The sequence below is a fragment of the Mangifera indica genome, chromosome 12 (assembly GCF_011075055.1).
Source record: "Mangifera indica cultivar Alphonso chromosome 12, CATAS_Mindica_2.1, whole genome shotgun sequence".
NCBI lineage: Eukaryota > Viridiplantae > Streptophyta > Magnoliopsida > Sapindales > Anacardiaceae > Mangifera > Mangifera indica.
In genome coordinates, this window is record NC_058148.1 from 4,646,249 (window position 1) to 4,790,427 (window position 144,179).

A 144,179-nucleotide genomic window follows, 5' to 3' on the forward strand; every position below is an offset into this window, starting at 1 on the left:
CAAAAGATTTCCTTTCTTTTCCTTTACCTATGATTATATATATTTGATGTATGTTATATGAATATGTTAGTGTGTTTTGGTGTTGATTTAAGGTGATTTTGATGATAAAGGAAGCAAGATAAAGAGAAGGGAGCCAACTTGTAAAGATTGGTTTAAAATAAGGTAAAGGTTATTATCCTTGATATGTTGCATGTTTTAGGCTTCTGGTTCCTTGAATCTATGTTATAAATGATGATTTTGAAGTTCAGAAATGTTGTTTTGCCATTTGGGGTATCTATGTGTGTGATTTTGTTCATGGCAAAGAGTTGGATAATATTTACAGTTTTGCCATTGATTTTGTCTCATGTTTTGACTACCTTATCTAATGAACCATAAGTGTTATTATAGCTTGTTCGAAAGCTCTTTGAATCCTCTTTTCACTGATATATAGCTTGTATGAATTAGAGACCGTTTGGACTATTAAATTATATGAATAAAAAGACTGCCTTATCGAATAAATAGTCCCGTAAACAGTATTTCACAGTTTTTGAAAAGAAAGAAAAGGAGGAGAAAAAGGAAAGGAAGAAAGAAAGAAAGGAGAGAAAAAGAAAAGCAAGAAAAGGAATTTGAGGCTCAAGATTCAAGGGTAGTCCCAAGAGTATGGTTTGGTGAGTTATGGATAGTTTTAAATGAAAGCATGATTAGTAAGATATAATGTATGCATGCGTGCTATGAACTATAAGGGGGCACTTTACACTAGACTATGCGCAGTAGGGCACGTCCGTAGAAGGATATAGACCCAAGTAGGGTCTGCTCACAATAAAGTATGCTCATAGTAAAGCACAATTCAGATTCAAAAATGATGTAGTAAGAGAAAAGAAAAGAGCTTGAGCTTAGAAAAGTGTCAAATCCCTATAGTCAGCTTCTAGAAAGTATCAAATAGACACCAGATGGGATAAAGTATGACTCAAATAGTAAAGAATGAACTAGATTATCCCTTCGATTTCTTATAGAGGTTATGATGTGAGGTTGAGTCTTGAGAGTGAGTTAGAACAAGAAAGGAGATAGTTTACTTAATTCTTTCCCCTTACTGAGTGTTCTTATCTCTCACTTCATTTTCTTTCATGATTGCAAGTATGGGTGATTAAGGTAGCTGCAAGGTAGGGTCAGGTCAACGAAATAGATCGAGACTAGGGTTGGTCATCTATGGTTTCTGTTACATGCATATGATACTGTTGATTTTTGGCCCTATTTAGATAGTTGTATAGTTGTATCTAACGACATGTATATGATTACTTTATGATCTTAGATATTTCAGATGAGTTTTCATATGAGATATATACATCTTTTATTCGCTTCCAGATTTTCAGTTTTTTTAAAATAATTTCTAAACACTTTTGGTGATGCGTTCATTTTAAAGTATTTTAAAAAACATAAACGCTTCGAATATTAATTCGTAACATTTCTCCTTTAGTGGATAGTAATTCTGGGAAGGGATGTTACACGTGAAGTCTTAGAGAAGCCAACAACGTAGGTATAATTTCTAAACACCTTATATGTGTTTAAGATGTTTATGAATCTGTACATTAAAATGGGTATCTTGGATGGGCTTTAGGATCATTGATATTTTTTTAAATTTTAATTCCGCTGCTCTATGGGTTAATGACCCCCTAAAACCCTATAGACACTTCATGCGTTGTGCATAAAATAACCATTTTGTCCTTCTCAACCTATATATAGGGCATGCATTCCTAATGTACATGGACATACAAGGCTTTGATCCTTAATAACTATACACAATTTAAATCCAAAATATGATATGGCAAAAATGCCCTTAGTGTGTACCTATAGGTGTGACAAGTAGTTTTATTGTAGTATTTGTGCCCTAACTCAAGATAATACTAAGGATACAAATACTTTTAGATTGACCACTATATGTACTCATAAGGTCCTTATAATCAAGGTACATATTGATCCGCCCATTACAGTTCAACCAATTTAAGGATATTTATCTAAATATACATGCAAATACGTGGTCTTACAGATAAAAAGTGTCACTATAATGTTCAAATATGACTTTTTATAGATTTATATCATTGGGAAGATTGGTTGTGAAACACTAACTCTAACATGTTAGTCCATTGAACATGTAATAAACATGCACCAAGATGTTACACTAGATTGATACCAACAATCTCGATATAAAAGATTTATCGCTACCTTTCAATAGGATCATTCAGTATGATGTTAGTCTTATTTTATTATTTTTGTTCTTTGTTCAACAATGTTGAGACTACAAATGCTTCTAGAGTGGCCACCATACACACTCATAGGTTCTCAAATTATGTTACATGTTGATTTTCTTATCATGATTTTGTCAATATAAAAGCACTCATCATACACACGCGCACACACACACACACGCAACAAGATATGAATAAATATCAATTTAATTAATAATAAAATATGACCCAATGTCTTGATGAAATTATGCAAATAGCCTTTTATGAAATGTTTTATAGCACCTACTCCAACACACTCAATCCAAAATGTAGGCCAATATCTTGATGACTTCCATGTCATCCTCATATTTCACTGCAAGAAACAAGATTCAAATTCCCAAAACTCTCAGTTGGGAATAATGAAGAGTATTAGTTATTATCGTATGACTTCCACAATTAAAGGTATATTCGAACTGAACCAAGTTTAAGCATGGGTTTAATTAGGTATGGCTTGACTCAAGGAAGTCGAGCTTGAGCTTATACTCAAACTCAATGAGTTTAAGCATAGTCGAGCTAGAATTTGATATGATAAGTCAAGTTTAAACTTGATTCTATGTTGTGGCATTTTTTTAATGTCATTTATATTTTAAACTTATTAATTATTATTATTTTAAATTTATGTTTTTCTAACAAACAAAACATATGAGAATTCGTCTCATCTATATGAGAGTTTTAGAATTAAGCTGAGTGCTGAATTATACTGGGTGAAATAAGTTGTTAAAATATCATTTGAGATTTTTGTAAACCTATTGGTGGTCTAGAATGATAGCCGGAAGTGGTTGTCTAGAAAGATGATGACCACATCGGTCATGTGAAACTACCCATTTGACTTGGCAGGGATTTTAGGTCGAGACCTTGCACATGAGGCTCTTAAACCTGTTGGCCCCACGGAAAATACACTGGATAGATATATTATAGACTACTGTTTGTGTGCTGACAAATCCTGTTTTTGTAAATCTAAACATGGTGGGGATGTTTGTGCTTGATAAATTTTCTGCTCTTAGGTGAAACTTTTCATAGTGTTAACTTAGCATAATCGTTTTTATCTCCGAGAGGATACATAGAATTTTGCTTACGGCGTAGATTATTGTTTTGCTTTCTGTTTGACAGGCTTTTACTGCAGTTTTTATAAGATAACTCATGAGAAGGGAGGCATTTGTCTTAAATATCTATCACAATCAACATTAAAGATAATTTCTTTTTTTTTTTTTTTTTTGTCAAATGATGTACTTCTCTTCGAGAAACTTTTCTTATGAAACTAAAACCTGTCTGAGCTTTTAACATTAAACACATTAAAAAACTTTTAACATTGAGAAATGACTTCAAATGAAATCTAGATGCTTAACATATGCAAGTTCTGGCTCAACAGTCCCGCCTCTTCACTCGTAAAACATACACCATCAAATGTATTCTCTTAATTTTCTTCACAAAGCCCAATTGAATAGGTTCCTTGCACATAATCTACAGTTAACTGAACTGAATAGGAAAAAAACAACAATAAGAGTTGGCTCAGTATAAGCTTTATCATGTAATATCTTTGCTCATTTTGGTCTGGAACTTAAGAATCTAGAAATTTTTTAAATGCACCAGAATGTTGAAATGAAATAGAGTAGATTGTTGATGATATTACCCTTCAAGCTCGATGATCTTAACAACAGCTGCGTCTCGAACCTTTTGGCAAACAACTACACGGCCATGAGACGTTATAACACCAAAAGCCTTGCATGATCAAGAGCCTTGCATGATCAAGAGCAACTTTCAGAACAGATTCATTTGATGCACCTATTGACCCAGCCTGCAAATCCCAGTGAATCAAAAATTGGAAGCTTATATATCATTATTAAGCGTTATTGAGAACTGAAAATGAAACTTGACCCATATGAACACATTTTAAAGACCCAGTGAGGCACCTCAACTACTCATAACTATTCAGTTTCAACAAAACTTCAGTTACGTGTAGTGTCTAACTATAGAGCGTCTTTTACTTTTCCTCCTAAAACAGAAATGAATCCTAACATTGAAATGTTTGAATTAACAATAAATTAAACCATACCAGATGTTGAGAATCTTCAAGCATAGGAAAAGGCCTCTTAAAATGAGCGATTGCCTTGCCTGGCACAAAATCATCGATGGAGCAAATAAAAATTTTGAGCTTAGTTTCAACTTAAAGAGTGAAATACATTATGGACCACACAGCAGATAATTTAAGGAAGAACATAATTGACAAAATAAAAAAATAAGGATGCAATTAAAACGTTTTCTTTTCAAGAAAGTAAATTTCTAGGCGGTTGTTAATAGAACATGCTATTTTTCGACATTGGCATGGTGAATCATAAATTGTCATGTTCTCTAAAATCCATATAACAGAGTGACAGATAAATCCTCACCCTCACCCACAAGCGGTGTGAACAAAGAAGAGTTAAACTGCAGGGAAAGGATATACGGACAAATAAATCAAATTTTATAGTTAAAGGTTTGACAAACACAATCTCTCACCATATCATGCCATTATTAATCCATGCTATCTAATTGTTTTTTCAGATATAAAATCCCAGTAAAAAATTTACAAATCATGAATGTCCCATCTTATACAGTGAACAAAAAATAAACAGTAAAAGAAAACAGACCTTGCTGCTCTTCCACTTGAAGTAAAGCAGATAATTGTAGAGGCCTTAACCTTGATGGTTGCATGTACCTATATAAAGACTAGAATAAAAAACTTTAATTCCAAAGTTTTCTTCAGTCAAATAAACATGTCTGTGAGGTTAAAATGCATGGTGGTACAATCACAAATGTAGAGAAGGAAAGACTGATTTAGGAGAAGAACAAAACAGAACGTGAAAACAAGTACTGCAGGGGAAGCAATGGATTCCAAATGAGTCATTGGTTCTCCGACATTTGACAGTTCTCTTTAAATACGGGTCATGGTTAAATACCTTCTCTGCCTGCGGACAACAATTTTATTAGATTATCACATTATATAAGAAAACACAGGAAAAAATGTTAAAAAGAACACAAGAATTTGTCTCATTCGTTGATTGGCAAATTTGCTTCATTACTTGTCAAATGCCCAAGTTAAAAACAAAGAGAGAACACTTCTTCCCTTTTAGTAGAATTTCAATACTTGCCATATAGTCAGAAGTGGAATATATGTGCTTAGTATGAACACTAGCCCATACCAACCAAAAATCTTCAACAGAATGAAGCCAAAATATACAAGCATTACAAAAATTAAAAGAAAGAGCATCCAAAGAGAGGAATGAAAAAAATAAAATCCTTAAAGGCCATACTAACTAAATCTGTGCAAAGCCATGTAAAAAGTTGACACTGAAAATCTTACCCATGGAATAAAAGAAAGCAGTTGCTTAAATTGTTGTTCTTGTCTGACAACAAAGACAGAGAAAAAAAAGAAGTATCCCCACTATGATACAAGAATATGGACAAACTTTTAGTTTTCAAAACTAAGCAAAACTTACCTTAGCACAAATTTTTCCAACAATAGAAACTGTCTCAACAGGGTATAATCCTCGCAGGGTCTCCACTCCATGAAGAATCGCATCACTCCTTGATCCCAAAAAAAAAAAGATAACAGTACTAATAAAATATAATTACTAAAACTAAAATTCTAGTTCAGTGTATACTACAATTTATAGAATTTCAACAATGACTTGGTGGTTAAAACTGGAAGAAATACAATAATACAAAATGCCATGGATCACATAGCATCCATTTTCTCACATCGAAACATTATGAATTACCATCAACAACGACATATGATTTCCACAAAAAATAAAAACACATTCAATATTGAACTAGACATGTAAAAGTTACCATCCAATACAACATTAGTAACATCAGTTGCTTCAGCACGAGTAGGTCTCAAGTTATCAGTTATGTTGTCAACAACACAAGTAATCACCGCAAACTTTCCAGCCATGTTGAACTGGTAAACAATAACCTTCTGAAATAGAAACACATGGAAATTCAAAATGTATTATTACTAGAAGAATCTTGATTAGTTTCATACATCTTTGGCCATAGGTGAATGCATTGACAATTACATGCATAACACACGCACAAACTCTTATAAGTAAAATGGGATGATAGAATAATGTGTATTCCAATTTCTGTGGTTATCATTATTAGCTTGACTGGCATCATAGAGAAAACCCCTTCTAATGAAAGTAACTCTTAGGCCTCTTATCACGAAGGTGTACAACAAGAAACGTAAGGGCAAAAACAAGGGAGTATTAGCTTGTGGTGAGGTGGAAAAATCTGTTACTGTAGCAAAAGGGTGGGACACATGAGAACCAAAGGAGAATTGGTGAAGCATGGAAATGGGACAACAATATAAAAAAGGCATGAAAGAGAAAGGAAAGCAAAAGAAGATAGCAAGAAATTGGAGGGGAGGATAAGGCGGGAGGAGCTGGCACCTCTAGTTACCAGCACTATTCTCTTCTTCAACTAATTTTCTGCTTGTTTGGTTGAATATACAAATTGGATTGTAAGCAAAGAAACTTGGGTTGAACCGATTTCAGAGGCATTATGTTGCTTGTGTGTAACTATTGGAGTGCGTTGCAAGAATGCCTTATTAGCTGCATTATGTAGACATGGGCTGCTAATTTGTGATGAAGAATGAGATATGCATAGGAAGTGGCCAAACTGAATATGTCATGTTTAACCAAATTTTTAGGAAGTTAGCAGTGTGTTAGTGGTCTTTTGTTTATGGCTTGATAATAGGAAGAATAGGAAGATCATGCCTTTTGTTTATGGCTTGATAATAGGAAGATCATACCTTGTAATTAGCAATCTTTTTTGTATTTAAGGAAGATGCATTGAAAGAAAAAAAATAACATTATTCCTTCTTAAGAGTTTATTTTTTATGCTTTATCTCTGTAAAAACCAACAAAATTAGTATCAGAGCCAAGCTTCCTGAGGGATTTGTGAGTTAAGTTAATTTAAAAAAAATACAAACAAAAACCCTCTACACAAAATCACAAACCAAAACATAAACACTAAACCAAAGTCACGACAATGGAAACAGATACAACATTCTCATCTATCACACCACTAATGTTTGATGGTAGTAATTATCAAGCCAAGGCTATCAGAATGGTTGTTCATTTGGATGCTTTTGATTTATGGGAAGCAGTGGATGATGACTACAAAGTTCCTGCATTACCTGCTAATCCAACAGTAGGTACTAAATTTCAGAGGACAAAGAACATGTAGGTACTAAATTTGATTAGTGAATTCGAGATACTAAGAATGAAAGAGTCAGAATCCATCAAAGATTACTCTAACAAGTTGTTTAGTATTGTAAACAAGTTGAGACTACTTGGTAAGGATTTTTCTATTGAAAGAAATGTACAAAAAATTTTGGTTACATTACCTGAGAAATATAAAGCTAAAATCTCTTTTTTAGAAGATTCAAAGGATCTATCAAGCATTTGCTTGGTAGAGTTGGTGAATGCATTGCAGGCATAAGAGTGAAAAAGGTTGAAAAAACAGTAGAATTCTATAGTGGGTGCTTTTCAAGCAAAGGCGCAAAAATCAGGAAGAGGCAAAGAAAGGAGGAACAATAGGAAGCGGAACATCAAAAAGTCAAGCAACAACAAAAGCAAGGATGAAACTTATCCACTTTGTCCACATTGCAAGAAGACCAATCATCTACAGAACAAGTGTTAGTGCAGGCTAGATATTCAATGTAGAAAATATGGTCAAACTGGGCACATAGAGAAGATTTGCAAGTCACAAAAGCATGCAAAGGAAGCAAACGTTGTTATTGAATAACATCAACAGGAGTAATTATTTGTTGCATCATGTTCTGCAACAAACAATAATTCTAAGAAATCTTGGTTTATTGATAGTGGTTGTATAAATAATATGACAAATGATCAGGAGTTTTTTGAAGAACTTGATAAAACTGAAATTTCCAAAATTAAGGTTGGAAATGGTGAATTTATCGCAGTTAAGGGCAAAGGAACAATGGCTATAAAAAGCCTAACAATATTGAAATACATTGTTGATGTTTTTATATGTGTCTAACATTGATCAAAACATACTTAGTGTTGGACAACTGCTTGAGAAGGCTTCAAATTATTATTTGAAGGCAAATGGTGCAAGATCAAAGATGTTGAAGGCAAAGACACATTTATTATAAAAATGAGAGGAAAAAGCTTTACTCTGAATCTAATGGAAAAGGGGTAAATAGTCTTTCAATGTAACATAAGCAATACAGAATTATAGCATAGAAGGCTTAGGCATTCCATCATGTTGGACTTCTTTATATGCAAAAACATGATCTAGTGAAAAGAGTACTACTGTGGAAAAGAGGGTGGTACATTGTGTGGCTTGTCAGTATAGTAAACAAGTCAAAAAGTCTTTTACCTCAAACTGCATGGAAAGTAGCATATAAGCTTTAATTGGTTCAGATAGATATTGAAAGACCTCAAAAAATATCATCCTTAAATGGAAGTAAGTACTATATTGTATTTATTTAAGATTATACTAGATTTTGTTGGATTTATTTTCTTAAATTCAAATCTAAGTTTACTAGTGTATTTTGGAAATTTAAAGAATTGGTGGAGAATCAAAGTGGTTGCAGAATATAGGTAATAAAGTCAAATAATGGGAGGGATTACACTTCTGATAGGTTTAACAAATTTTGTGAAGAAGCTCATATTAAGCACTAACTTACGACACCCTATACTTCACAATAACAAGAACTAATTGAAAGAAAAAAAAAAAAACTATAACAGAGATGACAAGGTGCATGTTGTATAAAAAGAGTTGCCAAAGAAATTGTCGACAAAAGTTGCAAACACAATAGCCTTTCTACTGAACAGATTACACCAAGGTTTTGTAGAAGATAACCTCATTTGAAGCATGGTTTAGTTATAAACTAGACTTGCAACATCTAAGAACCTTTGGTTACCTATGTTTTTCTTATATGCCACAAGTAAAAAGAGACAAACTAGATAAGAAGGTGGAACTATAAGTCTTTATTGGATTTAACAACTCATCTAAAGCTTATAGAATTTTCTAATCACAAAATGGAAAAATTCTTGTGATCAGAGATGTTCAGTTCATGAAGGATAGAGAATGAAATTGGAAAAAGTTAGAAAAGAAGCAACACTCAAAATCTTAGCAAAATCATGAGGATGACATAAATGATATACCTGTCAAAGGTACAAAACCATTGTCTAATATTTATGAAAGGTGTAACATTGTTATTTTTGAGCTTGTAAAGTTTAGAGAGGTAAAAAAGGATGACAAGTAGATTAAAATAATGAAAGAAGAGATCAAAATGAATGAAAAAAAATAACACTTTGGAACTAGTGGACAAACCTCTACACAAAAAACGTATAGGTGTCAAATGGGTTTATAAAAGCAAACTTAATGCAAATGGTTTTATAAACAAATACAAAGCTAGATTAGTTATGAAAAGGTATGCTCAAGTGTTTGGAGTAGATTTCATTGAAACTTTTGCTCTAATAGCATGACTTGATACAATTAAAATGCTACTTACCTTATCAACACAGAAAGGATGGAAGTTTTGCCTGTTGGATGTAAAATCCATGTTTATAAATGGTTATTTATAAGAAGAGATCTTTGTGAAGCAACTAGAAGGTTTCCAAGTCAAGGGACAAGAGGAAAAGGTCTACTTGTTAAATAAGGCCTTGTATGGCCTTAAATAGGCTCACAAGGCTTAGTATAATAGGACTAAAAAACACCTACTAGGTCTTAGCTTTATTAAAAGCCTAAGTGAAACTACATTGTATGTAAAAGAAACTAATGATAATTTGATCATAGTTTATATTTATGTTGATAAAATGCTTGTAATAGAAAGTGATGAGGAGCTAATAAAGAAGTCGAAGGCCAAAATGATCAAAGTATTTAAGATGAAAGACCTTGGCTTGATGTCTTACTTTTGGGAATAGAGGTGAAACAAAATCAGGATGGAGTCTTCAAATGCCAAAAGAAACTATGTAAGGGAAATAATTTTCTTGCACCTAAATTAACACTAAAATTCTTGTTCATTAACTACTACCACTCTAGTGCCTTCTACAAGTTTAAAAGGACACCGTAACTTGCTAGTTGTCTGCTTACTCAAAAAGTTATGAGTACTTCCTAAGTCCACCAAATATAAAGAGTATAATACCTACAAATTCCTCTAAGGGTATTTTGGTATTTCGAGCTTTACTAGTGATTACTTATTATTTGTGAAATTAGGCTTGCACAACCATTTGGGAAGGCCATAGGCTCGTGTGTCAAGTAGCAAAGGCAAAATAATCTTTTCTTGTAAGAAGAGTGAAATTGACTAAGTATGGATGACATGTGTGCCTATATGTCATGCCTGTGCATGGTCAGCAGGTGAGGATTTAAAACATGTCATTAATTGATAATGACATACACGTCTATTTATCATGTATTTCAATTAAAAATAAAAAGGTTTTAGATGCATTTGGTTGGAATTCTTTTGTCATCTTAGTGGTTGGATTATCGAAGGTTAGAGGTGGCTATAATACGTTATAGGTTATAGTTGAATGATTGATCAAGTTGACACATTTCATAGTAGTCAGAGACACTATAAGTATAGACCAACTAAGTTAAATTTATGTGGGAGAGATTGTCAGACTTCATAGAGTACTTAGGACAATAATATCAAATCAAGAAACCAAATTTGTCTCAACATTTTGGTAGAATATGTAGAAATCCTTGGCTACGAGATTGGTATTCAACATAACATAGCATCCTTAGACCAATAGTGTTAGAAGATGCCCTAAAAACCAATCGCTTTAATTGGTTTTAAAGGTTGTATATCTTGCATATACATTATTAATAAAAGAAGAGTTTTGTCATACTTCACATATTTTTTACGTCACTTTTATATCTATGTTGTAGTTGTATATTACATCCATATTAACTACATGCATACGACATATGAAAAGTCCCAATGAGTTTTAATAAACGTCATCAAATTGTTCCCTGCATAGGCAATCTATTTGGACAATAGTATTGCATAGTGGGTGTATGCTATATCACCACAGTATATCAATAGATGATATTAGACATGGTGGATATACACATGGGTAAACAATGGAACCATTTGATGGTTAGAGAACTGATCAAAGGTTATTATACTATATTGTTTATCGAATGTGACCGCTGAACGATGATCACATGGGCATTAATATGTAGTCAATGATACATCGTAAATCATACTAGTGTATAGATTCTTTGACTTGAGATATCACAGTTGTGCTTTGTTCCAGAATATATGGTTTATACGATGTATACCACGAAGCTAATCATGTCTCGTTCAGAAGTCGTTTTGATCATATATTGCTTGAGTAAGAGGACAAGTGATGATCATATAGGGATCCGTCAGCTCGACTGCTCCCGAGTTCCTATACAAATATCGAGAAATATAAAAATCTAAGACACTAGCCAGTGTAAATAAAGGACCACATAAAAAGAGTTTCGATACGGCACGTTATGATGTATGACTTGATATTCGAAAAAATTAAATATTGGATTTTAACATTCCATGAATCCAAGTTTAATCGGGATTTAATGATGGAAAGATTGGACTACGTGGTAAGTGTGAGTAAGAAAGGTTCATTTGACATTATGTGAAGCTTGTACTTCATTGTGATGTAGGGGTCATGGGACATTTTTAGATGACACCACATGATCAATGGGAGCTTCATTTTGTAGCATAAAACAAAATATATTAGTTAACGACAATTTTGAGTTATACAATGATATAATAAAATATATCATCTGATATGGGGCCCACAGCTACACCACTATAAACCTTGAAGATCACACCCATATTTCAAGGAAGAAAATGGTGTTATGAAGCTGAAAATATTTATCCATGGTTGGCTAGCACTTTCTGAGGATAAAAAATTGTGCTTTTCGAATAAGATTCAGAAAATGGGCAAAATTATCATTTTACACATTTTAAATTGTTTAGAAAGTTAGAATGAACAATTTTGGACACAAATTATTCAGTATGTGTCAAATTCTAATTTTTCTTAATTATCAACCAATGAGAATTGAACACATGTTTTAACTTAATAAATATCAAGTTTTAGTTTAATAAAAGAGAGAAAAATATAGAAAAAATATTACATTTTCTCTTCTTCTTCTTCTTTTGTCGGGAAAAGCACCATTTTTCTTCCTTGAAGGGTGCAAGTCAAGAGATCACTTATTTTAGTGATTCAAGCTTCCAAACTTCAAGTCAACTTACAAGGTACAAGATAGTTTACATATTTCTATGTTTTATTTCTTGAAACAACATATAAATTTTATATTACCATTGTTACATATGATGTGAATATGATCTAAAAATTCTAATTTTCTCGTCAAAATCCTTTAAATAAATAGATTGAGAGAGTCAATCATATGATCAAGAACATGTTAAGGGTTTATTGCCTGGATAGATAAGTAGGTTGGATGGATGTGTTATCTTTGATGAAGTTTGCTTATAATAATATTTGTTAGGTAACCATTAAGATGACTCCTTATAAGGTTTTGTATGGCGGGAGATGTAGATAACTGTTGCCCTAGGATAAGATAAAAGAGAGAGATGTCTTAATTCAATCTTTAGGAACCAAGAAGACCCAGAGGATGATTAAAGAGAAGATAAAGCAAGCCCAAGATCATCAAAAACTTTACATAGATTAGAAAAAACGTGATCTTGAGTTTCATATAGATAATAAGATGTTTGTCAAAGTAGCCTCCTATAGGCATGTTATGAGATTTGACAGGAAAGGCAAGTTAGCACCGATTTGTAGGATTTTTTGAGGTACTAAAACATCTAAGTAAGGTTGTCTACTAGTTTGCGCTGCTTGTAAGCATGGATCGCATTTATAACATGTTTCATGTATCGTTGTTATGCAAGTATGTCAATGACCACACCCATATGCTTAGTGTTGGGGATGTCGAGCTAAATGATAATTTGGTATACAAGAAGCGTCCAATTTAGATATTAGACTAGTTAGTTAAAGAGCCTAAATGTAAGCAGATTCCCAAGGAAAGGTTTTTTAGAGGAATCACTAAGTTGAGGAAGCCATATAAAAGGCTGAGCAAGTAGAGGTTCCTATATCTATTTGAATAAATTTTGAGGATAAAATTCATATTATAAGTGGAGGATTGTAGCACCTACAATCCTTATAAACTTAGTCATCCTTATAGATATTATAAGGGTATTTCAGTTTTAGTTTTAAAATACAATGTTTAATGATTTTTCAAGGGTACATGCTCGTATATGAAGACATACATGGTCATGTATGGTCAACAAAAGGTCAATTAGTGGATCAGATTGTGATCATAAAAAAACAGAAAGTTGTTTTAGTTATGTAATTAGACACACGATCGTGTATGGTTTATACACACCTGTATATCACGTCTTAGAGATAAAATAAAAATATAATAACCTTAATACTTTTTCATTATCTTGTCATAAAAAGCAGAAAGTGTGAAAAAGAGATAAGGGGTATTTTCGTCATCTATAGGGTCACTAGAATCCAAGTAAGTAAAATGGTTACCCTTATTTGATCATGTGATCTTCATATTGTTTCTATTATATACATGATCTAAAGATGTTTAAATAGAGTAGTAATAATCTTGTTGATCGAATTGATAATGATATACGAACATGGAGTTCTATGCATGCCTAACCTCTTGATTGTATGAATGTTTAAGTTTTGATTTGATTGATGCCTAAAAGCCATATATGTGTACTTTGATTTGATTAATGCCTAAAAGCCATGTATGTGTACTTTGATTTGATTAATGCCTAAAAGCCATGTATTGTATGAATATATGTTTAAGGTATGTAGAGACTTTTGTGTATGCCTTACAAGAAGTAATTTTATCGGATTTGCGATAAAAAAAGAATAGAAACCTAATACACGATTTTCAGATCATAACAAATAGTTATGTGATCCCATACATGCCCTGTGTGTCATGTCAGAAAATTTGAAAGATCAAAGATCTTACGCTTATTCTGATGAAAGATATGTAAGATCGTATGGTATGGGACACACCCCTATGTATGACTTTATAAAAATGGACGACATGTGTCAAAGGACATGTGGCTCATACACGTAGATCTAAGTGCATAAGAGTATGTTTAAGACACCTTCTCGTATGCACCTACTTTATACATGACCATGTGTTAAATGTCATACGCTCGTATATATGGTTCAAGAGACATATAGGCATAGGTTGAGAAACACACAATCATGTGCCCCTACACTAAAAAGAAAGATAATTATACCCCTAGGCTTTGCCTATAAGAGGGGAAAGTTATATAGAAAGAATAATAAGCTAATAGAGTGTAAAGAATTCAAGAAAGACATAGATAAGGTACCTAACTATGTAGATAATGGTACAAACTCATATCAAGTCAAATTCAAATTAAAAGTCAACAACCTTAAGACTAGTGTCACATAACTAGATGGTCACCAACTATGTATGTAAATAACTATAATTGTGGAAGCAATAGAGTTGGATACCCATGAAATACATCATGCACTTGGTGCCAAGGTGCATAGCCGCCTAGTTTAGTTTAAATGTGTATAGTAAGAATATGCCTTTTAGATATTTCTTACGTGAATATTATTGTTTTTAGTAATTTCATATATGTTGGATCATATGAGTATTAACTAATAAAGTGTTTCTATTGCATCACATTTTTGCACATTTTATAATTATGGTCATGCATTAAAGTTTTTAAATAACTCAGTCATGCACATCTCTTTTGGTATATTCTCATCAAGGGTATATATTTGAAAAGGGTATACCTTTATGAGATGGGTTATCACCGATGGACAATGGCATTTTCCTTGGTCATAGTTATATTATAATGACTACCAATATAATCGAGTCATTCAATGCACTTGTCAAACACACTCGGGCTTTACCCATTACAACACTTGCTGATTTCATAAGGGATATATTGTAGTAATGGTTCTACGAAAAAAGAAATCATGCAAATAAGTACATTTTTAATAATATAACATGTTATCGATGTGTTTGTGTATACTTATACTTTATTATTGCTTACCGTATGCATTAATATTTATATTAATTATAGATGTTTGCACCAACTCAATAACACCTTGGACAAAGGAGAAAATTGCCAAACGTGTGCAAAATTCTTTGAACTTGGAAGTGCATCCTATTACATCTCAATAATATGAGGTTTTGGGTAATGACCAATGTAACGATGTGATGGGCCTTAAGGAGCGGACATGTACATATCAAAAATTTCAACTATCATAGATTTCTTCTAAGCATGTCATCACCATAACAAGATATATAAAACTCCTCATTTGTGTTCAATGAGTGCATCCTTATTATAGCAACGTATTTTACCATGTAGTTTATATGGATGTTGTCAATAGAGGATCAATCAGAATGGATGCATGTAGAGGAAACATGTGTTATCCATCCATCATTCATCAATTGTTATTGTGTCGCTCATCCAGCCAATAATAACAAATGTCCTTCGTAAGGTAAAGTTATTGAACAATAAATTTGTAGTCAATGTAAACCTGGGTACACGAGACTAAATTGTAAGAGGCTTGTTTGACACCTAGCTTCGTACTATCAGGTTTTGCAACAAGAGACAAAGTCGGAGATAATGACACAAAAATTGGTTTTCTAGTTTAAGGTATAAAATTTGTGATTGTACTTGTTATATACGCTTATGTTGACTTCATACATCTATTTTGTTGTTTACTTGCTTAATCGGTTATAGTAACTATATATAACCAAATATAACATATACATGGACAAATGCATATAACAACATACACAAACATATATAGATACTAACACATATAACATATAAATGAATTCATAAACATATATATAGATACAAGGCATATAACATATAAGTCAATCAATGTCTATAAAAATAATTGCATTACTAAGTGCATACGTAAGCATATTGAGTCCTTGCTCTGGAAGGATAAAGGTCAGTCAAGCGCTAGACACTCAATGTAGCATAACATGAACACACTGCAATTACTTAATAGTAGTGCTTGTTGTAGTATATCCATCACCCTATGCAATTTAAATGGATCGTCTTATGGTGTACGTCTTACATAAGACCAAAATAAGGTTGTTACTGGCAAACCCTAACATCTTCCTACTAAATGTCTCCAAGTTAATAGTGAAGCTCTATAACTAGTCATAAACTATGATTTTTCACTTTTTAAAATCCCCAACACTTGCCACCCAATGCATATTGTTGAATTTTATTAGGATAAAAATCTACACACATTGACAAAATATATTTAAGATACCTTACTTGAATGGTAATTAATTAATCCTTGAATAGTAATTGATTATTGAATTCATACCTTATTCACCGCACCTTGAGGTTTCAAATGTAAGTAGGGTTATAATCTGTATCAACCAATCTTGCAAAAAGTGTGGGGAACTTGTCATTATTTTAATTCTTTATAACACCCATAGGGAAGCCCAAAGACATTTCAATCTTTTTCCTAGTTTTAAATTCGATAATTTTTTTAGATTTCAGTAATATATACCAGTGTATAGAGATATACATGACCATGCATAGTCAGCAGAAAGTTAATGAGTGGATCAGATCATGATCATGGAAAAACAAGTAGTTGTCTTAGTTATACAATTAGACACACATTTGTGTATTATGTAATAGAGATAAAAATAAAACACGATCAACCCTAACTTACACATATTTTTATACTTCCTTATCACTGAAAAAATGAGAGAGTGTTAGAGAGGATTCTGTGGGCGTCGAATAAGTTGTCGTCGATTATCAAAATCACTATAGTCATGCTAATGAGACGCTTTCATCGGAATCCAAGTAAGTGGAATGGCTTTCTTTGTTGGACATGATCTTTACAAAGTCATTTTTTGTTAAATACATAATCTAAGTTGATTTAAATGTGATTATGAATAGAACAAGTTATAAACATGCTTAGTTTCTAAATTATATGATGAATATATGTTTTGGCTTGTCAGATCTTTGTTTTTAGATTTGAAGCCATGAGATTTTGTTTATATATGTTACAGTTAAAAAATAGTGAAAATAATATGTCTAGGATGCTCAGAGACTATTGGGTGTATCATTTGTGTGTGTATCACCAGGATCGCAATAAAAAAGGCATGAAAACCTTAGGTTACTATTTCAGATTATGACACATGACCATGTATGGCCTCATATAGGCTCATAAGTCATTCCAGAATTTTAAAAACCTAAAGATTCTATGTTTATTCTGAGAGAAGAAATGCATGACCATGTGGTATAAGACACACGCTCGTGTATAGCTTTCCAAAAGTGGATGATATGTGTTAGAAGACACATGGTTCATACATATGGCTTCAAGTACATGAGAGTGTGTCCAAGTTAACTCCCCATGCGTATCTACTTTATAGATGAACATGTAAGGAATTTCACATGCTTGTGTATATGGTTTAGGAGGCACACAGGCATGGGGTAAGAAACACATGACTGTGTACCCTTTGATAAAGTGAAAAGATAATTATACCCTAAAGCTATATGTATAGGAGAAGAGAGTTATATAGGAAGAATAATAAGCTAATAGAGGATAGAGAATTCAAGAAAGGCATAGATAAAGTACTCATCTATATGGACAATAACACAAACTCAGATTGAGTTGAATGTAAATTGAAAAGTCATAACTAGATAGTCACCAGCTATGTACATAATTGATGATATTTGTGAGAGCAATAGGGCTAGATACCCTTAAGATGCATCATGTACGTGGTACCGAGGCACATAGCTACCCAGTTCAGTTCAGGTATGCATAGTAAGGATGTTGCTTTCAGATATTGCTCACATGATTAATGAGATGTACTACATATGTACCGAAGGTAAAAACAATCTTTGAATAGTTATATCGATCTTTCATCCACATGACATACTTATGAGGGATGTGTCCAACAAAACAAGTCTGAACTGTCGTCCAGTTCTGACAAACATTCGCAGTATCATTATGCTTTCGTTGATGTAATAATCCCAAAAACAAATTTACATGTTGTAAAAACAGAAAATATAATGTTATCACGCACTTGAATGATCTTTTATACTAAAAACAAAATTCATTGACCAAGTGAACTCACCTCTTCAGACAACCATCCAAATGTATCCATGTGTATATCCCAAAAGATAATTTTTGGTACTCTTCCCTATGTCGTACATATGAAATTTCTCGAAAAGATTTGGTTCTACATACCATTTCTTGAAAATTTTCTCATGCTTGATCTTTGATAATTGCACAATCAATCTCGACCATTGGATTTGTGGTTTCAATGGATTTGTGTATGGGCTACGATGAGCAGTCTTTTCTTAACAATTCTACCATGAACTATGTGGAAATACTACACCAAAATAAATAATATGTTATTTAAAATCACATTAACTCGAGAGATTTTCATAAACTTTTTATTACCTTTATAAGGTAGGAGTTATGGTTAGAGAATCCGTAAATGAAGTTAGGCCAACTATATTAACTTTCGAGACCGACTATAGTTAAATACATAAGTTCAGTAAATGAATAATATATGTTTTAATCGTACTTTATTAAATTTTTTGAAAATTTTTCAACCTGAATGAGGTATCCTTGTACAAGGAGTTCAACCACATTATTAGTGACCTTGTCATCTTGAGACGTAATATCAATTACTTGTTTTCCCTTGCTTGATATGTTGAGATAGACCAAATGGAGATCCTATTGTAACAACAAATCAAGGGTAAATGACAATTAATATTAACAAAAGTAATAATTTACAGTGGTTAATCCAACAGTTTACCTCAATCTCCATACAAGGTGATAATGGGGCATCTTCATGGGGTGATCTATCATCATCAACGATATCTTGTGACAATATTAACATTTCATATTAGTAAATCTAACTGTTTAATAGAAATTATAAAGTATACAGTTAACAATGTATATACCACTAATGTCGAAATAGATGTCATAATGGGATTCCCTCTCAACGTGGCCTCTTCAACACTAGGATACTATCACAATGTCAATAGTAACGAGTTAACAAGGAATCGATAATCGAATGTATAAATGAGATATAATATTAACAATCAATGTTATACTTATCCGAATCATCACAAAAGGTATCGACAGGGAAATTGTGTGGAGTGATCCATTATCGCTAACATCCTATAACGGTATTAACAATTTATATTGGTTAATCAAATAGTTAAATTTATTGAGAACTAGAGGTGTATAGTTGATAGTTTACGTACATTTACTTTTAAAGTCGATATCATCACTGGATCCCCCATCGATGCGGCCTTGGAAATGTCTAGTCACTTTCACAATGTTAACAGTAACTAGTTACCAAAGAATCAATAATCGAACGTGTAAATGAGATATAATATTAATAATCAATGTTATACTTATCGGAATCATCATAAAAGGTGTCAACGGGGAAATTACGTGGGGTGATCTATTATCGTCGACATCCTCTAACAGTATTAACATTTTATATTGGTTAATCAAATAGTTACGTATATCGAGATTAGAAGGTGCACAGTTGATAATATACGTACATCTACTTTTGAAGCTGATGTATATATTTATAATCGTATTAAATCAATTTTATTTTAATCATTTTTTTTTTAAATTTATCAATGCCACAATTACTTGAAACACTAGTGGAAATCTTATGATACCATACTATTTAAATTGGTTTTCCTTTTTATTTTTCAAATCAGAATCTATAGAAATTTGAAAGATATTATCACAAATCAAGCGATGTGTCATCTGTCATACCCGTACTCCCCATGGGTATACGTTGAATCCATCAAAATGATCAGCTAATTGTAATATCTTCTGAGAAATTGTTTTCTTCAAATCACTTTTTAATAACCCCATGTAAAGATAAAACAATAGTACTAACTTTATTACATCAGTGTCGTCCTCCCCCCACGACCTCTGCTAGAGAACACAACTTAGATTAACATATATAACTGACTTACACCTATGAAAATATGTTTGGAGGATTCGATCTATGACCTTTGATAGAATATAAATGTCAATATCTACCATATGACTAAATCGAAAGCCTGTCATAATGACAAACTCATATAGACTGAACCTTACATCCACATCATTAACTCAAAACCATAACTTCTCTCTTAAGGTCACCTTATTTACCGCTCTAAGGATGAAGAAGTGTATTAAAACCCCATTAAATCGGCTATTCTTTAAGTCCAAGAAGTATCCGAAACAGACACGTTAAAAAATTTGTAATTGCCTTTCAGTTAATAATTTTTTTATCATAACTCCTACATCTCTATATCCATGTATAGTAACTTGAGCCTTGAAGTTTTTTTCGATAGGAAATCGCATTTCATCCTTGTTTTCATCCTTTTTTCTCTTTTGTCCAGCTCCGTGTATCAAAATTAAATTGCGATTATATTAAATTTATGTTATAAATTACTAAATTTTGAACATAGAGGTCTTATTTAAAAAATAGATATCAAATTCGAATTCTACATGTAAAAAAACCTTAAGATACACAAATTTAAATTTGCCCTTTATATGAAAAAAATAAAAAAAACCCCAAAATTTTGCATAACATGCATGTTGCCCCCTAAAACCAACCACGCGAATTCGTATGGCAAATAACTTTGGAAAAGTGCATTTTGTCCTTTACCACGCGAATTTGCGTGTCAACCGTACTAATTTATGTGGTTAATCTTCACCTCGCGTGTCAATCGCACAAATTCATGTGGTTGACTGTCACCTCGGGTGTCAACCAACTTTTAGAATTTGTATTTTGCCCCACCACATGATTAAAACTTGTATTTTCACCCCCAACCACACAAGTTCATGTGGTCCAAGAAGTTTGAAAAATGCACAAAACCTCCCTGTCTTCAACAAATCTCAACACACGAATTCGTGTGGTCAACACGCTATTTGCATGGTTACTGCCAAATTCGTGTGGTTAGATTTTCACCTTTTAAATTTCATTTTTCAAACGTTATTTTAACAACAATCAACTCTACACCTAATCTAACACAAAAACGCTATGGAAATTTATCAAAATCACAACAAATCAAGCAATTTCATTAAATCTTTCAAATCGGAACCCTAACACTAAACATGCAAATTTCACATCAAATCGAGTAAATCTTGAACTGAAATACATAAAGAGACAACAAAGATTGTTTTGCTAACCTTTTTGTCTGTTTTCGTCATCGGAATCTTTGTGAAAATCGCTTGAAAAAATCAATTGCGTTGATTGCGTGAAAACATGTGTTTGGAATTTTTGTTTTTGTGTGTTGGACGCAAAACACATTGTTTTCTTCGTTTTTGATATAAGGGGCATTTTCGTTTCCAAAGGAATTTAGGGCATTTTAGTTTAAAATTCAATTACAAGGGTAATTTTGTTTTACCCTTTTAACTTTGTGGCAATTTAATTAATTTCCCCATAAAATTACTATCAGGCTGGTTGGATTGTAAGCCGATGCTTCTTGCGGTTTTGCAAGTTAAAATGGCTGTTTTCATCAAGTTTTCTAGTTCACAATCCAATCCGGTTCAATTCGGCTTTGGTCTAAAATTTTATACAGTTTAAATTTTAAATTTAGGAAATTATTAAAAATGGGCAAAAGTAAGGGGGTTTAAGCGAAATTGCCCAAAAAATTCAGATTAAAGCAAAAATGCCCAACATTTGTGAAATGTCTAAACTATCCCTATATATAAACAAGACAAAATTTCTTATTTCCCACTGTGAAACGTCCATTTTTACTGTGCAAATCCAAAGAAAATTTGACTTTTTTTCCCACGGTAAACCGTCGCCCACTGTTGTCCCACTGTGAAGCCGATTTCCGTCGATTTTCTTGCTTTCTGATGAGCGAAAATGGTCAAGAAGGTTAGTATATCTTCCGTAATCTTGTTTGAATCAAGTTATTGTTAATATTATTGAGATTTGAGTGAGATTTTGCGGTTTCAAATATTAGGGTTTCGACTTTGTACAATGCTTAACATGTTTTGATTCTTGGGTGTTTTTGTTGAATTTGTTGAGGGGTTTTATGTTATAGCTTATGTAGATTCGATTTATGTTGAAATTGGAGGCCGAAATGATCGATTTTTGGTTGAAAAAAGCCTCCGAAGCGACCTGTTGTGCGACAATGGGAACACTGTCATGAAGAACACCCACTGTGACAGTGGGTTAGGGGTGTTTAGTGGCTTTTTAAAAACATTAGGGATATGGTGGTATTATTGGTCCACTGTGGGCGTTTTTAAAATTTGTCATGTGTGACAGTGGGTTGGGGTGAAAATTTACTTTTTTGAAACTGTAGGGGCGGTAAAGATTCAAAAATTACTGAGGGGGCAAGGGATAAATATTGGACCTGTTTGTAATAGAAATTCTTTTAGGGGTTAAATTGATATTTTCATATCTAGGGTTTCTTGACGCGTAGTTTTCGAATTTTATATTCGTTTTTTCTGTTTTAAGATTTTTCAATATGGAGTTTTTGAATTTGAGATTAAGTTTTTCGTTTTTTGTGCCTTCTGGACACAATTTACGATATAATGATCTCATATTTTTCAGATCTTTGAAGAATTTTTCGATTGTTTCCATTTTAGGATATTTCAACTTTCTAAATTCGAATTTCAGTTTCATTTTTTCAAATTTTACCTTTTTACGATATATTGACTCGTATTTTTCAAATTTTCGAAGAATTTTTTGATTATTGCCATTCTAGGGTATTTCAACTTTTAAAATTCGAATTTTAGTTCCGTTTTTTTGAATTTCAACGTTTTACATTATATCGACTTGTATTTTTCAGATTTCTGAAAAATTTTTCGATTGTTGTCATTCTAGGGTATTTCAACTTTTAGAATTCGAATTTCAGCTTCGTTTTTTTGAATTTCATCGTTTTACGATATATCGACTCGTATTTTTCAGATTTATGAAGAATTTTTTGATTGTTGCTATTCTAGGGTATTTCAACTTTTAGAATTCAAATTTCAGCTTCGTTTTTTTGAATTTCACCGTTTTACGATATATTGACTTGTATTTTTCAGATTTTCGAAGAATTTTTTGATTGTTGCCATTCTAGGGTATTTCAACTTTTAGAATTCGAATTTCAGTTCCGTTTTTTTGAATTTCACCGTTTCACGATATATGGACTCGTATTTTTTAGATTTCTGAAGAATTTTTTGATTGTTGCCATTCTAGGGTATTTCAATTTTTAGAATTTGAATTTCAGTTCTGTTTTTTTGAATTTCACCGATTTACGATATATCGACTCGTATTTTTTAGATTTCCAGAGAAATTTTCAATTATTGCCATTCTAGGGTATTTCAACTTTTAGAATTTGAATTTCAGTTTCGTTTTTTTGAATTTCACCGTTTTACTATATATCGACTCGTATTTTTCAGATTTCCAAAGAATTTTTTGATTGTCACCATTCTAGAGTATTTAAACTTTTAGAATTTGAATTTCAGTGTCGTTTTTTCGATTGTTAACATTCTATGGTATTTTAACTTATAAAATTATAATTTCAGTTTTGTTTTTTTCTTTTAACTGTTTTACAATCCTGAAATCTTATTTTTAAAATTTTGCGATCACTTTTTTTATTGTTTTGTATTTTTTATCTTTTTATGATTTTTTCATGAAGACATTTGTTTACATATTTGCTATTTATGAATGACTAACGAATTTTGTAAATTTTCATAGGATATTTCTCGCAAAAGAAGACGTGTTGAAAGCGAGCTGTGAATCCCCGATGAGTTTAGACACTTCTGAACAGATCTGATATGTCGTGCACAGCGCACAGCTTTATCTAGGATTACGTCTACACTGACCCCGGAGCAGCTACGACTATTTGAGAGGGCATGTTTCGGATATCTTTTTCGTTTACCCGAGACCAAATTCTCTGGTATATTAGTTAATTCATTCCTACTACGGCAGCTACATCGATTGTTCGAAAATCTGTGGCGTGTTTATGTTACGATTTTTTGAGTGTTTGGCATTGTCACGGAGCTACGATTTTCCCCGAGAGTTGTCTACCTCTATGCGTCGATGTTTAGCGATGCGGTTATATTTTCACTGTATCAAGTAGCTCACGGATGTATATTTATTTGACTCATTGTTTATTTATCGTTTTTCCTATGTTTAGATGTATATATTTATTGTATGTGCATATGTGTATGATATACTTTATCTGTGGTTATATATGGATATATGATTTGAGTGATGTTACTATTAGGCATGAGTTGATATATCCTAAAATGATGAAATTCGAAAAAACAGAACTGAAATTCGAATTCTAAAAGTTGAAAAATCGTAGAATGACAACAATAGAAAAAATCTTCAGAAATCTGAAAAATACGAGTCGATATATCGTAAAACGATAAAATTCAAAAAAACAGAACTGAAATTCGAATTCTAAAAGTTGAAAAACCCTAGAATGACAACAATCAAAAAAATCTTCAGAAATCTGAAAAATACGAGTCAATATATCATAAAACGGTGAAATTCAAAAAAACAGAACTGAAATTCGAATTCTAAAAGTTGAAAAACCCTAGAATGGCAACAATAAAAAAAATCTTCGGAAATCTGAAAAATACGAGTCGATATATCATAAAACGGTGAAATTTGAAAAAACGGAACTGAAATTCGAATTCCAAAAGTTGAAATACCCTAAAATGACAACAATCAAAAAAATCTTCAAAAATCTGAAAAATACGAGTCAATATATCGTAAAACGGTAAAATTTAAAAAAACAGAACTGAAATTCGAATTTTAAAAGTTGAAATACCCTAGAATGGCAACAATCGAAAAAATCTTCAGAAATCTGAAAAATACGAGTTCATATATCGTAAAACGATAAAATTTGAAAAAATGAAACTGAAATTCGAATTCTAAAAGTTGAAATACCCTAGAATGGCAACAATCGAAAATTTTTTCAGAAATCTAAAAAATACGAGTCGATATATCGTAAAACGGTTAAATTCGAAAAAATGGAACTGAAATTCGAATTCTAAAAGTTGAAAAACCGTAGAATGACAACAATCGAAAAATTCTTTAGAAATCTGAAAAATACGAGTCGATATATAGTAAAACAGTAAAATTTGAAAAAATGGAACTGAAATTCGAATTCTAAAAGTTGAAAAACCCTAGAATGACAACAATCAAAAAATCCTTCGAAAATCTGAAAAATACGAGTCGATATATTGTAAAATGGTAAAATTCGAAAAAACGGAATTGAAATTCGAATTCTAAAAGTTGAAAAACCCTAGAATGACAACAATCGAAAAATTCTCTAGAAATCTGAAAAATACGAGTCAATATATCAAAATGCCCCCCAAATTTTGATAACATTTTATTTGACCCCTCAATTATCTATTCCTAAAATTTCTTTGAGAAATTTATAATGCTTTTATAATGTTTAATATCAAAATACCCCCTTAATTTTAATAAAATTTCATTTAACCCTTTCTAGTGAGTGAGGAGGTTTATATAAATGAAAGGAAGGGTAATTTTGTATTTTAAAAAAAGTCATTGGCATTTTTGCTTAGGAATAGTGAATTTGGGCATTTTTGCTTGAAAATAGTGACTTTGGGCATTTTTGCTTAATGGGAGGGTATTTTGGCCATTTTTAATAATTTCCCTTTAAATTTCTTGAAACAGAACAAAACCAAAACGCAATGCTACTATTTCAGTCCATCCTTGCATTGCCGGCGTTGCTACAGCCCTGCTGCTACAGGAGCTAGTGGTGGGGTGATGGAGTCCACGCGGTTTCAGAAGCTTTTAATTAGATGGTTTGTCTGATTGTGGAATGAAGATGAAAAGAGAAGAGCTGGTGGTGGGTTTGTTGAGGTTCAGAGCATTTGTGCGAGTGTTAATGAAGAACAACCCATTTAACCATACAACCATTTTTTTTAAGGTACATGCTTGCCTGCTTGCCTATATATATATATAGTATTTACTTGCCCTTTTCTCATCATATTGGATCGAGGTTGTTTGGTATGGGAAAGAGTTTATTCTTATTAAGTGTTTGGTGTAAGTCCGGAGTGGAGTGTCTTCATTGAATGTACATATAGAATTGATGGGGTGATTTGGTATCTAAATTTATAGGATTTTATTGCTTTATGTGCAAAGATGTTACCTGTTTGATGAGATTTTTAATGTAGAAATTAAATTCATTATAGCTGGCTAAATGTTTGAATAGGGACGGGAATTAGAGGAAAATGTGTGTATAATGTTTCTCGCATGCTAGTGCTTCTATTTTTGTTGTTCTTTTGAATCAAAAGACTATAGAAGGTAATAGCTGAAGGCGATTTTAAACTTTAAATGACATGGAGAAGGCACAGATTGGTGGCCCTTGTTTCTGTTAACAACAAACAACATGGTTTTGGAGAAATAATATGTGGCCGAATTTGCTTAGAAACACCTGCTTAGATTATGGGAGATTATGCTTTTTGTGCTCTCAGTGGAAAGTCAGTTTGAGATTCAGTGGAAAGTTGGTCTTGTTTGCGCTCCGTTGGTAGCTGAAAGGAAAAGTAATCCTTTTGATAATTTTTTTAGAGAATGAAAAATCTTGACTATTTCTTTCACTGTTATGGGAAAAAAATTTATTCGTTATTGTGGTTGTGTGGCCATTGTGAATTTTTTGTTAATAGGGACTAGATGCTTGAAACATATGACAGTATGATATCTTCTACTTTTAACTTTTCCTAGCTCAGTTTAGTTTGAATTTATAGTTTGAACTGACGGTTTGAATTCACGGTTTGGATTTGTGTCTCAAGTTCATGGGTCATGGACAAAACAACCGTATTTTATTCAAATAATAGGCAAAACCGTCAATTTGAGCCCAATCAAACAAAACACTTCCTAGCTCGAGTTCGATTTAGTTAAAAAACGAATAAAATCTTCTAATTCAGATTTAACTCTAATTCATATTAAAAAAATTTGAACCAAACCAAACCAAATTAAACTCGCTTCCAATACTAAGTTGACTTAATTTGGATGTAGTTTAAAACCAATTCACCCAATGGAATTTATTTTATTTTGTAAAGCAAAAATGACTTTCTTACTATAATTGACTATTTAATATATAATTAGATATTATTTTATTTTTTATTGCATTACTTATTTTATATGATGAAATTTAATTATAATTCCTAGTTTATATTTTTTCCTGCCTAAGCTAGTAATAATTTGATAAGATGGTTTTAGTCTTTCATTTATGTTTTAAAAACATTAGTAATATTAAATTGAAGTGGAAAACAAAATAAAAATTGTAACATAAAATACTTTAATTTAATTTTTAATTTTTTTATTATTTTATTTTAAAAAAATCATATTATACCATGAGATACACAATACATGATTCACGATACACGATATAAAAAATTAGGTTTTCAATACATGATTTGACCACCATTGCAAACCTTATAAGTATGAACCCAAAATTTCATATGTTTTGCATCAAAAGTTTATAGAAGTTTAGAATAGATAAGGGTAGTAGCAACACCATGCATATATCAACTATGGAAAACAACTTATCTTATCATCTTTTATAGTTTTAACCTGCCAACAATTCAATTTAAGAGATATTAGAAAAGGTTTTGTGGATGGAAGGCGTGGGATGATTTTGAAAGAAGAAGCAACAACAACAACATTGTAGTCAGATTGTGCAAAACTGGTAGAAACATCAACAACGACGTCAACTATGTTTGAATTTGGATCCATATTAAAATCCTTAAGATTTTGCAAATTTTGGGCAATAGATGCAGGAACAAAAGCTTGAAGTGTGATTCAACAAGGCATAGATAGAAAAGGGTATAAAAAAGAAAAAAGGAAAAATGCAAGTAATGAGAAACAAGAAAGAGGCGAGTAGAGAAAGTCGTGTGTTGATATGAAAACAAAGCCTTTTATGGTTGAAAAATAAGAATGTTAAAATGACTACAAGTTAAAAGAAATTAAGAAACAAAGATCTAAAGTAATTTAAGTGATGAACAATTGTTCTACAACTACCAAGTGGATCAATAAGATAAAACGTCACATCTTAAGTAATTTAAGAGATGAACAACTATTTTGACAATTATCTGATTCAACATTTTATAAAAAAAATGCACATTCTACACAATTTCCATCATTCAATAAGACATAAAATTGACCTTGTTTGCCTTTCCATCAATTTTCAATAATCGGAGGAGGAAGAACATGAATAGAAAGAGGATCTTGACATCAAATTCATGGGATTAGATTACATAAGAATATGATACAATAAGTTATCAATTATTTGAGTGATGAAGGAATTTTGTTAGCATTGATATGTATCAAATTATGATACAATGATTTAGATGTTCAAATGCATAAGTTTGGAGAATGAGTATAAAATGTGTTAGAAGTCCTAGTGATTGAATTTTAGTGTTTTGATTTTTGAAATTCAATGGTAAACAACTATTTTTATCATTTCCGACATGACGGTGACCATTCCAAGGATAGGAATGGTTGTTCCTTAGCTAATTTGGTTTTTATAATTCATAATGAAATGTTCGTACTAAAGACAGGTACAACCATTTTTGCCATATAGAATAGGTCATGATAAACACTGGCGCTAAAGTATAGTATGATTGTTCTAAGGATAGGAATGGTTGTATCTTTGCTAATTAGGGTTTTTATAGCTCATGATGAAATGCTCTTCCAAAAGACAAGTGCAACCATTCTTGCCACATAGATAAGGTTGTGATAAAAACAAGGTTGTTCATATAAAAAAGACAAAATTATCCCAAGATAGTTGAATGGTCGTGAAAGAGGATATAAGAAAAATTATATAACAAAAAGTGAATGTCTGTTCCTAAGAGTTGAACGGTCGTTTGTGAGTGAAAGATATAAACAATCATGAAATACTTATGTAAAAGGTATTATTCAAATATTTATTATCAAATCTCATGGGTGAAATCAACTAAATCTTTTATTATTTTATAACATATTACACAATAACATTTGCATTTTCCTTCCTTGTAGGAAAAACTCTACAAGACAAGATCTAATAAACTCCTTGAATAGGTTCTCCATTTTCAAAGAGAAGAGACTTAATAAACTCTTCAAGGTTTGGAAGGCGTTGGCTGTCATCATAACTATACATCAAAGGAACCATTCTCGCTAGATTTAGGGAAGTCCTTATGAAAGAACATGAAAACGGGTTTGAGGAGAGACATTCCTTATTTAGGCACTTCCATGCATCTGAAATCTTATCCATAGTATGCTTTTCAGCAGCTTTTACATCAGAGATTTGGTGTTCCCTCATATAGTAGTCAACGTATGATCCATCTTTGCCGTCTTGATTCTCATCCTGACATTCATGTAATTAATTAACGTTTAATAATTTTCCATCCATTGCCTAAAACATGCTGACGTAATTCACATATCAGAATGGATCTAACTAATTATGTGACCGTCATATCATTATTGTGACAAGACAATATGGGTCAGTACTTGTAACTTGTTGGGTGCAACAAATGCTTTGTCTTGTGCACTTTCATATTACTTTGCACACTGAAATAATTCATGATCAATTATGTTTCAATATTTTGTGAATGCTATTAATAGCAGTGACTAAAACTAAAATATAAAAAATGCATGCCTTTTTTTTGTTACCTTGGCACTGCCTAAATCATCCCAAAGCCGAAGAATGGTTGCGGTGGAGGATATTATTCCTGGATTATTGCCAATGAGTTGAACAGTTTCCTTTGTTACATTCTGACCCAGAAGAAAAAATACATGCACCAGCATCAGGTGTATCCCTGAACTAATAATCCCATTTTTCAAGTATTCTTCCGCCTTAGGCATGCTCCCACCAGTGAACCATTTTGCTTCAACTAGAAATGCGTTGCACAAACTGGACCACTGTTGCAATCAACATGATCTTGCAACTGTTAATTAGCTGAAGAAATTTTCTCAAAAATTTAAAGCATAAATAGGGTATTGGTATTGTCTATACGCACCGCTTTCCTTAGTGAGTGCACAGGGTTAAAGCCATGCTCCTTGTACACCTTGTAGCTGATTTCATTAGTAACATCATCAAGAACCTGAAAACATATCTTCATGTAGTCTGGTAGTTGATCAATAGCCGCATGATCCCATCTACAAGCATTGGTTTTGCAAATCAAATTGGGCTGCTTAATTATAAAAGAGTCGTATTTAATTACTTATGTTGACAATATACATACCTTTTAACTATATCTGTAAAAATAGTGAGTTCATCAAGTGTTCCATAAACATCAAAAATATCATCGATAATGTAGATGAAGGATACAGCTTTTGTAAACTCAATTCTTTGCCATGACATGTCTGCATCGGTGAAGCAGGCCAAGGACCAAAGATACCATTTAAGCGGTTGGTCTCTTGCAAACTTCAACTTGTTTGCCAAACCAAGGTCTTTCCACCATCTAATATACCGCAAGTATATATACAAATTAATTAAGCGGTAAGATTGATATGACAACCCATGATTAAACATGAACAAGACAAAACTTACTTAGATACTTGAACAATTTCACTTTGGTGTAAGGATTGGACCAAACTGAAATCCATTTTCGCTAGATCCTGGAACACATTTATCCATCTATTTTCACCTTGGAAATATCTGAGAAAGAAGTTTTTAGCCACGAACCTTGCCAAGGTTCTGTGATATGGATACGACAACGTATTTCTAACAATCTCAGCTTGGTAATCGACAAGTTTGGTCATCGAGTCATTGAGGAGCTTGGAACTAAATTGCCTAGCTTCATCAAGCACATCTTCTCCTTGTACACAAAGCTGTGATGCTTCATATAGATCCAACAATCCATTAATGTCTTCTTTTAATCTCTGGTTAAACTTTCCGTCCTTGTTCGTAAATCTGTTAAACACATCTGCGTCATCACACCCAAACAAAATAAATTACCAAGTCCCAAACTGAACAATTAAACTAGTAAGACTATTTGTTAAATAAAGAAAACAAGAATACGCACCAGTAGGCACATTAAAGCCTTCTTGTCTCAACAGTCGAAAGCGAAGAGAAGTCTCTTGAAGACAATGATGATGCTGAAATGGGTCACTGGTAGATATCACATACTGCCGGCGTAGAATTTGTTGAATCTCATCCTGGAAGTGGTAATCAATGCTAAGGCGTTGAACAGCGTCAATAATGGCCAATCCTTCGAAACTGTCTTCTCCAACTCTGCCTATCATATGCTTAAATGCCTTCAATTTTCGTGCATGTTCAACATGAATGTCTTCCTATAAGATAAGAGAAATCTGCTTAAAAAATTTGGTGACAAATCAAGTCTGGCAGAATGTATAAAAACAAGAAGAAAGATATACTTACAATGACGCTGGGGTGTCCCATTGGATGCTTCAAGTGTTTCACGAGGTTAGATTTGAGAACAGTATCCTTCTCAAGGGCATCGCTTTGTTTTTCATAATTGTTTGACAAGGAGCCTCGTAAAATAAAGTTTGGCTTGCCTGTTTTAGAAATCTTTCTTGGGACATTTAAATTATAGGAGGAAAAAGAAGAAAAAGCTGGGAAACAGAAAGCCATGGATATATGATTTGAGCTTTTGAAAGATATATGAGAAAATGAAAAACAATGATCCGAATTTATAGGATTCATTTCCATTATACAAAGGTTTTAAGAATCAAATCGGATTATAAACTATTTTGAGGTTTAGCTCTCATTGAATTGAATTGACCATTTTATTTTATTAGTCCAATTAGATTTTTCAATTTTGTGAAAGAACTTATAAATTTTTGGTTTAATTATATTTTTTTTACATACCGAATTTAACTTTATACATAATTTTAAATTTTAACCATACAAAACAAAATACTATTAAAAATTAATTAAAATAACCGTGATAATACACATTAAAACAAAAATCAAACCTATTATAGTAAACAAAAATTAATAATGTTTATGTAACACCGTTAATTTCAAAAAATTTTACGTAACAAAAATGATGTTTATGTAACAACAATTAATTTATTTTCAATTCAACGTGTAAAATAATTTATTTTCAATTCAACGTGTAAATATCATTTAAGTGCAAAATAATAATAATAATAATAATAATAATAATGCTAACCAATCAAATAAACGATAATAATAAAAGAAAATTTTATGGGATACTCAAAGGTAAACCTAAACCAAATTGCCTCCAAAATCATCCAACCAATATCAGAAGACAAATTTAATCTCCCATAAATCTAAAATTTCAAGTTTTGAACAACTGAGATTGAGTTAATGATGGATGGAGCATCGAAACAAATTCAGATAAATTCTAAGCAATGTTAATAAACAAGAAGACATCAGTATTTTGGTAAATTGAAAGTTCTCATACAATTAGACGTAGCTGTCGCCCACTTGCCCTTCCTATTCCCCAAGGTGAAAATAAACTTTTTTATGATAAAATATTTTTTAATCTTTTGATAAACTCATGCACCGTGCAAGAAGAAATTAAAGGTTGGAATCGTCACAGTCGCACAAGAAGAAAGGGCTGGAATCGTTGCAGCCGCGACAGTTCACAGTCAATCAATCCTGCAGAAATAGCACTGTCGTCAACTAAATTGGAGAAGAGATCCACTGTTGTCGACTCGCCTTCGTGCGTGGTGGGGGAGAGCAGTAAAACGTTGTTGGCATAGCAGCAACGGCGGCACCGCGCCTAAGGAGAAAGGGCTTTGAATAATTTTAATATTCAAAGAACCGGACCAAGATTGAACCGGAATGGACCGCAAACCGGAAGCGAACCACCGGTCCAGCTGCAGTCCAGCTCGAAATATGTCTAAAACAGTTATTTTTGCAATAAAATCCACTTAAGAGTCCGGTTCACAGTGCGTCCGGTCCGAGCCGGTTTAAAAACCTTGCATTAAACAACAATTGACCATGTTATGCACGTTTAACTACATACTGTTCCAGCAACTAGAAACGTGTTTCCACTGTTAGATTTGATGGAGTTCCACGGTAAGTTTGGAGTAAAAAATGTCAGTCGCTTCTTCAATCAACGCACGGCATGTTATCTTCAAGATTGGCGGCATAAGGTTCTCAAATTTGTATCATATTTTAAGATTACAATCAGAATGTCATTCATGAGTGAAAAATCTGAATGATCGTAAAATAATTATATAATAAACTTTTTGAGTAGGTTCTTTAAAAGAGATTTAACAAAATTTTTGAAGCATGAAAGATTTTGATTATCGTCATAATTGAATATCAAAAAAACTTTTTTTGTTAAATTTAGTAAAACGTTTAAGAATTATGATGAAAATAGGTTTGGGGAAAGACATTCCCTATCTAGGCACTTTCATACAACTGAAATCTTGTAAGTAGTACGTTTTTCAATGATTTTTACATCAGAAACTTGGTATTGTTACAAGTAGCAATAAACATAAAACCCATCTTTGCCACTTTGATTCACAGCCTGAAATTGATGTACTTAACTATTTAACAATTTTTCATCCAAAATTGCTTGGCTGTCATATCATAAACATGAAAAGACAATTATATGGGCCCAACACTTTGCATTCAAATATCAAAAATAAAAAATCTATGAGTAAAACATTTACTGAACTATCAAAAATCTATGACTCTCTCGGTCCAACATTTGTAATTTGCCGTATGCCCGTTTAAGTTACTTTGCGCACTGTAATCATACAAAAGCCGCCGAAGAGTAGTTGCGGTGGGGGATAACATTCCTGGATTATTGTCAACAAGTTGAACAGTCTCGTTTGTTACTTTTAGACCCAGCGGAAAAAATACCTGCACGATTACCACATGTATCCCTGAACTGATAATCCCATTTTTCAAGCATTCTTCAGAATTAGGCATGCCCCCATCGGAAAACTAATTGCTTCAATCAGAAATGCGTTGCACAAAGTGGACCGCTATAGCAATCAACATTATCTTGCCACTGTTAATTAGCTGAAGAAATTCTCTCAAAAAGTTAACGCATTAATACGGTAATTGTAATGTTTATACGCACCGCTTTCCTTAGTGAGTGCACGTTGTTGTAGCCATGCTCCTTGGACACCTTGCAGCTGATTTCATTGGTGATATCATCAAGAAGCTGAAAACATATCTTCATGTAGTCTGGGAGTTGACCAATAACCGCATGATCCCGTCTTCAACTAGCACTGGTTTTGCAAATCAAATTGATCAAATTGCTTAATGAAGAAAGAATCTTGGCTTATCCAGCTGTATAGATGTGGAGGTTTAAGTACGAACATTTATGAAGTTATAAGTGACATTCAGGGATGAAATTAAATATTCTTGCTTAATTTTTACTCATTTTGATCGATAGTTAGCATGTGTCAACTTAAAACATATAAAATGACTATTAGAAATGTTGATTTTACTCTGAATTTTACTTATAACTTTTACAGTGTAGAAATGTTGATCTAAGATTATTTCTTCATTGCTATGTTGGTTGGGAAGTGTTTTAGTGTCGTAACTTCTAAGATTATGGGTTATTTAGGTTTAAAAGACAAATTTATTTTCATCAATTCGAATTTATTTAACTTTCTATTGATGTCAATAATAAGACAGATGATTTGATAAGAAGTTATTTGTACAGATGGAATTACACAAAAGACAAATTAGCTTGTTGGAGTTTGAGTTGTTGATACAATGTATTGTTTTATTTTGAGATTTTTGTTGTTAGAATTTGAAGCTAATTTTTCTTGTTAATTGTTACAAATTTGTTTTCTTGTTAATTGTTATAAATTTGAAACTAAATTAATTTTGAAAATTTTTTAAGGTTGATGCACTCAACAAATATTGAACATTTTGCAACATAAATTTAAAAACTTCACATTCAATATACCATTTCACAACAAATTGTACAAAAAAGACTGATGAAACAAGAATTTGCATTTTACAATATGGAAGATGTCTCATTCTCTCTCTCTCTCTCTCTCTATCTCTATCTCTCTTTATATATATATAATAGGTTCCAGATAGGAACCAAAACATGTAATGTTAGTTTAGAGTAGAAAGTAACCTTATGGGTTTCAAGTTCTGATTCCTATTTTTAGGAATCGATCGGTTCTGATTCTTGAAAATTTTACAAGGTACTTAGATTTGCTCGTCCTTACTAAATATGACACTATGTCTAGCTTATCCAAACATGAAACTAAATTTTTTAAACTTATTATTTTCCTTTTCTTAAGCTTGAGAAGCATAACTTTGGCACAACTTAAGGATATTTAGGTTAGGTTGATAACTTTTCCCCAACTCATAAGGTGTCTTACCAGATTTCTTATAAGGAATTGTATTTAGTAAGTGACGTACAGATAAAATAACTTCATCCCAAAGATTTCTAAGAGCAGAACTAACAAGCATTAGTTCCATCATTTCTTTTAGGTTCTTATTTTTTCTTTTAGTTGCACCAGTTGATTCGGGTGAATAAGGAGGAGTAATTTCATGAATTATTTCTTCATTTTCACAAAAATAATTGAAAAGAATATATTTACCACATTTATTTGATCTAATCCTTTTACTTTTTCTTATCTAATTGGTTTGTAACCTCACCTTTGAATCATAAAAATGATCTCCAATGCTTCATTTCTTTTTTACCAGATATGTTCTAGTGTATCTAGAAAGATAATCTATAAAAGTCATATAATAATTTTTGCTTTAAGTCTCCTAAATCATAGTGAATCAAGTTCAATAAATTTGTTTCTATTTGAAAGATATCCAATAGTTGCTTATTTATTTTTTCATTTGGATTCAACAGATTTTTTGTCATTTATTCAAGAAAGTCTTATTTAGATTAGAAAAATTGTATTTTTTTTTAAATATATATTGCATTAACATGTCCTAATCTAGCATGATATACATCAACAAAATCAATCAAGTAAACAAAAGATGCATTTCCATTCATAATTTCAAAAATATTCACAAAAAGTCTCTAATCACAATAATCTTTCTCCACAAACACATCATTCTTAGTCATTACAATTATATCATATTCAAATGACACTTTAACCCTAACAATGGCTCTAATGTTAGGCACATGTTTTACATATTTCAGAGCCAAAAGTCTTGTCAGATTTGAGTTTTTCTTTACTAAAAACATTAATTGTTTGAGAATCATTAAGACATACATATTCTCCTCTATCCCCCACTAGAGTGTAGAAGTTGAAAGAAGTTTTGTTTATATACATATGTCTAGTAGAACCTGAGTCTACTATCCATTCTTTCGCATTGCCCGTAAGATTAGCTTGAGAAATGACTATAGCAATGATATCATCTCCTTTAATCAAATTCACTTTCGCTTTAGGAGGATAGTCTTTTCTCTCTCTTTTTCCTACATTAAGAGTGTATCAAAATTTGATATGATTCAGTGTGCATATTGTATGATGCGATAGGTATTGATTAAAAAAAAATACAAATCGATATACCTTTTTTACTAAATTAGATATGTAATTAGAGATGGATACAAGTTGGACTTAGTTCGAATACCCTTTGACTCGAGTTTAACTCAAATATAATATGATTTGATTCTGTTCGACTTTAATTGATGGTTGAGATTCAATTTAGTTTGATTCGAATCGATGGTTCATATGGATGGTTTGGATTCGATTCAAAACTTAAATTGATGATTCGATTCAATTCGAATTAATGGTTCGTAGCTTGGTTCAGTTTGGATTTATGGTTTAAATCGATGGCTTGAATTTATGGTTAAAGTTCATTGTTCATTAACAAAATGATTTTATTGTACCGAAATAATAGGCAAAATTGTCGACTCAAGCTGAACTTGAGCCCAACGAAACCAAACACCTCCTAACTCGAGTTGGACTTGGTACAAAAAACGAATAGAATCTTTCAATTTGAAATTTTTCTTGAATTAAATTTAAATAAGCTCGAACCGAACCAAACCTATATCAAGCTTTCTTCCGATATTAAACTAACTTAATTTGAATGTAACTTAAAACTGATTTATCCAACCAAATGTATCTTTTTATTATAATTGAATATTTAATATACAACTTATCCAACCGAATCTAGCTTAAAATAATACTATATATTATTTTATTTTTTATTACATTACTTATTTTGTATAATGAAGTTTAGTTATAATTCTTAGTCTATATTTTTTCTTGTCTATGCTAATAACAATTTGAAAAGATGGTTTTAATTTCATTTATGTTTTAAAAGCATCAGTGATATTAAAATTGAAATGGCAAACAAATAAAAAGTATAACAAAAAATACTTTAATTTAATGTTAAATTATTTTATTATTTTATTTTAAAAAATGTATCATACGAATAAATCATCATGAAATATTGATATAAAGGGTCGTTCAAATATTTACAGTCAAACCTGATGACTGAAATTAACCAGTGCTTTTATGATTTTGTCGGTCCAACAAATTAATGTATCTATAATCTGTGCTTGCTATCAAGAGCGTTGACTAAAACTGAAATAGACGAAATGTATGGCCTTTCGTTTGACGACACCTCAGCACTTCCCAAATCATACAAAAGCCGAAGAATGGGTGCGGTGGGGGATAATATTCCTGGATTATTGTCGACAAGATGAACACTTTCCTTTGTTACTTTTTGACCCAGCAGAACAAATACATGCACGATTGCCACATGCATTGTTTTATTTTGAGATTTTTGTAGGGAAAAATATAAACGATCATGAAATACTTATGTAAAAGTTATTATTCAAATATTTATTATTAGATCTCATGGGTGAAATCAACTAAACCTTTTATTATTTTATAACATATTACACAAAAACATTTGCATTTTCTTTCTCTATAGGAAAAACTCTACAAGACAAGATCTAATAAACTCCTTGAATAGGTTCTCCATTTTCAAAGAGAAGAGACTTAATAAACTTAAGATGCATCATGCACGTGGCACCAAGGCACATAGCTACCCAATTCAGTTCAGATATGCATGGTAAGGATGTTGCTTTCAGATATTGCTCACATGATTAATGAGATGTACTACATATATACCCAAGGTAAAAACCATCTTCGAATAGTTATGTCGATCTTTCATCCACATGGCATACTCATGAGAGATGTGTCTAACAAAGCAAGTCAGAACTGTTATCTAGTTCTAACAAACATTCGCAGTATTATTATGTTTTCGTCGACGTAATAATCTCAAAAGAGAATTTACATATTGTAAAAACATAAAATATAATGTTATCACGCATTTGAACGATCTTTTATACTAAAAACAAAATTAATTGACCAAGTGAACTCACCTCTTCAGACAACCATCCAAATGTATCCATGTGTGTATCCCAAAAGGTAATTTTGGTACTCTTCCCTATGTCATACACAGACGTTTCTCGAAAAGAATTCGTTCTACATACCATTTCTTGAAAATTTTCTCATTCTCAATCTTTGATAACTGCACAATCGGTCTCGACCGTTGGATCTGTGGTCTCAATGGATTTATATATGGGCTACGAACGAGTAGTCCCTTCTCGACAATTCTACCATAAACTATGCGAAAATACTACATTAAAACAAACAATATGTCATTTAAAATCACATTAACTCGTGAGATTTTCATAAACTTTTTAATACCTTCTATAAGGTAGGAGTCATGGTCAAAGAATCCGCAAGTGAAGTTAGATCGACTATATTAACTTTCGAGACCGACTATAGTTAAATACATAAATTCAGTAAATGAATAATATGTTTTTCAATCGTACTTATTAAATTTCTTGAAATTTTTTCAACCTGAATGAGGTCTCCTTGTACAAGAAGTTCAACCACATTATCAATGACCTTGTCATCTTAAGACGTAATATCGATCACCTGTTTTTCCTTGCATAGTATGTTAAGATAGACCAAATGAAGATCCTATTGTAACAACAAATCAAGGGTAAATGACAATTAATATTAACAAAAGTATTAATTTACAGTGATTAATCCAATAGTTTACCTCAATCTCCGTACAAGGTGATAATGGGGCATTTTCATATGGTGATCCATCATCATTGGCGATATCTTGTGTCAATATTAACATTTCATATTAGTAAATCTAACTATTTAATAGAAATTATAAAGTATACAGTTAACAACGTCTGTACCTCGAATGTTGAAATAGATGTCATAATGGGATCCCCTCTCGACATGGCCTTTTCAACACCAGGATATTATAACAATGTCGATAGTAACAAGTTAACAGGGAATCGATAATCAAATGTGTAAATGAGATATAATATTAACAATCAATGTTATGCTTACCAGAATCATCAAAAAAAGTATTGATAGGGAAATTGTGTGGAGTGATCCATCATCGTTGACATCCTATAACAGTATTAACATTTTATATTGGTTAATCAAATAGTTACATTTATTGAGATTAAAAGGTGTACAGTTGATAGTATACATACATTTACTTTTGAAGTCAATATCATCAAGGGATCCCCCATCGATGCAACCTTAGAAATGTCTAGTCACTTTCATAATGTTAACAATAACGAGTTATCAGAGAATCAATAATCGAACGTGTAAATGAGATATAATATTAATAATCAATGTTATACTTATCGGAATCATCACAGAAGGTGTCAACAGGGAAACTGCGTAGGGTGATTTATCATCGTCGACATCTTCTAATAGTATTAACATTTTATATTGGTTAATCAAAGAGTTACGTATATCGAGATTAGAAGGTGCATAGTTGATAATATATGTACATCTACTTTTGAAGTTAATGTCATCAAGGGATCCCCCATTGGTGTAGCCTCAAAAACGCCAGACCACTATCACAATATCGATCGTAATGATTTAACAGGTAATTAATCAATGATTGTTAAATTCAGATATAACATTTACAAAAGACTTTATAATTACTTGAACCATCATAAAAGGTGTCAACGAAAAAATCTCATGCGATGATATGTAGTCGTCCACATCAAAAGTCAATATAGGATCCTTTCTGGATGGTCCCTCATCAAACAACTAACGCTATAAAAATATCAATATTTACGAGTTAACAAAAGACTAAAAGTATTTTTAAAATATCATTTCTAATATACTCAAAACGTTTAGCACTCGCATCGACAACAAATGGAGATAGGAATGTCAAACCTCCTTTCGATAGTCCATCACCATCGTCACGAGAAAACTGTAACAACATATATAGTTATTATAGGGTTTATATAGTTGTATATATAAATAGATGAAATATCTAGTAAATTATTAATTTTTTCACCTGTCGAACAATGTCTATGTGGTGATGAGATTGTGTCTCCTTTGTATGAGTCATTATATCCTTTATATGACTCAACCTATCCTTTATACGAGTCACCTTATCCTCGATCTAACTAAACTTATCCTCCATAATAGCCTCCATACCAATAAATAGATTTAAGATAAGATTTTCCCATTGAGCCAATACAGTATCAAAGTAATGAATGGAGAAATCTGGTCTATTGATAGGAGGATCGTCTGACGTGCGCTCAGTAGTAGGGGGTAGAATATAAGGTTTCGGTGATATGTGCTCATCGACAAGGGTTGTCATAGGGTTACTGACCAGACAAGGCTTGGTGATAGGAGGTTGGATAGGAGCCTCGATAGGAGGAGGAGAAACGATCAGAGAAGTCATGTCTGCAGGACTCGATGACGCACTTCCTGATGACGCCAAGGTTGATGTGGATGAAAAAGATCAACTATCCAACATCCCTATGTATCAAACGATATCATCATACTAGTTTGTACCTTTCTTTACTAGAGATAAAATTAGTGGAAAATTAACATCTTCCTACAAATTTTTTTTTAAGCACACTTTGTTATTATACCTTTTACATATGTTAATTAATAAACAAGTTAATACTTATTACATCACCGATGAAAATAGTTGAGATGGAATCCCATCCTAAGATGTCTTTTGTGTGCAATCTCAACATTCAAGTAGCTTTAAAAATCAGCGTGATATCCACCTATCGATATAGTGAGTCCAGTGTTTCATATATTCAAAACTGTAATTTCAACTTAAATCGGTTATTGTATATATTTATAATCGTATTAAATCAATTTTATTTTAATCACATTTTTTTTTAAATTTATCAATACCACAATTACTTGAAACGCTAGTAGAAATCTCATGATACCATACTATTTAAACTAGTTTTTCTTCGTATTTTTTGAATCAGAATCTATAGAAATTCAGGAGATATTATCATAAATCGAGCGATGTGTCATCTGCCACACCCGTACTCCCCATAGGTATGCGTTGAATCCATTAAAATAATCAGCTAATTGTAATATCTTTTGAGGAATTATTTTCTTCAAATCACTTTGTAATAATCCCATATGAAGATAAAACAATAGTACTAACTTTATTACATTAGTGTCGTCCTCCTCCCACGACCTCTGTTGGAAAACACGACTTTGATTAACATATGTAACTGACTTACACCTATGAAAATATGTTTGGAGGATCCGATCTATGGCCTTTGATAGAATATAAATGTCAATATCTACCAGATAACTGAATCAAAGGCTTGTCATAATAACAAACTCATATAGACTGAACCTTATATCTACATCATTAACTCAAAACTATAACTCCTCTCTTAAGGTCACCTTATGTACAGCTCTAGGATGAAGGACTGTATTAAAACCCCACTAAATCGGCTATCCTTCAAGTCCAAGAAGTATCCGAAACAGGTACGTTAAAAAATTTGCAATTGCCTCTCAATTAATAATTTTTTGATCACAACTCCTATATCTCTATATCCACGTATAGTAACTTGAGCCTTGAAGTGTTTTTCGATAGGAAATCGCATTTCATCCTTGTTTTCATCCCTTTTTCTCTTTTGTTCGGCTCCTCGTATCAAAATTAAATTGCGATTATATTAAATTTATATTACAAATTACTAAATTTTGAACATAGAGGCCTTATTTAAAAAAACATATATCAAATTCGAATTCTACATGTAAAAAAACCATAAGATACACAAATTTAAATTTGCCCTTTATATGAAAAAAATAAAAAAAAACCCCAAAATTTTGCATAACATGCATTCTGCCCTATAAATCTAACCACGCGAATTTGCTTGTCAACCGTACTAATTCATGTGGTTGACCATCACCTCGCGTGTCAATCGCATGAATTCATGTGGTTGAATGTCACCTCGCGTGTCAACCAACTTTTAGAATTTGTATTCTGCCCCACCACATGATTAAAACTTGTATTTTCACCCCCCAACCACACAAGTTCGTGTGGTCCAAGAAGTTTAAAAAATGCACAAAACCTCCCTGTCTCCGACAAATCTCACTACATGAATTCGTGTGGTCAACACGCCATTTGCATGGTCACTACCAAATTCGTGTGGTTAGATTTTATCTTCTAAACTTCATTTTTCAAACGTCATTTCAGTAACAATCAACTCTACACCTAATCTAACACAAAAACTCTATGAAAATTTATCAAAATCACTAATAAATCAACTAATTTCTTCAAATCTTTCAAATCAGAACCCTAACACTAAACATGCAAATTTGACATCAAATCAAGTAAATCTTAAACTGAAATGCATAAAGAGATGACAAAGATTGTTTTGCTAACTTTTTTGTCTATTTTTGTCGTCGGAATGTTTGTGAAAATCGCTTGAAAAAATCAATTGTGTTGATTGTGTGAAAACATGTGTTTGGAATTTCTGTTTTTGTGTGTTAGATGCAAAACACATTGTTTTCTTCGTTTTTTATATGAGGGGCATTTTTGTTTCCACAAGAATTAGGGCATTTTAGTTTAAAATTCAATTACAGGGGTTAATGAAGGACAACCCATTTAACCACCTCTGAGGTTCAAAGCATTTGTGCGAGTGTTAATGAAGAACAACCCATTTAACCATACAACCATTTTTTTTAAGGTACATGCTTGCCTACTTGCTTATTTATATATAGTATTTACTTACACTTTTCTCATCATATTGGATCGAGGTTTTTTGGTACATGCTAACCAATCAAACAGACCAAATTGCCTCCAAAATCTTCCAACCAATATTAGAAGACAAATTTAATCTACCATAAATCTAAAATTTCAAGGTTTGAACGGCTGAGATTGAGTTAATGATGGATGGTGCATGGAAACAAATTCAGATAAATTCTAAGCAATGTTAATAAACAAGAAGACATGAGTATTTTGGTAAACTGACAGTTCTCATGCAATTAGACGTAGCTGTCGCCCACTTGCCCTTCCTATTCCCCAAGGTGAAAATAAACTTTTTTTTGATAAAATATTTTTTAATCTTTTGATAAACTCATGCACTGTGCAAGAAGAAAAGGCTGGGATCGTCACAGTCGCACAAGAAGAAAGGGCTGGAATCGTTGCAGCCGCGACAGTTCACAGTCAATCAAACCTGCAGAAATAGCACTGTCGTCGACTCGCGCAAGAAGAAGGCCACTGTCGTCGACTAAATTGGAGAAGAGATCCACTGTTGTCGACTCGCCTTCGTGCGTGGTGGGGGAGAGCAGTCAAACGTTGTTGGCATAGCAGCAACGGCGGCACCGCGCTTAAGAAGAAGGGCTTTGAATAATTTTAATATTCAAAGAACCGGACCAAGATTGAACCGGAACGGACCGCAAACAGGAAGCGAACCACCGGTCCAGCTGCAGTCCAGTTCGAAAATATGTCTAAAACAGTTATTTTTGTAATAGAATCCATTCAAGAGTCCGGTTCACAGTGCGTCCGGTCCGAGCCGGTTTTAAAAACCTTGCATTAAACAACAAATGACCATGTTATGCACGTTTAACTACATACTGTTCCAGCAACTAGAAACGTGTTTCCACTGTTAGATTTGATGGGGTTTCCCTAGACACGTCAATTGGGCCGGGTCGAATAGAGGCCCGGCCTAAAGCACGAAAAAAAGCTCAGGCACGACAAAGCCCGGCCCGGTACTGTAGCGTGTCGGACCGGGCCCATGGGCTTATCAGGCCGGGTCTTGGGCTTTAATATTAAACTCATGGGCTAGCCCGACCCGGTATGACACTGTTCATATATATATATATATTTTTTTAAAATTTTTTCTTCTGCCTGGTAGAAGCCCAGGCAGAACGGCTTTTGCCTAGCAGAACGGTAGCTTTTGCCTTGTGGTAGAAGCCGTTGGGTAGCTTCTGCCACAAGGCAGTAGCCGTTGCCAAACTTTTTTTTTAATTTTTTTAATTAATTTATTTTTTCCTATAAAAACCTATTCAATTTTTCATTTTCACTTTCAATTACAATTACAAATTTCTCAACCTCTCAACCTCTCAAACTCTCAATCTTTCAAACTCCCAATCTCTCAAACTCTTAATCTCAACTATTTATTCTATTTTTAATCTCATTTTATTTTAATTTTATCATTATAAAATGTCTTTGAAGAATCGTGTGACAGAATATGTCTTTGAAAAATTCAAAGATTTGGATGTAGAAGATGAATAGATAAATATTATATAGTAGATAAATTTTATTTATGTTTTGTAATTTATACAATATGTAAATTAATTTATTTGTATTTTATTAACAATTTATAATATTTTTTATCATATAACCACGGTATTCCTCCGCCATAAGTGAGGAATTATAAATAAAATATTCGGAGTACTGTCCTCGATTTTAATAATTGAAAAATAATTTGTGTTTAAAAATTTTAATTAAAACTGTTTTTTAAATATTTAATAAAGCCTGACCCGACCCATTTAATAAGGCCCGACCCGGCCCATTTAAAGCCCGTTAGTATATGAGTCGGGCTTTGGGCTTTTATATTTTAAAGGGCCAGCTCGGCCTGAAAGCCCATTACTGTTTGGACCTCGGGCCCGGCCCGGCCCATTAGCCCAACGGGCCGAGCTGGAGTCGGCCCGGCCCATTGACGTCTCTGAGTTTCCCTATTAAAACATGTGCGTAAGTTTGGAGTAAAAAATGTCGGTCGCTTCTTCAATCAACACACGGCATGTTATCTTCAAGATTCCCGCCCGGATAAGGTTCTCAAATTTGTATCATATTTTAACATTACAATCAGAATATCATTCATGTGTAAAAAGTCCGAATGATCGTAAAATACCGATATAATAAACTCTTTGAGTATGTTCTTTATTTTTTAAGAAAAAAGATTTAACAAAAATTTTGAAGTTTGAAAGATTTTGATTATCGTTATAACTGAATATCAAAAAATGTTTTTTGTTAGATTTAGTGAAACGTTTAAGAATTATGATGAAAATAGGTTTGGGAAACGTTTTTCAATAATTTTTACATCAAAAACTTGGTGTTCTTGCAAGTAGCAATGAACATATAACCCATCTTTGCCACTTTGATTCACATCCTGAAATTGATGTAATTAACCATTTAATAATTTTTCATCCAAAATTACGTGGCTGTCACATCATAAATATGAAAAGACAATTATGTGGGTCCAACACTTTGCATTGAAATATCAAAAATAAATTATCTATGAGTAAAACATGTACAGTCTTGTGACTTAAAGTCCCACATCGTTCTTGTATAGTCTACTGAGTGTGTATATAAACAGGGGTCAGAAGCCCTTAACCCGAATGATGTGTTTTTATGAGAGAAACAAAATCGTGCGGACTTGAAGCCCAAAACGAATAATATCGTTCAGACTGTTTAAAACACGTTATCAGCATGATTAACGATGAGAGGGTGTATTGTGACCTGAAGTCCTACATCGCTCTCATACAGTCCACTGAGTGTGTATATAGGCAGAGGCCAGAAGTGCTTAACCTGAACGACACGTTTTCATGAGAGAAACAAAATCATGCGGGCTTAAAACCCAAAACAGATAATATCGTTCAGTATTTATAACGTACTTGAACTATAAAAAATCTATGACTCTCTCGCTCCAACATTTGTAATTTGTCGTATGCCCAATTAAGTTACTTTGCACACTGTAATCAATAATTCGTGATTAACAAAGTTTCTATAATCTGTAGCTGCTATTAAGAGCTTTGACTAAAACTGAAATAGAAGAAATGTACGATTATTATCAACAAGTTGAACAGTCTCCTTTGTTACTTTTTGACCCAGCAGAAAAAATACATGCACGATTACCACATATATCCCTGAACTAATAATCCCATTTTTCAAGTATTCTTCAGAATTAGGCATGCCCCCCTCGGAAAACCATTTGCTTCAATCAGAAATGCGCTGCACAAACTGGACCGGTGTAGCAATCAACATTATCTTGCCACTGTTAATTAGCCAAAGAAATTCTCTCAAAAAGTTAAAGCATAAATTTGGTAATTGTAATGTTTATACGCACCGCTTTCCTTAGTGAGTGCGCATTGTTATAGCCATGCTCTTTGGACACCTTGCAGCTGATTTCATTGGTGATATCATCAAGAAGCTGAAAACATATCTTCATGTAGTCTGGCAGTTGATCGATAACCGCATGATCCCGTCTTCTATTAGCAGTGGTTTTGCAAATCAAATTGATCGAATTGCTCAATGAAGAAAGAATTATGGCTTATCCAGCTCTATAGATGTGGAGGTTTAAGTACAAACATTTATGAAGTTACGAATGACATTTAGTGATGAAATTAAATATTTTTGCTTAATTTTTACTCATTTTGATCAACGGTTAGCACGTGTCAACTTAAAACATATAAAATGACTATTTTATTTACAATATAGAAATGTCGATTTAAAATTATTTCTTCATTGTTACGTTGGTTAGGAAGTGTTTTAGTATCGTAACTTCTAAGATTATGAGTTATTTAGGTTTAAAAGACAAATTAATTTTCACAAATTCGAATTTATTTAACTTTCTATTGAAGTCAATGATAAGACAGATGATTTGATAAGAAGTTATTTGTGCTGATGAAAATACACAAAAGGCTAATTAACTTGCTGGAGTTTATTGTTTTGTCATTACGAACTGTTATATATATATGGATAGTTATGATTTGTTAATATAATGTATTGTTTTATTTTGAGATTTTTGTAATGAAAGATATAAACGATCATGAAATACTTATGTAAAAGCTATTATTCAAATATTTATTATCAAATCTCATGGGTGAAATCAACTAAACCTTTTATTATTTTATAACATATTACACAATAACATTTGCATTTTCTTTCCTTGTAGGAAAAACTCTACAAGACAAGATTTAATAAACTCCTTAAATAGGTTCTCCATTTTCAAAGAAAAGAGACTTAATAAGCGCTTCAAGGCTTGGAAGGCGTTGGCTATCATCATAACTATAAATCAAAGGAATCATTCACGCTAAATTTAGAGAAGCTCTTATGAAAGACAATGAAAACGGGTTTGAGGAGGGGCATTCCTTATTTAGGCACTTCCATGTATTTGAAATCTTATCCATAGCATGCTTTTTAGCAACTTCTACATCAGAGACTTGATATTCCCTCATGTAACAGTAAACGTATTATCCATCTTTACCGTCCTGATTCTCATCATAACATTCATGCAATTAATTAATCGTTTAATAATTTTCCATCCATTGCCTAGACACACGCTGACAAAATTCACATGTTAGAATGGATCTAACTTATTATCTGACCGTCGCATCATTATTGTGACAAGACAATATGGGTCAATACTTGTAACCTGTCGGGTACAACTAGTGCTTTGTCTTGTGCATTTTCACATTACTTTGCACACTGAAATAATTCAAGATCAGTTTTGTCTCAATAATTTCTGGTTGCTATCAATAGCAATGACAAAAACTTAAATATCAAAATGGTTGCGGTGAGGGATAACATTCCTGGATTATTGTCAACAAGTTGAACAGTCTCCTTCGTTACTTTTTGACCCAGCGGAAAAAATGCATGCACGATTACCACATGTATCCCTGAACTAATAGTCCCATGTTTGAAGTATTCTTCAGAATTAGGCATGCCCCCCTCGGAAAACCATTTGCTTCAATCAGAAATGCGTTGCACAAACTGGACCGGTGTAGCAATCAACATTATCTTGCCACTGTTAATTAACCAAAGAAATTCTCTCAAAAAGTTAAAGCATAAATCTGGTAATTGTAATGTTTATACGCACCGCTTTCCTTAGTGAGTGCGCATTGTTATAGCCATGCTCCTTGGACACCTTGCAGCTGATTTCATTGGTGATATCATCAAGAAGCTGAAAACATATCTTCATGTAGTCTGGCAGTTGATCGATAACCGCATGATCCCGTCTTCAATTAGCAGTGGTTTTGCAAATCAAATTGATCGAATTGCTTAATGAATAAAGAATCATGGCTTATCCGGCTGTACAGATGTGGAGGTTTAAGTACAAACATTTATGAAGTTATGAGTGACATTTAGAGATAAAATTAAATATTTTTACTTAATTTTTACTCATTCTGATCGATGGTCAATATGTGTCAACTTAGAATATATAAAATGATTATTTTACTCTGAATTTTACTTATGACTTTTACAATGTAAAAATGTCGATTTAAGAGTATTTCTTCATTGCTACGTTGGTTGCGAAGTGTTTTAATGTCGTAACTTTTAAGATTATGGGTTATTTAGGTTTAAAATACAAATTAATTTTCACAAATTTGAATTTATTTAACTTTCTATTGATGTCAATGACAAGACGGATTATTTGATAAGAAGTTATTTGTGCAGATGAAAATAGACAAAAGACAAATTAGCTTGTTGGAGTTTATTGTTTTGTCATTGTGAACTGTTATATATATATGGATAGCCATGAGTTGTTGATATAATGTACTGTTTTATTTTGAGATTTTTATAGTGAAAGATATAAACGATCATAAAATACTTATGTAAAAGCTATTATTCAAATATTTATTATCAAATCTCATGGGTGAAATCAACTAAACCTTTTATTATTTTATAACATATTACACAATAACATTTGCATTTTCTTTCCTTGTAGGAAAAACTTCACAAGACAAGATCTAATAAACTCCTTGAATAGGTTCTCCATTTTCAAAGACGAGACTTAATAAACTCTTCAAGGCTTGAAAGGCGTTGGTTGTCATCATAACTGTGTATCAAAAGAACCATTCTTGCTAGATATAGGGAAGCCCTTTTGAAAGATGATGAAAACGGGTTTGAGGAGAGACATTCCTTATTTAGGCACTTCCATGCATCTGAAATCTTATCCATAGCATGCTTTTCAGCAGCCTTTACCTCAGAGACTTGGTGTTCCCTCGTGTAGTAGTGAACGTATGATCCATCTTTGCCGTCCTGATTCTCATCCTGACATTTATGTAATTAATTAACCTTTTAATAATTTTCCATCCATTGCCTAAAACGTGCTGACATAATTCACATGTTGGAATGGGTCTAACTAATTATGTGACCGACATACCATTATTGTGACAACACAATATGGGTCAATACTTGTAACTTGTCCGGTACAACTAGTGCTTTGTCTTGTGCATTTTCATATTACTTTGCACACTGAAATAATTCAAGATCAGTTTTGTCTCATTAATTTCTGGTTGCTATCAATAGCAGTGACAAAAACTTAAATATCAAAATGGTTGCGGTGGGGGATAACATGCAAAACTAAAATATCAAAAATGGTTGCGGTTGATACCTTAGCACTACCTAAACCATGCAAAAGCGGAAGAATAGTTGCGGTGGGGGATAACATTCCTGGATTATTGTCAACAAGTTGAACAGTCTCCTTCGTTACTTTTTGACCCAGCGGAAAAAATGCATGCACGATTACCACATGTATCCCTGAACTAATAGTCCCATTTTTGAAGTATTCTTCAGAATTAGGCATGCCCCCCTGGGAAAACCATTTGCTTCAATCAGAAATGCGTTGCACAAACTGGACCGGTGTAGCAATCAACATTATCTTGCCACTGTTAATTAACCAAAGAAATTCTCTCAAAAGGTTAAAGCATAAATTTGGTAATTGTAATGTTTATACACACCGCTTTCCTTAGTGAGTGCGCATTGTTATAGCCATGCTCCTTGGACACCTTGCAGCTGATTTCATTGGTGATATCATCAAGAAGCTGAAAACATATCTTCATGTAGTCTGGCAGTTGATCGATAACCGCATGATCCCGTCTTCAATTAGCAGTGGTTTTGCAAATCAAATTGATCGAATTGCTTAATGAAGAAAGAATCATGGCTTATCCAGCTGTATAGATGTGGAGGTTTAAGTACAAACATTTATGAAGTTACGAGTGACATTTAGGGATGAAATTAAATATTCTTACTTAATTTCCACTCATTCTGATCGATGGTCAATATGTGTCAACTTAGAACATATAAAATGATTATTTTACTCTGAATTTTACTTATGACTTTTACAATGTAAAAATGTCGATTTAAGAGTATTTCTTCATTGCTACGTTGGTTGCGAAGTGTTTTAATGTCGTAACTTCTAAGATTATGGGTTATTTAGGTTTAAAAGACAAATTAATTTTCACCAATTTGAATTTATTTAACTTTCTATTGATGTCAATGACAAGACGGATTATTTGATAAGAAGTTATTTGTGCAGATGAAAATAGACAAAAGACAAATTGGCTTGTTGGAGTTTGTTGTTTTGTCATTGTGAACTGTTATATATATATAGATAGCCATGAGTTGTTGATACAATGTACTGTTTTATTTTGAGATTTTTGTTGTTAGAATTTGAAGCTAATTTTTCTTGTTAATTGTTACAAATTTTTTTCTTGTTAATTGTTATAAATTTGAAACTAAATTAATTTCGAAAATTTTTTAAGGTTAATGCCCTCAACAAATATTGAACATTTTCATTTTGCATTTCACAGCAAATTGTACAAAAAAGACCGATGAAACAAGAATTTGCATTTTGCAATATGGAAGATGTTTAAAAGACAATTTGATTTTCACCAATTCAAATTTATTTCACTTTCTATTGATGTCAATAACAAAATAGATAATTTGATAAGAAGTTATTTATGCATATCAAAATATACAAAAGCCAAATTAGCATATTGAATAGAGTTTGTCATGGTCATCATTGTGAGCTGTTATATATATATGGGTAGCCATGAATTGTTGATAGTACATATTGTTTTATTTTGAGATTTTTGTAGTTAAGATTTGAAGTTAGTTGCTTTTGTTAATTGTTATAAATTTGAAACTAATTTAATTTCAAAAATTGTTTAATGTTGATACATTCAACAAGTATTGAACATTTTACAACATAAATTTTAAAACTTCATATTCAATATAGCATTTCACAACAAATTGTGCAAAAAGGACCAATAAAACAAGTGTGTGTGTGTGTGTCTCTCTCTCTCTCTATATATATATATATACATATATATATATATATACATATATATATATATATACATATATATATATATATATATATATATATATATAAAATAGGTTTTGGGTAGGAATTAGAACTTGTAAGGTCGGTTCGGAGTAGGAACCGACTTTATAAGTTCTAAGTTTTGGTTCCTATTTCTAGAAAGCAACTAGTTTTGATTCTTGAAAATTTTATAAAATACCCAGATTCGCAAACCTCTACAATATATGACATTATGTCTAGCATATCCAAACATGAAACTAGATTTTTAAACTTATTATTTTCCTTTTCTTAAGGTTTGGAATCATAACTTTGGGAAAACAACCCACAATTGTTCACTTTTCCCCAAGTCATAAGTTGTCTTACCGGATTTCTTATAAGGATTTCTATTTAGTAAGTGACATGCAGATAAAATAACTTCATCCCAAGGATTTCTAAGAGCAGAAGAACTGACAAGCATTAGATTCATCATTTCTTTTAGGATCCTATATTTTATTTTAGTTGCATCATTTGATTCGGGTGAATAGGGAGGAGTATTTTCAAGAATTATTTCTTCAATTTCACAAAAATAATTAAAAAGAATATATTTACCATATTTATTTGATCTAATCCTTTTACTTTTTCTTATCTAATTGGTTTTCAACCTTAACTTTGAATAAGACATGTTTTAGTGTATCTGAAAAGATAATCTATACAATTCATATAATATTTTTTACATCACTATTCATAGTTTGCTTTAAGTCTCCTAAATAAGTGTAAATTAAGTTCAATAAATTTGTTTCTATTTGAAAAAATCCAATAATTATTTATTTATTTATTCATTTGGATTCAACACATTTTTTGTCATTTATTCAAGAAAGTCTTATTTAGGTTAGAAAAATTGCATTATTTCAAATATATATTATACTAACATGTTCTAATCTAGCATGACATATATCAATAAAATCAATCAAGTAAACAGAAGAATATGTATTTCCATTCATAATTTCAAAAATATTTACAAAAAGTCTCTAATTACAATAGCCTTTCTCCACAAACACATCATTTTTAGTCGTTACAATCGTGTCATATTCAAATGACACTTTAACCCTAATTATAGTTCTAATTTTAGGCACTTGTTTTTCATAATTTAGAGCCGAAGTCTTGCTAGATTTGAGTTTTCCTTTACTAAGAACATTAGTTGTTTGAGAATCACTAAGACATACATTTTCTTCTCTATCCCTTACTAGAGTGCAGAAGCTGAAAGAAGTTTTGTTTATACAAATATGTCCAGTAGAACCTGAGTCTACTATCAATTCTTTCTCATTGCCCACAACATTAGCTTGAGAAATGACCATAGTGATGATATCATCTCCTTTAATCAAATTTGCTTTTGCTTTAGTAGGACTGTCTTTTACCACTCTTTTCCTACATTTAGAGTGTATCAAAATTTGATAAGATCTAGTGTGCGTATTGTACGATACGATATGTATCAGCAAAATTTATGATATGGACCAATGCAACTTTTAAACTCAATTAGACATGTAATTAGGGATGGATACAAACCCAACCTAGCTCGAACAGTCCTTGGCTTGAGTTTGACTCAAATATAATATGATTTAATTTGATTCGACTCAAATTGATGGTTGCGATTCAATTCAGTTTGACTCAAATTGATGGTTTGGAATCGATTCAATTCAACTCGAATTGATGATTTGATTCAATTCGATTCAACTCAAACTGATAGATCATAGCTCAATTCAGTTTGGATTTATGGTTTGAATCGATGGTTTAAATTCATGGTTCAAAATTTTGGCTCAAGTTCATTACTCATTGACAAAACGATATTATTTCACCCAAATAATAGACAAAACAACCTATTCGAGCCTAACTTGACTCCAATCAAAACAAACACCTCCTAACTTAAGTTCGACTTGGTTCAAAAAATGAATAGGATCTTCCAATTTGAATTTAACTCGAATTCAAATTAAACAAATTTGGGTCAAACCAAACCAAATCAAGCTTGATTCTTATACTAAGTTGACTTAATTTGGATGTAGCTCAAAATCGGTTTATACAACCGAATTTTTTTCTTTTGTAAAGCAAAAAATATTTTCTTAATATAATAGAATATTTAATATACAACTATATATTATTTTATTTTTTGTTGCATTACTTATTTTGCATGATGAAGTTTAGTTATAATTCTTAGTTTATATTCTTTCTTGACTAAGCTAACAAAATTTTGATAAGATGGTTTTAGTCTTTTATTTATGTTTTAAAAACATTAGTGGTATTAAATTGAAATGGAAATCAAAATAAAAAGTATAACAAAAAAATACTTTAATTTAATTTTAATTTTTTATTATTTTATTTTAAAAAGGCATATCATACGATACGATACACAATATAAAAATTGGGTTTTTGATACAGGATTTGATATGTGATTCAACTAATTTGCAAACTTCGCAATATTAACCCAAAATTCCATATGTTTTGTATTAAAAGTTTAGAATAGATAAGGGTGGTAGTAGCACCATGCATATATCAACTATGGAAAACAACTTATCTTATCATCTTTTATAGTTTTAACCTACAAACAATTCACTTTAAGAGATATTAGGAAAGGGTTTTGTGGATGGAAGGCGTGGGATGATTTTGAAGGAAGAAACAACAACAACATTGTGGTTGGCTTATGCGAAACTGGCAGAAACATTAGTAACGACATAAACTATGTTTGAATATGGATCCATATTAAAATCCTTAAGATTTTTGTAAATTTTTGGCAACAGATGCAGGAACAAAAGGTTTCTAGTGTGATTCAACAAGGCATAACTAGCTAGAAAAGGGTATAAAAAGTAAGAAAAAAGCATGTAATGAAAAACAAGAACGAGCGAGTAGAGAAAGTCATGTGTTGATATCAAAATAAAGCCTTTTATAGTTGAAAAATAAGAATGTTAAAATGAGTACAAGTTAAAAGAGATTAAGAAACAAAGCGCTGAAGCAATTTACATGATGAACAATTGTTCCACAACTACCAAGTGAATGAATAATACAAAACGTCACATCTTAAGTAATTTAAGAGATGAATGACCATTTTGACAATTATTTGATTCAAAATTTTATAAAATTATGTAACATTCTACACAATTTTTATTATTTGATATGACATAAAACTAACTTTTTTGCTTTTCCATCAATTTTCAATCATCAAAGGATGCAGAGAGTAACCAAAAAGAGGACTTTGACATCAAATTCAATATCCAGATGTGCCAGTAGGAGGTCTTTGGATTTTATTTGGATTGATTAGTGTGATTTATTAAGATCTAGTTCTAATGTTAAAACATGTGATTTTGTGTGATTAATTATGTTAGAATGTAAATTCATAGGTTAGATTACATAAGAATATGATATAATGAGTTATTGATTATTTGAGTGGCAAAGGAATTTTATTAGCATTGTTATATATCAAATTATTATATGTTTATTTAGATGTTCATATGCATACGTTTGGAGTATAAATGTGTTAGATGTCCTAGTGAATGAATTTTAGTGTTTTGATTTGTGAAATTCAATGGCAAACAACTGTTTCTGCCATTTTAGGCATGATTGTGACCATACCAAGGATAGGAATGGTTGTTCCTTAGCTAATTAGGGTTTTTATAATTCATGATGAAATGCTTGTCCCAAAAATAGGTATAACCACTTTTGTCATATAAAATAGGTCATGATAAACGCTCTCACTAAAGCATAGTATGACCATTCTAAGGATATAAATGGTTGTTCCTTGGCTAGTTAGGGTTTTTATAGTTCATGATGAAAAGCTCATCCAAAAGACAAGTGCAACTAATCTTGCCATATAGACAAGGTCATTAATAAAACCATTGTTGAATTATAGTATGACTATTTGTGTAAAAAAGAAAAAATTATCCCAGGACACTTGAGCAGTTGTGAAAGAGGATATAAGAAAAATCATAAAACAAAAAGTGAATGTCCATTTTTAAAACTTGAACAGTTGTTTGTGAGGGTATTATTTAAGCAATTGGTCTTTTGCAAACTTCAACTTCTTAGCCAAATCAAGGTCTTTCCACCATCTAATATATCACAAGTATATATACAAATTAATTAAGTGGTGATCAAAGCCAAGACATAGAACAATGTCAATAATGGCCAATCCTTCAAAACTATCTTCTCCTACTTTGCCTATCATGTGCTTAAATGCCTTCACTTTTTGTGCATGCTCAACATGAATGTCTTCCTATATTATTGGGTCTAAGTCCACCCATGATGGTTCAACCCGACTTGGTTTACTTTAACTATCAAGGATAGTTGGTGTGGAAGTTATTTGACAGTTAGACTTTTATTTAAAGTCTAAATTGCTTTCCCTCAGTGAATGAATGTAATTTTTACTAAAGAGGTTTTACTTTTATTTTTCTCCACAAATAAAACCAAAATTGTACAAAGAGAACAAGTCTCCTAAAATGAATGCAATACGTGGGCAAATAGAGTTGCAGAAATGATTCACGTTAACATCTTGCATCATATTCGAATGGACTTTGTTGCAAATTTGAAGTTGGGCACATATTATGTTTACTATAATTTACATAATTCAATTTGGCATATTTAATTGTTTTCAACATTGGTATCGGAGCATAGGCTACAAATATTCCATGTGTTATGTGAATTAAATCATATATTCTATGCAAATATAATCTAAATTTTTTACTAACACTTGTTTTGGGCACAAATTAAATTAAACCAAAATCGCATAAAATTGGTGACGGAAAACATGTTGGATAGTTGTTTGGAATTGTATTACAAGCATTGAAATTAAAATGGAGTTGAGTTAATGCAAGAATCGATGAAAATCAAGCCAAAAACTATGATCCATGATGTGTTTTTCAAGTTGTCGTATCACTGAATCTAGCAATATTAGAAGCCATCATTGGTCCAAGAAGAACATCGAACTAGTAGGCTAGAAAAGCTCTATAGTCCTATCATCAAAAAATCATTGGAAGACATCTAATTTAACAGCCAAACTTTTAGGATTCATCACTCAAATAAGAGTTGCAATCAGGTTAGGAAAACCCAATTGCCTGACCCGTTGGTCAACAGGTTGGTGAAATATATGTTAACCCATATAGTCAATCGAGTTAGCTCAAACCCTACCAATAAACAAAAATAATTAATTCAGAAATAAATAATCAAAGCAATCTAAGAACTAGATTAAAACAATAATAAGACAAGTTCTAGCCAAGTAATTCAAATATGGTTCAATTCAATTGATCATCAATAAAAAGATTAATCTTTCTTTTTAAATAAATTGATTATAAAACATCAAGATGCTTGTTATTCTGTGTTTCCTTGGGTGTCGGTAATTAAAAAACGTTCTTTAATTACTTTTCTTGTTTTTCAATCAGTTTTAAATACGATTTTAAAATTTAAATTGAAAGCAGAATTAAGAATTAGAAAAGTCACCGATTCTAATCAACAAAACACAAACGTTGTTTTTGTTTAAATTAGATTAACCTATTCCACTAACATACAATAGTTATTCTACTTCACCAAATATGCTAGTTAGCCACTTATGATTAAACTATCAAACAATTACGGATTCGATAATTTAATCTAGCAAAGTTGTTTTTAATCCAAAGTAAATAAGTCATCTCTTATTTAAATGAACAAGACAATAATAAATAAAATCAGAAATAGATTAAATATTTAAAAGAAAAGAATGGGTAAAGAAGATCTCATAATCGTCGTAGAACCATGATCCCGATTACGCGATTAAAGAAAAGAGTTAGCCACTCATGTTCATGTTCATGGCTTCACAGAAAATTAAAATAAAAATCCTATCCTAATAAAAGAAGAACTAGCGAAGGGTTGCGACTGTGTTTATTTTTGAAAGAAAATGATGCTAAAAAACCAAATCCTTAAAACAGGGAACAATTTTCTTTTTTATAGTGCTAGTTCTACTTCAGTCATTAAGAAATTTTTTGTGCCAAATATCATCTAGAGGACCTAAACTTCCTCCAATTGTCAATTAAGTCTCCAACTGTAAATTTCTCAATAAATAACGAGATTCTCTCCTTTCCACAATCAGCTATCTCCTATGTATTTGCCGTTTTTCCATCTTGATACGTGACAACTTTAAATTCCTTTTATTTCGTATCTTTTCTCAGAATAATGCAATTAATGCCTAATTTCCTAAAACAAACAATTAATCAAATAATTAATGAATTAAATACCACAAATCAAGAAAATTAGATGCTGAAAAATATGGAATTTCACACACTAACAAATTCCCCCACACCATTCCTTTACTTGCCTTCAAGCAAACATCAATCAGTCTCTTCTTCACCCTTTTCCTTCCTTCTAGTACATCCTCAAATAACTCAAAGTTAAGATGCATTAGAAACCCAAGTCCAAAACAACAATCAAGAGCACAAGTCTTCATAGCATGAATTTTTGGAAAAACATAAGCATCTCATCAATCTCATCAAAATCAAATGAAACAAGATTCAACACCCTCACATTGGTTTCACTGTATGCTCTCAAAGTGTTTAAGGTTTCATTTAGCTCTCAGATCAATTATAAGAGGATGTAGGCAAAGAATAATCTTTTGACAAATAAGGAAAATGGTGTTCAGTAAAAATAACATGTCTAGAGATATAAACATGATGAGTATTTTTATCCAGACACTTATATCCTTTATGCAATGGATTGTATCCTATGAACACACAAAGAAATGTTTTCTTGCAAACTTATGCATACCTGAAGTTTTTAAATAAGGAGAGCATTGAGAGTCAAAAATACATAAGCTAGAGTAATTAGGATCCTCATCAAAAATTTTGAAATAAGGAGTTTTCTTACCACTTTTGGAAGATAGAGGTAATCTATTAATTAGATAAACCGCCGTTAAGAATGCATCTACCCAAATTTTTGTAGGAATGTTTGTATATAAGAGCAAAGTCAACTCGGTTTCAATGATGTGGCGATGTTTGCATTTAACTAGTCCATTTTGTTTTGGCATATATGGGCAAGAAATTTGATGCATGATTCCATAAAAAGTTAAGTGATTTTGGAATTGATTTGAAGTGAATTCTCCACCACCATCACTTTGAAAGATTTTTATTGTCCTATCATAAAAATTCTCAATAAGAGGTTGAAACCTAAGAAAGCATTAAAAAAAAGTCAGATTTATTTTTTAAAGGATATAACCAAGTATAACAAGTAAAATCGTCAACAAAAATTATATAATATTTAAAATTTTGAGAAGAGGTTATTAGGGCAGGACCCCATAAGTTACTATAATTTTTTTCTAAAGGAAAGGTAAAAATAGATTCTGATTTATTAAAAGAATGTTTACAACGTTTCCCAAGTTGGCAACTATTGCATATAGTATTTTTTTTGTCAACCAATGTGAAACATTGATCACTTTCTTATTCTCTAAAATTTGTAAAAATTGTAAATTGGGATGTCCTAAGTGAGCATGCAAATTAACTCTTGAGGACTTGACTGTAGTATTGGCTTCAACAAGTTGTCATCCCTTAACATCATACAAGCCTCCTTGTCTATAACCTTTTGCCAGAATTTTGTTCTTGTGATCCTTAATAACAACCTTATCAGCATCAAAGGTAATCATGTAAAAATTTCCATCAATAAGTTTACTTACAAATGATAGATTTTTCTTAATTTCTGGTACAAGTAAAACATTATTTAATAAAAGCTTACCATGTGATGTGTTTAGCAAAGCTTTACCTATATGTGTAAAAGGTAAAGCTTGACCGTTACCAACAAAAATAGATTATTATCAAAATGAGGTTTTAAAGATTTTAGGTTGCCTCCTTGATTTGTCATGTAAGCATTGGCATCCGAATCGGCATAAAAGTTTGGATCACTTTCATGGTCTAAATTTATGGCTGTAAAAGCTTCCTAAACATTTTCTCCTTCAGTTTCATAGTTGTACCTGTAATAGCAACTAATTGTTGAATGGTTAATTCATCCACATATTTGGTAAGCTGCTTGACTTGTGTTTTGCCTCCTTGGTTATCCTTTCCAATTTTTGTTGGATTGTGACAAATGGAGGTTGATTATTATTGTGAGAATGAATTTGTGTGAAAGAATTTGGAACTCTTCATTAGAAGTGGCCTCTTCCTTCACGTTGACATTTTCCCCTTCTATTTTGTCTGAAGAATGCTTGATTATGATTCAATTGCTGTTTTTCTTCCACAAGAAAGGCCTACTCAAAATTTGCAAAGACATGATAAATTGATTAAAAGATGGAAATGCTTGTTTTGACAAAATGACAATTCGAAATTCTTTGTATTTGTCTCCAAGTCCTTGTGAAACTTGGAAAACTTGTCAACATCTCTAAGAGGTTTTCCAATTGCCGCAAGTGATAGTTTTTTAAGAAGAAAAAATAGAGAAAACGAAGGATAGAAATTGAATGAAATGAAAGAATAAAAGCAAGAAATGAGAAAAGTTGATATGATGCAGTAAAGAGGAATATTATTTATTCATTTTGGTGTACTACATTTATATTAAAAATATCTTAACTGAAAAGATAATGCAAAAAAAATTACAGTAACAACCAATATTTCTGATAACACTAACAATATCATAAAGAATAGGACTTATTGACTGGAAAAACAAATTCTAGTTATTGACTGAAACTAATTAAAGAAAAGTTCAATGTGGCAGTCCTGAAGCAAATTATTAACACTCCTCCTTGCTTTAGGCACTGCAAATTCCAATCATCTTCCTTAGTAACTCGAACTTTCCAACTGGAAGTGGCTTTGTGAACAAATCTGCCAGCTGATCTTCAGACTTGCAGTAAGCAAGTTTCACTTTTCCAGTTTGTTGCACTTCCCTCAAGAAGTAGAGCTTGATGTTGAAGTGTTTTGTTTTTCCGTGAAATACTGGATTTCGTGAAATTGCAATTGCTGCTTGATTATCAACAAAAATCTCAATACCTTTATTTTGCACCATGTGTAAATCAGATAGGACTTTCCTTAGCCATAGAGCTTGGTTTGCTATTGCAATAAACTCTGCTTCTGCAGTGGATTGTGCTACAATCTCTTGTTTCTTTGAACACCATGAAAAAACACCTAAGCCTAGGTTGAAACAGTATGTTGAGGTACTTTTCATGTCATCAACAGAACTACCCCAATCACTATCTGAAAAACCACTCAACTTGAAGTTCTGACTTTTCTCAAACTTGACGCCACAATTAAGACTGCCCTTAATAAACCTTAAGATTCTTTTTGCTGCTCTTAAATGTACTTCACTAGCACAATGCATAAAACGAGATAAGAGACTTACAACAAATAGAATATCAGGTCTTGTTGCTGTAAGATACATCAAGCAACCAATCAAACTTCTGTAATAGCCTTCATTAACTTTACTAGCACCATCTTCTTTGCTCAGCTTCTCTTTTTAACCCATTGGTGTGTTTATTGCTTTGCATTCTTCCATCTAAAATTTCTTCAAAATTTCCTTTGCATACTTCTTTTGACAGATGAAAACTTCATTTTGGCTTTGCTAGACCTCCAAGCCAAGAAAGTAAGTCATAAGACCAAGATCTGTCATCTTAAAGACTTGCATCATCTCTTGTTTAAACTCCTCAATCATCTGTGCATTATCTCCTGTTACCAAAAGGTCATCAACATAAAGAGATACAATAAGAACATAACTACCCTTTTGTTTAACATAAAGAGTAGCTTTAGATAAGCTTTTTGTGAAGCCTAAGCTTAGCAAATATTCATCAATCCTGTTGTACCAAGCTTTTGGAGCTTGCTTTAGGTCGTAAAGAGCCTTTTTGAGCAAATAGACCTTATCCTTTTCACCTTGCACAACAAAACCTTCTGGTTGTTCCACATAAATTTCTTCTTTTAGAACACCATTTAGAAAAGCTGATTTGACATCTAGCTGAAACACTTTCTAGCCTTTTTGTGCTGATAGGGCTAATAATAATCTGATTGTGTCTAGTCTAGCAACAAGAGCAAACGTTTCAGAGTAATCAACACCAAAAATTTGAGCATACCCTTTGACGACGAGCCTAGCTTTGTGTTTGTTGATAGAGTTATCAACATTTAGCTTCGTTCGGTACACCCACTTTACTCTAATGATCTTTCTGCCTTCTAGTTTGTTGACTAATTCCCAAGTTTTGTTCTTGTGAATCATTGACATCTCCTCCTCCATTGCTTTCTTCCACTTAGGGTCTTTAAGAGCTTTTTTATGATCAGTAGGTTCATATAATGCTACATTACATCTTTGATAAGTGTCTAAAAGTGATCTTGTTCCTCTAATTGGTGGATCATCTATCAATTCATTTTCCCATTGGTCTGTTGTCTCCTCCTCAAAAGAATCATTTCTAAATTCTTCTGAAAGTCTGTTAGTTCCTTGTGAATTTTCCCAGTCCCATTACTCATCCTCATTGAAGTGAACATCTCTAGTTATCACCATTTTTCTTGTTTGAGGATGATATACTTTGTAGGCTTTAGAAATTGTGCTATAGCCAACAAAGATACTTGGAATTGCTTTTTTATCAAGCTTGTCTCTCTTAACCTGTGGAACATGGACAAAACATAAACAACCGAATACTTTAAGAAAACTTAGTGAAGGTATATACCCATACCAAGCTTCAAATAGAGTTTTGTCTTTAATGGTTACACTTGGAAGCTGATTTTACAAAATATTGCTGTATTGGCTGCCTTTGCCCAGAAACTTTTTGGCAACCCCTTCTCATGCAACATGCATCTAGCCATCTCTATGACATATCTGTTCTTCCTTTCACTCACTCTATTTTGCTGTGGAGTGTAAGAAGCAGTGAACTGATGTTCTATGCCAGCTTTATCACAAAACAGGTTAAATTCTACAAAAGTGTACTCTTTTCCATTATTAGATCTTAAGATTTGAATTTTGCAGCTGCTTAAATTTTCCACCATCTTTTTAAACTTCCAGAATACTCCAGCAACTTTAGACTTGAACTTTAGGAAATAAATCCAACACATTCTTGTAAAATCATTAATGAAAAGAATGTAATACTGACTACTTTGAAGTGATGGTGTTCTTTAAGGTCCACCCATATATGTATGAAGTTGTTACAACTTTTGTGTTGCTCTCTAGGATGATTTAGGAAATGGTTTCCTACTTTGTTTACCAAATTGACAAGCATGACAATTTGGCAAGTGATCAATTATAACTGGTAAACCTCTTGTCACTTCATCTTTCTTCATCTTGAGCATTCGTTGAAGATGACAATGCCCAAGCCTTTTGTGCCAGACTTCTGTGATATTGACATTGGTGGAATAAGCTGTGTGCTCCTCCTCCGTAGGATCAAAAAAGAAGTTTTTCCTTGTCATTTTGACACGTAAAATCTCCTTTCCAACGACGTTGTAGATGTGACAATACAAGTCTTCAAAGGACACCTTAAATCCTTTTTCAATTAACTGGCTAACACTCAGTAGATTTTGATCAATATCAGGTATATAAAGAACATCTAAAATAGTTTTTGTACCTGAACTAGTTGTCATTGCAATGGTTCCTTTTCCTTTTGCAGCAATATAACCACCATTCCCTATCCTGACTTTAGTCATTGCAGTAGCCTTTAACTCCTTAAAAAGAGTTTTGTCAAAGGTCATATGGTTTGTACAACCACTGTTAATGAGCCAACTTTTTGAGGAGACCTTTATAGAGAAACACGTTGCCACAAACATTTGATCTTCTTCATCTTGATCAGCCACATGGACTTCTTCCTCTGGTTTCTGAGATTTGCTTTTGCAAATCATAGCTTCATGTCCAAGCTGATTGCACTTGCTGCACTTTGCATCAGGCCTTTTCCAACACTTGAATGGAGAATGACCCATTTTGCTATAGTGTTCACAAGGCGGGAAATTTCTCCTTGAGCTTCCATCTTTGTTTCAAATGCGACTGTTTGAACTACTCCCAAAACTTTCTTGTTGGTGTTTGACTGACAAGGCTCCTTCTACGGTACACTCTTGTCTCATAAGTCTCCTTTGTTCTTGAGCTTTCAAAGCATTCAATAGTTCTGCCAAGGTGATCTTGGACAAATCTTTAGTATTTTCCAAGGTGGTTATTGAGGCTTCATATTTTTCAGGCACCGTAACAAGAATTTTTTCAACAATTCTTGAATCACCAAATTTAGTGCCAAAAAGCCTTACCTTGTTGGCAATGCCAAGCAATCTGTCTGAATATTCTTTGATTGTCTCAGCATTTTTCATCTTTTGCAGCTCAAATTCCCTTGTTAGATTGAGCACTTGCATTCCTCGTATTCTTTCATCTCCTGCGTATTCTGTCTTCAGATGCTCCTAGATTTCTTTTGCTGATTTGAGATTCATGATCTTCGTGAAAATCGTTGTTGAAACACCAGCAAACAACGTTGCTTTGGCTTTTGATTTTCTGGTCTTCTTCTCTTTGTGGCTTTTCATCTGAGCTACCATTGGATTATTTGGCAGTGGAGCAACTTCGTAATCTTCTTCGATGGCTTCCCATAGATCCAAAGCCTCAAGATAAGTTTCCATTCTAACAGCCCAAAGTTGGTAGTTTTCTCTATCAAAAACATATGGAACAGCTTGAGAAAATTTGGGGAAATCAGTTTCTGCTTCCATGGATACTTACAGGTCCCGTAAGAATGAAGCTCTGATACCAATTAATAGTTTTTTGAGAAGAAAAAAACAAAGAAAACGAAGGATAGAAATTGAATGAAATGAAAGAATAAAAGCAAGAAATGAGAAAAGCTGATATGATACAGCAAAAAGGAATATTATTTATTCATTCTGGTGCACTACATTTATATTAAAAATATCTGAATTGAAAAGATAATGCAAAAAAAATTACGGTAACAACTAAGATTTCTGATAACACTAACAATATCCTAAAAAATAGGACTTATTGACTGGAAAAACAAATTCTAGTTATTGACTGAAACTAATCAAAGAAAAGTTCAACATGGCAGTCCTGAAGCAAATTATTAACAGCAAGTTTGTCACAAATTTCTTTAAATTTTTGAATATATTCGTCAAGTGAAAATGTCCCTTTGGATAAGGAATGTAAGCCATTCTTTTATTTAGCTTCATTCTCTTCAGTGTTGGGCAACAATTGCTCTTGGAGTGGTTTCCAAATTGAGTAGGTTGTATCCCCACCGAATATCATATTGAGAACTTCTTCCATCGTGTTTCCAAGGAGCCAGGATACAAGAAGTCCATCGTTGTTGATCCATGCATCAAGATTTAAATTTTTTATTTTGTTTCCAGCAGAATCAATAATTTCATCTATTGGTTTTTTGGGATCATTGATGTGGTGTTTTATTCTTAGGCTGCAAATCAAGAGAAGTATCTGAGCCTTGATTGGTAGAGATTTTATCAAATATACAGGCATTTCAGAAATTAAAAGAAAGAGCATCTTAAGAGAGGAATGGGAAAAATAAAATCCTTACAGGCCATACTACCTAAATCTGTGCAAAGCTATTTAAAAAAGTTGACAATGAAAATCTTAGGCATCGAATATGAGAAAGTAGCTGATTAAATTGTTGTTCTTGTCCAACAACAAAGAGAAAGAAAAAAAGAAGTATCCCCACTAAGAGACAAGAGTATGATTAAACTTTAAGTTTTCAAAACTGAGCAAAACTTACCTAAGCATAGATTTTTTCAATAATAGAAACTGTCTTAATGGGGTACAATCCTTGCGGAGTCTTTGCTCCAAAAAGAATCACATCACTCCCTGATCCCAAAAAAAAAAAAAAGATAATAGCACTAATAAAATATAATTACTAAAACTAAGATTATAGAGTGTCAACAATGACTTGGTGGTCAAAACTGGAAGAAATACAATATTACAAAATGCCATGGATCATAAAGCATCTATTTTCTCACATCAAAACATTATGAATCACCATCAATAACAACATATGATTTGGCAAAAAAAAAGCACATCCAATATTAAATTAGTCATGTAATAGTTACCATCCAACACAACATTCGCAACATCAATTGCTTCAGTAGGAGTAGGTCTCAGGTTATTAGTCATGCTATCAACAACATGAGTAATCTCTGTAGGCTTACTAACCATGTTAAATTGGTAAACATGAGCCTTCTGAAATAGAAACACCTGGAAATCCAAAATGGATTATTAGTAGAAGAATCTTGATTAGTTTCATACATATTTGGTCGTTGATGAATGCTTAAACAATTAAATGCATAACACATGCACAAACTCCTATAAGTAAAATAGGATGACAGAATAATATGCATTCCAATTTCTGTGGTTATCATCATTAGCTTGACTGGCATCATAAAGAAGCCCCTTCTAATGAAGGTAACTTTTTGGCCTCTTATCACTAAGGTGTACAAGAAGAAATGTAAGGGTAAAAACAGGGGAGTATTGGCTTTTGGTGAGGTGGAAAAATTTGTTACTATAGTAAAAAGGTGGGACACATTGGAACTAAACGAGAATTGTTGAAGTGTGGAAAGGGAACAATATAAAAAGAGACATGTAAAAGAAACAAAAACAAAAGGAGATAAGAAGAAATTGGATAAGAGGATAAGGCGGAAGGAGCTGACACCTCTAGTTGCCAGCACTGTTCTCTTTTCCTTCAACTAATTTTCTACTTGTTTGGTTTAGTTATACAGTTGGATAGTAAGCAAATAAACCTGGGTTGAACTGATTTTAGAGACATTTTGCTACTTGTGTGTAACTATTGAAGTGTGTTGCAAGTATGCCTTATCAGCTGCATTATGCATACAGAGGCTGCTAATGTGTGATAAAGAAATAGATATGCATATGAAGTGGTCAAACTGAATATGTCATGTCTAACTAAATTTTTAGAAAGTTAGTAGTGTGCTAGTGGTCTTTTATTTATGGCTTGATAATAGGAAGAATAAGAAGATCATGCCTTTTGTTTGTGGTTTGACAATGGAAGATCATACCTTGTAATTAGAAATTTCTTTTTATATTTAAGGAAGATGCACTAAATGAAAAACAATAACATTATTCCTTTTTAAGAGTTTATTTTTTATGCTTTCCCTTTATAAAAACCAACAAAATTAGTATCAAAGCCAAGCTTCTTATGGGATCTAAGCGTTGAACAAATTATAAAAATACAAACAAAAATCCTCTATACAAAATCACAAACCAAAACATAAATATTAAACCAAAGCCACGATAATGGAAATAGATACAACATTCTCATTTATCACACCACCAGTGTTTGATGGTAATAATTATCAAGTCTAGGATATCAGAATGATAGTTTATTTGAATACTTTGGATGTGGCAAGCAGTGGAGGATGAATATTAAGTTCTTGCATTACTCACTAATCTAATAGTTGTTCAGCTCAAGAATCATGAGAAAAGGACCAGAAAGTCAAAAGCAAGAGCTTACTTATACTCTACAGTTTTAAGCGCGATATTCACCAGAATCATGAACCTATAGTCCGCAAAAGAGATTTAGGAGTATCTCAAGAAGGAACACCAAAGGAATGAGAGGACAAAGAACATACAGATGCTAAATTTGATTAGAGAATTTGAGATACTAAGAATGAAAGAGTCAAAATCCATCAAAGAGTACTCTGACAAGTTGCTCAATATTGTGAACAAGGTGAGACTACTTGGTAAGGATTTTTCTAGTGAAAAAATTGTGCAAAAAATTCTGGTTACATTACCTAAGAAATATGAAGCTAAAATCTCTTTTCTAGAAAAGTCAAAGGATCTGTCAAGCATTTCCTTGGTAGAATTGGTGAATGCATTGTAGGTGCAGGAGCAAAAAAGGTTGATGAGAAAAAGAATTCCATGGAAGGTGTTTTTCAAGCAAAGACACAAAAATCAGGAGGAAACAAAGAAAAGAGGAACAATAGGAAGCAGAATAAGTAGAGGTCTAGCAAAAATGCAGGCAATATAAAAGCAAGGATGAAACTTATCCACTTTGTCCACACTACAAGGAGACCAATTATCTATAGAAAAAGTGTTAGTGGAGGCTAGATATTCAATGTAGAAAATATGGTTAGACTAGGCACATAGGAAAGATTTACAAGTCATAGAAGCATGAAGAGGAAACAATTATCGCTGTTGAACAATATCAAGAGAAGCAGTTGTCTGTTGTAGCATGCTTTACAATAAACAATAATTCTAGTGACTCTTAGTCTATTGATAATGGTTGTACAAATCACATAACAAATGATCAAAAGGTTTTTAAAGAACTTGATAAAACAGACATTTCCTAAATCAGGATTGGAAATGGTGAATATATCACAGTTAAGGGCAAAAGAACAATGGTTATAGAAAGCATAAAATGATTGAAATACATTACTGATGTTTTATATATGTCTGACATTGATCAAAACTTGCTTAATATTGGATGCCTGCTTGAGAAAAGCTTCAAAATATTATTTGAAAACAAATGGTGCAAGATCAAAGATGTAGAAGGCAAAGACACATTTAAGATAAAAATGAGAGGAAAATTTTTTCTCCGAATCAATGAAAGAGGAGCAAATATCTTTTCCATGTAACATAAGCAATACAAAATTATAGCACATAAGGCTGGGCATTCCATCATGTTGGACTTCTTTATATGTAAAAACAGGATCTAGTGAAAAAAGTACCACTGTGGAAGAGATTGTGGTAGATTGTGTAGCTCGTCAGTATAACAAACAAGTCAAAAGTCCTTTCCCTCAAATTACATGGAAAGCAATACACAAGCTTTAACTAGTTCCCATAGATGTTGGAGGACTTTAGAAAACATCATCTTTAAATGGTAGTAAGTATTATATTGTATTTCTCAAATTCAAATTTGATATTGGTGGTGTATTTTGGAAATTTGAAGTGTAGGTAGAGAGTCAAGTTGGTTGCAAAATGCAGGTAATAAGGCCAAATAGTAGGAAGGAATACACTTTTGATAGGTTTAACAAATTTTGTGAGGAAGTTGGTATTAAACACTAACAAACAACACCTTATACTACACAACAAAATAGAGTAAGTGAAAGAAAAAAAATATAATAGAGATGACAAGGTGTATGTCGTATGAAAAGGAGATGACAAAGAAATTATCGACAGAAGCTACAAACACGATTGTCTTTCTACTAAATAAACTACCAACCAAAGTTCTGCAAAAGAAAACCCCATTTGAAGCATGGTTTGGTTATAAACTAGACTTGCAACATCTAAGAACCTTTGGTTGCCTATATTTTTCTTATGTGCAACAAGTAAAAAGAGACAAACTAGATAAGAAGGCAAAACCATGACTTTTTATTGGATATAGTAGCTCATTTAAGGCTTATAGAATTTTCTAACCATAAAATGGAAAAATTCTTATGAGCAGAGATGTCAAGTTCATGGAGGATAGACAATGGAACTGGAAGGAGCCAGAAAAAGAGTAGTACTCAAGGTTTTAGCAAAATCCTGAGGATGACATTGATGATATACCAGTCAAAGGTACAAGACCATTGTCTAATATTTATAAAAGGTGTAACATTATTATTTTTGAGCTTGTAGAGTTTAAAGAGGTAGAGAAGGATGACAAGTGGATTAAAGCAATGAAAGAAGAGATTAGAATAATTGAAAAAGTGACACTTAAGAGCTAGTGGATAGACCTCAACATAAAAAGCCTATAGGTGTCAAATGGGTTTACAAAAGCAAACTTAATGCAAATGGTTTTTTAAATAAATTTACAGCTAGATTAGTTATGAAAGGGTATGCTCAAGTATTTGGAGTAGATTTTATTAAGACTTTTGCCCTAGTAACACAACTTGATACAATTAAAATGCTACTTGCCTTATCAACACAAAAAGATGGAAGGTTTACCAGTTTGATGTAAAATCTACGTTTTTAAATGGTTATCTGCAGAATGAGGTCTTTGTGGACTAGCCAGAAGGTTTCCAAGTCAAGGGACAAGAGGAAAAAGGTTTACTTGTTAAAAAGGGCCTTGTATGGCCTTAAACAGACTCTCAAGGCTTGGTATAGTAGGATTGATGAACATCTAGTAGTTCTTGGCTTTGTTAAAAGCCTAAGTGAAGCTACATTGTATGTAAAAGAAACTGATGATAATCTAATCATAGTTTCTATTTATGTTGATGACATGCTTATAATAGGAAGTGACGAGGAGCTAATAAAGGAGTTTAAGGCCAAAATGCTCAAAGTTTTGAGATGACAAACCTTGACTTGATGTCTTGCTTTTTTGGAATGAAGGTGAAACAAAATTAGGATGGAGTCTTCATATGCCAAGAGAAACGTACATGGGAAATACTTAAGAAATTTCATATGAAGGACTATAAATGCACAAATACCCCAATGAATCAAACAAAATTGATGAAGGTCAGCATAGAGATTTGATTGGTTGTTTAATGTATCTTACTGCCACCAAACCAAACATTATGTTTGTAGTAGGCCTACTCTCACGATTCATGGATTGTGCTAGTGAGATGCATTTTCAAGCTACTAAAAGGATTGTTAAATATATCAAGGGTGCAGTAGATTATGGTATCAAATAGTTCTACTGTTAGGATTTTAAACTCTACGATTATTCTGATAATGATTGGGCTGGTTCAGTTGATGAGATGAGAAGCACAATAAGTTTCTGTTTCAGCTTTGGATCAAGAATGTTCTCATGGTGCTAAAAAAAGCAAGAAGTGATAGTTTAGAACAAAGCTGAAGTTGAGTATGTTGCAGCCACTGCTGTTGTGAATCAAGCACATTGGCTCCTGTAGATACTTACAGATTTGCACATGAAAGAGAAAGAGCCAACACAGATTCATATAGATAACCAAGCTGCAATTTCAATCTCAAATAATCTTGTATTTCATAGTAGGACTAAACATTTTAAGATCAAGTTATATTTCTTAAGAGAAGTGCAAAAAGAAGGTGAAGTTAGCTTGCTTTACTGCAGAACTAAGGATCAAGTTGTAGATGTGTTAACCAAAGCCCTATCCAAATCTCAATTTGAAACTTTAAGAAGCAAACTAGGCTTCTACTGCTACTGAGGCAAGGAGTGTTGCAAGAATGCCTCATCAGCTGCATTATGTAGACATGGATTGCTAGTGTGCGATGAAGAATGAGATATGCATAGGTATTGGTCAAACTGAATATGTCAAGTCTAACCAAAGTTTTAGGAAGTTAGTGGTGTGTTAGTGGTCTTTTGTTTATGGTTTGATAATAGGAAGATCATGTTTTTTGTTTATGGCTTGATAATAGGAAGATCATATCTTTTGTTTATAGCTTGATAATAGGAAGATCATGTCTTTTGTTTATGGCTTGATAATAGAAAGATCATGTCTTGTAATTAGCAATCCTTTTTGTATTTAAGAAAGATGTATTGAATGAAAAAAATAACATTATTCCTCCTTAAGAGTTTATTTTTTATGCTCAGTCTCCATAAAAACCAGCAGAGTGTCTGGGTTGAATTGTACAAGTTTCTATCAGTAACTGAGTCTCTTCAATAAAGAACACTAGTGGATGCATATCAGAAATAGCAGCAAATAGATTGTCAAAACTGCGTCGTACTGATGCAACAAATACAATGTGAGTGCAGCGCACTTGACAATCAATGAGTGACACAATTAATGCATACATGTATCAAGTAGTCTACAATATTTCAAGGCAATTTTTCAATAACTGGAGGGAAAAAGGAGCTCTTTCACTATATATGTACGTGCTTCTTGATAAACGTTTTGCTCGGATAAAAACAGATCTCATCAAATATTGCGCAATCAATAATTACTTTATTTATCCAGGTGCGGTTGATGCATGAGAATTTCAACAATAAGCAAATCTCGAAAAGCATGATTATCAATATCAAAACTCAAAATTGTAAAATATATGCTTTGTTCACATGTGAAAGTTTACCTTTTCCAGAGGACGATCTACCTCTAAATTTCCACGGGCAAGAATGATTCCATCTGCTTCTTGTAAAATCTCATCAAAATGAGTTGTTCCCCAGTTTACATGAGAAAGAAGAAAATGCATGCTTATTCAAATTTTAAAGATAAAGATCATCTAAACTTAGAAAGGTGTAAGAAAGCTTATAATTTATGAATATCACCTTTATATTTTCAAATTTTGCAAAAATTTGAGTTTGACTAAGGCCACCAAATTTCGAAAGATAATCACTGGCCTGCACACGGTCACAATAAGAATGTAAAAAGCAAACTAAATTCAAAACTAAAATGAAAATTACTAAGTGCAGTAGCCCAAAATCCACAAGCCAATCAAAAGGTAAGTCGGATCTGAATTGAAGATTCAAACAATTTACACAAAAAATGAAGTGACTGAAAGAAAATAGATTGCTTTAGATAAAAGCAGTACAGTAGAGAAAAATCCCCAGTGGGAAATTCCTTACTTGGCGAATATCTTCCGCATGCCTGAGTATATGACAAAGAAAGGATCTCAATTTTGTTTTGAACACCAAATGAACTTATTACCTGATACGCAATTAAAACATAGGAAGTTTTCAATATCAAACCAGACCACAATATCTTCTCAAAGGAATATTGCACTGAACTTATTCATCTACATCAGATATCATCTATGTCATATGAAGCATAAGATATCAACACTTAATCATAACTTCTACGATAATGGCACATAAAACAGGAATCGGTTTCAGAAATATAAAGAAATGGAATGTAAGCGAAATTTAATCTCTGTTAAGGGATGACAATCAAGATATCAGATTGACAGGATAATGAATCAGAACAATACTATTTAAAGTGTAGGTACACAGCAACATGTCGGAGAGAAAGACCACGATCCCTTTTACAGAATTATCAGGTGGAGAATCAGATAAACACCAATGTTCCATGGTTTTTTAAACACTAAGGTAGTATTCAGTACTGATTTTGGACCATTTTTTTTGTTTTACAGACTCAAAAACACATTAAATTGTATTTAATAACAGTACACGAAGAAAACACGAAGTATTCTTCCACTTCTTCTAAAACTAGTATCCACGGCATTTTCTTTGTTTTTTCCTATTGTAAAAGCAGTCTCAGAATATAATACAACACACTAATAACTGAGCATGAAAATGCATAACACAATTTTTTTATTTTCATTTTTTGATACGGTCTTTCAAAATTACTTTTTCTAGTTTGATACGTAATAGACCCCAAAGTATCAGACACAAAAAGAACAATGACCTGCTTATCTTTATCAGTTATCGTCGGCTATGTAGCACGGAAACGGAAACGGAGAAACGTGGAAACGCGGAAACGGAAACGTGGAAACGTATTTTTTAAAAAATATAGGAAACGGAAACGTGGAAAAATTTATAAATATGAAAAATATAAGGGTTTTTTTATAAATACTAAATTTTTTATAATAAAAATACATAAACTTGTATAATATAAAAATAAATAATAAAAAAAGAATGAAGAGAAAAAATACTATAAAATAGAATCATAGAACTTATTGTAAATTGTTTTTAAGCAAACGCATGTAGATATTTAAAAAAAAATAACAATACACACCAATCTATATAATATATTGGGGAAGAGATGAGTAACACATCAAAAAGTAGAGAGAAGATGAATTTAATATGAGATTTAAAGATATTTTCGCTTTGAAAATACAAAAAATATGTGTTTAATCATTTTCACGATTTTTCTTCTAAATAAACGTATTTCAAAATTTTTCAAAAATTTTGAAATGACCAGAAATGTTTCCTACAAGTTTCCAGGAGTTTCGGAAATGGAAACGTTTCCGAAACATGGAAACGCATCCTATTGTAAGTTTCCGTGCTACTTTGATCGTCGGCAAATCAATACGAATTTGAGAGACATGCAAAGTATACAACTGCCGAGCCAACTTAAAATAGTGTCTCCCTTGTTCACCGCCTGCAAAGACCAACTTAAAACAGTCAGTTATTTGCAACAGTGAAAAGTAGCTTCAGAAAGATCATGTGATAAAGTAGATATAAATAACTAAAATAGCTACAACATTTTTCCATAGAAAAATTTTGATGTAAAGCACCAAGGCAAAAAGGAAAGAAAAAAAACAAAGAAAGGGATAGACAAACTAAACAGAAGGTCAGGGAGCCTCTTGAATAAACGTGGAGAAGAAAGAATTCATGACAACCCTAAGAGAGCAAGCTTTAGTCCATTTGAAGTAAATGACAATGCACTTATTCCTTCCACATCCAATTACATAAGCAATCCAAGGACAAAACCGTGAAAGACTAAGGATAAGAAGGATTTCAAGCTTAGAGCTGGTCTAATCTCTTCCCACACAAGGTTCAAAAACAAAGACATAGATACATAAATGGAAGTCAGACCACATAACACAACTGCACAATTACATGATATCAGATATGGCTTAACCCTGACTTCTGAAAAGTTAGACTGTTGCTGACCAAAATGAAGAAACCAAGATGCAGCATTTTGAACTGTGTTTTGAAATTCTATCTAAGTAAGCGATGTCATTTAGTTGTTATAAAATGTAAAGCGTTTGATGTAGGACAAGCATGGATGAGGTTGTGATATTGTTCACAAAGATATTTAGAGTTAAATCGTTAAACAAAAATTCAATGTAAATTACAAAGCAATTTTTAAGAAACTCAAACTGAATTTTATTGATAATTAATGAATTGATTGATTGTTAAATTATAATGACTTAAGCTCTTTATATAGGCTAATGACTTTCATAATTAAAATAGAAATTCTAACCCTACTAGAATAGAATACTTATTAAATTATGATAGTAGTTTAATTAGAATTAGGAATATTAATTAATTTCAAATTTCTTAAAGCTTAGATTCTAGTAAATAAATTTAATAGACTTTTAATTAAAATTAAGTTTTCCGAAATAAATATTTTCAAAAGCTATTTATTATATTTAATACTTTCTAAACACAAAATATTCCTAAACTCAAATGGGACACTTTAAGGACTTAATAATAAGAAATTAACTTTAAATTAAAGATTCAATAACATTAGGAAAGTTTTATTAAATTAAACTCTCCACAATTAGGACACATGCCACATCACTTTGCCATGTCATGTCAAACATGTTGCTATATCATCCTTGATTGTCATGTTATCCACCCATCCTCCTTCTTTCCTTTGACTTGTTTCTTCAATGTCCTTATTTGTCATTTGTATCCAACCTCCCTCTTATCTCAAATCTTCTGTTGACCTTTTTTCCTTCCATAATTAAGTTTATTTTTTCCTCCACTATTAGAATGCCTTGATCCCCCATCATTCACCCCACTAAAAAAAAGAGACTTGCCCTCAATTTTTCATCATGTAAAGAACCATCTAAATATAGATAAGGATCATACCAAGGTTTGAATCTTATTTTCATTCGAAAATGAAAATTTTGCCTCCAAATATGTAACCATTCTATGATATTTTTTAGTTGATTGGCAACCATGTAATTGTTTTGAAGAGTTAGTCGCCTTGATCAATGTAGAGATCATCCCCATCAACAATACCTTTAATTTGAAAATTTTCTCCAAGGGAGTGAAGATTTTCTTGAATTGAAGATATTTCTTTCATCTTTTTGATCACTTCATGATTTCCAAGTTGCTCTTCTTTCTTTGTCTTAGTTTCTTTAGTTTGTGCACCTTGATCAGCAAAAGTAAATCTCACCTCATCATTGTTTTATTTTAGACCTCTCTAGATAAAAGAGAACATTTTTTGACATGAAGTTTCCTCCAATTTTTCAACTTCTTTGTCAACTCCAGCTGTGAATTCATCCTCCTTCAGTAGTATGGAAATCAAAACTCTCTATCTTCTTGCTTTGAAGTGTGATCTTTATCCTTCTTATGTTTGATGATTCACTTTCCCCCCACCTAAAAGAGTAAGTATTGTCATGGCTCCTTTATATAGCATCCACATTATACTGCCATGGTCGTCCAAGAAGAACATGACAAACATTCGTCTCAACTACATCACAAAAGATGTCAAATTTGTAGGTTTTCCCTAAAGATAAGGGTAGCTTACATTGTTCAGTTATTTTGATACTTGAACAAATCTTAATCCAACCAATATTATATGGAGTAGGATGAGGTTCGGTTTTTAGCTAGAAGTACTCCACCAATCTTTTAGCTACAAAAGTTTCACAACTACAACTATCAATCACAAGCTTGCACAACTTGTCATTAACTATGCACTTTTTTAGAAAGGTTCTCTTGTGACGTGAGTCATCGGGTTGTGTGGGTGTGTTGAACAAACTCCTCTCCATATCTTCCACATGCCCATCCATCTCGAGATAAGGCTCTAATACCACCTGACATAGGACAAGTGTTGATGAGATTGTGATATTGTTTACAAGGACATTTATGGTTGATATTATTCTACAAACGCAAAGGGATAAACAATTTTTCAATGCAAATTGCAAAACAATTCTTAAAAAAACTCAAACTGAATTTTATTAATAATTGATTAATTGATTGATTGTTGAATGACAATGATTTGAGCTAATACCTTTCCTAATTAAAATTGAAATCCTAACTTAACTAGAATAGAAAACTTATTAAATTATGATAATAGTTTAACTAGAATTAGAAATATTAATTAATTCCAAATTCTAGGAAACTTAGATTCTAAGAAATAAATTTAACAGACTTGTAATTAAAATTGAGTTTTTATAAACAAATATTTCTAAAAGCTCTTTATTATATTTAATACTTCCTAAATATAAAATATTTCTAAACTCAAGATAGGACTCTTTAAGGACTTGATAATTAAATCTAAAATAATAAAAAATTGACTTTAAATTAAAGATTCAATAACATTAGGAAAGTTTAATTAAATTAAACTCTCCACAACTAGGACACATGCCACATCACTTTGTCATGTCATGCCAAACATATTGCTACATCATCTTTGGGTGCCACGTCATCCACTTATCCTCCCTCTTGTCTTTGGCTCATTTTTTCAATGTCCTCATTTGCTTTTTCCACCCGACCTCCCTCTTACCTTGGATCTTCTGTTGACCTCTTTTCCTTCCATAATTAAGTTTAGTTTTTCTCTACTATTAGAATGCCACTATATAATGTTGGTTGATTGTACAGATTGGAAATTTAAAAAAAAAATTACAATCAGTGTGTTCTTGGTTTTCTCCCAACGTATTTTATTGTCTCTCTAATTCCTCTCTTCTTTCTTGACTCTAGATTCCTTTCTTTTTGTTTTGCCTTCTTTCTTCATCATCTCTTCTTCAATTAGTTCAATCCATATCAATTAGTATGAAAGGAAGAATCGAAAAAGCATTCTCATAGGTCGCTAATAGAGTCCTTAGACAAGATCAAAAGGTTGATTGGGAGTTTGAGTCTGCAATGTATTGAAATTTTTGAATAGAAATTTAACCTAACTGAAGCAGAAGAAGAAGAAATTACTAAAAATTTTGAACATAACATTGAGCTAGCCGAAAAGGAAACTATTACGAAAAATCTAGAATATAGGTTTCAACTACCAGAAATGAAAGTGCCTATGGATATGGTTATTTCCAAGTTAAATTGGGGACAAGTGCAGATTATGTCTCAGTCCAAGAGAATGAGACTATGGTGCATAATGATGGTGACTCAATGATATGACAGAAGGCTTTGGGTGACCTGTTAAAAGTGAAGGTAAGAAAAAAGAAAAGGAAAGATAGAGTTATTATTGGAACTGCTAAAATTATCTAAAACAAGGGATTGTGGAGTATTGCCAGAGGTTGGAAAGGATTTTTGAACAGGAAAATATTGCACTGTCATTGAAATCTTGATATATTAGAGTTGTATGAAAAGAAATTGCCATACCATGAATTCATTGAGCACAGGTTAGTCCATTTAACTATTCAGCACCTGCATTATGCATTGAATTATATGTTTTGATCATGCAATGAGAGGATAGTTACCAAGTTTGGTGACAAATCCAAAGTGATGACATCAAACAAAATATATGTTGTTGATTGTGAGATGATCCTTTTGAAGATGGTAATGAGGCTTTGGTAAGGGACTGTTTTGTCGATTTCAATGTAGAAGTGAAATTGGATGAATTTATTAATTCTATCAAAGAAGTTTTTTACTATAGATATGAGATTCATGGAAATACCGTTGAAGATTTGGTTGGTTTTACCTGTTTATCCATAGTAATACAAAAAAGAATTAAGAAACTATGATCACAAAGAATCATTTTTGTTGATCACAGTTTTACTAGTGACTTACATGCACTAAAAATAGATCATACAAGAGTCATTCTGACTCTTTAATCAAATACATGGATAGAATAGAAGACCGCCTTGGAATAATTTGTGCAAGAATGTGACCATAGCAATTTTCACCAATATTTCATTTTTGCTTGGTGCAAGATACTTTTTGCTCTGTAGTTTCCTTGGGATGAAATTGACTACTTATGCCAATGCAAGGACAATCTTAGAAGCAAGAAAGGGTGTGGGAAATGCTTTTATTACTGAATTTAGTTCTTGTGCAATGATGGGTTTCATGCTAACAACCAATGGCATTTTGGTGCTATTCATTACTATCAATCTTTTTAAGCTGTTCTATTATGGTGATTGGGAAGACCTTTTGAGGCTATTACTGGTTATGGTCTTCGTGGATCTTCCATGGTTCTCTTTGGGAAGGTTGGTGTTGTTATCTACATGAGGGATGTTGATGTTGGTACTAACATTATTAGAAATGCTAACAGAAACTTTCCAGAAGTTAACCCCAACAACCCAACTATCACAACAAACAGTGTTAGTGACAACCTTAAAATGAGATAGGCAAATCAACCAACTTCACCATAATTGTGTTTAGGTAGAAAAAATTTACTGCTAGGAATCTTTTGAGAAGACATAAATTTGTTGTAGAAATTAAACCACTAATGAGTCTCCAAGCATAACAAATAGCTAATATTGTGTGGCTCCAACAAAATATTAAGCTGTATGAAAAATAAAAGTACTTCTAACATTTGAAAAGGAAAATAATTCACAAGTCAAATAAATCATAGATACATATAAAAGACCTTTGACAGGACAGAAAAAGTTATTGGCAGTAAATTTGAATAAGTTTCTTTGCCTTGATCTGGTGTTATAAGACAACTGTAGCAACTGCCTTAAAGGAAATTGGGTGTTTAGTTTTGTTAACTACTTGCAATTCTGCACCAACCGTGTCTAACATATCCTGGAAAAATAAATTCAAAAAATAAATTACCAGGAAAATTTATACAAATTGAACGAATCCGAGAGAATTCATATTAGAAAATACAATTTGAGAATATGACAGTTAGAGAGGAAAAGGAATTTAAAGTTGAAATGATGGAAGAAAAAGAACATCAGAATTCTAAAATTTCATTCCACGATGAATTCCTTGTTTACAAAGCCTTTTTGAAAATGGATTCCATCATTAGTGGCATAACTAATGTCATGCCATTACATTGACGTCTTAAACAAAACAAATCAGTGGCATTATTAAGTCATGTCATTACAATTAGGGAAAAGGACTATTTCCCACCCAACTTTTAGGCCATTCTCAAACCTACATCTACGGGAGATGAAAAACCCTTATTCCCACCCATAGGCAAACTTCTGTTAATTTTCTTTGTTAAAGGGAGGAGTAAAATAGTCATTTTCCTATTTATATTAAAACGTTATAAAGTTTATTACTCCCAGCCACCCCAGGTTTTAAAAACTAATATTTCACCTTTACTTCAAGTTTTTAAACTTTAAAAAGTAACATTTTCACCCCTAAACCTAGGGTTTCCACATTTTTTAAAACTCAACCGCCCCCTATATCTTTCAAAAATAGCAGTTTCATCATCATTCTTCAATTGCATCTTCCGACATTGTCTTCGGCCTCCTCCTTCTCTTGGTGCGATGGGGGTGGTGTGATGAAGAGATCTTCATCTTCTCATCACATAGTGCGACGAAGAGATAGATATCTCTTTGTCACACGATGCGACGAAGAGGTCTCTCTTCGTTGCTCCACCCAGACGACGAAGGACAATGTTTTCTCATCATTTGTTGCTCGTCACGTCATCCAAATGCGATGACAAAGCGTCGTCCTTCGTCTGTTCTTCTAGATTTGGACGACGCTTCGTCATCCAGATCTAGGAGATGAAGGGTTATCCTTCGTCATCCTTTGTAGTCAGAGATAAGAGATCGGTGGAATGCGTCAGCTATCGATGGTGATCGAAGAAGGAAGCAAACCCTAGGGGTAAAATCTAAACTTTTCAAACTTTGAGGATAGGTTGAGGTGTTAGTTTTTAAAACCTAAAGGGGGAAATGGTGAAATTTTAAAGTTTTAAAGTTTATAGGTAAAATGATGATTTTACCCCTGTCCCTAACTGAAAATTTAGACAGCAGTTTGGTCATGGGTGGGAATAGGGGTTTTTTATCTTCCATGGGTGTAGATTTGAGAATGGCCTAAAAGTTGGGTGGGAAATAATCATTTTCCCTTACAATTATTCCTAAAGAATAACGTTTGGAAAACAAATGACAGTTGTCTGCTTTTTTATTCCCTTTAATGAAATGAATTGTTTAATGCGCCGACCATTGTGAAACGTTGTCGTCTCGCTTGTGCTTGCTGATTCGAATTCCTATCATTATTCCCTCCTTCGATGGCCTTGTTCTCAAGGTAAAAAGTGGGATAAAGCCTCCTTAACTTCTCTGTATATTCTTACGTAGCTTCTTTTGGAGCCATGTCTTTCCACTAAATCAAGAGCTATACAACTAGTTCATTCTGTCTCTCTACCATACCTTTGTTGAGTATGGCCAATGAGATATGGTCTGAAGCTACAAATGTTTGTGGAATGGTCACTGATGCTTGAATGAGAGTTGTCACTGGCTTTAGCTGAGACATATGAAATATGTTATGGATTTTAACGTCAATTGGAAGTTGTAAATTGTAAGCAACTACACCGATTATAGAAAGGCCCAAAATATCGTGCATGCAATTTCAACTTCCTTTGATGCAAAATGTCTATCGATAAGGTTGCAACTTAACAAAAACACAATCACTAATTTGAAATGTCCTCTCTCTTTTGCTTTTATCTACCAATGACTTTATTCTGTTTTGTGCCCTTGACATATGTTGTTTCAGGATTTGTAGGGTTGCCTCACAAATGCGTAGGATTTCTATTTTGCGCCCTTGACATGGGTTGCTTCGACTTTGGAGTCATTAGGGAAGTATGGCACACAAAGAGGAGGGCTTCAAATGGGGATATGTGAATGCTTGAATGGAAGGAAGTATTATACCAAAATTCTACTAAAGATAACTAACAGAACCAAGTGTGCAACATATCTCCGACCATACATCATAAGTAATTTTCATGACACCTATTGGCTAATTCGGTCTGACCATCCGTCTATGGGTGGTAGGCTGTTAAAAGCTATAACCTAACCTCTTATAATTTAAAGAGCTCCTACCAGAATTTGTTTATGAACATTGGCCCTCGATCACTGGTAATGTTGCAGGGCATTCCATGAAGTTTGAATACTTTATTAAGGAACAATTACGCTACCATAGCTACTGAATAAGGATGGCTCAACCCCATGAAATGGTTATACTCAGTAAGTCTGTCTACAACTACTAGGATTACTAACTTCCTATTTGATTTAGGCAACCCTTTAATAAAGTCCCTGGTGATGTCAATGAAGACACCTGATGGACTAGGCAATGGTTACAATAGCCTGGGGTAAGCTGCATTTTCAAGCTTATATTTCAAGCGGATTTGACAACCTCTAATAAAATTCCGCACATCCTTCCATACTCCTTTCCAAAATACCATTGAAGTGATCCTTTTGATAGTAGCAGTTACTCCTAAATGACCTCATATAGTTAATTCATGAAATAAGGAAATAATTTCCTTCAGATCAATATCATTTCCCATAACAAGCTGACTTTTCTTCTTTAATATACCTTTTTGCCAGGTAGAATTTTTATAAAGTTTTGGATTTTTTACTTAGCTTTTATAATAGATTTAAGTTAAAGATCATACTCCCAAGTGTCGTTATTTTTCTGGATTTGTTTTATAGGTAGAATTACTGATGTTAGACTAAAAAGATCGCCTTCAAGCAGTCTCGACAAGGCATCTGCCACTTGATTTTCCTTCACCTTTTCTTACACAATTTTGTAGTCATATTACATGAGCTTTGCCACCCAAGCTTGCTAGGAAAAATTTGTTAATTTCTGCTCCAATAAATACATTAAGCTTCGATGATCTGTTTTGATTAAAAAGTATCAGTCCCTTATATAAGCCTCCTATTTCTTAATAGCACAGAGAATTGCAAACATCTCCTTTTCATAGATGGAGAGCAGCTGGTTCTTAGAAGATAATGTTTTGCTAATGTCAGTAATAGGATGTCCATTTTGCATTAACATTGCACTTATTCCCTCTCCACTTGTGTCTATCTCTATCATAATTTTCTTTGAGAAATTAAGCAAGGCTAAAACTGCGACAGAAACCATAGCTTCCTTTAGTATTTCAAATGCATCTTGTGTTGCCATGCTCCATTGGAAAGAATTTTTCTTGAGAAGATGAGTAACTAGTCACAACAACTGTCCATAGCCCTTAACAAACTTTCAGTAATATCCAGTCAAGCCAAGTAACCCTCTAAGTTGTTCCAAATTCTTAAGAATCAGCTAGTCTTTAACCCCATGAATCTTACTTGGATCTGTCATGACTCCTTAAGGTGTGTTGTGATGTTAAACCAGAAGATAACATTCAAATTCAGAAATAATTTAGTTGAACTGAGAGGAAGAAGAGAAATGAAAGATCAGGTTTTCAAAAGAACACAGAGCATGAAAGAAACTGATGATAACCCTCTTGCAATGATGAAGGATTTTTTTACACAAATATATTTCATATGGTACAAGCTTTTACACCATGCTTTAATAAATGTCAGCCATACTTGATACAATAAAAAACTTCCAAAATATCCTTAAAAATAGGATCATCATACATTTTAAACAAAACATGACTAATTTTCAACTACTCCAGCTAACTTGGATTATTTAACAAAAAAATACAAACAAGCTCAACTTGCTAACACTCCTCCTTTGAGCTGTTTGGCACAAGTCCAAGTCTCATTCTTAGTAGCTCAAATTGAGCTTTAGGAAGTGCTTTAGTCATGATATCGGCTAATTATTCTTTAGAGCCGTAATGCATCAAAGTTATTTCTCCAAGTTTCACAACCTTTCAGATTGCATGATATTTGACATAGATGTGCTTTATTCTTCCGTGAAGAACTGGATTTTTTGTGATAGCAATGGTTGCCTTGCTGTCTACATATATGGTGACACTTCCTTACTGATCTTGATTCAAATTAATAAGTAATTCCATAAACCATTTGCCCTGGTTTGCTGCACTACAAGCTACTATATATTCTACCTCAGCAGAAGATTGAGCAATGACATCTTGTTTCTTTGAATTCTAGCAAAACATAGCACTTCCAAAAGAGAAACAATAGCCTGAAGTACTCTTAAAGTCCTACAAGCTTTCAGCCCAGTCATTGTCCGAGTATCCCAGCAGATTACTGCTCTCTTTTTTTGAATACTAGAGGCCAAAATTTTCAGTTCCCTTTATGTATCTGAGAATTATTTTGGTAGCACACATATGATTCTTTCCAAGTGATTGCATGAACCTTGACAGAAAAGATGTGGGGAACATGATATCTGGCCTGGTAGAGCATAGGTACAACAAGGAACCAATTAGGCTTCTATATATTATAGCTTCAGTTTTCACATCTGATTCAGCTTTTCTGAATTTTTCATTCACCACCAGAGGGGTAGTGATAGGTTTACAATGCTCCATGTGAAACCTTTTAATAAGATCATGCATATATTTTCTTTGTGCAATAAAAATACCATTTATTTTATGATTTACCTCCACACCTAAAAAATATTTCATTTTACCCAGGTTAGTCATGTCAAACTTCCTTTTCATGCATTCAGTAAATTTGGCTACTAAACTTGAGTCTTCTCCTGTCATTAGGAGGTCATCAACATACAAGGAAACAACTAATACCAAGTGATTCCTTTTTTTTATCACATATAGGGTGGATTCATTCAAGCTACACTCAAATCCTTGATCCAACAAATAAGAATGAATTTTGCAATACCAAGCCTTGGGGGCTTGCTTAAGGCCATAAAGGGCCTTATGAAATTTGTATATTTTTCCTTCTTGACCAGGTATTTTAAAGTCATCAGGTTGTTCAACAAAGATGTCTTCATTTAGAACCCCATTTAGGAATGCTGATTTAATGTCCAAGTGATAGATTTTCCATTCCATTTTTGTGGCCACAGCAATTAACATTTTAATTGTATCATACCTGGCCACAAGTGCAAATGTATCAAAGAAATCTGTCCTAGGTTATTGAAGATATCTAGTAATAACTAATCTAGCTTTTAGTTTGTTTATTGAACCATCTGGATTGTACTTGGTTCTGTAAATCCATTTTACTCTTATGACTTTATGATCTTCAGGTCTATCAACCAAGCTCTAAGTTGCATTCTTGTTAATCATTTCCAGTTCTAATTCCATGGTTGCTTTCTATCCTTCTTGACTTATTGCATTATCAAAACAGGTAGGTTCAACAACTGCCACATTGCATCTATTATAGACTTCATTTAAAGATCTTTATCTAACTGTAGGAATTTCTTCTTCATCACTTGAGCAAAATCCATCTCTTGTTTTCAAAGGTTCAGGTTCTGACTTAGTTGAGTTTTCTTTCTCACTCTTCCAGTTCCAGGTAGCCTTTACCTCAAATTTAACATTTCTATTGATTATCATCTTTTCAGTCAAGGGATTATATATTCTATACCCTTTACATAGGTTGTTGTAGCCAACAAATATTCCTAATTCAAACTTGGCATCTAACTTAGTTCTTTTTTCACTGGGTATGTGTACATAGCAAACACACCCGAAGACTTTTAAATGTTCAACTGATGGCTTAAAGTCATGCCATGCTTCAAAGGCTGTTTTATAATCTAAAGCTTTTGTAGGCAGCATGTTTAACAAATAGACTGAAGTATTGGTAGCTTCAGCCCAAAACATTTGAGGAAGTTTCTTTTCAATCATTAAACACTGAGTCATATCTATAATTGTCTTGTTCTTCTTCTCACTTACTCTATTTTGTTGTGGAGTATAGGGAGTTGTCAATTGGTGCAAAATTCCCTTATCCTTGCAGAAGGAATTGAATTCATTAGAAGTGTACTTTGATCCATTGTCAAACTTGAGTACCTTTAACTTGTAATCTGATTGACTTTTAGCCTCTGCCTTAAACACTTTGAATTTACTTAAAACTTCAGATTTTTTCTTAAGAAAGTAAATCTAGGTGAACGTTGAATAGTCATTTATGAAAATCAGAAAATACTTGCTTCTATTCAAAAAAGGAGTAGTCATAAGGCCACACAAGTCTGAGTGAACTAGTTGAAGTTTTTTAGAGGCTTTAGAGGTGTTGCTTAAGAAATGAAGTTTGGTTTGTTTTCCTAGCTGACAAACTTCACAAATTTTGTCACATTCACTCACAACAGGTAAATTTTGAACTCTATGTTGAGAATGCATCTTACTTAATGTAGTGTAATTAAAATAGCCAAGTCTTTTGTGCCTAAGAGTTGAATTCACTTCATTGAGTTGATAAGCATTATAGCCAGTATGTCTCTAATTAATGCTAAAATTTTTATCATGCATTTCTACAATCATTAATCTATTTCCTTTAGGATCAACTATAACACATGTTTTATTTTCAAAATGTAATGCATAACCCTTCCCTAACATTTTAGCAACACTTAATAAGTTATGATTGATTTGAGGAACATAAAGAACATCATTGATCATCTTAATGCTTATTGGAGACTCAATGAGGACTGCACCTTTTCCTTTTACATCTAGCAATTCATCATTTTCGATCTTCACTTTGGAAATGTAAGTGCAGTTAAGCTTCACCAATAGATCACTGTCATACGTCATATGATTTGAACATCCACTATCTTTTTGCCAAGTGGAATGCTCTTCTGTTGTATCATAATTAGACACTACAAACAAATGCTCATTTGTTTCATTTTGCTTCTCCACTTTCTAGACTTGCTAACATTGCTAAAATGAGCTATTTTCTTTGTTTTTACAGACTCTATCAACATGCCCAAATTGGTTACAGATCCTGTATTTAGCATTAGGTCCGTGCCAACAAAAATTTAAATAGTGGCCTCTCTTTTTGCAATGAGGACAAGACTGATACCTTCCTCTCTTATCTCCAGATTTCTAGCTCTCACTTTCTGCTTGTTTCCATTTTTCCTTTTTTTCACTAGAAAAGTTTTTGTGAGGATTGTTGCTAGACTTCTTCTCATTTATTTTAGCACTGAAAACACCTTCTATGGTTTCTTCTTACCTTCTCAAAGCTCTCATTTGGTCATGAGCTTTCAAGGCATTAACCACTTCAGATAAAGTTAACTCTGAAAAATTGTTAAAGTCTTCAAGAGAAGATATCTTAGCCTCATACCATTTCAGAATGCTCACTAAGATTTTTTCAGCAATCTTTTTATCAGATAATTTCTCTCCATTAATCTAATCTGATTAACAATCTTCATGGTTATGTCAACATATTCTTGTATAGATTTAGTCTTCTTTATCTTAAGTATTTCAAACTCTCTTTTGAGATTCAAGACCATCATCTGCCTTAACTCTTCATTACCCTCGGAGTCTTCTTGGAGCTTGTCTTATGCCTCTTTGGCAATTTCATAAGTAATAACCTTTATGAATACTGCATCTGTTACACCCTGATGAAGAACGGACAGTGCTCTAGGAGCTTTAGTTGTCTCCTCTTCATGTAGTTTTATTTGATTTAGAGTAGGATTTGGCCCCAAGGGAGGAGGCTGTTTTTCCTCCTCAACATACTGCCATAATCCAACTCCTTTAAGGAAAGCTTTCATCTTTACTATCGAAATGTGATAGTTTTCTCTATTTTATACAAGTGGAACCAAGGAAGAAGAGGATGAAGCTATCAAGCAAATTAGTTTGGAAAAAAAAATTATCAAGAAATTTAATTTTAGCTAACACAACCCTTTAAGATCTAATAGAGCTCTGATACCATGTTATGATGCTAAACCAGAAGATAAAATTCAAATTCAAAAATAATTTGGTTGAATCGAGAGGAAGAAGAAAAATGGAAGATCAGGTTTCTAAAAGATCAAGAGGGTTAGCATGAAAGAAACTGATGATAGCCCTCTTGCAATGATGAAGGATTTTTATACATATATATATTTCATATGGTACAAGCTTTTACACCATGCTTTTATAAATGTCAACTATACTTGATACAGTAAAAAGCCTCTAGAATATCCTTAAAAATAGGATCATCATACATTTTAAACAAAACAAAACTAATTTTCAACTACCACAGCTGACTTGGATTATTTAACAAAAAAATACAAACAAGCTCAACTTGCTAACAAGGTATGATGATGTGGCCCAAATAAGCTATTTGTGAATAGCCAAATAAAGTATTTGCTCCTTTTTGCATACAACTTGTTGATCATTAGAACCTAGAAAACTAGCTCCAGATGTTGGATGTATTCCTCCTTAGACCTAGCATAAATCAAAATATCATAAAAAAAACAAGTACAAATTTTCTCAAGTAGCCTTTAAAGATAGAATTCATAACATTTTAGAATGTTGATGGGACATTTATGATGCCAAAGGGCATGAATAGGAATTCATAGTGCCCTTCGTGAGTTCTAAAAGCAGTTTTGTCTATGGATATAGGATGCATCCTAATTTTCCAATACCTTGACTTGAGATCAATTTTGGAAAATAATTTGGCACCTATAAGCTGATCTAACAACTCTTCAATGACTAGGATAGGATACTTGTTTTTAACAGTAACTTTAATGAAACTTTTATAGTCAATACATAGTCTCCAAGATCTATCTTTCTTCTTTACTAAAATTACTAGACTAGAGTAGGAGCTAACACTTGGTTAGCTCATACCAATCTCCAACATCTCATGTACCATTTTTTTAATAATATCTTTCTGCATAAAACCACATCTGTATGGTTTTAGGTTATTAGGTTGTGTATTCTCCTAAAGAATAATTTGATGATCCTACTCTCTTTTAGGTGGTAGGCTTTCATGCTCCCTAAAAACATTTTGATACTAATTTACAAGTGAGTCTAATTTATTCCAGCTTCTAATCTACACAGCTTTTATGGCTTGTAGCAATTCTGGTTCAATTCTTTCCACCTATCTTATCACTTGCACAAAAGCCAATTGTTGTGTTTTTCCCAATAGTTTCTATAAATTAGCTTAATCAATATTGGCCAATTCTCTTCCTTTTCTCCCTTGTAATGTGCATTGTTGATCTTTTATTTTAAAAAAAAAAGTTATTCCAAGTTTCTCAAAATTCCATAAAATATCTCTTAATGTTGCAAGCCATTGAGCTCCTAGGATGAGATCATAGTTGTCTAAAGGTAGTGGGTAAACATCAATGTAAAAGGTTTGTCCCTGTGCCTTCCATTCAAATTTCTCACACCTAAATTGACACTAAAGTTCTTGTCCATTAATTATTGTCATTTTAGTGCCTTCTATTAGTTTAAAAAGTTATGAGTACTTCCTAAGTCCAAATATAAAAAGTGTAATACCCATAAATTCCTCCAAGTATATTTTGGTCTTTTGAGCTTTGTTGGTGATTACTTATTATGTGTAAAAATAGGCTTGCATGGTCGTGTGGGAAGGCCACATGCCCATGTGTTAAGTTACAAAGGCAAAATAGTCTTTTCTCATGAGAAAAGTAAAATTGGCTAAGTGTGGATAACATGCACACCTATGACACATGCCCATGCATAATCAACAGGTTTGAATATTGGATAAGGATGCATTTCACATGGATTTTAGAATGTTCCATTAATATGTAACAGCATACACACTTGTGTATGAATAGTACATGCCCATGTATTGTACATGCTTTAGAGTAAAACTACTGTGATTAGGTATTAATGAAGTAACTAAGTAAGTTTGCTATAAGAGTTTGCTAAGTTGGGACTATTGTTTTTTATTATATACTGGTAGAGTCATTTGGCATGAGCCTAGTAATGGTATATGGATGAATTCGATGTTGTTTGTGGTGTTAAATAGATTGGAAGATGTAAAGATTTTCATTATGAAAATTTGGAAAATTCGTGACACATCCTATGCCTTTAGGAAATTCTCCCCGTGTTAATTAAAGTAATGGAAGTGTGAAATTGGGAATGGACACACACCCATGTGATATAGGACACAAAGTTGCATACCCTACCTTAAGGATACACCGTTGTGTGCCTAGTTTGCATACCTATGTGGATGAGCAACATACCCCCTATGTGATGGATACACACCCATTTACATTTGGAGAAACTTGAAAATAAAAACATTTGGAGTCGATACAGAGTATAGGAAGCTCTTATATGAATACATGAGTTTAAAAATAACTATTCTACCTCTATAAAGAAGGATTATAAGGAAATATGGTGTAAGGCATTAACAACAGCAATATGAGAAGGAAAATGGATAAATGTACCAAAATATGTAAAAGATGGCACGAAAGGAATTTGGGTGTGCCTGACTGTGTAGACGATAACACAAACCCCGATTAGAGTAGTTTCGAGTAAAAAGCTAGAAACGATATAACATGATATTATGACTTGTCACCAAGCTGTGTGTAGTCTGACGTATCACCGAGCTATGCGTAGTGTGATCATACCACCAAAATGTGTGTAGTGTGGTTGTAAAAACATCAAGGTTAGTTTGTATGACTTTAATACCTCATAGAGGATTTTGTATCGATGTAAGGCACTTTAGCATCTAGGATGCTTGTGCATGCTGACGTTGGTCGTCTTAGCATATAGGATGTATATGCAATAGTAGGGGAGACTTAGGGTCTCACTATTCTTATGATATAATATCCATAGCTCGAATCTCGACCAAACATGTGTGTTGGGTGCACTTTATAATGAACATCTAGGATACTCCATTCTTTCATAGGTGTTCAGGACATCGACATACATCATCTGACACTAGTCATCTAAGATGGCAATGCTATTAAAGTTAGGTGCTAGATGCGAAGATGATTTGGATAAGCATCGAGTATGCTAGAGAAACATCTATGATACCACAAGGAAATTGATCAAAGGATTTATATGAGATTGGGATTATCTTTGATACGTATTCCTATATTATTGATTATTATGTGGTCACTTACCTACTAAGTGTGTTCCACTCACTGTTTTCCTTTGTGATTTTGTAGGTGGGACTGCGGAGCAGTAAGGAGCCAACAGGTCAACTCAAGGCAACGCATAAAACATGACATTTTAGTCATTTTGCATAATGTGTTATATTTATGTATTTGAGTTTATTTGTGATAGTTGGTGTAATCTATTTTATGATCTTAGATTTCAGACATTGGGATTGATATTATGTTTTATTGCACTTTTGAGAATTGTAGGAGTGAATTATTTATCATGCTAATATTTATTGTTGTGTGCATTTGGAAAAAGTTTTAATTAACACGTCTCTTTGAATACCTATTCTATCTAAGGGTATGTGTCTAAAGAAAAGTGTTACAAAGAGATTTATTTCTATGCACCCCATCAAGTCTCATTACTCGGCTCATTTCTTATATTAATTACATTCAATGATAACTCCATTAAACTAGACTCCTCAAGGTCCTCTTCCTTTTTTTCCTCTTAGTCTTCTTCTTCACCTGTATTAACTTCTAGTTGTAAGGCAAATACTTGCTTCTTTTTGCACTTATGACCAAATGTGTATTTCTCATTAGACCAAAAACATAAATTCCTTCTTGTTTGGTCATCCAATTCTTTGTTTGATAGGTTCTTGTTATTTTTTGTTAGGGAATTATAATGAGTTTTAGGAAGCTTGGGTGTTGGAAGGATTCATGTTTGTTTGGTTGTGAGGTGTTAGTTGAGTTGAATTGAGGAGTCTATGCTCTAGAAAATTGGCCTATATATGGTATTTTAGTCATAGGTTTGGTTTGTTTCTTAATAACGGCTATGGTAATTTCTAGTAATTAAGCTAGTGAGTATGTTTCATCTAATGAATTCAACTTGAACATCTTCACAAGCATTTGCAGTACAACGATCAAGCTTGAAAGGAAAAAACTAAAAGCCTAATCCTAACTCTAGGATAGAGTTATCAAAGGAATCAAGATAATCCTATAATAGACCTACCTATTAGAGATTCCTTAAATGAGCTAGTGGATCATCATAAGCATAAGTTTCGAACCTAAAAATTAGAAGCTAAACATACTCCTCCCATTGTATGGCATGATCTTCTTGAGTCCTCATCACCCCTTGATGCCATTGAATGGCCTTACCCTTCAAATGAAGTGCTGCCACTTTGACCCAATTATCTTTTGGTGTGTCGGCGACTTAGAAAAAATATTCAGCTCTCAAGTCTCAGCAACCAATTGTCAAGTTCTTTCCCATGAAACTTTGGAAACTCTGGTTTAGTTATGTCACCCTAAATCGACTAATTATCATACCGTTGTGCCTTGACTTCGTTCTCTATTAGATCCACTATTGTTTGTTTGTGGAGGATCTCAGATTGTTGGATGCTTAGGCCTCCAATTAAGTTCTTAATCTCATCTATTGACTCTTTTAATTAAGTTCACGCTTCAGCTCTTGGTTTCGTGTTCCCTCAGCCATTTCGATCAACAGCTCTGATATCACTTTGATACGAACTGAATTTTCTAGGAGAATTCAAATTAGAAAATATAGTTTGAGAATGACAATTAGAGAGGAAAAGGAATTTATAGTTGAAATGGACAACGAAGGAGAATATCAAAAATCTATATTTTCATTCCATGACGAATTCCTTGTTTACAAAGCCTTTTTAAAAATGGAGTCCATCATTAGTGGCATAAGTAGTGCCATGTCATTACATTCATGCTTTAAACAAAACAAATCAATGGCATAATTAAAATCATGCCATTACAATTATTCCTAAAACAAAATAGAATAACATTTGGAAAAAAATGACAGTTGTCCGCTGCTTTATTCCCTTTAATGAAACGGATTGTTTTGTGCATCAACCGTTGTGAAACGTTCTCATCTTGCCCATCCTTGTTGATTCGGATTCCTATAAAAAAATTCATATTCTTGAGCCTTCATTATCCTGTAAATTTGGAAACTAAACTGATAGAATAAATAAAAGATTTTTAATGTGTAGCGTGGAGAAAATTTCATCAATGTGAGAACACAAGCTTGCCGCACAGAGCTTCTTGGTACTCCTCATAGCTATCTTCAGATTTTCCAGTGTCTCTTGGTGATATGCAGCATCACCCCATGAAAAATCAAACCTTGCCATTGATGCAAAACCGACAAAGAAAAAGAAGAAATGATTAACAAACAACCAAACCATGTTAGATTCAACCCCTTTAATTAGTTGAATTACAAATTTCTAGCTTAGTCAAATACTGATAGAGGAAAATAACACACATAATTAACATTATGGTCTTTGGCCTACAAGAGAACAGATAAATGAAAAAATATAAATAATTAATTAATTGGACAGAGTGTGAACTATATCTTATAACTGATTTTTCTCCCATTAACTAATAACTGAAAAAAATTTACTCAATTAAGGGTTATACATAATCTTTGGATAGTTGAATAAGTGACTTAATTTTTCCAACAAAAAATCCCCAATAATATTTAATACCTAAATATTGGCAACCCACAAGTATCAAGCAAATTAAAATTGAATCGAATCAAAAACAACAGCAAGAGTAGACAAAGGTAAACTTAAACAGCAAAGAGATACCAGACATTCCAGCACTGAGGCAACCAGATATTATCTCAACAGACCTCGATCGTCGACCAAGAGCTCCAATTAGTTTTGTCAATGCAGGAAAGGAAATCTGCAGAACTCTTGAATGGTCATCATAACCAAAGTTCTAGAGAAAATGTCAACACAAAACAAAGAAAATTTTACAGAAATATCATAAATCCTTTACTAGACTGTTGATATACTGAGCAAACCAAGACAACTGCTAAACTTTATTGACTAGGGTATAATTCAATATTATTGCCATGTTCTGGAATTGACTTTAATAAAATCTCTTGCAAAGGTGGCCATTCGTGTGTGTGTGTGTATAATTTGTTTGTTACCAAAGCCTTCTATCACTTTATTGTAGCATTCTCATATAATGCTGTCTTTTCCTCATTGGAATGCCAAAATAATTTAAAACTAAAAATTTCAATACATTTCTAAAGAAAAGCTAAACGTCTTGAAACTAAATTAATCGAAACCTGTGACCAAAGTAAAACAATATAAAATATAGATCAAATATATACCACAAGTGAAGTTCAAGTATAATTTTACTTTCTTTTCTATTGCCTACATTTTCTCAGCAACCAAACTGCGTGATAGAAGTACAAGAAGCACAAAAATCTCAGCAACAGTGTTGGTGCTTGCATAAAATATACATCAAAGCCAAATAGTTGCTCATTTACCTCTACAAAATGAAAATTCCATTTAATTCTCTTTTTCTCCTTCTTTCCTACAATTTGTCAGCAACTAGACAGCTGATCCAAGTACAAACAGTGCAATATTTCCAAAAAGTCCTGGTTTGGATGCTTAAACGCCCTTCCTAATAAGTCAAAGAGTAGCTCACCAGTCACTACTTGACCGTACAAAGTCAAAATTCTGCTTCAATTATACTTCCTTCTCCTTAAATTTCCTCCATTTTCTCAGCAACCAAACAGTACGAAAAGAGATCAAGCAACGACAACACTAAATATGAAAACAAATCAGTGAACTACTATAAACATGCTGCCCTTACTGGCAATGAAGGCTCAAGAATTGGAAGTAAGTTATTGGAAGGCATTTTTTAGGTGGTTTTTTTTTTTCAAAGTAAATCAAGATTTGAGAACTCAAATGATTCGATCTTACTGTGAATTTTAGTTGGGAGCCGAGACGGTTTAGTTCATTTTAATAATTTGTTAGCTGGTGGTGAATGGGTTTTTGGTTTTTTTTCGATGTTGTTTGGATGTATTCCCAGTTATAGTACATTGTTGGATTGTATAGTGTTAGTTGAAAACTAAAATCTCCCATCTACTAAAATCAATATAAATATAATAAATTAAATTTTAATATAGACTAATTAATTTTATATAATATAAATTTTTATCTTTATATTTGTAACCATAACATATTCTGACAGTGTCAATATTGTAAAAAATATATTTTTAAAAATATAATAATAAAAGTTGAATATAGAAAAAATACACAACATTTATATATAGGACACATCAACAATAATATTTTTCAAAAATTTATGGCAATATTAGCTTAATTTTAGCTTTATTTTTTTGGAACATCTCATTAGAATTAATATAACAATTTAAATCAAAGTATTTAATTAGTCATCAAACCTAACATATCACAATATATAATTGATTTTCAAATTATAGTTTTAATACTTAATCATACTTGTTAATTTTATATTTTACATAAAAAGATTTTACAATAATAGAGGATTTATATTTGGGAAATTAATTAAATTAACTATATTTCATGGGTTAAAAAAAATTGACAACAATTTTTTGGCTTAAATGAAAACGCCCAAATTAAGAACAAGTTAAATTGTCTTAAATTTCCAAAATAATATCAAAACTATAATTCCTTTATTTATATAAACTCTAACCCTATAATGCATTCACATATATAATTTTACTCATTATTTGAGTGAGTTTTCGAGAGAGGAAAAAAGTTTGTGATATTAAGATATTTATATATACTATAACTCCAAGCGTTATTACTTTTGTTGACAATACAATTGCATATTGTATGTTATATAATAATTTATAATTATGTCTAAAAAACTACAATTGTAGAAAAATATAAAGGGTATTTTGTGATTATAATAGTAAGTGGTGAAATGATATTTTACAATGAAAGGTATTAGAGATATTAGATAATGTTTGAGGGTATGTTATTTGACAACATAGAGGTAAAGTAATATTTTCTAAAATTAGTATTAATTTTTTCATAGTATATTAATAGTTACAATATGTAATATAAAATTATGGAATAGGTGTAACTATACAATAGAAATAAAATCATGAAACTCTAACTTCCTAAATGATGTAACTCAAATCTTTAAATTGAAATTTTTGTCATGATCTTTGATGATTATTATATTTGTATACTTTCTTTTGATATTTTCAAATAAATTTGATTATCAATATTGGTCATTGTAGGATTGATTAAGATGGTAGTATATGTTTCAATTAGATACAAGGGGAATGGATAGAAAGGATGACAATGTAATAAAATATGTTAAAGGTAATAGAAAAATGATTAAAATTCTAGAGTACATGATATTTGAGGAATTAATCCAAATAGTGAATGAAAAGTGTAACATAGATCGAACGGTAAACAACACTCAAATAAACATAGGACCAAGACATCTTGACGACGACATCCCTGTTAAATTCTTAAATAATGAAGATGTTGATGTTCTTAATAGCTTTCTAACCTTTTTAAAGAATGTGTTCTAATGCAAAAAATACCCTTAAGTTTGGATAGGTATCAACAAAAATCAATGGCTATGAGGTTTAATAGGCAAATAAGAGTTTACAAAAAGATGAGTCGAGTAGTTGTCCACAAGATCATGATAATGGTTTAGGAGGGGTTCAAAATGTTGGGATCAATCAAAAACAAGAATTTTTTAAGGAAGACTTAACATATTTAAATGATTTTCAAGTTAATGTATTGTATAATGCAAAAGAATTTGTTTATGGCAACAAAAGAAATTTTCAAATTGGAGTGAATTTGATAGAAAGGTTATGCGTGATATTCCTATCAAGGAATCAGAGTTTGAGGAGAAAACACATGTTAACTACGATTCTAGAGGTAAACATAGTTTTTCGCATGCAAATCTTCTATATGGTATCACTAGAAATGTAGGTCCTAACATCAAGAACGTTTGTATTGACACATTTCCTTGGTTACCCAAATTTTCTAACGAGCCATCAACATCCACAAGCTGAGAAGTGTAGAGAGATAGCAATTCTTAAAATTGGTGTATTATTCTAGAGTAAAAAACATGTTGATGCAATAAGTGAAGACACTTTTCAGAAAGGAAATCAGTTTAGAATACACAAGTCAGACAAAATCAAATAAGAAGTTAAATGTCACCATGAGTAATGTAAATGGCATGCATAGGCAAATAAGGTGGAAGACAATGATAGCTAACACACATGTCCCAAAGATTAGATAATGCCACATCATAGGCAAGCTAGGGCCAATGCTTTATGACGATTTGAGAATGAGATTTGTATTTGTTGATTGTGTGTATCAGTCTAAGGTGATCGTTGTGACATCTCAAACTTGTATAAAATTGATATATCATATGCACAAACATGATGGACAAGAAATTGGACACTATAATCACTGAGAGACATACCAGAAGAGTTATTTATATTATTGTCAAAATATTGTTATAATTTAATGCATTGTAATCTAAGGACTGTAACGTATATACTAACAGATGAGCAAGAATGATTGAAGTATTTTTACATGGTCTTGGGCTGGAGTATCTATGTTGTAGCACTCATAAGTATGCCCAAGGGTATTTCAATATTTTTTTAGTTTTTAAATACGGTAATTAATGATTTTTAAGGGTACGCACCAGTGTATGGATGTATACACGATTGTGTATGGTCAACAAAAGGTCAATTAGTGGACAAATTATGATCGCAACAAAATAGAAAGTTACATTAGTTATACAATTAGACACACGATCGTGTATGGTCTATACACACTCGTGTGTCGCGTCTTGGTGATAAAATAAAAGTGCGATAACCCTAACTCTCTTTCATTATCTTTTATAGCTGTAGAAAACAGAGAGTGAGAGAGGGAGAAAAGGTATTTTCATCTCTTGTGGAGTCACCAACAATCATCAGAACCATTGTAGTCATGCAAGGGAGACTTTGTCATTGGAATCCAAATACATTGAGTGGCTTCCCCTGTTTAATCATGTGATGTTTGGAATGTTTCTATTATATGCATTATCTAAGGATGTTTAAATAGAGTAGTGATGATCTTGTTGATGGAATTGATAATGATATGCGAACATGGAGTTATATGCATGCCTAACCTATTAATTGTATGAATGTTTAGGTTTTGATTTGATTAATGAATAAAAGCCATGTATATGTACTCTGATTAAATAGATCGTATGAAAATCATGTTTAGGGTGTGTAAAGACTTTTGTGTATTCCTTGGAAGAAGTAATCTTGCCAAATTTATGACAAAAAAAGCATAGAAACCCTAGGGCACGATTTCTAGATCATGACACACTGTTGTGTATGGTCTTATACATACGTTAGACCGAGCCACTCATTATAGGGTGTACCAATCCTTTTTGGAAAGAAGAAAAATAGATCGATAAGGATATGCAATGATAATAGGGAGTTAAATAAGGTGACAATGAAGAATAAGTACCTTATTTAGAGGATTGATGATTTATTTGACTAGCTCAAGGGTATCTCAATGTTCTTTAGGACCAGATAAGGGTATTATGAGTTTATGGTCATGCCCTTTGGATTGACCAAATCCTTGATAATATTTATAGATCTCATGAATAGGGTGTTCTAAGATTGTCTAGATAAGTTCTTAGTGGTATTCATTGATGACATCCTGGTCTACTCCAAAACTTGAGAGAAGTATGAGCAGTACTTGAGATTTGTACTCTAGAGGCTAAAAGAGAGGTAATTATTCATAAAGTTCTCTAAATGTAAGTTTTGGTCGGATAGAATAGTATTTCTAGGTCATGTGGTTTCAACATATGACATATCAGTTGACCCTAGCAAAATTGACATAACACTATAGTGGCAGAGGCCTAAAAATTTCAATTATCACAGATTCCCTCCAAGTATGTCATCACCATAGCAAGATATATAAAGCTCACCATTTGTGTTTAATAGGTTTGCGTTTAATGGGTGCAACCCTATTATAGCAACGTATTTTACCGTGCAGATTATGTGCACATTGTCAATCCATTAGGGGATCAATCAAAATGGTTGCATGTAAAGGAAACATGTGTTATTTATCCATCTTTTATCGATTATTATCACACGGGGTGTCCAGGCAATAAAAATATATGTCCTTTGTAAGGTAAGGTTATTGAACAACAAATTTGCAATCAATGTAAGAAACCTAGGTATACGAGACTAAATTGTAAAAGGTTTTTTCTAACCCTTAGCTTCATACCATTAAGTTCTACAACAAGAGACAAAGGTCAGAGATAATGACACAAAACTTGGTTTTCTAGTTTAAGGTATAAAATTTGTGATTGTACTTGCTATTGTAGCTATAAAATTTGTGATTTGTACTTGTTATATATGTTATTATTGATTTCATACATCCATTTTGTTTGTTTTGTTATTTACTTGCTCGATCAGTTATAGTAACTATGTAAAACCAAATATAACATAAACATGGACAAATGCATATAACTGCATACACAAACATATGAAGATACTAATGCATATAACAAATAAGCGAATTTATAGACATATATATAGATACAAAGGCATATAACATATAAGTTAATCAATGTCTAGAAATAATAATTGTATGGCTAAGTGCATGCTTAAGCATAGCATGTCCTTGACCTGAAACGATAAAGGTTGGCCAAGTACTAGACACTCGATGTAGCAAAATATGAACACATCGCAAATACTTAATAGTGGTGTCTACTGCAGTATATCCATCACCCTAAGCAATGCAAATGGATCGTCTTATGATGTACACCTTGTATGAGACCAAAATAAGGTTATTGCTAGCAAACCCCAATATCTTCCTACTAAACATCTCCAAGCTAATAGTGAAACTCTGTAACAAGTTATAAACTATGATTTATCACTCTATAAAATCCATGATACTTGTCACCTAATGCACATTTTTGAAGTTTATTGGGATAAAAATTTGCACACATTGACAAAATATATTTAAGATACCTTACTTGAATGATAATTAATTAATCCTCGAATGGAAATTGATTATTGAATTCATACCTCATCCACCGTATCTCAAGGTTTCAAATGTAAGTCGAGGGCATAATTTGTCTCAACCAATCTTATAAAAAGTATGGGAAACTTGTAATTATCCTAATCTTTTGTAACACCCGCACGTAAGCCTAGGGGCATTTTAAACTTTTTTCTAGTTTTAAATTTCGTGATTTCTTTAGATTTTAATAGTACACACCATTGTATGGAGATATACATGGTTGTGTATGGTCAATAGAAAGTCAATAAGTGGATCAGATCGTGATCACGACAAAACAAAAAGTTGTCTTAGTTATACAACTAGACATATGGTTGTGTATGATCCATACATGGTCGTGTATCGTATCTTAGAGATAAAAATAAAACACAATCAACCTTAGCTCACATATATTTTTTTACTTCTCTGCCACTTAAAAAGTAAGAGAGTGTGAGAAAGGAGTCTGTGGCCATCGAAAGAGTTGCAACCAATCACCAAAATCATCATAGTCATGCTAAACAGATGTTTTCATTAGAATCCAAGTAAGTGGAATGGCTTTCCTTTTTAGATCACCATCTTTATAAAGTCTTTTTTTGTTAAATAAATAATCTAGGATGATTTAGATATGATTGTTAATAGAACAAGTTATAAGCATGTTTAGTTTCTGAATTGTATGATGAATATATGTTTTGGCTTGTAAGATCTTTGTTTTTAGATTTGATGCCATGATATTTCATGTATGTGTGTAATGGTTAAAATGATAGTGAAAATAATATGTCTAGGATGTTTAGAGACTACAATGGTGTATTGTCTATGTGTGTATCATACACGCCCGTATGTTGTTCCAAAATTTTGAAAACCCAAAGATCTCATACTGTTCTAAAAGGAGAAATGCTTGACTATGTGGTATGGGACACATGCCCATGCATGGTTTTCCAAAAGTGGATGACATGCGTCAGAGGACACATAGTTTATACACGTGGATTCAAGTACACAGGAGTGTGGCCAAGTCAATTCCTTATATGTATCTACTTTATACATAATCATGTATGGAGTGTCACACGCTTGTATATATGGTTCAAGAAATATACACAGGCATAGGTGAAAAACACACAACCATATAACCTTAGATAAAGTGAAAAGATGATTATACCCTTAGGCTATATTTATAAGAAGGTAGAGTTATATAAAAAGAATAATGAGCTAACAGAGGATAGAAAAGTCCAGAAATACATAGATGAGGTGTTTGATTATATAGATGATGACATAAACTCAGATCGAGTCAAATTTGAGTCAAAAAGTTAGCAACCTTAAAGCTAGTGTCATATAACTAGATATTCACTAGCTATATGCATAAGTGACGATATTTGTAAGAGCAATAGGGCTAGATACCCATGAGATACATAATGCACTCAACGCTAAGACGCATAGCTACCTAGTTCAGTTTAGGTGTGCATGGTAAGGATATGGGTTTCAGATATTTCTCACATGATTAGTTAGATGCACCACATATGTACTCGAGGTAAGGGTTATCTTTGGATGGTTAGTTAATAATTTTGATCAGCTTATGTGGTAAGGAAAAAAACTACTATAAGAGATTTTCCTGTATGATCAAGTTGTCCCAATTAGATAGTCTAATAAGTCGTTTGGCATGTGTACAAGGCACCTTAGCAGCTTTCACTAAGGCATCAGATATGTCGATTCTAGCTTAGATCTCTGCAGTTTTCGTAGATAATCATATTAGGGTATCAAAGTGTTGTAATGTGACAATATCTAGCTTACAAATGAAATGCGAGTTTTACTACTAGATAATTTAGTATCCAAGGATGCTAAAAGGTCTTTACTTACTACGTTTTACTCACGCATTTCCTTTGGTATGTTTTGAAGGTAGAGGTGAGTAGTGAAGCAAATAAGGATCTAACGGTCTAACGAGTAGCTACATGAGAAGAAGGGTGTTTATGTCAATCCAGTTTTACCAAACATACATTTAGCATTTTTATTATTATCATTATTACTTTCAGACACATTGGTTTACACACAATTTATATGGTCATTTTATAATAGAGATTTCATATACTTTTATTTTATGAATTCGATTAATACAACAGTTATTTTTATTACATCACCTTTTTACACGCTTTATAATTATGATCATGCATTAAAGTTTTTAAATAGTCCAGTTGTGCACGTCTTTTCTGATATATTTCCATTAGGGGTATGTACCTAGAGAAAGGTGTCACATCTTCCATCCATATGCTATACTTCTGTAAGATATGTCTAACAAAATAAGTCATAATAGTCGTGTACTTCTAGTGGACCTTCTCCTCAAAATCATGTTGTTATCAATGTTGTAATCACAAAAAGAATTCACATGTTGTAAATACAGATAATAAAACATGATCACACAACTTTAAGGGATTTATTTTAGTAAATTAAATTAATAGACAAAGTCAATTGACATCGTCGGACAACCATCCTAATGTGTCTATAACTATACCCCAAAAAGGAATTTTGCTCTTCATCTCGATGTTATACACCTTTCTTTTCTCAAAGAGGTTAGGTTCCTTATATCATTTCTTGAAAGCTTTCTTATGTTCAGTCATCAATAACTACACTAGAGGCCTTGTCATTAGACCCTTAGTTTTAATGGGTTTGTGTATAGGTTATAAACGAGTGAACCCTTATTTACAAGTTGATCATGAAATGTACAAAAATACTATCCAAAAACAATAATATGTGATTTAAAATTATATTAACAAAGGATGTTTCCAAATATATTTAAATACCTTCTATAAGGCAGAAGTTATGGTTGGGGAATTCTTAAGAGAAGACAAATTGACTACATTAGACTTCTGGACTTGCTAGTGTTAAGACATATAAATAATAAATAAATAACAGACTTTTCATTTATTGAAGGAGAATGAAAACTTTTCTAAAATTTGTGTTCCTCAATTACCTCCCTTGTGATAGGATCTAAACCACCTCGTTCCCTTGAGAGACAATGACAATCACCTTGTCACCATATGAGGCAATATCAACAATCTCTTTACCCTTGCTTAGGGTACTAAGATGTAACAATTGGATATCCTATAGTAATGGCACATAAAAAGTGAATGAACGTATTAGAAACAAGCCAAATCACTAACAACTTACCTTAACCATCAAAGAAGGTGTTAATAGGGAACCCTCATGCAATGATCCCTTAATTCCAACATCCTGTAACAACATTAACATTTATAAAATTATTGGTTACTCAAAGTGTTTAATAGAGATTATAATGTATATAGTCAACGTTATACTTACCTCGACTATCAGAACATAAATGAATATGAGATCCCTCTTTTATAGTGCCTCATTAACCCTGGAACATTGTGACAATATCGACAATCACAAGTTAACAATTAATCAAATGTTAAATTCAAATATAACATATATAGGTGACTTTGTACTTACCTCAACTATAAGAACAAAAGTCAATATGGGATCCCTTATTAATGGTGTCTCATCAACCCAGGACATTATCACAATATCGATAATCATGAGTTAATAGGTAATCAAAGTATTTCTCAAATATTACCTTCAAGATGTTTTTATAATTTAGTACTTATCTCGAGTATGGGTGGAGAAGTGAATATGGAACCCTTTATCGACAGTCCGTCATCATCATCAAGAGGAGGCCCTAACAACATATGCAATTCTTATAGGGTTCATTTGTTTGCATGTTAAATTAACATGTCCAAAAAATTTTCATTAACTTTTTAACTTGCATAATAGTATATGTGCGGAGATGAGTCAATGTGTCCTTTATACGTGTCATTATGTCCTCTATACTAGTCATTCTATCACCCAAACAAGTTAGCTAATCTAAGATAAGATTGTCCTATCTAACCAATGGCACATCAAAGTAATACATGGAAGAATCTTATGCAGTGACAAAGGGATTAACTGAAGGGGGCTCGATGATGAAAGGCACAACAAAGGATTCAAGTGATATATGCTCAATGATAGAGGCATTGACTAAAGTGGGCTCGACAGCGAGGGTCGAACAAGAGCCTCGACATGAGTAAGAGCAACGACTGGACAAACAACGTCAAGAGGAGTAGATGATGCTTTTCTTAACAAGGAGGAAGAAGATGTTGATAAAGAACACTGTCTATCTGACATTCCCGTGTGGTGAACCATATCATCATACTATTTGTAGCTTTCTCAGTTGGAGATAAAATTAGTGGAAAATTAACATTATCTTGCTTCTTAAATTAAAATTATGCAAATTCTATCTAAGTAAACTTTGTTACCTTATTAAATCAATAACAAACAATTATTTATGGCATTTCCGATAAAGATAGTTTGGATAACCTCCTTTCTTGAGATGTCTCTCGTGTACCACCTCAACATGTGTGGAAATCCTATAATTGGTTTGATATACACCTGTCGATATAGTGTGTTCAGTGTCTTGTATATCTAAAACTATAATTTCAACTTAAATATGTTACTCTAAAAAATTACAATCATATTAAATCATTTTTATTTTAATCGCAAAGATTTTTTTTTTTAAATTGCTAAATGATACAATTACCTTGAAAGCTAACAAGAACCCCATGATATCATATTGTTTCATATGGCTTTCCTTATTCTTGATGAGGCCAAACTCTATACATGCTCAGGTGATGTTGTCATAGATCGAACGATGCATCATTTGCCAACCCGTACTCCCCATGGGTACACATTGAATCCATCAAAATGATTAGCTAATTGTAATACCTTTTAAGGGATTGTTTTCCTCAAATCACTCCCCTATAACCCTAGGTGAAGATAATACAACGCTAACTTTACTGTATCAGTGTTGTCCTCCCCCCGAGGCCTTTACTGGAAAACACGACTTAGCTTGGTGTATGTCACTAACTTATGCCTATCGAAATATGTATATCGGAGTCTGTGCATGAAATATGAAGGAAGATACATTTGAATATCAATCAATCAACTAAATCAAAGGCTTGTCATAATGACAAACTTGTATGAGCTAAAACATCAGCCCCATTAACTCTAAACCATAACTCATCCCTTGAGTTCATCTTGTTTACCTTTTTTAGGATGAAGGAGTGTATCAACACTCCACTGAATATGTTATCTTTAAGGTCAAGGAAATGGCCAAAACATGTGCCCCAAAACATTTTTAACTGTCTTTCCATCAATATTTTTTTAATCATGGCTATCGCAACTCTATACCAGTGCATACTAACTTTGGGCTTGAAGTGTTTATCAATGGGAAATCTCACTTCACCATTTGCATCATCCTTTTTTCTTTTTTATGGTGGTTTTTGTTTAAAAAAAATTTGCAATTATATCAATTTTCATATTAAAAACAAGTCAATTTTCAAGATAGGTTCATTATTCGGAAAAATATACTTGAAATTTGAATTCTACATGTCAAGAACTCTAAAAGGAAAAATTTTCAATTTGCCCCCTAAAATGAAAAAATCATAAAACACTCAAAATTTGAAAACATCAATATGCCCCCAACAACCACCATAAAAAAATAATTATCTAAAATTTCTATTTTATCATGTAGACATCATCTTCAAGAATAAAAAAATAATTAGAAGTAAATATTAATTTAAAAAAAAAACCGTAAACAATAAATTTAAAAATCTAGAGAAATTATATTATATCTTTATAATTTTTATATTGTCCCACATCACTTGCTCCAACTAAAAAGAACTTCAAGTCATAGTGATTGTGTTACAAAATATGATTAATCAAACTTGTATTTTCCACATATGAATCAAGATTGGGCCCTAATGTTAAATGATTGAGATAAAATATGATTTATCATAACATTATCAATCATATTCAAGTTTTCTTTACAACCAAAACAAAGAGTATCAAAATCTATCATTGCAAGATTATTCTAGTATAAATCTAACAAAGTAGTAAGTTCTTTACCTTGATGTGATCATTGATATGAACAATCATTTCCAAGCATCAACAAATTATAGTATAAAATAATGAGTTGATGGCAAGAAATAAAAATAAAAAAAAATTTGGGATTGTAAAGGATTTTCGATTTTGAAAGAAAATGAACCAACTTGCAACTGTTTGAGTTGGGCTTTATATACTCTATGTAAAACAATGACATTTTGTGTCATGTAAAAAAACATCATTATATCCTTTGTCAAAGAAAAAAAATAAAAAATACAACAATGTATGAAACAAATGTTTATTACGGGTTTAATATAACAAACATACAAGTAACATGTTTTATATATTTTAGGTTCAAATATACAATCGAACATGTTTTAAATGGTAAAATACAATAACACTAATTTATTAACTATGTTTACCTTTATCAAAAGGCCAAATGACTATTTTCCACCTAAGGTTTGATGAAATAATAGATTACCACGTTTCAAATTTGAAAAAACCATTTTTTGTCCCTTCATTTAATATATTTTAAAAAATCTATTAAACTTTTAATATAATTGTTGAAAGACAAGAAAATAACACTTTGTCCTCAAATTTTCATTAGATAAACTTTTGTACCATAATATATAGTATTTTAATTAAAGATAATAAAAAAAATTACTAGTACAAATATAGATAAGGGTCTAAATGACATATAAATCGTATGTTTGAGGAGCAAATTGTATTTTTGATAATGTTGGGGTGTTAATGAATTTTTTAGGGTTTTTGGAAATTTAAAGAAGTTTAGAACTGTTTTAAAATTTTTTTATATTTGAATATATGTTTTAATTGTTTCAAAAATGATAATTTCACCATAAAAATTGAATAGAATGCATCATATTAAAATGTAAATTATCGTATTAGAAACTATTAGGCATAAAATACAAAGGTAAATATGATAATTTTCAAAACAAGATTGGAAAAAATGTTTTTTTGGCCTAGTGAGTTTTATAAAATGACATCTATGCCTTACAAAATAATTTGTAGTTCAAGTTACCATGAGTGTTATTTTTTGGCCTAGTGAATTTTATAAAATGACATTTACACTCTGCAATATTATTTGTAGTTCAAGCTACCATGAGTGTTGTTGTAATATTTTAAACTTTAGGAACATAACATAGTCAACTACATCCCTATCATAATTTTTAAACAACAACATAAATATTCTTTGACCGATAGAAATAACACCTAAATTTATAGATGTTTGAGAAAATGGTTTTTATTTTTCAAATTTAAAATATGAAAATTTCCTTCTATCAAATCTTGGGTGGAAAAAGTTATTTGGCCTTTTTATATTTTGAAAAATACTATGTATTTCTACACGTAAGTATTAGTTCAAATTTGAAGATTAATTCATCAGGTTTTAAAAGACTTTTACTCATTTATAACATAAATTATACCTAGCAATTTATGTTATTGAGTCGTGTTTATATAGTGTTAGTTCAGTTTCGAATTAAAAGCTTTAAACCCTAAATCGACCCAAAATAGAATCATATCAAAATTTTTCAACCCTAAACCAAACCTAAATATTTTCAAGTTGACCTAACTCGACCCAAAGTAACCTAAACTATATAATAAACAAAATCATGTTAAAACCCGACATGTAACAATATGATTTGTTACGAAACAATATACTTTGCAATATGTTATGAAATAACACAATTCTTATAAAAAAAGAAGACACAAAAATTATTTTTACACAAAACGACATTTTGTCAAAACAAAATTGTTCTATTTCAAGTTAATATTAATAATTTGCTTATTGTCTTTTTATATGATCAATTGTAAGGACAAATATATATATATATATATCATAATTAAGAGCCTAAATAATTTTATAACTTCAACTTCAAAATAATATTATAAAAATAAACTAAAATTATTTTTTTACAGGTTTCTCAAAAGCAGTTATTATATTAGAACGAATGCCTTTAGTAGAAGATAGTAAACTTTTTCCAAAAGGCCTAAGACTAGCTATTCCAAGTAGGCATCTAGCTAACATGTACAATGTTTTGAGGAGCAAAACCATTCAAGGGTTAATTTAAAGTAACTACCATAATTAAGCTAATGAAAGAACTAAAATTAAGTTTTGATCAGAAAAATCTTAATACAGAGAAATGTTAAAACATTGTCTTTATTCAATATCTTCTTTGTTTATATTAGTATCAGTAATATCCTCTATGAACTTATTCAAATTAAAGTCATTGTCTTCTGAATCAACATAAAGAGGAAATGGTGAAAAATAAATATGTAAATCATATTTGAAACTATAAAAATTCTAATAATTTAGTAGTAGAGTTATTAATTTGACCAAACAACTCATCTCTGGTGCAAATAAGTGTTTCAGATATATTAGGTTAGCTTTGGGTACAAATTTTCAACAATAATCTTACCAATAATAATAATAATTCAATAGTAATGTTATCAATTTTAGTGTTAGTTTGGGTTATTCGAGTTGTCTTCATGTTAATTCGAACACAACTTGATTTTTTAGGGTCAACTCGAACCCAATCGGAACTACTTTCTTGTAAACACTTATAGCCCTAACCTAATTTTTATCGTGTCGTGTCATGTTGGATTAACGAATCGTGGCAAATTTTGTTAGGTCTAACATAAATCACATTTTTTAAGAGTTGGGTAAATAGGGCTAAGACCAAATTTGACTTGGGCACTGATGGCCCCATCCTTTCAAAAGGCCCAAGCCTTGTCCATAGAGACTAGTTAGGTCATGTATCCAAATATAAGATCCTGACTGGTCCTAGTTTGAGCCTTTTGTATGGGCTTGGTAATTTGGGTCTAAGGCAGGTTTTTAAGCTCCTTGTTCTTTTATAATTTATAATTTATTATTTATGATTATAAATTCAATGAAATTATGTTCGCAACAATAACATGTCACTCTATGATTGAGTGTTACTTTATCTTTAATTCGAAACTACTTAATCATATGATGATATGTCATTGATTGTTTGTGCATATAGTACTACTTTTTATAAATTATATTAATTTTATTAATACTTTAATTTGATTTTTAATTAATTTGTAGAAATATAAAAAATATGTCAATAATTAAAAATTTAAAATATATAGAGGTAATAAGTATATGATTAATATAAGCTTTAGTTGAGTAATACATCATATTATTGATATGAAGTTCTCATCTCTGGCACGAAGGGATGATAAGATGAATCTCATCTCCAAAGCATCAATTTGTATAGAATTAATGAAGACAAATCTCGTCTTTGTTAATTCAATTGGACGAAGGGACAGAGCAATAGATAAGATGAGTCCCTTCATCTAGATGAAAGCATTCATTATAAATACTTAGAATGCATCTTCGTCATCCCTTTCTGCCATAGACAAGATTTGATTCCAAATCTAGATGAATTGTTGATTTTATAACTCAACCTTTTCTTGATCTTAATTCCATGCAATATCTTCGTCAAACTTTATATCTAGGCTGATAATCAGTTTCTTAGATTTCATATTGTAGATTTTGAACCCTTATAATTGAGTCTTATAACTTAAGAAAATTCTTTTTCTATTTTCTTGTCCAACTTACTCCTTTTTTATCTTGTACATGAACATAACATAAACAATCAAAAACTTTGAGGTGCTTTACTGATGGCTCATGTCCACTCCACCCTTTAGCTAGTATCTTGTTTGAACAACTTTTGTTAAATATCAATTCAACAAATACACTATAGCGTAAACAACTTCAACCCAAAATGAGTTAGGAGGACTTTTTTCTTTGAGCATAGCTATCTAGCCATCTTTATCATCATTTTATTCTTCCTTTCTAGCACATTATTTTGTTTTAGAGCATATCCAACTGTTAGTTGATGTTCAACTCCTTCATCCTCACAGAACATTAGTGTCTTTTCTTTGAAATTTTAATTTTGGATTCAGGTCAAATTTGAATCAAATTTGGGTCAAAATCGAAAATAGAATTCCAATTAGACCGAAAGCAAATTTGAAGCCTTGTGTGGGTTTGATGGCTAGCTCTTGCATGTGTGGAATAAAGATAGAAAAAACAAAAGAAAGCTAATAATTAAAAAAATTTAGGCTTCCATAAGGTAGAGGGTCCTTGCGAAAGTGGAGTGTTGCTGCCAATATAAGGCAGCCTTCCTCAAAGAATTTGAGGTAACTTCTACCACCTTGATTCAGAGGAGGGAAAGAACCAAAGTCTAGCGAAAAATTCTTTGAGGAAAAATTCAGCAAGACCAATCAAATCTGCACATTCCCTTTTCTGGTTTTTAGAAGGAAAGAAACAAAGAGAAAAGATAATCACTGATAGCCAAGAAGAAAGCCATCGACAACAACTCAAAGAGAAGGAGAAGTAGGTCAAGATTGTCATCTTTTACCAGAAAACATAGATAAGTAGGATAATTTCCTACTTGGGTTTGACATGATTTTTGCTAGTTCTTTTTTTTCTTGGATCTGATGAATTCTTGTAGTGATTTTATGTAAATTCTTGAATGTGATTTATGTGGCAAAATTGTGCTTGAGTCTTATAACCTAAGAAAATTCCTTTCCTATTTTCTTGTCCAACTTACTCCTTTTTTATCTTGTACATGAACATAACATGTGTAATTAAAAACTTTGAGGTTCTTCGCTAATGGCTTGTGTCACTCTACCCTTCAGCTAGTATCTTGTTTGAACAATTTTTGTTAAACATCAATTCAACAAATACACCGTAGTATAAAGTACTTCGACCCAAAATGAGTTAGGAAGACATTTTTCTTTAGCTCTCTATCCATTTTTATTATCATTTTATTCTTCCTTTCTAGCATGCCATTTTGTTTTGGAGCATATCCAATTGTTAGTTAATGTTCAACTCCTTTATCCTCACAGAACATTAGTGTCTTTTCTTCAAAATTTTAATTTTGGGTTTGGGTCAAATTTAAATCATATTTGGGTCAAAATCGAGAATATAATTTCAATTGGATCAAAGGCAAATTTGGGGCCTTGTGTGGGCTTGATGGCTGGCTCTTGCATGTGTGGAATAAAGATAGAAAAAAACAAAAGAAAGCCAAGAATTTTAAAAAAAGTATTTTGCTTCCATAAAGTGGAGAGACCTTGCAGAAGTGGAGTGTTGTTGCCAATATAAGGTAGCCTTTCTCAAAGAATTTAAGCTGACTTCTACCACCTTGATTCAGAGGAGGGAGAGAACCAAAATCTGGCAACTGGAGATTGATTTTCGGTAACAAAAAATAGTGAAAAAGTCAGCCAAGACCAGTTTTTGTGAGAAACGATAGTCATTGATAGCCAAGAAAAAGGCCATTGGCGGCAACTCAAAAGGGAGGAGAAGTAGGTCAAGACTGTCATCTTTTGCCAGTAAATACAGGTAAGTAGGATAATTTCCTACATGGGTTCGACATGATTTGTGCTGGTTTTTTTTTTTTGTTTGGATCTGATGAATTGTTGTCGTGATTTTATGTGAATTCTTGAATGTGATTTAAGTGGCAAAATTGTGCTTGATTTCGATACAACTCTTGCAAGAGTTTGGTGTTGGAATCTTGTTGTTTGATTAACGGATGTGGCATGAATATTTTGCTAAATTTAAATTGGTTTGTTTGAAATCTTATGGCTAGCTGTATGGCTTGCATATGTCGAATGTTGGCATGAAATTAGTTGGAGCTATGATTATTTTTTATTGCTATGTTTCGAGATTCTGGTTCCGTTCATGAAAGAAAAGAAATCTTGAGTTTTGTTGCTTGGATGTAGTGGTGTGCATAAAGTTTGTGGGATGATTCAATTGCATACAAGTGTTATGCCATCCTTACATGCTGTAATTTTAGTTAAGTGTAGCTTGCATGTGAATTTTGTGTGTTTTGGATGCTGTGAAATATTTTTGGAAGATTACAAAGTGCAAGCCATAAGATATGTATGATTTAGTGCTTGGTTCTTGGTTGAAAAATTTTAGGGAGAATAGGTATGTTTGGGCAAGAAAATCCACCTATTAGAGATGCCGATTAGCTTTTGAAAGGTACCCTATGGGACTATCGTACACGCTTTTGAATGTGATGTGTTTAGGTTGTAAGTCTAAATTGGTTTTTTGGCCAAAAATTTAGGTTGCAAGTCACTTAAGGATCAACCTATAAAGAGAAAATTATTACACTATTTATTGATGCAAGTTAGACAATAAACCATGTTTTGGTTGAAAAATTTGCCTTCTAGGAATGCCAACAAGCTTTTATGCGGTTTCCCATGAAAGTGTCACACATGCTCTTGAATGTGATGCATTTAGGTTGCAAGTCCAAATTAGATTTCAAGTTGAAAATTAGGTTGTAAGTCACTTTGAGAATTAGCCTATAAATTTCTTTTTGCAGTCGCCAATTTTGGTGATGTAAATTTGGTTTCATTGATTCGTATGTCCAAATACAATTGAAGATATATTGTATTTCAAAAGAAAAAAATATGTATGGACGTAAATTATTTCCGCATAAGCTAAATACGACTTAGAAATTATTAAAATTGTGATATGATTAAGATAAAAGGCCTGTTAAGGTGTTGAAAGATTCCAAAGGGGTTAAATACCAAAGGAAAAAATTTAATACGAGTATAAGAAATATTCAAGGGGCTAGATGCTAGAGGAAAAGGTTTGATATGAATATGAGATAGATACCCAAAAAAGAAAAGATTAATGCAAAGAGTACCCGAGAGGTTAGATACCCAAAGGAAAGATTTGATACGAATAAAAGATATTCTTAAGGGGTTGGATACCTAAGAAAAATTGATATGAATACAAGAAAGATATCTGAAGGGCTAGATACCTAAAGGAGAGAATAGATTTGATCAAAAGAGGTAGACAAACTCAGATAAAGAATGAATCAGACTCGAGATAATTTTGAGAATGTTCCGAGAGATTAGGTATCTATAAGGATCAGATATCCCACTAAGATTTGAGATTAATTGATACCTATGAGGCATAGATATTGAGATTATTAGGTTGGTAAGGTAGTACCTGTGACCTAAGCCTGTCGTAGATAGGGTAAAGTTTGACAATTAGAATCCTTAGATTAAGAGATACATCATTGCTAGGACTTTAGGTCTATCGAGTGGCTTGGACTTCCTAAGACGTAGATAGTCCATTGGGTCAACAACTTACTAGGATGTAGATAATCCATTTGTTAGGGTTCCATTAATTGATTTAGCCATCATTAGTTTGCTAAACGACGACGAGTAATTGGATAACCTAGACTAGAGAGAGATTACCTAGAAAGTTGTCACTAAATTGGGTACATTGATTCCCTGAGATTCAAATAGATATTGATAGTCTAAGAACAAGATTAAGATAATTTGGATAGTAAAAGAAAAAGATAGATTAAGGTTTAAGATTGCAAGATAGATCATCCTACCTTACTGAGTTTCATACTCATCTCATTCCTTTGTATTTTACAAGTGATAGGTTACAAGTGACGGCCACAGTGAGGTGGCAACTCAGTGATGGAATGGAATGTGAGAGATAGACTCATAAACGTAGATAACCTAAGATAATGACTTTGATATTATGATATAAATACATGGTAGATTTGATTTCAAATTTCTAGTACATAGATTAATGTGATATTATATTGAATGTTTGAGGATTATTCCACAGTTATTGGATTATTAGTTTTATTATTTTATTAATAAAGACTTGAGGAATTATTTACATTAGATGAAATATTATGCATGTTTGATTTGAGATATATTAATTTTAAATTAAAATATCATTCATGCATGGTAGATTTTAGTAACAATAGGATATTTGGGGTAGGGTGTTACATTGTCAAATTTTTTGGAGGTGTATTCTTTGCCACGATCACTCTTCAATGCCTTTATATGGTGACTAGTTTGTTTCTTTGAATTTTTTACATATTTCAAAAACCTAGGATATTTCACGAATAAAGTATACTCATGTTATTCTAGAGTAATCATCAATGAACAAAATAAAGTACCTATTTCCACTATGTGTGGGAGTTCTCATTGGATTATATACTAACTCCAATAAGTTGTTTGCTTTTCATGCCTTCCTTGATGGAAATAACTGGCATAATTGCTTGCTAAGTAGACAACCTTCACATGTGCCATATATATATTTTTAATATCATGCAAATTCTTTATCATGTTTTTCTGATAAAGAATCTTCAATCAATGGAGGTGGAAATGACCAAATCTTCAATCATGAGTCAGCCTTTGCATGTGCCTTCATAACTGCTTCTAGTGCATAACTTCACTAGATAGGAAAGCTTTGTTGCTCTATCTTTACTATTGCAATCACTAGACTTTTATTATTTTTGTCAGAAATTGTGCATATGTCTCCTTCAACATGCAAGAAGTAGCCATTTTGGATTATTAAGGCCCACATTAAATAGATTCTACTTTAAGTTGAGAATTACCAAGACATTTTGGATGAATGTTGTACCTTTCTTTGTTTCAACTGCGACCATGATTTTCCTTTTTGCTTTCATTAGTGTTTCATTGTCGAGTCTGATAGGTGATTTCCTTGAAGTATCAATATTACAAAAAATACTTCTATCACTAGTCATGTGATTGTAGCAACCAATGTCAATGAACCACTTATCTTTCTTTACTTCAGATACTAGTTGACCAACTTAGAAAAAGCATTCTATCTACTTCCTTATTTTCAAAGTAATTAGTTTGATACTTTACTTTGAAGGAATAATCTTTTTCCTCATGCCCAAATTTCTAGCAATTCAGACATTTCAACCTTCTACGAAACCAACAATGTTTCTCCAAATGGCTCTTTCTCTTACAAATGCCACAAGATGGATATTTTATATTATTAGTATTTCTAAAACTTTCTCCTCTTGAAGAGTTTTCTTTCACCTAGGTTTTGACTTTAAAAAGTGCATATTGAACTTAAACTGAAAAAACCTTTCTAATGAACTCCTATTTCTACGACTTATCCTTTTTTCATAAGCCTTTAAAGAAACCATTAATTTTGTCACAGATAATGTAGATATATTTTTTCATTCTTCAATTACAATCACTGTAGGATCACATTTTTAATGATACTAATCGATAATTTCTCTGCAATTTTTTCTATAAAAAATGTTTTCTTCATAGATTTTTAACTGATTTGCTAATTCTTTTAATTTGTAATAGTAAATATTTGTAGTCTTAAACTCATTCATCCTAATATTTTCAAAATCCCTTCTAAGAGTTTGTAATTTAAAAGAGCATACATTTTCGCTACCATAAAACTGCTATATAATATCTCAAGCCTTTTTGGCATTAAAAGCTTTGCTAATTTTAGGAAATATATCATCTAATAACACTTGTTGCAAAATAAATAGAGCCATTGAATCCTTCATTTGATTGTCCTTCGATGCATTTTGTTCAACTTTAGAAGGGCAAAATGTCTCTTTTGGAATATTAAATCCAAATTTTACTATATCTCATAAATTCTGAGATTGAAAAAATACGTTCATCTTAATGTACCAATAACCATATTTTTCATTGGTGAATATTGGCACTAAGACAAGGACATATAAGTAACTTATATCAGCCATAATGGTACATGCCCAAGAATGATCTAACCTGGAAAAGTAGTAACTATAGGTGTGACTCAATATATACTAAGATTATTCTTAGGAAAGAGTGGTGGGGACAAAGCCTCTTTACAAGCCAACCTCCTTAGAATAACTTTCCTAGACATGAATATGATCACACAAATAACCGCTCATTGTCCTAAATCAGACTCTGATACCATTGTTAGGAAAAATAAAATAAAATTTTATACTAAAGAGTATATGAAAATAGAAATTTCTATTAATTCAATTGAAACATCAAAGCTTGATTACTCCTCAAATTACTCTCAAATTTACAAATTTTGATATGAGTTACAATCAAAGCAACCTAGCCTATTCATATTGATTCAGGGTCAGTGCAACTGCATTAGAAAATCAATTTCTCAAAGTCGGTTTATATGAAGATGCAGTTCTATCGATTGAAATATAGGTTGATTCTTCAATCAACATGGCCTGTTATCTTCAAGATTTGTGGCGTAATGTTCTCAAATTTACATCATATTTTAACACTTCAATTTGAATTGTCATTCATAAGTGAAAGGTAATGGTCATGAAATACTTATATAAAGCGTCTTTTCAAATACATATTATCAAATCTCATGGCTAAAATTAATTAGCCGTTTTATGATTTGTTACATATTACACTATAACAACTGAATTTTCTTTCCTTATTTTATTCTGTGAAAAGGCTCTACAAAACAAGATCTAATAAACTCTTTAAACAGTAACTTCATTTTCAAAGAGAAGAGACTTAACAAACTTTTCAAGCCTTGGAAGGCTTTGGTTGTCATCATAACTGTACATCAAAGGAACCATTCTTGCTAGATTTAGTGAAGCCCTTTTGAAGGAAGATGAAAAGGGGTTTGGGGAGAGGCATTCCTTATTTAGGCACTTCCATGCGTCGGAAATCTTGTTCATAGCATGTTTTTCAGCAGCTTCTACATCAGAAACTTGGTGTTCCTTCATGTAATAGTGAACATAAGATCCATCTTTGCCATTCTGATTCTCATCCTGAAATTCATGTATTTAACTATTTAATAATTTTTCATGCATAATATGGGTCGTATCATGAATTTAAATAATTACTTGGCTGTCATATAATGAATGTGACAAGACAACATGGGTGCAACACTTTGCACACTGAAATATCAAAAATCAAAAATCTATGACTTTGTAGTCCAACACCTGTAGTTTGTCGTATACATATTTAATTTACTTTGCATGCTGAAATCAATAATTCGTGAAAATAATGTTTCTATAATCTGTGGTTGTTATTAAGAGCTAGCATTGACTGAAAACTTGAAAAGAAAAAATGTATGGCCTTTCCTTTATTACCTTGGCGCTACCTAAATCATCCCAAAGTCGAAGAATGGTTGCGGTGGAGGAAATTATTCCTGGATTATTGTCAATAAGTTGAACAGTTTCCTCTGTTACATTCTGACCCAGAAGAAAAAATACATGCACTATTACCACGTGTATCCCTGAACTAATAATCCCATTTTTCAAGTATTCTTCCGCCTTAGGCATGCTCCCACCAGTGAACCATTTTGCTTCAACTAGAAATGCGTTGCACAAACTGGACCACTGTTGCAATCAACATGATCTTGCAACTGTTAATTAGCTGAAGAAATTTTCTCAAAAATTTAAAGCATAAATAGGGTATTGGTATTGTCTATACGCACCGCTTTCCTTAGTGAGTGCACAGGGTTAAAGCCATGCTCCTTGTACACCTTGTAGCTGATTTCATTAGTAACATCATCAAGAACCTGAAAACATATCTTCATGTAGTCTGGTAGTTGATCAATAGCCGCATGATCCCATCTACAAGCATTGGTTTTGCAAATCAAATTGGGCTGCTTAATTATAAAAGAGTCGTATTTAATTACTTATGTTGACAATATACATACCTTTTAACTATATCTGTAAAAATAGTGAGTTCATCAAGTGTTCCATAAACATCAAAAATATCATCGATAATGTAGATGAAGGATACAGCTTTTGTAAACTCAATTCTTTGCCATGACATGTCTGCATCGGTGAAGCAGGCCAAGGACCAAAGATACCATTTAAGCGGTTGGTCTCTTGCAAACTTCAACTTGTTTGCCAAACCAAGGTCTTTCCACCATCTAATATACCGCAAGTATATATACAAATTAATTAAGCGGTAAGACTGATTTGACAACCCATGATTAAACATGAACAAGACAAAACTTACTTAGATACTTGAACAATTTCACTTTGGTGTAAGGATTGGACCAAACTGAAATCCATTTTCGCTAGATCCTGGAACACATTTATCCATCTATTTTCACCTTGGAAATATCTGAGAAAGAAGTTTTTAGTCACGAACCTTGCCAAGGTTCTGTGATATGGATACGACAACGTATTTCTAACAATCTCAGCTTGGTAATCGACAAGTTTGGTCATCGAGTCATTGAGGAGCTTGGAACTAAATTGCCTAGCTTCATCAAGCACATCTTCTCCTTGTACACAAAGCTGTGATGCTTCATATAGATCCAACAATCCATTAATGTCTTCTTTTAATCTCTGGTTAAACTTTCCGTCCTTGTTCGTAAATCTGTTAAACACATCTGCGTCATCACACCCAAACAAAATAAATTATCAAGTCCCAAACTGAACAATTAAACTAGTAAGACTATTTGTTAAATAAAGAAAACAAGAATACGCACCAGTAGGCACATTAAAGCCTTCTTGTCTCAACAGTCGAAAGCGAAGAGAAGTCTCTTGAAGACAATGATGATGCTGAAATGGGTCACTGGTAGATATCACATACTGCCGGCGTAGAATTTGTTGAATCTCATCCTGGAAGTGGTAATCAATGCTAAGGCGTTGAACAGCGTCAATAATGGCCAATCCTTCGAAACTGTCTTCTCCAACTCTGCCTATCATATGCTTAAATGCCTTCAATTTTCGTGCATGTTCAACATGAATGTCTTCCTATAAGATAAGAGAAATCTGCTTAAAAAATTTGGTGACATAATCAAGTCTGGCAGAATATATAAAAACAAGAAGAAAGATATACTTACAATGACGCTGGGGTGTCCCATTGGATGCTTCAAGTGTTTCACGAGGTTAGATTTGAGAACAGTATCCTTCTCAAGGGCATCGCTTTGTTTTTCATAATTGTTTGACAAGGAGCCTCGTAAAATAAGGTTTGGCTTGCCTGTTTTAGAAATCTTTCTAGGGACATTTAAATTATAGGAGGAAAAAGAAGAAAAAGCTGGGAAACAGAAAGCCATGGATTTATATTTATCAATATATTTATTGAGCTTTTGAAAGATATATGATAAAATGAAAAACCGTGATCCAAATTTATAGGATTCATTTCCATTATACTAAGATTTTAAGAATTAGATCGGATTATAAACCATTCTGAGGTCTAGCTCTGATCGAATCGAATAGACCGTTTCATTCGACTAGTCCAACTAGATTTTTCCATTTTGTGAAAAAACTTGTAAATTTTTGGTTTAATTATTTTTTTTTGATATACTGAATTTAACTTTATACATAATTATAAATTTTAACCATACAAAACAAAATACTATTAAAAATTAATTAAAATAACCATGATAATACACATTAAACAAAAATTAATAATGTTTACGAAACATCGTTAATTTCAAATAAGAAAAATGATGTTTATGTAACAAAAATTAATTAATTTTCAATTCAACATGTAAATATCATGTAAATATCATTTTCAATTCAATTCAACCAAAAAAAGAAAATGCTAACCGATCAAATAAACGATAATAATAAAAGAAAATTTTATGGGATACTCAAAGGTAAACCTAAAACCAAATTGCCTCCAATATGTCGCCTACTTGCCCTTCCTATTCCCCAAGGTGAAAATAAACTTTTATTTCATAAAACATATTTGAATCTTTTGATAAACTTCGCGCGTGGTGGGGGAGAGCAGTCAAACGTCATTGGCATAGCAGCAACGGCGGAAACGCGCGTAAGAAGAAAGGGCTGGAAAAGGCGTGTCTCTATAATTTTAATATGCAAAGAACCGGACCAGGATTGAACCAGAATGAACCGCAAACCGGAAGCGAACTACCGGTTCAGTTGCGGTCCAATCAGAAAATATGTATAAAAGGGTTATTTCTGTAATAGAATCCATTTATGAGACCAGTTCACGACCCGGCCTGTCCGGTTTAATTCTGAAAACCTTGCATCAAAAACCAAATTACCATGTTATGCACTTTTAACTACATACTGTTCCAACAACTAGAAACATGTTTCCATTGTTAGATTTGATGGAGTTTCCTAGTTATAACATGTGCAAAAGTTTCACGTATAAAATGTCGGTTGCTTCTTTCAATCAACACACGGCATGTTATCTTCAAGATTAGTGGCATAATATTCTCAAATTTGTATCATATTTTAACACTACAATCAGAATGTCGTTCATGAGTGAAAAGTCTGAATGTTCATGAAATACTGATATAAAGGGTTATTTCCAATATTTATTATCAAATCTCATGATTGAAATTAACTAATGTTTTTATGATTTTTTTATATATTATACAATGATAACTGAATTTTCTTTTCTTGCTTTACACTGCAAAAAAACTCTACAAAACAAGATCTAATAAATTTTTTGAGTAGGTTCTTTATTTTAGTAGAGAAGGGACATAACAAACTTTTCGAGACCTCTAAAAAACTTTAGTTATCATCATAACTATATATTCAATAAATCATTTTTATTAGATTTAGTGAAGGGCTTACAAAAGAAGATAAAATGGGTTTGGGGAAAACATTCCTTATTTAAGCACTCCTATGCATCAAAAATTTTGTTCATAGCATATTTTCAATAGTTTTTACATCAGAAATGTGGTGTCCTTTCAAATAATAGTGAACATAAAATACATCTCCGTCACCTGAAATTGATGTAATTAACCATTTAATAATTTTTCATCCATAATTACTTGGCTGTCACATCATAAATATGACAAGACAAAAATATGGGTCCAACATCATAAAAAAATCTATGACTAAAACCTGTCCTGAACTGCCAAAAATCTATGATTTTGTCGGTCAAACAGTTGTAATTTGCCGTTTGCCCATTTAAGTTACTTTGCACACTGTAATCAATAATTCGTGATTAATAATGTTTCTATAATCTGTGGCTGCTATTAGGAGTTTTGACTAAAACTGAAATAGAAGAAATGTATAACCTTTTGTTCGATACCTTGGCACTACCTAAATCACACAAAACCCGAAGAATGGTTGCGGTGGGGCATAATATTCCTGGATTATTGTCAACAAGTTGAACAGTTTCCTTTGATACTTTTTGACCTAGCAAAAAAAATATGCATGCACGATTACCACATGTATCCCTAAACTAATAATCCCATTTTTCGAGTATTCTTCAGTCAGCAAACCATTTTGTTTCAATCAGAAATGTGTTGCACAAAGTGGACCACTATTGCATTCAACATTATCTTGCCACTGTTAATTAGCTGAAGAAATTCTCTCAAAAAGTTAAAGCATAAATTTGGTAATTGTAACGTTTATATGCACCACTTTCCTTAGTGAGTGAACATTTTTATAGCCATGCACCTTGGACACCATGTAGCTGATTTCATTGGTGATATCATCAAGAACCTGAAAACACACCTTCATGTAGTGTGGCAGTTGATTGATAACCTCATGATCTCAGCTTCAATTAACAGTGGTTTTGCAAATCAAATTGATCGAGTTGCTTAATGAAGAAATAATCGTGGCTTATCCAGCTCTGCAGATGTGGAGGGTTAAGTACGGATGTTCATGAACTTACAAATGATATATTCATAGGTTGAAATTAAATACTCATGTTTAATTTCAACTCATTTTGGTCGATGGTCAACATGTGTTAACTTAAAACATATAAAATAACTACTCTACCCTTAATTTTATTTGTGGTTGTTATAATGTAGAAATGTCAATCTAAGATTGTTTCTTCATTGCTACGTTGGTTGGAAAGTGTTTTAGTGTCATCATTCCTAAGATTATGGATTATGGGTGATTTTCACCGATTCAAATTTATTTACTTTCTGTTGATGTCAATAATAAGATATATGATTTGATAAGAAGTTATTTGTGTAGATACAAATATACAAAAGCCAAATTAGCTTGTTAAATGGAGTTTGTTGTGCCATCATTGTGAACCGTTATATATATATGGGTAGCCATGAATTGATGATACTATGTATTGTTTTATTTTGAGATTTTTGTAGTTAAGACTCGAAACTAATTATTCTTGTTAATTGTTATAGATTTTTTTCCTCGTAAATTGTTATAAATTTGAAACAAAATTAATTACAAAAATTGTTTAAGGTTGATACATTCAACAAATATTGAACATTTTATAACATAAATTTAAAAACTTCATATTCGATATAGCATTTCACAACAAATTGTACAAAAAGGACCAATAAAACAAGAATTTTGATTTTACGATATGGTAGATCTCTCTCTCTCTCTCTCTCTCTCTCTCTCTCTCTCTCTCTCTCTCTCTCTCTCTATATATATATATATATATATATATATATATATATATATAATAGGTTTCGGTTAGGAACTGAAACATATTTATATATTTATAATAGATTCCAGTTAGGAATCAAAACATAAAAGGTCAGTTCTTATAGGTTTCAAGTTCCAATTCCTACTTTTAGGAATCGACTGGTTTTTATTCTTGAAAATTTTACAAGGTACCCAGATTCACTCATCCTTACTATATACGACACTATGTCTAACTTATCCAAACATGAAACTAAATTTTTTTAACTTGTTATTTTCCTTTTCTTAATGTTGGGAAGCATAACTTTGGATAACAACCCACAACTTAAGGTATTTTAGGTTTGGTTGGTAACTTTTCCCCAAGTCATAAGGTGTCTTACCAGATTTTTTATCAGGAATTCTATTTAGTAAGTGACGTGCAGATAAAATAACTTCATCCCAAAGATTTCTAAGAGCAGGAGAACTAACCAGCATTAGATTCATCATTTCTTTTGGATCCTACTTTTTCTTTTAGTTGCACCATTTGATTCCAGTAAACAGGGAGGAGTAATTTCATGAATTATTTCATCATTTTCACAAAAATAATTAAAAAGAATATATTTACCACATTTATTTGATCTAATATATTTACTTTTTCTTGTCTAATTGGTTTTTAGCCTCAACTTTGAATCATAAAAATTATCTCTAATGCTTCAAATTTTTTTTTTTTTAAGATAAGATATGTTTTAGTGTATCTGAAAAGATAATCTATCGAAGTCATATAATAATTTTTACATCACTATTCATAGTTTGCTTTAAGTCTCCTAAATCAGTATGAATTAAGCTCAATGAATTTGTTTCTATTTGAAAAATATCCAATATTTATTTATTTATTTTTTCATGTGAATTCAACACATTTTTTGCCATCTATTCAAGAAAGTCTTATTTAGGTTAGAAAAATTGCATTTTTTAAATTATATATTGCACTAACATGTCCTAATCAAGTATGACATACATCAACAAAATCAATCAAGTAAATAGAAGAAGATACATTTCCATTCATAATTTCAAAAATACTTACAAAAGGTCTCTAATCACAGTAGTCTTTCTATACAAACACATCATTCTTAGCAATCGTGTCAAATTCAAATGACACTTTAACCCTAATAGTATTTCTAATGTTAGGCACATGTTTTACATAATTTAGAGCCAAAGTCTTGTCAAATTTAAGTTTTCCTTTACTAAGAACATTAGTTGTTTGAGAATCACTAAGACATACATATTCTTCTCCATCCCCCGCTAGAATGTAAAAGCTAAAAGAAGTTTTGTTTATACAAATATGTCTAGCAGAACTTGAGTATACTGTCCATTCAATGACATTGCCCGCAAGATTAGCTTGAGAAATGAGCATAGCAATGATATCATCTCCTTCAATCAAATTCACTTTCGTTTTAGGAAGATTGTCTTTTCTCTTTCTTTTTCCTACATTAAGAGTGCATCAAAATTTGATACAATTTGGTGTGGGTATCATATGATACGATATGTATCGATAAAAAAAAAATGATACGGATCAATATACCTTTTTAACTAAATTTGACATGTAATTAGGGTTTGATACAAGTTGGATCTAGTTCGAACACTCCTTGGCTCTAGTTTGACTCAAATATAATATGATTTGATTTTTTTCGACTCGAATTGATGGTTGAGATTCAATTCAATTTGATTTGAATTGATGGTTCAAATGGATGGTTTGGATTCGATTCAAAACTTGAATTGATGATCCTATCCAATTCGAATTGATAGTTTGAATTTATAGTTTGAATCGATGGTTTGAATTTATAGTTCGAATTTGTGGCTAAAGTTCATTGTTTATTGAGAAAACGACTTTATTAAACAATAGGCAAATTATCGATTTGACTCAAACTTGAGCTCAAGCAAACTGAACACCTCCTAACTTAAGTTGGATTTGGTTCAAAAAACGAATAGAATCTTCCAATTCAAATTAAATAAATTCAAACTAAACCAAACCTGAATCAAGTTTTCTTCTAATACTAAGTCGACTTAATTTGGATGTAGCTCAAAACCGATTTACCCAACTAAATTTATTTTCTTTTGTAAGCAAAAATGATTTTTTTATAATAATCGAATATTTAATGTACAACTATATATTATTTTATTTTTTATTGCATTACTTATTTTGCATGATAAAGTTTAGTTATAATTCTTAGTCTATATTTTTTCCTGACTAAGTTAATAATAATTTGATAAAATGGTTTTAGTCTTTCATTTATGTTTTAAAAATATCGGTAATATTAAATTGAAATAGCAAACAAAATAAAAAGTATAGCAAAAAATACTTTGATTTAATGTTAAACTTTTTTATTATTTTACTTTTAAAAAGCGTTTCATACAATTGAACGGTCGTGAAATGTTGATATAAAGGGTCATTTCAAATATTTATTATCAAACCTCATGACTGAAATTAACTAATGCTTTTATGATTTTTTTGCATGCTACACAATAAAAATTGAATTTTCTTTTCTTGTTTTACACAGTAGAAAAATTCTGCAAAATAAGATTTAATAAACTCTTTTAAGTAGGTTCTTTATTTTTTAAGAGAAGGAACTGAAAAAACTTTTTGAAAGCTTAAAAGGCTTTAGTTGTCATCATAACTGTATATCAAAGAAATCATTCTTGTTAGATTTTATGAAACGCTTATGAATTAAGATAAAAATAGGTTTTGGGAAAGACATTCCCCATTTGGGCACTTCCATACAATGGAAATCTTATTCACCAGTTTTTACATAAAAAACTTGGTGTTCCTACAAGTTGTAGTGAACATATAATTCATCTTTACCACCTTGATTCACATCCTGAAATTGATGTAATTAACCATTTAATAATTCTTCATCCATAATTGCTTGGTTGTCATATCATAAATATGACAAGACAATAATATGGGTCCAACACTTTGCACTGAAATATCAAAAATAAAAAATCCATGGCTAAAACTTGTATGTACTGAACTATCAAAAATCTATAACTTTGTCGGTCCAACAGTTGCAATTTATCTTTTGCCCGTTTAAGTTACTTTGCACACTGTAATCAATAATTCGTGATTAATAATGTTTCTATAATCTGTGGTTGCTATAAAGAGCTTTGACTAAAACTGAAATAGAAGAAATGTATAACCTTTCGTTTGATACCTTGGCACTACCTAAATCATACAAAACCCGAAGAATGGTTGCGGTGGGGCATAATATTACTGGATTATTGTCAACAAGTTGAACAGTTTCCTTTGATACTTTTTGACCTAGCAAAAAAAATATGCATGTGAAGAATGTGGTTTAAAGGTGTTAAGGAGATTTTGGTCATTATAGAACTTGTTATGGTTTGTAATGTCATTTTGTAGCTGAAGGGCAGTTTAGTCTTTTCACTGAAATGTAACCCTAAGTATATTAAGGTTGAGCGCTCGTTTTAACAAAAAATGAGTTGGCTCCCTTTTTTCTTGCTTTGCTTTACTCCATTTTGCGATTAGGGTTTCTGTTCTAGTTCTTTGATTTTAGTTGAGCCGAGGAGAAATCTCCTGGTTTTCTCCGATTGTGCAAGTGTCTTGAGTCTTGAAGAAGGCTTGATAGGAGGCATTGTTTCACGGTGTATTTGAGTCGTGTGAGGTGTAAATCGGAGGGTATTCTGTAAGTTGTAATCGCTTGTGTTCTATAGTGGATTCGACTAAGAGACTTGTCTCTGTCTTGGATGTAGGGTTTCAAATCGAAACCCGAACCAAGTAGTTATTGTGTTCTTTATTTCTGCTCTTGTTGATTTCGTATACTGTATTATCTTATTTGACTGTTTTCTAATCTCAATAATCTTGTATAAACATTCTTAACAAACCTAATTCGAACTAATAAGTGGTATCAGAGTCGGTTAGGGTTTCGTGTTTTGAATGTTCTGATTGATCGATTTCTGGTGGTTTATTTTTCTTTAAAATCTTTGCCTTTATATATTCTCTTATATAACTAATCTTGCTTCTTGCCAAAAGATTATAAAGAAAATTGCTAGCAAAGAAACATGGGTCCAACTAGAATCGATGTTGAGAAGTTTGATGGCAAAGGCAATTTCAACATGTGGAAAAAGAAGATGTATGCAGTACTGGTTCATCAGAAATGTGCAAAAGCATTAGGAAAACCATCTGAATTCCCAGAAGGTATGACTGATGCTGAAATAGCTGAGGTAATGGAAACAGCTTACAGTTTATTAATCTTGCATCTGTCTGATAATGTGTTGCGGAAAATTGATGATGCTAATACTGCTGCAAAAATATGGTTAAAATTAGAATCCCTATATATGACTAAATCATTGATAAATAAGATATATTTGAAAGAACAGTTGTTTGAATTTAAAATGGATCACACTAAGTCTTTAGATGATAATCTTGATGAGTTTCACATAATTGTTATTGATCTGAATAGTATTGATGAAAAAATATCGGATGAAAATCAGGCAATAATAATTTTGAATGCTTTACCTGAATCTTTTAAGGATGTTAAAGCTACTATAAAATATGGGAAAGATTCTTTGTCACTGGATGAAGTTTTAGGAGCCCTAAGATCTAAAGAATTAGAAATAAAATTTGAAAAGAAATCTATTGGGGAGGATCTCCAGATTAGGGGCAGATAAGAAAAAAGGAATAATGCAACTAATAAGAAGTTATCTAGATCAAAATCTAGATTTAAGAAAACTTGCTGGTTATGTCATAAAGAGGGCCACTTTAAAAGAAATTGTCCAGAGAAAAAGAAAGCTCTTTATAATAAAACTGAAAACTTAGAACTAGCAAATTTTCTTGAGGGGTTTGAAAGTGTAGAAGTGTTAGTTCTTTCTGAAGTAGGGTTAGATGAAAAGTGGGTAATGGACTCTGGTTGTACTTTTCATATGACTCCTAGGAAAGAATGGGTTACTGATTTAAAATATATAAATGGAGGGAAAGTCTTGATGGGCAATGATGACTCCTGTGATGTGATTGCTATTAGTAATGTCAAATTCAAAATGTTTGATGGTTCTATAAAAAACTCTTGAAAATGTTAGGTTAGTGCCTAAGTTAAGAAGAAATCTGATTTCTCTTGGTTCACTTGATTTAAATGGTTTTTCATATAAATCTGAAAAAGGTGTTTTAAAAATCATGAAATGTGCTTTAGTTGTAATGAAAGGGAAACTATCAAATGGGTTATATATTTTAGAAGGTAGTGTGGTGTCTGATAATATGCATTCTGCTTATGATAATTTTGATGAAACAATCTTGTGGCACAAAAGACTTGGGCATATTAGTATGGCAGGCTTGAATGAATTGTGTAAACAAAAACTTATTAATCAAAACAAGTTTTCTGATTTAAAGTTCTGTGAAAACTGTATGCTCGGTAAATCTCATAAATTAAAGTTTTCTATTGCCACATGTAGATCCAATGGTATACTTGAGTATGTGCATTCTGATTTGTGGGGTTCCCCTCATGTTCTTGATTCATTATCTCATTCGCACTATTTTATGACACTCATTGATGACAATTATAGGAGAGTATGGGTTTATTTTCTAAAACAAAAGGATGAGGCTTTTGAGTGCTTTAAAGACTGGAAAAATCTAGTTGAGAACCAAACTAATAAGAAAATTAAAGTGCTCAGAACTGACAATGGCCTTGAATATTACAACAAACATTTTTCTGATTTTTGTAAGAAACATGGCATACTTAGGCATAAAACTTGTAGTGAAACACCACAGCAAAATGGTTTGGCTGAGAGAATGAATAGGACCATCTTGAATAAGGTTAGATGTATTCTAGCTGATTTTGGCTTAGGCAAGAAGTTTTGGGCTGAAGCTGTTGCAACTGCCTGCTATTTGATAAATAGGTCACCATCATCAACTGTAGGTTTTAAGACCCCAATTGAAATGTGGTCAAACAGACCACTTTCTTTACATCACTTGAAACCTTTTGGATGTCTTGCCTATGTGTATGTTAGTCAAGGTAAGCTGAACCCAAGAGCTTTAAAGGTTGTTTTTATAGGTTATCCCACATGCACTAAAGGTTATAAACTATGGCTGTTAGAAGAGCATAAGTGTATTGTTAGTAGGAATGTCACTTTTAATGAATTAAAATTCTACAAAGATCTTTTCTCTTCAGAAGGAAAATTTGGACAGGTTCAGTTTGAGGTGGAGACACCTGTGTCTAGACATCAGAGTAGTATTGAGTCTGTATCTCAGTCTATAGAGTCTGGTGAGGGAGCTGATTTAGGTTTGGATTCAATTCGTACTTCAAAGTACGAAATCACAGACTTGAATCAGTAACTCTCACCTCAGAGTCAAGTTTAGTATCCTCATAGCCTAGAAAAACAGAACTTATCTAACTATCAATTAGCTAGAGATAGACCAAGAAGAGAAATAAAACCACCTTCAAGATATGCTCATGTTGAGCTCATCTCTTATGCTTTCCAAATAGGAGACTTGATTGAGATGAGTGAACCCCTGAATTTCACCCAAGCCTGTGAAAGTAAATATAGCTCAGATTGGTTAAGAGCAATGGAAACTGAAATAGAATCTCTGAAAAGGAATAACACCTGGACACTTGTTGATAGACCATTGAAGGAAAAAGTAATTGGATGCAAGTGGATTTTTAAGAGGAAACCAGGTATTCCAAGAGTAGAACAGCCAAGATTTAAAGCAAGGGTGGTGGCAAAAGGATTCTCACAAAAAAAAGGAATAGATTACCATGAAGTTTTTTCCCCTGTTGTGAAGCATACCTCAATAAGACTCATATTATCAGTTGCTGTGTTATTTGATATGGAACTAGAACAGATGGATGTCACAACAGCATTCTTGCATGGAAATCTGGAAGAACAGATTCTGATGGAGCAACCTGAAGGCTTTGTAGAACCTGGAGCTGAAAAAAAAGTATGTTTGTTTCACAAATCTTTGTATGGGCTAAAGCAGTCTCCTAGACAATGCTATGTTTACTTGCTATTGTATGTTGATGATATGCTTCTAGCTTCCAAAGATATGTCTGCTTTGATAAATTTGAAACAAATGTTGAAAACTGAATTTGTTATGAAAGATTTAGGGTCAGCAAAAAGAATATTAGGTATGGATATTGAAAGAGATAAAAGTAAGAGATCTTTATTTTTATCATAAGTAGGATACATTAAAAAGGTATTGAACATATATAATATGTCTGAATCTAAATCTGTTAGTGTTCCCATGGGTGCTTAATTTAGATTAAAATCTACTGTCAATCTGTCTGCTATTGAATCTGAATTTATGAATAAAATACCCTATTCAAATGTAGTAGGTAGTTTGTTGTATGCAATGATTGGTTCAAGACCTGATATTGCCTATGTTATTAGTTTAGTAAGTAGATTTATGAGCAATCCTTGTAAAAAACACTGGTATGCTGTAAAATGGTTAATGAGATATCTCAAAGGTACTGCAGACCTTGGGTTATTGTTCACATTTGATCCTACTAACAGTTTACTTGTTAAAGGATTTTGTGACTCAGATTTTGCAGCTGATTTGGATAAAAGAAGATCTTTAACTGGTTATATTTTTACCTATGGTCGGAATATTGTGAGCTGGAAATGCAACTTGTAGTCTATTGTGGCATTATCCACCACTGAAGCAGAGTATATTGCCATGACAAAAGCTGTGAAGGAGGCTATGTGGCTAAAGGGAATTACATCTGAACTAGGTCTGAGTTCAGATATTCCTGTGATTTACAGTGATTCACAGAGTGTCATTCATCTTTCTAAAAATAGTGCATATCATGAGAGGACAAAGCATATTGATGTGAGACTTCACTTCATCAGAGATGTGTTGTCCAGCAAGCAAATATTGATTAAGAAGATCATGACTAGTGTGAATCCAACAGATATACTAACTAAGGTTGTTCCTGTGAGCAAGTTTAAGGAAGCCTTAAACTTCTTGAAAATCTATCAAAAGCTGTGACAGAAATAAATTGCAGAGAAGGTCTCCTAGTGGAATACATTTCATCTCCTGTTTAAGCCAAGGTGGAGCTATGAAGAATGTGGCTTAAAGGTGTTAAGGAGATTTTGGTCATTATAGAACTTGTTATGGTCTGTAATGTCATTTTGTAGCTGAAGGGCAGTTTAGTCTTTTCACTGAAATGTAACCCTAAGTATATTAAGGTTGAGCGCTCGTTTTAACAAAAAATGAGTTGGCTCCCTTTTTTCTTGCTTTGCTTTGCTCTATTTTGCGATTAGGGTTTCTGTTCTAGTTCTTTGATTTTAGTTGAGCCGAGGAGAAATCTCCTAGTTTTCTCCGATTATGCAAGTGTCTTGAGTCTTGAAGAAGGCTTGATAGGAGGCATTGTTTCACGGTGTATTTGAGTCGTGTGAGGTGTAAATCGGAGGGTATTTTGTAAGTTGTAATCGCTTGTGTTCTATAGTGGATTCGACTAAGAGACTTGTCTCTGCCTTGGATGTAGGGTTTCAAATCGAAACCCGAACCAAGTATCTCTTGTGTTCTTTATTTCTGCTCTTGTTGATTTCGTATACTATATTATCTTATTTGACTGTTTGCTAATCTCAATAATCTTGTATAAACATTTTTAACAAACCTAATTCGAACTAACAGCATGCACGATTACCACATGTATCCCTGAACTAATAATCCCATTTTTCAAGTATTCTTCAGTCAGTAAACCATTTTGCTTCAATCAGAAATAAGTTGCACAAACTGGACCACTGTGGCAATCAACGTTATCTTGCCACTGTTAATTAGTTGAAGAAATTCTCTCAAAAAGTTAAAGCATAATTTGGTAATTGTAATGTTTATGCGCACCGCTTTCCTTAGTGAGTGCACATTGTTATAGCCATGCTCATTGGACCCCATGTAGCTAATTTCATTCGTGATATCATCAAGGACCTGAAAACATATCTTCATGTAGTTTGGCAACTGATCGATAACCGCATGATCTCATCTTCAATTGGCAGTGGTTTTGCAAATCAAATTGATTGAGTTGCTTAATGAAGAAAGAATCGTGGCTTATCTATGAATTAAATATTCTTGTTTAATTTCATCTTATTCTGGTTAATGGTCAATATGTGTTAACTTAAAATATATAAAATAACTATTTTACTCTTAATTTTACTTGTGGCTATTACAATATAGAAATGTTAATCTAAAATTGCTTCTTCATTGCTACATTGGTTGGAAAGTGTTTCAGTGTCGTCACTTCTAAGATTATGAGTTATTTAGGTAAAAAAAACAAATTGATTTTTACCAATTTGAATTTGTTTAACTTTCTATTGATGTCAATAACAAGACAAACGATTTGATAAGAAGTTATTTGCGTAGATGAAAATATAGAAAAGCCAAATTAGCTTGTTGAATGGAGTTTGTTGTGTCATCATTGTGAACTGTTATATATGTTGTGCAGCAAAAATATAAAACACAATTTCTATTCTATTGAATATAATAAATAATTTAGATAAAAAATGAAATTGCAGAAAAATAAAAGAAAGAGAACACAAGAATTTATAAGGTTCGGTAAATGTACCTATGTCTTCGGTGCCGTTAACTACATTCACTATCATCAAAGAATAGTTACAAAGAAAAAATAAACTATTAGAGATCCCTAATGATAGGATTCTCTCAATACAATTGTGTTTAACTATAATTGTTTTTAAGATAATTTTGAATTAAAACGAAGGCCTCTGTTTATAACCTTTGGTAAAATAAAAAAAGAATAAATTAATAGATATGGGACTTAAAGAACCAATTTTCCAACAATCTACACCTTAGCGATTTAATGCGTCCGACCAAATTTCCCTTATATTTTCCTTCTTCAGCGACAACTTCAAATGCGCCTTACGGAGCAATTTAAGCTTGCAGGATGTTGATCAAGTTTAAACAATGATTGAACTTGATCGTTGTTACCACCTTAGTCATCATATCTGTAGGGTTCTCAATAGTCCCAATTTTCAGGAGTTGTATATTCCCTTCTTCAACTATCTCCCTTACAAAATGATGTCTAATGTCAATATGCTTAGTTCGTGCATGGAATACTGGATTCTTTGCCAAATGAATTGCACTTTGACTATCATAATACACATTGACATGCTTCTGAACAATTTCTAAATCTTCCAGCAATCCTTGTAACCAAATAGCTTCCCTTACAGCCTCTATAACTGTCATATACTCTACCTCTGTAGTAGACAAAGCAACTGTAGACTGCAAGGTAGACTTCCAACTAATCGATGCTTTTATAAGAGTAAAAACATAACTAGTAGTCGAACGACGTTTATCCAAATCACCAACAAAATCAAAGTCAACATATCCAGTCACATCTTGACCAAGTACATCATCCTACTCGAATACTAAACCAACATCTACAGTCTTTAGTAAGTATCGTAGAATCTATTTCACAGTCTGCCAATGTCTCTTACTAGGATCATGCATATACCTGCTCACCACTCCAACAACATGTGAAATGCCAAGCCTTGTACACACCATTGCATACATCAAGCTACCAACCGCATTAGAATACGAAACTCGTGACATATATTTTCGCTCTTCATTTGTACATGGAGATAAGGATACACTGATCTTGAAATGAGGAGCAAGTGGAGTATTTATAGGTTTTGACTTCTTAAAAATGCCAAAACGGTGTAGTATCTTCTTCAAATATTCTTTCTAAGTCCAACTAACCTTGCTTTTTCTTCTATCTCTACTAATCTCCATACTTAGAATCTTCTTGGCATTTCCCTGATCTTTCATTTCAAATTCTTGATTGAGCTGTTTCTTTAATTTCTCAATTTCTTCTTGATTCTTTGAAGCTATCAACATTTCATCAACATATAATAATAGATAAATGAAAAACCCATCTTGTAGCCTGCGAAAATATACACAATTATCATACTTACTTCTTGTGTACCTATGCTCCATCATAAATCGATCAAATCGCTTATACCACTGTCATGGTGATTGTTTCAGTCCATAAAGCGATTTCTTCAGTTTGCAAACTCAATTCTCTTTATCAGCAACCTTAAATCCTTCAGGCTGAGTCATGTAGATTTCCTCTTCCAAATTACCATGTAGAAATGCAATTTTCACATTAAGTTGAACTAGTTCAAGATTTAATTGTGCTACTAAGGTTAACAAAATTCTAATAGAGAAATCGTTAACAACTAAAGAAAGTACCTCATTCAAATCAATCCCTTCCTTTTGAGCACAACCTTTTGCTACCAACCCTACCTTGTAGCGAACATCTTCTTTGTTAAGAAATCTATCTTTTCTTGCATACACCCACTTACACCCAATTGCCTTCTTGTTCTTTTGCAATTGAACTAACTGCCAAGTTTCATTTTTTTAAAGGGATTGTAACTCCTCATCCATGGCTTTCTTCCACTTTTTAGCTTTTGGACTTTTGACTACTTTTTTATAGGTGGAAGGAATATCATCATCTACAATTGGAAGTCCATAGGCCACCATATCAGTAAATCGAGCAGGTTGATGTATTTCTCGTTTTGGCTTATGTGATGCAATTGATGGGCAAAGGACTATTTCCCACCCATGTTTTAGTTGTTTCTCAATCACATACCCACGCCAGATGAAAACCCAATCACCCACCCAAAATTTAATCTGTTTGTTCCACCCACATTTTTTCAGTTAGATTAAGGGGAAAATTAGTAATTTCATCAATAATATTAAATAATTAAAATTTTACCTCATTTTTCCCACTTTTAATTTGAAAAACTAACATTTGTCCCCTGAATTAAGTTTTAAAAAATTTACTTTTCTCCCCTGAAATGCAGCCACTTTTTTCAACGATGGCTGAGAAGATTTCGTCCAGAGGTCGACCACCTCTGGATAACGATCGTCATCCAAGAAGGACGACCGTCGTCTAGAACGGTCGACATTTCGTCCAGATCTGGACGATGCTTCGTTGTCCAGATCTGGATGACGAATCATCGTCCAGATGGATGACGAAGCGTCATCCAGTCTGGAAGACGAATCGTCGTCTATTCTAGACGACGAAGCGTCATCTATTCTGGACGACGAAGCGTCGTCCAATCTGGACAACCGAGCGTCATCCAGAGAATGGATGACGCTCCGTCGTCCAGAGAATGGACGATCGTAGTCCGTTCCAGGGACGAGCGTCGTCCGGAGAATGGACGAGCCCTCGTCACTCTCCCTCCAACCACATCGTCGTCGGTGGCTGGAGGGAAAATGAAAAAACAATTAGGGATTTGAGGGGGTGAAAGTCACTTTTTAAAGTTTAGGGATGGAGGTAAAGTGTAACTTTTAAAATCGAAAGGGGAAAATGTGATAGAATTAAATCAGTGGAATATAAATAGTAAAATGACGGTTTTACCCCTCTATTTAACGAAAAATTTAACGGCAGATGTGGGTGGAAACAAACAGATTAAATTTTGGGTGGGTGATTGGGTTTTTCATCTGGCGTGGGTATGTGATTGAGAAACGACTAAAACATGGGTGGGAAATAGTCCTTTGCCCTGCAATTGATTCTTGTTGCTATTGAGGTTCTTGGGTTGAAACCTCTCCATCTTCACTTTCTTCCTCTGCCACTGAAGTATCACTATCATTTTCAACAACTTTAGCTGGGTTTATTGTTGTAATTATCTCAAACTCCACCTATTGTTGAGTATCATTAGTCTTTTTTGTTACCTTCTTTTACATGTCAGATTCATCAAAGGTAACATCCCTGCTATGAATGATTTTCTTCAACTTTGGGCACCAAAGACGATATCCTTTCACTCCAGAACTAATCCTCATAAAGATTGCTTTCTTAACTCTTGGATCTAATTTAGATTCTTTTGTATGATAATAGGTAGTAGAACCAATCACACGTAAGGAATCATAGTCATTAATAGATTTTCCAGACCATATATCAAGGGGTGTTTTCCCTTCAATTACAATGGATGGTAAACGATTAATGAGATGATATGCATATGTATTAGCCTCGACCCAAAATGTTTTGCCTAACCCAGCATTGGACAATATACATCTAACCTTCTCCAACAAGGTTCGATTCATGCATTTTGTCACCTCATTCTGTTATAGTGTTCCTTTAGTTGAGAAATGGCATACAATGCCTTCAACCTGACAAACTTCAAAAAATAGATCACTAGTATACTCACCACCATTATCAGTCCTTAGCCGTTTGATTTTTCTGCCAGTCTGAGTTTGAACCATCTTTTTCCATTTCAAGAAAACACCTAATACATCATTTTCTTCTTTAAAGTGTACACCCATGTCCTTTTAGAAAAGTCATCAACAAAAGTAACAAAGTAGTGTCTACCTCCTAAGGAAACTGTCTTAGTAGGTCCCTACACATTAGAGTGAACATAATCCAAAATACTTTTAGTATTATGAATTGCAGTACTAAATATTACTTTTGTCTATTTTCCCAAGACACAGTGCTCACAAAAATCCAATTTGCAAGTCTTTGCTCCTTTCAATAAGTCTTGTTTCACCAAACTAAATAAGGTTTTTTCCCTTGCCCGTCCCAAACGCATATGTCAAAGTCTGGTTGTTTCATCATCTATATCTTTTTCAAATACTGTAACTACTGATTCATCATATGTCAAAGTCAAGGTCTTTTCTTTGACTGAGATCTATCCCTTCTTTCTTACTTACGACTTTGACTTTGACTTTGACTTTGTCTTCTTACAATAAGGGTTTCAATAGTTGTCTCTCTATTCTCTTATTGATTTTTTTTTTATTTCATTATTATTCAAAGCAGTACATACCTCATCGTAAGTCACTTTCTCTTTTCCATGAAGTAATGTAATGCTTAAATGATTCAATTCTTTAGGAAGAGATCCTAGTAGAAGCATTGTCTTATCTTCATCTTTGAAGGTTTCATCTAGATTCAGTAAATTAGCTATCAACTGGTTAAAAGTATCAATATGATCACTTATACTTGTACCAGGTTTCAATTGAAGACAAAATAGTCTCTTCTTCAAATAAAGTCTATTCTCATTTCTCTTCTTCATTTACTTGTTTTTTAATGTCTTCCACATCTTACTTGCAGATGCCTCTTTCATGGATGGATATTTCTGCTCTCTACAAAGACACATATAGATTGTACCACAAGCTTGGTGGTTGATCCTCGCCCATTCTTTGTCATCCATCTTCTCTAGTTTTTCCTCCTTCAAAGCCATATCAAGATTTTCTTGACACAGGGTGTCCATCACTTCACATTGCCACAAGCCAAAATTGGTTCGGCTATCAAATTTTTCAACATCAATTTTTGTCGTTGTCACAATTGTCTTTGTTGATGTTGATGCCATTTTCTGCTAACTATGATTTACTTGGTAGATAATTTTTCAAATAACCAAGTTTCACAAATTTATATTCAATAGCTAAAACAAAATTACTATAACCTAGGATAGTAGTAAGTGTCAAAAAATGATAATATATGCATCAGGAAAATACCCAAGAAAGATTGGTGGGGACAAAGCCTCTTTAAAAACCAACCTCCTTTGACAGCATTTTCCTAAATATGCACATAACCATATAAATAGCTACTCACTGTCCTAAACCTAAGCTTTGATACCACTTGTTGTGCAGCGAAAATATAAAATATAATTTTTATGCTATTGAATATAATAAATAATTTAGACAGAAAATAAAATTGCAAAAAAATAAAAAAAAGAGAACACAAGAATTTACGAGGTTTGGTAAATATACCTACATTCTCGGCATCGCTGACTACTTTCACTATCTTCAAAAAATAGTTACAAAGGAAAAATAAACTATTAGAGATCTCTAATAATAGGATTCTCTCAATATAATTGTGTTTAACTACAATTGTTTTTGGGATGATTTTGAATTAAAACCAAGGTCTCTATTTATAGCATTTGGTAAAATACAAAGAGAATAAATTAATAGATGTGGGACTTAAAGAGCCAATTTCCAACAATATATATATGGATAACCATGAATTGTTGATACTATGTATTGTTTTATTTTTAAATTTTTGTAGTTAAGATTTGAAACTAATTGTTCTTGTTAATTATTAATTGTTACAGATTTTTTTCCTTGTTAATTGTTATAAATTTGAAACTAAATTAATTTCAAAAATTGTTTAAGGTTGATACATTCAACAAATATTGAATATTTTACGACATAAATTTAAAATTAGTATTTAACAACAAATTGTACAAAAAAGACGAATAAAACAAGAATTTTGATTTTACAATATGGAAGATGTCTCTCCCTCTCTCCCTTTCTCTCTGTCTTTCGGTCTTTGTCCCTCTGTCTCTCTCTCCCTCTCTCTCTCTATATATATAATACATTTCGAGTAGAAACCAGAACATGTAAGATCAGTTTAGACTAAGAATAGACTTTACAGGTTTCAAGTTTCGATTCCTATTTCTAAGAATCGACCAATTCTAATTCTTGAAAATTTTACAAGGTATTCGAATTCGCTCACCCCTACTATATACGACACTATGTCTAGCTTATCCAAACATGAAACTAAATATTTTAAACTTATTATTTTCCTTTTCTTAAGGCTGGGAACTTTGGCAAAACAACCCACAACTTAAGGTATTTTTGGTTAGGCTGATAACTTTTCCCCAAGTCATAAGGTGTCTTACCAGATTTCTTATAAAGAATTCTATTTAGTAAGTGACGTGTAGATAAAATAACTTCACCCTAAAGATTTCTAAGAGCAGAAGAACTAACAAGCATTAGATTCATCATTTCTTTTAGGATCCTATTCTTTCTTTTAGTTGCACCATTTGATTCGGGTGACTATGGAGGAGTAATTTCATGAATTATTTCATCATTTTCACAAAAATAATTAAAAAGAATATATTTACCACATTGATCTAATCCTTTTACTATTTCTTATCTAATTGGTTTTTAACCTCAACTTTGAATCATAAATGTGATCTCTAATGCTTCATTTTTTCTCCAATCAAATATGTTTGTGTATCTGGAAAGATAATCTATAAAAGTCATATAATAATTTTTACATCACCATTCATAGTTTGCTTTAAGTCTCCTAAATCTATGTGAATTAAGTTCAATAAATTTGTTTCTATTTGAAAAATATCCAATATTTATTTACTTATTTTTCCATTTGGATTCAACACATTTTTTGTCATTTATTCAAAAAGGTCTTATTTAGGTTAGAAAAATTGCATTTTCTAAAATTCATATTGCACTAACATGTCCTAATCTAGCATGACATACATCAACAAAGTCAATCAAGTAAATAGAAGAGAATGCATTTCCATTTATAATTTCAAAAATACTTACAAAGCGTCTCTAATTACAATAGTCTTTCTTCACAAATACATCATTCTTAGTCATTACAATCGTGTCAAATTCAAATGACACTTTAACCCTAATAGTAGCTCTAATGTTAAGCACATGTTTTACATAATTTAGAGCCAAAGTCTTGTCAGATTTGAGTTTTCCTTTACTACGAACATTTGTTGTTTGAGAATCATTAAGACATACATATTCTTCTCCATCGCCCACTAGAGTGTACAATCTGAAAGAAGTTTTGTTTATACAAATATGTCTAGTAGAACCTAAATCTACTATCCATTCAATGACATTGCCCGCAAGATTAGCTTCAGCAATGACCATACCAATGATATCATCTCTTTCAATCAATTCGCTTTCATTTTAGGAAGATTGTCTTTTCTCTTTCTTTTTCTTACAATAAGAGTGCATCGAAATTTGATACAATTTGGTGTGCATATCATATGATACAATATGTATCGATAAATAAAAAAGATACAAATTGATACACCTTTTTGACTAAATTAGACATGTGATTAGGGCTTGATACAAGTTGGATCTAGTTTGAACACCCCATGGCTCGAATTTGACTCAAATATAATATGATTTGATTCTGTTCGACTCGAATTGGTGGCTGAGATTTAATTCAATTCCACTCGAATTCATGGTTCAAATGGATGGTTTGGATTCGATTCAAAACTTGAATTGATGATTTGATTCAAATCGAATTGATGGTTCGTAACCTGGTTCAGTTCGAATTTATAATTTGAATCGATGGTTTAAATTTATGGTTCAAATTTGTGATTGAAGTTCATTTTTCATTGACAAAATGATATTATTTTACCCAAATAATAGACAAAATTATCGATTCGAGTCGAACTTGAACCCAACCAAACTAAACACCTCCTAACTCAAGTTGGACTTGGTTCAAAAAATGAATAGAATCTTTCAATTCGAATTTAACTCGAATTCAAATTAAATAAATTCGAGCCGAACCAAACCAAAATCAAGCTTTCTTCCAATACTAAGTCAACTTAATTTGGATGTAGCTCAAAACCGGTTTACCCAACCAAATCTATTTTCTTTTATAAAGCAAAAATAATTTTGTTATTATAATCAAATATTTAATATACAACTATATATTATTTTCTTTTTTATTGCATTACTTATTTTGTATGATAAAGTTTAATTATAATTCTTAGTCTATATTCTTTCTTGACTAAGCTTATAATAATTTGATAAGATGGTTTTGGTCTTTAAAAACCATCAGTGATGTTAAATTAAAATAGCAAACAAAATAAAAAGTATAACAAAAAATACTTTAATTTGATGTTAAATTATTTTATTATTTTATTTTAAAAAAAGTGTATCACACGATTAAATGGTTGTGAAATACTGATATAAAAGGTCGTTTCAAATATTTATTATCAAACCTTCTGACTGAAATTAACTAACGCTTTTATGATTTAACTACATATTACACAATAACAACTGAATTTTTTTTTGTTTTAAACCGCCCAAAAGCTCTGCAAAACAAGATTTAATAAACTTTTTGAGTAGGTTCTTCATTTTTTAAGAGAAGGGGCTTAAAAAAGATTTTGAAGCTTGAAAGGCTTTGATTATCATCATAACTATATATCAAAAAAAACCATTTTTGTTAGATTTAGTGAAGCACTTATAAATTAAGATGAAAATAGGTTTGGGAAAAGACATTCCCTATTTAGGCACTTCCATGCAATGGAAATCTTGCTCATAGTACGTTTTTCAACCGTTTTTACATTAAAAACTTGGCGTTCTTACAAAGTTGTAGGGAACATATAACCCATCTTCGCTACCTTGATTGACATCCTGAAATTGATGTAATTACCCTTTAATAATTTTTCATCCATGATTACTTGGCTGTCATATCATAAATATGACAAGACAATAATATGGGTCTAACACTTTGCACTGAAATATCAAAAATAAAAAATCTATGACTAAAACTTGTACTGAACTATCAAAAATCTATCACTTTGCACTGAAATATCAAAAATAAAAACTCTATGACTAAAACTTGTGTTGAACTATCAAAAATCTATCACTTTGTCGGTCCAACAGTTGTAATATGTCGTATGCCCATTCAAGTTACTCTGCACACTGTTATCAATAATTCGTGATTAATAATGCTTCTGCAATCTGCGGTTGTTGTTAAGAGCTTTGACTAAAGCTAAAATAGAAGAAATGTATGACCTTTCATTTGATACCTTGGCACAACCTAAATCATACAAAAGCCGAAGCATGGTTGCGGTGGGGGATAATATTCCTTGATTATTGTCAACAGGTTGAACAGTTTCCTTTGTTACTTTTTGGCCCAGCCAAAAAAGGCCAAAGGACTATTCTCCCACCCAAAGTTTAAGTGCGGTTTCAAAATCATATCTGTGAAGTTTAAAAATCTAAATATTTCACTCATTTGTTAAAATTTCAGTTATAGTTAGAAGTAAAATCGTTATTTAATACAAAATTTTAAAAATCTAAAGTTTTGTCCATTTGCCCCCCATCAGCTTAAAAAACTCACAATTCTCTCTCACCTGAAGTTTAAAAAACCAAAAATTTCCCCCTAGGTTTTGCAAATCGTCACCGGAGATGGCCGTCTCCGATGATGGTTTGCAAACCCTAGGAAAAAATTTTAATTTTTCAAACTTCAGATGAGAAGAATTGTGAGTTTTCAAGCTTGGGGGGAGGGGGGTAAACGTAATAAAACATTAGTTTTTTTGGTTAAATGATAGTTTTACCCTTAACTCTAACTAAGATTTTTAACGGATGGGTAGGACATTTAGATTTTCAAACCTCATAAGTGTAATTTTGAGATAACACATAAACTTAGGTGGGAAATAGTCCTTTGGCTGCAAAAATATATATATATATACATGCACATGTATCCCTGAACTAATAATCCCATTTTTCAAGCATTCTTCAATCAGCAAACCATTTTGCTTCAATCAGAAATGCGTTGCACAAAATGGACCACTATTGCAATCAACATTATCTTGCCACTGTTAATTCTCTCAAAAAGTTAAAGCATAAATTTGGTAATTGTAATGTTTATACGCACCACTTTCCTTAGTGAGTGCACATTGTTATAGCCATGCTGCTCGGACACCATGTTGTTGAAAAATTGACTCTTTAAGTCCCACATTGATTATTTTATTTTTTTTGTATTTTGCTAAAGACTATAAATAGAAGTCTTGATTTTAATTCAAAACATCCTAAAAATAATTATAGCAAAATAAAATTGTATTGAGAGAATCCTATTATTACGGATCTCTAATAGTTTTATATTTTTTTTGCAATTATTCTTTGAAGATAGTCAAAGTGTCAGCAACGCCGAGGATGTAGGTACATTTATCAAATCTCATAAATTCTTGTGTTCACTTTCTTTTTATTTTTCTGCATTTCTATTTTCTGTCTTAATTATTTATTACAATCAATAGCATAGAAATTGTGTTTTATGTTTTTGTTGTAAAACACATGTAGCTGATTTCGTTGGTGATATCATCAACAGTCTGAAAACATATCTTCATGTAGTGTGGCAGTTGATCAATAACTGCATGATCTCATATTCATTTAGCAGTGGTTTTGCAAATCAAATTGATCGAGTTGCTTAATGAAGAAAGAATTGTGGCTTATCCAGCTCTGCAAATATGGAGAGTTAAGTACGAACATTCATGAACTTATGGATGACATTCATAGGTTGAAATTAGATATTTTTGCTTAATTTTAACTCATTCTAGTCGATGGTTAGCATGTCTCAACTTAAAACATATAAAATGACTACTCTACTCTTAATTTTACTTGTAGCTATTATGTGTAGAAATGTCAACTTAAGATTATTTCTTCAATGCTACGTTGGCTGGGAAGTGTTTCAATGTCACCACTTCTAAGATTATTGGTTATTTAGGTTGAAAAACAAATTGATTTTCACCGGTTCAAGTTCGTTTAATTTTATGTTGATGCCAATAACAAGATAGATGATTTTATAAGAAGTTATTTGTGTAGATGGAAATATACAAAAACCAAATTAGCTTGTTGAATGAAGTTTATTTGTGTCGTCATTGTGAACTATTATATATATATGGGGAGCCATGAATTGTTGATACTATGTATTGTTTTATTTTGAGATTTTTGTAGTTAAGATTTGAAGCTAATTGTTACAGATTTTTTTTCTTGTTAATGGTTATAAATTTGAAACTAAATTAATTTTGAAAATTTTTTAAGGTTGATACATTCAACAATTATTGAACATTTTACAACATAAATTTAAAAGCTTCATATTCAATATAGCATTTCACAACAAATTGTACAAAAAGGACCAATAAAACAAGAATTTGCATTTTACAATATGGAAGATGTCTCTCTGTCCCTCTGGCTCTCCCTCTCTCTCTCTCTATGTCTATATATATATATATATATATAATAGGTTCCTCGTAGGAACCAAAACATGTAAGGTCAATTTAGAGTAGGAACCAACCTTATATGTTTCAAGTTTCTGTTCCGATTTCTAGGAATTGACTAGTTTTTATTCCTAAAAATTTTGTAAGGTATTTGGATTCGCTCACCCCTACTATGTACGACACTATGGCTAGCTTATCGAAACATGAAAGCAATTTTTTCAAACTTATTATTTTCCTTTTCTTAAGGTTGGGAAGCATAACTTCGGCAAAACAACGCACAACTTAAGGTATTTTAGGTTAGGTCGATAACTTTTCCCCAAATCATAAGTTGTCTTACCAGCTTTCTTATAAGGAATTTTATTTTGTCAGTGACGTGCATATAAAATAACTTCATCCCAAAGATTTCTAAGAGTAGATGAACTAACAAGCATTAGATTCATCATTTCTTTTAGGATCCTATTTTTTCTTTTAGTTACACCATTTGATTCGGGTGAATAGGGAGGAGTAATTTCATGAATTATTTCATCATTTTCACAAAAATAATTTAAAAGAATATATTTACCACATTTTTTTGATCTAATCCTTCTACTTTTATGACAATCTAGTTGGCTTTTAACAACAACTTTGAATCATAAAAATGATCCCTAATGCTTCATTTTTTTTCCAATCAGATATGTTTAGTGTATCTGGAAAGATAATCTATTAAAATCATATAATAATTTTTACATCACTATTCATAGGTTGCTTAAGTCTCCTAAATAAGTGTGAATTATGTTCAATAAATTTGTTTCTACTTGAAAGATATCCAATATTTATTTATTTTTTTTTCATTTGGATTCAACACATTTTTTGTCATTTATTCAAAAAGGTCTTATTTAGACTAGAAAAATTGCAATTTTTTAAATACAATTGGACTAACATGTCCTAATCTAGCATGGCATATATCAACAAAAACAATCAAGTAAACAGAAGAAGGTGTATTTACATTCATAATTTAAAAAATATTTACAAAAAATCTCTAATTGCAATAGCCTTTCTCCACAAACACATCATTCTTAGTCATTATAATCGTGTCAGATTCAAATGACAGTTTAACCCGAACAATCGCTCTAATGTTAGACACATGTTCATAATTTAGAGCCGAAGTCTTGCTAGATTGGAGTTTTCTTTTACTAAGAATATTAGTTGTTTGAAAATCGCTAAGACATACATATTTTTCTCTATCCCCCACTAGAGTGTAGAAGCTGAAGGAGGTTTTGTTTATACAAATATGTCTTGTAGAACCTGAGTCTACTATCCATTCTTTCCCATTGCCCTCAAGATTAGCTTGAGGAATGACCATAACAATGATATCATCTCCTTCAATCAAATTCATTTTCGCTTTAAGAGGATTGTCTTTTCCCACTCTTTCCTTCATTTAGAGTGTGTCGAAACTTGATAAGATTTGGTGTGCATATTGTACGATGCGATATGTATCGGTAAAATTAACTATATGGATTGATATACATTTTTAACTAAATTAGATATGTAATTAGGGATGGATACAAGTTGGACTTAGCGTGAACACTCCTTGGCTTGAGTTTGACTCAAATATAGTTTGATTCGATTCAATTCGACTCGACTTGACTCAATTGATGGTTGAGATTCAATTCAATTTGACTCAAATTGATGGCTCAAATGGATGGTTCAATTCAACTCGAATTGATGGATTGTAGTTTGGTTTAGTTCGAATTGATAGTTTGAATTTATGGTTCAAATTTTTGGCTTAAGTTCATTACTCATTGACAAAACAACATTATTTTACCCCAATAATAGGGAAAATTATCAATTCAAGCCTAACTTGAGTCCAATCAAACTAAACATCTCCTAATTTAAGTTCGATTTGGTTCAAAAAATGAATAAATCCTTCCAATTCGAATTTAACTCAAATTCAAATAAATAAATTCAGGCCAAACCAAACCAAATCAAGCCTGCTTCCAATACTAAGTTGACTTAATTTGGATATACCTCAAAACCAGTTCACCCAACTGAATTTATTTTTCTTTTGTAAAGCAAAATTTTTTTTTATTATAATAGAATATTTAATATACAACTATATATTATTTTATTTTTTATTGCATTACTTATTTTGCATGATGAAGTTTAGTTATAATTCTTAGTTTATATTCTTTCTTCACTAAGCTAATAACAATTTGATAAGATGGCTTTTGTCTTTTATTTATGTTTTAAAAATATTTGTGATATTAAATTGAAATGAAAAACAAAATAAAAAGTATAACAAAAAATACTTTAATTTAATTTTAATTATTTTATTATTTTATTGTAAAAAGATGTAAGATACACATTATAAAAATTAGGTTTTCTTTATAGGATTCAATATACAAGTCAACTAACATTGCAACCTTTGGCAATATGAACCCAAAATTCCATATGTTTTGCATCAAAAATTTAGAGAAGTTTAGAATAGGTCTGGGCAGTAGCAACACCATGCATATATCAACTATGGAAAACAATTGATCTTATCATCTTTTATAGTTTTAACCTACAAACAATTCAATTTAAGAGATATTAGGAAAGGGTTTTGTGGATGGAAAGTGTGGGATGATTTTGAAGGAAGAAACAACAACATTGTGGTGGGCTTGTGCGAAACTGGTAGAAACATTAGCAACGATGTCAACTATGCTTGAATATGGATCCATATTAAAATCCTTAAGATTTTTCTAAATTTTGGGCAATAGATGCAGGAACAAAAACTTGAAGTGTGATTTAACAAGGCATAACTAGATAGAAAAGGGTATAAAAAAGTAAGAAAAATGCAGGAAATGAAAAACAAGAAAGAGGCGAGTAGATAAAGTCGTGTGTTGATATGAAAATAAATCCCTTTATAATTGAAAAATGAGAATGTTAAAATGAGTACAAGTTAAAAGAAATTGAGAAACAAAGTGCTAAAGTAATTTAAGTGATTAACTATT

At 32.2% G+C, this 144,179-nt stretch overlaps 2 protein-coding genes, 1 long non-coding RNA gene and 1 pseudogene across 4 annotated transcripts; 1 reads left to right on the forward strand and 3 right to left on the reverse strand.

Moving 5' to 3' along the window:
• Window positions 1–4,824: 4,824 nt before the first annotated feature.
• Window positions 4,825–102,004, reverse strand: LOC123193150 (annotated as a pseudogene).
• Window positions 25,978–26,911, forward strand: LOC123192362. The gene is made up of 2 exons (XR_006496861.1): window positions 25,978–26,217; window positions 26,639–26,911. It is a non-coding gene; the product is annotated as an uncharacterized LOC123192362 (long non-coding RNA).
• Window positions 29,236–31,867, reverse strand: LOC123192358 ((3S,6E)-nerolidol synthase 1-like). The gene is made up of 7 exons (XM_044604885.1): window positions 31,651–31,867; window positions 31,295–31,562; window positions 30,820–31,195; window positions 30,512–30,730; window positions 30,287–30,425; window positions 29,940–30,188; window positions 29,236–29,634 (listed from the first exon to the last, which is right to left on the reverse strand). Exons 1-7 carry the CDS (start codon window positions 31,861–31,863, stop codon window positions 29,329–29,331), a joined length of 1,770 nt encoding a protein of 589 aa, XP_044460820.1. The 5' UTR covers window positions 31,864–31,867; the 3' UTR covers window positions 29,236–29,328.
• Window positions 102,005–114,629: 12,625 nt separating the features above from the next.
• LOC123192665 ((3S,6E)-nerolidol synthase 1-like) lies at window positions 114,630–117,285 on the reverse strand. Of its 2 annotated transcripts, none has more exons than XM_044605300.1 (7): window positions 117,030–117,285; window positions 116,673–116,940; window positions 116,333–116,573; window positions 115,890–116,108; window positions 115,665–115,803; window positions 115,318–115,566; window positions 114,630–114,993 (listed from the first exon to the last, which is right to left on the reverse strand). In XM_044605300.1, the coding sequence occupies exons 1-7, from the start codon at window positions 117,240–117,242 to the stop codon at window positions 114,700–114,702; spliced, it is 1,623 nt and encodes a 540-aa protein (XP_044461235.1). In that variant the 5' UTR covers window positions 117,243–117,285; the 3' UTR covers window positions 114,630–114,699. The 2 variants fall into 2 exon arrangements, with proteins under 2 accessions (XP_044461235.1, XP_044461234.1); XM_044605299.1 differs by having other exon boundaries at window positions 116,198–116,573.
• Between the last annotated feature and the right edge of the window lie 26,894 nt (window positions 117,286–144,179).

Excerpts from the sequence above, each read along its gene's own strand:
- LOC123192358 (XM_044604885.1), bottom strand. The coding sequence starts at position 31,863 with ATGGCTTTCTGTTTCCCAGCTTTTTCTTCTTTTTCCTCCTATAATTTA. Across the intron at positions 31,196-31,294 it reads AGGCTTTAATGTGCCTACTG|ATGTGTTTAACAGATTTACG; the intron begins GTGCGTATTCTT and ends GTGATGACGCAG. Across the intron at positions 30,189-30,286 it reads TGCACTCACTAAGGAAAGCG|TGGTCCAGTTTGTGCAACGC; the intron begins GTGCGTATAGAC and ends TGATTGCAACAG.
- LOC123192665 (XM_044605299.1), bottom strand. The coding sequence starts at position 117,242 with ATGGCTTTCTGTTTCCCAGCTTTTTCTTCTTTTTCCTCCTATAATTTA. Across the intron at positions 116,574-116,672 it reads AGGCTTTAATGTGCCTACTG|ATGTGTTTAACAGATTTACG; the intron begins GTGCGTATTCTT and ends GTGATGACGCAG. Across the intron at positions 115,804-115,889 it reads TTTACAGATATAGTTAAAAG|ATGGGATCATGCGGCTATTG; the intron begins GTATGTATATTG and ends CAATGCTTGTAG.